The 144179-nt window shown below is 43.8% G+C and overlaps 1 protein-coding gene and 1 pseudogene across 1 annotated transcript; both read right to left on the reverse strand.

Annotated features, from left to right (window-relative positions):
* Positions 1-8812: 8812 nt before the first annotated feature.
* FRO1 (NADH-ubiquinone oxidoreductase-like protein) lies at positions 8813-100987 on the reverse strand. The gene is made up of 5 exons (XM_086500199.1): positions 100778-100987; positions 56853-56941; positions 56445-56574; positions 56288-56317; positions 8813-8985 (listed from the first exon to the last, which is right to left on the reverse strand). Exons 1-5 carry the CDS (start codon positions 100928-100930, stop codon positions 8926-8928), a joined length of 462 nt encoding a protein of 153 aa, XP_086356325.1. The 5' UTR covers positions 100931-100987; the 3' UTR covers positions 8813-8925.
* A 7357-nt stretch (positions 100988-108344) lies between these two features.
* Positions 108345-110096, reverse strand: LOC147425206 (uncharacterized; annotated as a pseudogene).
* Positions 110097-144179: the final 34083 nt, after the last annotated feature.

The following is a 144179-nucleotide window of genomic DNA, read 5'->3' on the forward strand; positions in this document are numbered from 1 at the left end:
GAGTGTGTACATGCCCCATTTTTTACCTGTATAATGCCATAATCCCCCAAATTAGCTCTATGGGTACTCCCATGTCCTGTCATCAATCTAGCTTTGGGCATTGTGTCAAATGCTTTGCGGAAGTCCACAAAACTACAATAGATCGGTCTCCCATGTGATCTACCCTCCTCAATAATGTCTTTGAGTGTCAGAATGTGGTCAAGAGTAGAAAAACCTCTCCTGAACCCTCCTTGCCCGGATGCGCATATGCCCACCCTCTCTACCCATTTGCTCAACTGCTGCTCAAGAGTTGACATGTACAATCGTGCCAATGTGTCCAATCATGATAGTGCGATAATTGCCAAGCTCCATATAGTCTCCTAACTTGAAGATACGTACAATAGTAGATAAAGTCCAAGTATCACGTAAACCCTCACACTTGGCATGATTGAACATCACTGTTAGAAGCTATGCGATCCCTGGCATGTATAAAATGCTCAGCCACTAAACCATCATGATTATATGCTTTCCCAGTCCCATCCTATCAATGGACTTCTTCACCATCTCAGCAGTGAAAAAAGCACATGTGTGTTTGCATGGCTTGGGGGGGTCGCGAAGAGACGGTTGTCCAGGAACTGTGTATAGAGACGACGCATATTGGTTGAGGCCTTTGTAGAAGTAATGACATGAGGGGGGGAGTGCTCATGAACGAGTTGCCATGCCGTCTTGACTCAAGAAGAGCTGATATAGATCTTGCTCTAGTTGAACCAAAAATGCCCGCCTCTTTCGCCGCACTAGGCGTCGGAAGACGATCTGTGACTGTCTATGAGTGATGTCCCCCAAAAGCACCTCCCTCTGAAGCCTCGCTCTCATCTCGTAACACTCCTCATCATACAAACCGTTTCAGGGCATGCTCCTAGAACGTCGTCTCTGCTCAAGCTGGGTGTGTGGGTATGCCTCTACTGTTGCATCATGCAATGTTTGTGTCAGTATAGTAGTAAGCTCCTCTAGAGGTCGCCCTGGCTCCTCAGCGTATAGGCGTTTGTAGATCCCATCTATGTAGACAGAGTCAAGTCTCCCATGTAAAGGTGTAGTGAGTAGAGGCTGCTATCCATGGTATGTGTGCTACGCTAAACTGGAAAGAGTGGTAATTGACATAAGGGCATGATCTATCGCTACACCAACAGGTCTAGGTCTAGCTGTGAGGTCTTGGATACTAGAGATAAAGCTCGGTTGTGCCATGACATAATCCACTGTGCTGGCTCCAGGTCTGTGTGGAAAGCATGTAAAACCTCCCACAACAAGAAATCTCTTAGGCCGTTCAAAATGGCCAATCCATGTGCTGTCCCCATGTCTATCAAGTGTTGTCCATACTCAGTATGCTCCACATCCTTTGATATTCTAGATAGGCCCATCTCTGCGACATCCAGCTCCCTCAACATCTCCTCTGAAGTATCATAGAATATTGTCTGGTGATGGGTAGTCCTAGCATTGAAGTCCCCCAGGATGATAATGTCACCATCCCTAGAGAACTCCCATGTGCCATCATCCAAAATAGAAAAGGGGGAATGTCTTGTAGTAGGTGGTGCATATATTGACGTACTCGGAGGAAAGTAGCAAATAGCAATGTAGAGGTATGTGTCTGTCTTTGCCCTCAGTCTCACCCATATGTACCTAGACTGCTCATCCCTGTGGGCTATATGTATCAATGGCTGCAACTCCTCCCCGAATAAGATTGCCACTCCCCTTGAGCCTCGTCCTCTATGCTTTGCTCAAGTTTCTTGTCTGCAAGTTGTCTCCCATTTGTATCTGTTGACATGTGGCATAGCTTGCCCAGGGGCTTGATGTGTCTCAGAATTGAAGATGATGTCCCTCCCAGTGAAACTATCCTTGAAAGTACCCACATCAAGGCGTAGAGATCCATTACAATTCCAAGTAGCAACTTTGAGTGTGGTCCCGTAGGTCTCACGCCATCATGCAGAGCGCCTCTCCATGATAACCACTCGTCCATCGAGAGAGAGAGAGAGAGAGAGATTTGGGAATAATTCATAATTTGTTGAAGAGATTATCTTCTTACATGCATATTGAGAGGCTGAGCAAGTACATGATTGAAAGAAAACATCCAAACCGTAGAGAAGAGAAATATATAAGATGAGCATGAGATCTTATGATTGGAGTAGTTATAGGGAATGTCATAGCGATAGGGATGAAACATCATTAAAGTCCGTCAGCACCAAAAAGCTTCAAAAATCAGTGGACTCCTTGCATCCATCTAGACAAGCAAAACATTTGGCTAGAGTTGACGGGTATTGCAGATGCTATATAGATCCACCCACTTGTTGATATCAAAATTTAAAAGGCAATTAATGTCTTTTGCCAGTCTTTTTCATTTCATTGTCAATTTTAAATGAGGTATTTTTTTATTATAAAAAACTTACTTGCTTATCTTCGAAGAAGTAAAGAATACTTACCATCTTTTAAAAACATTCATTGATTTTAGTCTTTTACAGTTTTACACCAAGTCATGGCATTTCTTGTTTTCCTCTATCAATCAAGGCCTAATGGTACATCCAAACCATAATATAAAGATAAAACAGGCTCAAAGACAACAAAAATCATCTCTCAGAATAGGCTTAAAGCCTACAAACCCAAACAACATTGGATGTGGACAAAAAATTATCGACTAGAATTTAAGTTAAAAGTGTATAAGAAGCATGGAGACACGGCTTCTCCATCCTACCCTACAGAGTAAACGGATTGAGTAAATATGCAGTGCAGAGATGAGAAGGTGCTTCTTTCCCTAGCAGCCCCCAAGAAAGTTCGTGCGCGTGCGCACACACGATAGGGAGCAAGTGGGTAGTAGAACTTGATCAAGCGAGCAAAGGATCCCTAACAGGTGCTATGAGCATGAGAGAGAGAGAGAGAGAGAGAGAGAGAGAGAGAGAGAGAGAGAGAAAAGAAGAAGAAGAAGAGAGTTTTAACGTCGTAGGAAACTATCCCAAGAGACCTTAAAGATCCAGCCGACGAGGAGTTGAACGAGAGAGAGAGAGAGAGAGAGAGAGAGAGAGAGAGAGAGAGAGAGAGAGAGAGAGAGAGAGCACTCTCATAAGGTCACAGATAGAGAAAAAGTCAACTTGATAAAGGGATGAGAGAGAATGTAGGTTGGCTGCGGTATAATCTTTGACAAAAAGCTGGTATAATTGACCCTTGCATGTGCTCATTGTTAAGAGGAAACATGTAACCTAACACCCATGTTATACATGTCAATGAAGAATATCTCTCTTACTTCTACCTCTTAAGGAGGTGCATAATCATGAGGGCTCATAATTGTGAATGGGTACGTGTGAGCATTATGCAAGTACAAGTAAGTGTAATTTCCACATTGGATGCATTGGACCCATCTTTTCCAATTGGAGGTGATGGCATGCACTTAGCATGCCAAATATGACGAGGGATAAACCATGACCAAGCCCAAAAATAGGAAAGTTGATGTATGCAAATACGTGAGTGTCTATATGTCTATATGAGTGCATGTGTTTGTGTATGTTTAAAGAGATCGCACTAAAGAGAGAGATACTATGGCTATATTGAACAAGTATTTATTTGTTCGTGTGTGTGTGTTTTGCTCTTGTAAATAGACTCTATGCTCAAAAGAAACCTTGCTCCATAAAACATAAAAGTATTTGTATAAAAACATTTCTCTGTTTGAAGCATTTTTTTACAAATTTACAATTAGCTCAGAATGAAGATTCATTCCAATTATCCTATACATCCGGATACCTTTCAAGGTTGAGGTCTGCTTACTAATTTAAACATTTCAAGCAAAGATAAGACTCTCTCACTTGCATTCAAATAAACAAAACAATAGATTTTGTTAGACTTGGACACGTATCATAGGTGTCAAAGAGCCTGTCAATTGCTATCCATGTCCAAACTTAGAACTAATTAGATGTACTAGATTCCTACTAAGTTCATGATTCAAAAGTTTGATATATTTTTGTCAAAGCAATGGTTTTGATCAGTGAGTGTAGGAACTAGAAAATAGTAACATCCTCGAAGGTTCCATTCAAAGTTCCTTTTCTAAGATAAAATATTAATATTTTAAACTTCTTTTTAATTTATTTATCTGGGTTTTCATAAAACAACAATCACTCCTTTTGATGGGCATTGCAATAATTGATTTTTTCATGATTAGATTTTTTTAAAGTTATTTTGACCAATGTCTATCTTTCTTGAAATAAGAGAAGACCATCCTTCTCTAAACTTAAAACTTTTATTACAACTATATCAAATCAATATTTTGATACTCGCCAATGTGCTCATCCTCATCAAAGTATGCCATCAAGAGGATCATTTGAGGACACAAATAGTCTTGGTTTATGCACTCTCAATATATGCCACCATTTCCAACCATGAATGTTTGTCTTTAAAATATGTCATGAACCAAAGACCATGCTATCAATAACATCACAACCTACTTTGCATTTGTTGCACATCGTACCGATCTCTAGATATGTAACAACAACCTTACCACTTCCAACTTGTCCTTGAAATTCACCTCTTCTCATACTGTATACATTTGCAGAAAAAAAATATGGGCTTCTTGTCCATCCATTTAACTACCCACCAAAAGTGCTAACTTTGCATCATATGCAAAGTGTGATGAACCTCTTTCACATATGTCAATGTGCAACAATCGCACCTCAAGAAAGTTTTTTTGATTTGTCATGCAATGCTTTGGAGGTCGGCCTCCTCTACTTACAGTGCATGAGATGCTCCCAAAAGAGGCATTTCAACACTAGAAGCAATTGTAGACACGCACGAAGTTTTGGCACATAACAACATTTCAACTTTTGAGCCTCTCTTTTTGACATGCCAAAAATCGGCCAAAGAGAGCTCATCACACACAGTAGATAAATTTTGCATATGCATATCATGGACGTTCTCAATCATCGCAACAAAATGTGTTTGCAATGATTTTCACAAAAGCATGTACGTAGTGGCATCCCCATCAAGCATACATTTGAATAGCCTTTTGCGAGTATTGTAGCTGAGATTCTGCCCCTTGTAGTGCTTGGCATCCTAATCCATAGAATGAGCATGTTTTGCTCAATCTATACTGAATCGGATGATTGAGTAAAACACATCACGATCTTCGAAACTCTGCTAAATTAGCTTATTGCTGCTATCAAATACTCGGACTTTATTTGAGAGCTAATAGATGGCTACTTTGTGTACTTGGATAGATTTCTTAAACCCATATCAGCTTTCTAGCTTGCAATTGCACCCTATTTTGTATAAGGTTTTATGATTAGAATCTCTAATATGGAGTGCTTTAGCTCGATAAGCTACCTCATACCCTAGTTACGTAAAAGGGGTTACCTCATAGTACTACTTGCAATTTGCTACTTCCTTACTTTGATAAATTAGGGCATCTAGTGGATGGAAAGACTCTATTTCTCTTTGAAAAGCTTGACAATTGTAGAAGTAGCAGATTGTTGCTCTCTCGCTATGGATTAATACCCCATTTAGAGACCTTCTAATTTTTTTGATCTTTATTGACTACCCTTTTTTTTTGTCTAGCTGCCCTCTTCATTAGCATGTTGGAATAGTTGGCTGCCATATTTGGCATGCTCAATCTTGATAAACTACCTCCAACTTTGGCTACTTAATGAGGATAATGACAGTAGCAGCAAAAAATTATTGCTCTCAGATTTTGATGTACTATGGCATCTAATGAATGAGTACTCTTGCTTATGGCTGTTGCCGCTTCAACGTTTAGGCAGCTAGTGATACTATTATTTGATAAACAATTAAAATTAAAAGTATTCACACTAATCTTTGTATATGGCATGATATTCTATGTCATTATCAAATTGCTTGTTGGACTCCAAAAGAACTTAGAAAAACTGATGATAACTTTTCCACGTGGTATTTTTGGTAGACTTAATGGTATGGTATTTCCTTTGCAAACATTTTGCTTAGTTAGCCATGGGTTAAAGATTTTTTGGCAATGGTATATATGCGGTATTAGCCCTTGTGGCCTCTAAAGATTACATCTTTAAAATTTATTTTTAACAGCAAACTATGCAGAACTCTTATAGGTGATACAATTGAACACTTTCATTACATTACTTTGTACAAGTAATATATCTTTTGGTGTAAAAAGTGACATGGATAACAACTAGAGTGGGTCCATTGAGACCTGTCATACACTTCCAAGCTTAATTTGATCTTCAGTCTCATTGTCTAGATGTAGGTGAGCATTCTCCTTATTTTCAATCCAAATTGGTTGCTTTTGATTGGGTGAACACAAATCCACCCCTTATACTAGGAATGAAGCTTCATTCTCTCCCTAACATTGTACGAGACTTTTGATACTAAATGGTATTGTTCAGTCACTATTACTATCCCTTGTTTCTTGGAACTATTATTGTTATTTTGTGTTTTTTTAAGGTTTTTAAAACATCTACACACACACATGCAAGGCAGAAAGGATCTCTTGTCATCCCAGAGACCTAGACCTTATGAACTCTCTCTAGGTTAGATTAAAAATCTCACAATCTTAGTGCCCTTTTGGTTGATCGCTTATTATAAGGTAGGTTTTAGCTAGTTTAGAGAAAGTGTTCCACACACAACATCATTCTAGGATCAACCGGTTTTGTCAAAATGTTGCAACACTTATAATATTTCCCTGTTGAGGATTGACATATGTGCTTTTCTCGAGGATTCTACTCCCTACAAATTGACTACTAAGATGAGAGTCATTACAAAAGAGACTGAGCAAAAGAAGATCTCTCAAAAAATAACTCTTGCAAGACCACATCTTCTTTACTTTAAAAACCTATAAAACTAGGAAGTATCTTCCTAGAAAATGTAAATCACTTCCTTGACTCATTTGATGTTTATTTTCCAGATTATCTCTCTTGTCCAAGGACTTGACCTGCACTCCTACTTGTTGACTGCCTTTTGATTTTGCTGCAAGACCTCAAGTTCTTGTTTTGTTAGCAATCCAATTATTTGGCATGGAAGGGTCCCCTCTCTCTCTCTCTCTCTCTCTCTCTCTCTCTCTCTCTCTCTGACACACACACACACACACACACGTCTACATGCGTGTTCCTCCTTTTCTAACAATTTGGCTATACTAGAGCCCTTATCTCCAAGAAACAAAACTTGAGCACCAAGCTTGTTGTCAAGAAAAGGCACTTGTGAAAGCAATGTGCCATGCTTTAACTCTCTCCACATGAATTATAGGGTGCTAGCCCCCTTGTTTCTAACTATCTTCTTGCAAGGAAAAATGATATGTAGTTATTATAAAGTTGGCCACAACTTTGGCTTACTTGCTAGCTTAGGCAATGGTCACATGATGCATAGTTAGTAGTTACTTTTTGACATAAATGTGTCTTCGACATGATCACACATACACTCATTGTTTGTCTTACATGCAACTACACAAGCCTTCTTATAACTATGCTAATTTTGGCCCAGTTGCACCAGTTACATGTTATTGATAACCGGTGCACGCATGACCACGTCCTTATCAAACAAAAAAGGGAGTTAGAAATATGAATGAGTGCATGAGAGAGAGAGAGAGAGAGAGAGAGAGAGAGAGAGAGAGGGGGGAGGGGGTACGCGGGGGCGTTGAACTAACTGTCATGGCCTCATATGTAACCTCAAAAGGGAAAAGTGGCTAAGATATAGGCCTCTAGTGCCTCTTTTGTAAAGGTTTGCTCACATATGCTTTCCCTTATACCTAAATTCCCACCAAAAAATGTCCAACAAGACTTGGGGGTTTCCCCTTGTTACATTATTTATGGTGTCTACGCTCAACATTTTTCACAGATAATAGACACCTTCAACCTCTATCACACTCCCTTGTTATAAGAGCTAGAGTTATGATTGTTTTAAGTTCCTACTTGTGACTCCTTTACCATGAGATTTATAAGCTTTAATAAGTTTTCTTAAGGATTTGCACCTCTTATCCTTTAATGAGTAGTAATCAAAGGTACTCTGACATTTTCAAGGATCATATAAATCACAAAAAAATCAATCTACACCAAAGCTAGTCTCTTGTTCTTTGTGAGAGAAATCATCTTAACAATTTCATGGATCCTTCATAGGCAAAAATTGAGAGACAAAAAAGGCAGCTTAAAAATGAAAACAAGATATGCAAAAAACAAAATCAATGCAAGACAAGATTATCCAACAGCGCTAGTGCCGCCTTTCAAGGTGCAAAAATTACGTCCATCAGATGTGCAATTTGTATAAAGACATTGAAATGTCAAATATGACTTAATAGTGAGGTTTATAACTTGTAAGAACTAAATATGTAAAATCCCAAATTACTCGCCTATAAATCTCAATTATGATTTTTGGCATGGCATGATTCTATGACTATCTAGAGAATGTGAAAGAAGGGGAATAATTGAAGTTTAATGCAATTCATTAGGCATTTGCTAGCCTTGTATAGTTGGCTTTTCTTTTCTTCGCCAAAAACAAAAAGTGCTTGCTACAAGAGAAACTTTACCAAAGAATTGAATAAGATGTTTTAATAATTGTATTTAAAGCATAGCCCATTTATTGCCATAATTTAGACTTTTCATGTTTTCAAGCAAAGCTCCAACCCAGCTCCAACCATCACTAAACTCAAAATAAGGGGGCCAAAAAATAACATCCGTTCAACTCTACACTTTTTTTGTTTTCCGAGTCGGGTAGGGCACACCCGGCCGCTCCCCTCATACACCAAAAAAATATACAAGAAGAACGACCAGGACTATGCACCCAGAAACCGAAGGAAGACGCTATACTATGCATGTGACTCGACACCACTGGATAATTTGTACACCATCAATGGGTAATTTTGCATTAACTGAAAAAATCATGTACAGAACTGCCCCACTCATAATTTTTCCTTTTTTGGTTGATATGATTGACCTATTCGGCTGATCAATTTGTCTCTTGGTTTGGCATTCCTTTATACTTGAAGTTGTCAGCATAAGCCTTTGGCTGCATTTAAACAATACCATGTCAGAAAAAGGAACCGGATGTAGGAAAACCCAAGAACCTAGCAAAGAACAAAGACCAAGGAGGGACTGTGTGCACGCCGCATCACTTGCACTTGCACTTTCCTGCGTGAGCAGGCGCATCTATGTGCAGCACACAGAGAGAGAGAGAGAGAGAGAGAGAGAGAGAGAGAGAGAGGAATACAGGTAAAGATACTCCTGACATAACTCTTAGGACTCCTAAGAGTTATCATTACAATGGATGTCATTACTACATCTATGGGTGTGGTCACTCCTTCAGGAATGGGGTATGGAACTCTCCAGTGATTCCTATCCCTCCTCTGTATACTGCCCACTTGCCTTGTTTCCTTGCCTCCTCCATTTTGGCCAATTCTGTTGGTCTGTTCTTAAGTTGTAGTGGTGTCAACTATCAGCTATCAAACCCTTGGTCCCCGAGAGAGAGAGAGAGAGAGAGAGAGAGAGAGAGAGAGAGAGAGAGAGCTGCAGCCGTATGAACCATGATCTCCGCTTCAGCCCTCCCTCTTTTTCCTTTTGCCCTGTTTTCACACTACCCCTACTGCTTGCCATAGCCTCACGTTGTTGGTGTATGGCCCCTGCGCTGCCGCTCAGTCAGCTGCCTTGCCATCGCCTCCAGCTCTCCACCATCACCAGCAGCTATCTGCTCCGGCTGACTGCGCCCACTCGCATTACCAACCCCCTCCCACTGCCCACCCTGTTAATTCCCAACCCTGTAGTATACCCTGTGGCGTACCACCTTATTCATTTAGTGTGTCATTAGCTCAATCTAACCTTGAATTGGCGAGCCTGTTATGCAGTGCAGCCTTGCCCCCCAACCTGCTGCGTTGACCCGCCTTCGCAGCTGAAGGCTTGGGAGAGTCTCATCGCGGAGCTTTTCTCCTATTTGCAGAGCTTTGTGCAGCGCTCTGGACTCTAAAAGAGAAGTTGACAACTGCCCAGTGTTGTACCAGATTTGCAAAAGCCATTTGAGGTCTACTGTGATGCGTGTGGTCGCAGTCTGGGAGCGGTCTTGATGCAGGAAGGCCATGTTGTAGCTAATGAGAGCAGAATGTTTTCGCGCCCAAAGCGCATTGCACAAATTTATGAGAAAGAGCTATTGGCAGTCATCCATGCTCTTACTCAATGGCGTCATTTTCTACTCGGAGCCGATTTTACAGTGGTCACCGACCACCAGAGTTTGCTATACTTGTTGTCCCAGAAACAACTATCGGACAAACAAATGAGATGGGCAAATATTTTGTCTCAATTTCACTTTCAGATCGTTCATGTGAAGGGAAAGAAGAACTTGGTGGCAGATGTGTTGTCTCGAAAGGCACAGATTTTGGCTGTTTCGGCGATTCATCATCAAAGCTTCGAGGTTATGGTAGATCAATACGCCACATATCTAGATTTTGGAGACATCTTTGACCAGTTACACATTGAGGAGACAGTCCAGGCTATTCTCTAAAGGAAGGCTACTTGATACGGAAAACTATGTTGTGTGTTACTCCAACGTTGAGATACAAGGTTTTGACAAAGTGCCATTGTCCACCTTTTTTGGGCCATCATGGCATAGACACCACCTTGAAAGGTGTGGAGAAGTAGTTCTACTCGCCGAGGATCAAAAAGGATGTGGATGAGTTTGTTAGCAGTTGCTTAGTATGCCAGGTCTTCTACAACCTCTACCTATTCCTAGCCGACCTTGGCAAAGTATAGCAATGGACTTCATTTTTTATCTTCCCAAGACTCAGTGTGGGCATGATGGTATTTGGATAGTCATCGACCAATTCAGCAAGCAAGCTCACTTCATTTCAGTAAAGAAGACACTTAAAGCCGAGCATTTGGCTAAGTTGTTGTCTCGTAGATTTTTTGATTACATGGTATGCCTAAGTCTATAGTTTCAGATAGAGATCCCCGTTTTACAAGTTTCTTTTGGAGGGCAATTTGGGAGAATATTGGCACATGACTACAATTCTCGTCCTCGTTCCACCCCCAAACAGATGGACAATCGGAGATAGCCAATTCAATGGTATTGGACTAGCTAAAGTCGTACATCTCTGATTAGAAGACTCAAATGGGAGAAGTATTTGCCCTTGGTGGAGTTTGCCTACAACAACACGGTTCATACGTCTACAGGGAAGGCACCATTTGAGATTATCGAGGGTGTCAAGTGGGTGCTATTCCGGTTTGAGAAGGCATGCCTACGGAAACCTAAGGGTAAGAAGCGGCTTTTCCCAAAGCTAAGTATGCGATGCTATGGCCCTTTCTAGATTCAACAGAAGATCAATGATATATCCTTCAGGCTCCAGTTACCAGATACTTGGAAGAGTCACAAAGCATTTCATGTGAGTCTATTGAGACCTTTCAAAGGTGCAATGCCAATGGCTAGGGAGCGGAGCCAGAGGAGTAGCCCGAAGTGGAAAAGACAGAGGAGATTCTCATTCCAACACAGGTCCTCACTCACAAGGAAAGGAAAGTGAAACGTAAGCTAACACGTCGGTATTTAGTCAAGTTCAAGAACTACTCGGCTTTGGATGCCAAGTGATGGAGGAGGAGGACCTAGCAGATACTCCTTAGATTAGAGCCGTACCTTGAAGCTTTGGGTTTAGCATCGACTATTCCAAGAGTTACCGATGAATCAACAGGTTGAATCAAGTGCGATGCGGACTGCACAAGAGGGAAGTTACTCCGCTCCTTTGTCACAGGTTACCTCGATGGACTGATACCTTTTTGAGATTTTAGAGATACCGACGGGCTGACAGTATTCTACTGAATGACTTTATGTAAAGAAGTACTTTTGAAATGGGAATTCCTAAAATGATCTATTACATGTGCTCTCTCTTGTGTGTATGGTCTGAGTGCATGTTTGAAAGACATAATGATTGCAACATTTCTGTCTTGTTCACCTGAGGGGTGATGTGGATATGATAGTAACGTGTCAGAGATTAGCGCAGTATGGATGTGATTGCTAAATAAGTTACAATGATCATGATTCTCATCTAGGATCTCAACGGGGATAGTGATGTGTATATGATGTGAATGTTCAGTTACCGTGGTCTTCGTGCAAGTACTAGATATATGTGGTCTAGTACGTCGGTACTTAGAGTCGGTGTCTGTTGAACTAGTTTTTGTCCTATTTGTGTTTTGTAGGTGTAATCGAGGGCGATTACAATTCTTTCAAGAGGGGGGTATGTCAAAAGTGATGACATGGCATAGCCTAAGGACGGAAGGAGGGGCCAAAATCCTAGCAAAGAGGGAGAAGATGTTTTACCAACTTGAAGAACTCTTTCGATGGCCCAGAAGTGGTTAGGTTTGAAAACCTAACCCAAGAGACTTCCCAACCTATGGCACCCCCAATCGAGGGGCCTATGTTACCATATATGTGGTAGTGATGTGTGTGAATACGCTTAGGACCACTAGGGCATTTCTTTCCTCACTAGGAGGTTTTTTCCCACGTGCATTGTATATACGCCCATCATTCTAGGGCTAACTTATCTTTCTATTGTGCACTAAGCAATACACTCTCCGTTGTGTGCCTTGAGCTTCTTCATCTTCTCCAAGCTGTGTGTGTTTCCCTACAACCCTAATTCCAACAATTGGTATCAGAGCATGTTGCGTCCTTCCAGGCATAGTCGCCAGTGTCGCCAGCACCAGCCTGCTCACTTTTTCCCATTTGGGTGAGCTTTGGTGAGCGCCAACAGGTTGACTAATACTTTGGGAGGACTTGAAGAGCTTAGTGTGCTCAAAATTTTAATTCGAGCTCATTTTGGCCTCCGTTTTCACTACAGGCAATACTACACCGGCAATTTCGTCCTTTTGTGCAGAATTTATGTCAGTGCAATTATCTATAGAACAGGTCCCTTACAGTCCTCTTTGGGTTGTGCTACATAGCACGTGCTAGTCCTACTTCGTTTTTCCTCCTTCCGGGCAGTTTTCATATCAGGTACAGTCAATCGCTATGGTTGACAACAACACAGATGTTCTCAAGATGTTCGCTGCTGAGGATAAACTGGATGGGCCCTGGGGACAACTACCCAGTGTGGGCATACATGATGACACGTTCTTGAATCAAAGGGCGTTTGGAATGTTATGCAGGGCATTGATGTACGTCGGCCTTTTATGGATACACGCTCTATTGAGGATGTTGCAGGTTTTGAAAGGTCTGTTGCTGCTAGAGTTGTTTTGCCTACGGCTAAGCAATCTCATTGGAATGTTAGAGATGCGCAAGCTCATGCTTTGATTGCATTATCTGTGAAGCGTACTATTACTCCTCACATTCGCTCGACAAAATCAGCAAAACAGGCTTGGATACTCTGGCTGATCTTTATGCAAGTCGCAATGAGGCTAAAATTGCATTGTTGCGTAAAGAGGTAGAGGCGAAGATTATGCAAGAAGAAGATAACATGGAACACTTTCCTTGCTCGTATCAAGGATATTAATGAGCAACTCATTTCTGCAGACAAAGTCATTTCTGACATTTCACTTGTGCAGATTGTTCTCGATGCATTGCCAAACTCTTACCAGACTTTTGCTAGTACTTAGAGACTTATGACCCAAGGAAAACCTAGTGTTGTCAAGTTTGATGCATTATGCACATTGTTGTTGCAAGAGTCACTTTCAAGAAAGAACAGGGGTTCAAGTCAACTTCGCTTCGGTGCACACTTTTGACCAATCTATCATGGTGAATGATTAACCTTTAATTTAGGAAAAAGTTGCATAAAACGTCTGGTTTAAATGTATTTAGCCAATGCTAAACGTTAATCTATTTTCTCTGCACGCATGCGTACATATGCAGTTGACCAGACTTGCTAATCACAAGTTTTTTCTTTTTTCCCAAAAGAGAAAATCTTTCTATTAAAATCACCTCAAGGGCACAGACCCCAAGGTAGAATTACATCAGAATAATACAGAGAGAACACCATAAATGGTATCACCAAAAAATAAAAACCTAGGGCAATCTAAGATACAAGATTGCCTCAAATCAAGGCTAGATATGGGGGTTAAGTCTTGAAGACCTCCTAGGCGTCTTCAAAGACTCAGCAGACTTCTTAGTGCTTTCTACCAAAGAAGGAAAATACCGCTCATAAGCTGAATTTATGCCTTCGGAACTGCTGCTTATATCCAAATCAATGCCCTGAGAATCAACTGGCGGATCGTGAAGAGCTGGTGAAGAAGTAGTATCCGAGGAGAGAGGAGAAACATTTTCTCTTCTTCTATACGCAAGCTTTGGAGCCTTTGTTCTCCTAGCTCGTCGTCTTCTTTTCTTCCCTTCCTTCCTCCTAGCTTTCTCTGCTTCACTTCTTCTCCTTACCAAGTGATCTTCCAATCCCCCATTCGCATGAAGTGCCTCTTGTTTTGAAGCTTGTTGCCTTTGATCAGGAGAAATCCTGCGTCGAGTACAATCTGCAGCAACATGGCCTTTTCTGCCACAAACAAAGCAGTGACCAAGAAGACCAATGAAGAAAACCCTCTGTAAAATTTCTCCCCCATGAATGGTCGGGAGCGAAATAAATTGCGGAGGGTTCTTCGCCAAGGATTGTGCGATCCTCATCATCAGGAATTGCAGCATCTCCAACCACAAAACCCATACATCTCCCAGTTTCATTAACATGCGGAGCAAATTCTGGAATAAGTCCTGGGAATCTAGCTGTAACTGCAGTTCCACCTACAAGTCCATTTAGATCCATTCCCTGTGTCCATTTGGCAAGAAAGCCTATGGCAAAATGAAAGTCCACAGGGCCCTGTGCTAAGACCTCCATGGCTTGACTTTCAGACTCAAACTGCAACCTGAAGAAGCCTCTCCCGAGAGGGGAGACATTCACAATCTTAAAATTGACGTGAAGAAGTGAGGCTTGAAAATAGTCCTTCAATAGCCTTGCTGAGCATAGACTTCCCACCACTTTACAGGCCAAAGAACAGGACTCCAAGCTTACGGTAGATTCGTGAATGGCGCGCAAGGTGTCAGAAGAAAGATGAATACCTATTGCAGAAGCGGAAGGGGGGGGTTGGAGGGCCTCATAAGGGTCTCTTGAAAAGGTTCCTCGAAGAGGAACGTCCGCCCCTGCAGCATCCATCTCCTTCCTGACATAGCTCTCCATATCAATCCTTTTGTAGCTGGGGGGGTGGGGGGGGGGATAGGCGACTAGGAGGGGAGGGCAAGGGTAATGAGGCGAGCAACTAGGGATGGACGAGGTAGGGATGGGAGGCGAGCTGGGAGAGGGGGGGGGGGGGGGGGGGGGGGGGAGAGGAGGGGATAGGCGACTAGGAGGGAAGGGCAAGGGTAAGGAGGCGAGCAACTAGGGATGGGCGAGGTAGGGATGGGAGGCGAGCTGGGAGGGGGGGGGGGGGGGGGGGGGGGGGGTGTATATGGCGAGGGCAGCAGGCAGGGTAGGCGAGGGTCTTAAGCTATGGTGAGGGCAACAGGCAGGGTAGGCGATTAGGTAGGGAGGGCCAAGGCAGGGGGGGGGGGGGGGCGAGCGGGGGGGGTGAGGTGAGGGAGCAGGTGGGGATGGCGATGGAAGCTACAGGATATCAGTGCGCGGCAATAAAAGTATGCTAATCACAAGTTAAGTGTTGCGTAATAAAAAACAAAGCTCAGTAGGCGTTTAATAAACCAACCTCCAGCCTCAATGTTAAGATAGTAAAAAGGAAACGTTCTTACCATACCAAATGTCACCAGCGTGTGACTACTATCTATCCTTTTTGTTGATTTCTTTCTTATTATCTATTTACTTTCACTTTTTGGAAACACCCCTCGGGAAATCTAACTGCCCTGCATTGCATAGCTAGTGTGGAACTGTCCAGAGGGAGTCCAGGCCTGAGGGCAAGAGAGCACTAAGGTTGGACAAGGACTATGGTTAGCCAAGTGGGGTCATTGACTAGCCAAAGTGGAATCCTTTGCTACAGAGGCTACATTTCAGTTCTGGATGTGGCCGCAGTGTACAAAGAGGGTCGGATGACCTAGAAAGATACAATGGCAGTATCTCCTAAAATTTAGGGAACTGCTATTTTGGGACCTGAAAATGTGTTGACGTCATTACCTCCGGAATGACAAGGGGAACATTTTCTTACTCTGCCGTGAAGTCAACTGGGCAACCGGTTGGGATATTTTTAGACGGCAACCCCGAAACGGGAAAATGCTTATAAATGTGCCAAGTGGCACCTTCTGGTGCACTTGCCTCATGCAACAAGAAGTGGCGCTGAATTTAGGAGGGGGAGAGCCTCATTTTCAGTTTTTGTCACAGGTTAAGAGCTATGGAGTGCTTGCTTTCCCTCTTATGCACAGTGCGGTGCCAGGAGTGATGCCCTGCACGCTACGCACTGCCCTCTCTCTCCCCTTTGGCAGTATGTTATGCCCCTCTAGTGGGCTCTTCATTTGACCAATGTACAGTTGTGTGGGTTCATGCGCGATTGCCGAGGCAAGAGCCTCTTGCACAGGTACTGGATTACCTAGCGGCTAATCCCCCCGCAGGTACAGGTGAATTCGGAGAGGTTTCACGCCAGAAATCTCGTCCGATTCAAAGGGCAAGTAGCCCTACAGGTGCGGGAGCTCGAGGACTTGCTACGGATGCGACCGGCACGCGAAACGGAACCCGAAGCAGTAAATTACAGCCTGCTGTGTATTTTTGCAGGTTTAGGGTTTTGGCCCTAAACGGACCCTAATACCCCCAGGAGGTTCGGGGACGCGAGGGGACCGCTGTACAGGTGATCTGGCGCATTTTCGGGGCTGAAAACAGAGAATTCAGTGTGCTGCAGATTCTCGCCAGGTTTTGCAAAGTGCCCGTATGCGTCGTGAAAGTCATTTAATGCGTGGGAATACTGACCGTGAAGGGTTCTAGTACAGCTATGCTGCCGAAATCGGGCTGGAACAGTGGAAATTCAGCCGAGTTTGTGCGGGGCAGCGTGTAGGGATCCACAACGTTTATTCCCTCTTTTGAACAATAAAGAAATACCGAGAGGGGCGCCTAAGTTAGGGGCCAATCTGGTGTCGGTCTACTCATACAGGTGCAATCTAGCAGCCTGTATCCCTCTCCCCTTTGTTGTGTCTTGAAAGTACAGGTAAAATAGACGACTAATAATGGGTGAAAGCTAAATCAAGGTTTAAAGTAAAGTCTACCGCCCTTTTTAGAAACCGGCCTGTTCAATCCAAAAAGGGCGGTAGACTTTACTTCAAACCTTGATTTAGCTTTCACCCATTATTAGTCGTCTATTTTACCTGTAATTTCAAGACACAACAAAGGGGAGAGGGATACAGGCTGCTAGATTGCACCTGTATGAGTAGACCGACACCAGATTGGCCCCTAACTTAGGCGCCCCTTTCGGTATTTCTTTATTGTTCAAAAGAGGGAATAAACGTTGTGGTTCCCTACAAGCTGCCCCGCACAAACTCGGCTGAATTTCCACTGTTCCAGCCCGATTTCGGCAGCATAGCTGTACTAGAACCCTTCACGGTCAGTATTCCCACGCATTAAATGACTTTCCCGACGCATACGGACACTTTGCAAAACCTGGTGAGAATCTGCAGCACACTGAATTCTCTGTTTTCAGCCCCGAAAATGCGCCAGATCACCTGTACAGCGGTCCCCTTGCGTCCCCAAACCTCCTGGGGGTATTAGGGTCCGTTTAGGGCCAAAACCCTAAACCTGCAAACATACACAGCAGGCTGTAATTTACTGCTTCGGGCTCCGTTTCGCGTGCCGGTCGCATCCGTAGCAAGTCCTTGAGCTCCCGCACCTGTAGGGCTACTTGCCCTTTGAATCGGACGAGATTTCTGGCGTGAAACCTCTCCGAATTCACCTGTACCTGCGGGGGGATTAGCCGCTAGCTAATCCAGTACTTGTGCAAGAGGCTCTTGCCTTGGCAATCGCACATGAACCCACACAACTGTACATTGCTCAAATGAAGAGCCCACTAGAGGGGCATAACATACTGCCAAAGGGGAGAGAGAGGGCAGTGCGTAGCGTGCAGGGCATCACTCCTGGCACCGCACTGTGCATAAGAGGGAAAGCAAGCACTCCATAGCTCTTAACCTGTGACAAAAACTGAAAATGAGGCTCTCCCCCTCCTAAATTCAGCGCCACTTCTTGTTGCATGAGGCAAGTGCACCAGAAGGTGCCACTTGGCACATTTATAAGCATTTTCCCGTTTCGGGGTTGCCGTCTAAAAATATCCCAACCGGTTGCCCAGTTGACTTCACGGCAGAGTAAGAAAATGTTCCCCTTGTCATTCCGGAGGTAATGACGTCAACACATTTTCAGGTCCCAAAATAGCAGTTCCCTAAATTTTAGGAGATACTGCCATTGTATCTTTCTAGGTCATCCGACCCTCTTTGTACACTGCGGCCACATCCAGAACTGAAATGTAGCCTCTGTAGCAAAGGATTCCACTTTGGCTAGTCAATGACCCCACTTGGCTAACCATAGTCCTTGTACAACCTTAGTGTTCTCTTGCCCTCAGGCTTGGACTCCCTCTGGACAGCTCCACACTAGCTATGCAATGCAGGGCAGTTAGATTTCCCGAGGGGTGTTTCCAAAAAGTGAAAGTAAATAGATAATAAGAAAGAAATCAACAAAAAGGATAGATAGTAGTCACACGCTGGTGACATACCCCCCTCTTGAAATCTCAAACGTCCTCGTTTGCATCTATGTCGTACATGCTTACTGTCAACACTGATGTATTCAACACCTGTCGACACATATACGACACATACATGCTCATTGTCAACCCTGGTGTATTCAACACCTCGTCGACTCATGTATTGCCTGCGTGTGAACCCTGTCTCAATGACATAGTGGTAGCTGCGCACTGTGCCATTGCTTTGAGTCACTAACTTTCCAATGACAAAATGGTAGCTGCACATTTTGCCACTGTCTTATAGTACACGTTGGATCCCGTAACACTTTCGAGCATACCCAAACCGACAGTTTAAGAATGCAGTTACACATGTACTCTTCAATAGAAGCAATCACTGTATCCTTGACAAACTGACAAGAATTACTCACTTCTATAGCACTAACCAAACTTTTGGACATTCCATAAGAGCAATTGCCAAACTGACAATCTGTACAGCTCTAACATTCATGTAACAGGTATTTGATTTGAGCTCACTTTAAATACCATGTACATCATTTGTTTCAGAAGCCATTGTCACACTAACAATCCATTTAGCTTTGAAACTCAAGGGGTCAAGGTAGGTTGCAAATCCAAAGCTTCCAGGTAAAGTGATAACACAGTTGGTGACTCTGCAAGTTCACCTTCTTCCATCCACTTAGCATCCATTGGTGGATAGTTTCTGAACTTTACCAAGTAATGCCTAGCAACCTTGCCTTTCACTTTCCTTTCTTTGTGTGCCAAAATCTGTTCAGGGACCAAGATCTCGTCAAGTTCCTCAACTTCCGGCTAATCTTCAGCTGGCATATCTTCTGGCACATCACCCACATAGGGTCTTAGAAGACTCACATGAAACGCATTGTGAATCTTCCAACTGTCAAGCAATTTCAGCCTATATGCAACATCACTGATTATGTCGCATACTTGAAAACGCCCATAGTAACGCATGCTGAGCTTTGGAAACAGTCTTTCCTTGCCCTTCATCTTCTTTAACCTTTCCTTTTCAAAGCGTAAAACCACCCAATCACCAAGTGAATATACCACTTCACGACGGTGACGATCAGCTGCTTTCTTTTGCTTTGCCTGAGTCCTTTCTAAGGCCACTTTGACCTTCTTGTACATTTCATCCATGTCCTGAACATACTTATCTGCTTCAAATATCTTGTCCTTTGTATGCAGTATGGGAGGAACTTTCTTGCCACCTTCAACTATCTCAAAAGGTGCCTTGCAATTATGGCTGACAGACCAGATGATGTGACTGAAGAGGTTTCCTCTTCACAGGGTCAACAGACACATGAAGTGGGTGAGTCCTCAAGACCTCCACAAACAGATGACGATATATTCAGGACCCAGTTGGCTACTGCTGTGGCTATGTTCACACAAGTAATGCAGAATCCAAGGTTTTTAGCTTTTCTGCAACCTCCTGTTCCGTCTCAGCAAGTTGGGTCACTGGATCATATTCAAAAGCCTGTTAAGGCTCGAGCACAGGTGATTCATACCGCACAGTCAATGGAAACACCTGTACACTTGACGGAGAACATGCAGTCTCCACAACCTATGCCTAAGGTGCAAGAACAGGTGGCTGAGATGCCAGTCTTTCAAGCTGTACCAGTTCAGCCCGCCACCTTTCAGCAGCCTATAGCTGGTTCTAATGGGCAGGGAAGCAACCTACAGGCTATGCAACAGGTCTTCCCACCACTTTCAGTACACCCTGGCTATTTTGGAGGTGGATCGGTATTCCAGAGCATGGCTGGTCATGCACCTGGAAATCAGTTTTACACGCCAGGAACAGTGTTCGGGGGTGCTCAAACGATGATGCCTAACCCCATGTATGGTGTCACGGGCATGCTACCAGGGTTTCAGAGCACTCACGGCCAATTTGGGATGTCACAGGCAAATTTTGGTATGGCTGGAATTACAAATCAGCAGCCAAATATGGCATTTCCAGGTCAAGTTAATAGCGGCCAAGGAGCACAGATGAACCCTAATAGTGTTCCCATGTTTCAGTCACTTCCATATGACAATTTAACGCCGCTGGAGAGGCCAACTCCGTACAAAGAAGGTGGCAAAGGTGTGTCATTCACGACCTTTACAGGGTTTGATGACAGGAAGAAGGCTCTCTCATTCCTCCAGCAGTTTGATAAGGCCTATGCAAGGGGAAACTTTACAGAGGCTTCAAAGGTCCGCAAGGCAGCCACTTTCTTGACAGGGAATGCGGGACAATGGTGGACAACTTTATTGCTTCAAGGGCAAGCTCCGTCCACATGGATTTACTTCAAGCAGATTTTTGCAGCAGCATGGTTATCTGATGACTTTGAAGCAGATGTCATGACAGAATGGCACCAGCTTAATGCTGCCACTTGCAGAAATCTGGATGATTACAATCGGAAGTTTTGGAAAGCACTACTTCCAGTAACTTCCTATAGGTTTGTGCCATTGACAGAACAGATTGAAAAATACTGCTGTGGCCTACCCAAAGGATTGAGAAAATACTGCACGAAGACAAAAGTCACTACTTTGACGCAGCTCATCGAGGTAGCAAACACTGGCAATGGTTTGCTCAAGGGAGAAGATTGTGAATGTAACACTGGCGTCAAGGCAGGATCAGGCAAAAAAAATTCAGCCAAGAAGCACGTTCTCAATGAGGCTCTTAAAGGGACTCAGGAGTCGGCCAACGCAGGGAAAGACAAAGCTACAGCTAAATCAGAAAAAGGACCAGCAAAGAAATGGAAAAGACGTTTTCCTCGCAAGTCAAAAGAGCAAAAGAAGGTCCTGAGGACAGAGAACAAATGCTTTATATGTGAGCAGCCTGGCCACATTGCTTACAATTGTCCTACAAAGAAAAGGCCAGCTGATTCTGATGACAAGGAAGACAAGAAAGGAAAGAAGCCCATGGCTGGTCTAGTGCCAGATATGGTGGGCGACAAGCCAAATTCAAATGCAAGTGAGCTTTGCAGAGCATGGGGAAAGGTTAGGGATCAAACAGTGCTTATTTTCTTTGATCCAGGTGCCAAAGCAAACTTCATTTCCCCAGAATTGGCTTCAAAGTTGGGAATCAGACCTGAAGAGATGGGGTATATGTCACAAAGTGATGACGTGGCGGACAGCAGAAACCCTAATTTCTGCCAGAAACCCTAAAATTCCTGCAAACCCTAATTTTTGCCAAAAACCCTAAATTCCGGAAATCGATGGAGGCGGATTATTATAAATTTTTTTATTTTTTTTTATTTTTTTTTGGAAAACGATGAGCGACGCGAATTTTGCTTTTGCTTTTTTTTTTATTAAAAAAAGAGAAAAGACTCTCTAAGAGAGAGAGAACTGATACTTTTGATTTTAAAAGCTTTTGGGGCTCTGCTTTTGGGCATCCCTTGTAACCTTTAAATTAGTGGTGAGGGCCTCACTTCTCGGAGCATCTGGACGCAGAGTCTGAGAGTGAAAACCTACCGCTCTCTTGTACTTTGATGATTGATTAATATAAAAAGAAATACCGAAAGGGGCGCCAGTCTTTGGGGCCAATATCTCTAGGCACGGAACTCCGCCGGGCCAGTGCAAATCTATTGTGATCTGTGAATTGTTTTGAAGTGGTTATTTGGTGCTGTCGCGGTTGATTCTTGACTTGGAGTGTCCAAGTTTGTTACAGTGGTATCAGAGCACGGCCGATTTCTCTTCTACGGGAAATCCGATCCCCGAATTTTTTTTCCGCGGCACCTATGGCTTCAGGCAATGATCAGTCGACTCCCTCTGCATCTGGAGATGCGGGCTGGGATCACAACGAAGATTCAGGCAGAGAGTATGGCCCGCCTTGGCCTACTTAGGCGGAGCGGCGAGAGATAGAGCGTCGCCAGTTGATCAGCGAGGCAACAATGATGATGCTCAATTTTGCCAAGGACCCGAAGATGGCAAAATATATGAACCAGACCTCTTTGGAAGAGGTACAGATGGAGTGGCAGAGAACCACAACACCACTCCCGAAACCCGCTCTCAAGAAACCTTCTGCCTCCAAGAAATCTACGAAGAAGGAGCTGGAGAATGTGGTTGATGCACGGATTGCTCAGCTTTTCGACGTGCAAAAGAAAGGCAAAAAGCACGGCAAAAAGCAGAACAAAGGTACTGACTTCCCGGGATATTAGGGTCGTCAATCGACATTCGACAAAGCAAAGAAACGGAAGAAGCGTATTCGATTTGAAGGAGTACCCAGTTCTTCTTCTTCTTCTTCTAACAGTTCTTCTAGCTCCTCGGATTAGAGCGAAGAAGACAGAAAAAAAGCAAAAAGTGAAGCAAGACACAAAGCTTCGGAAAGGGCAAGAAAAAGGCAAAGAAGGCTACATCTCGCCCACAGATTGACAGTTCTACTGAGGACTCGTCTACTTACAGCTCAGACTCCGATGACGGAAAGTTTTATGCGAACAAGAAGAATTTTTTTTTTACAAAGCCAACCAGTATGACTTTCTCGAAGATAAAAGCAAGAAAGTCCGAGAGTTTAAGGAAGGTGGCCACTCGATCAAGTTTGATACTTTTCAGGATACTCAGATGCTTCGAAGGCTTTGTCTTTTATACAGCAGTTTGACATCGCTTTCGCGGGAGGACGCTATTCAGAGCACTCCAAGATTCGGAGAGCTGCCTCTTACTCTGAGGGGAATGCTCGTACTTGGTGGTCCACGCTTCTATTAAGCAAGACTGTGCCAGTTACATGGCTGAAATTCAAGAGGCTTTTTATTTCTTCTTGGTTGACTCAAGAGTTTGAGCGAGATATACGAGCTGCTTGGAACCATCTTCGGATGATCAAGAAAGATGCAATCAATGCTTATTGTGAGAGATTCTGGAGCTCTTTTCTACCCGCCTCTTCATTCAAGAAGATCTCGTTCAGAGAACAGATTGAGCGGTTTACCTTGGGTCTACCTACAGAGATCCGAGATCACTGCTTGGAACAGAAGTCAGCTTCTATTCAGGAGTTGATGAGTCATGCGAAGCGGGGCTTTGCCATTCACTCTGGCAGTCTGACCTACCCCACAGATGAGGCCATGACACAACGAGCCGAACAGATTTCTGGGAATGAAAGTAGAATGAAAAAGAGCAACCTAGAGAAAAAAAAAGGATGCACGACCCAAGCTTACTCCTGAGGAGAGAGCTCGCTTCATCAGAGAGGGGAAGTGCTTTGGATGCAGGAAACATGGACATATTTCCGCAAAGTGCCCTGATAAGGCACAGAAAGAACAGAATGATAAAGACGACGACAGGTCTGAGAGTTCGAGAGCAGCTGAGGAATGTGGCAGAAAAGGCAGATAGAAAAGCAGAACTGGTACCACATGGCGTGGGACTTGCACCGAATCAAATGAATGAAAGTACAAACTTTGCCGTTTTTTTTTGGGGCAAAGTGAAGGATCAGGAAGCTCTTTTGAAGGAGCAAAGGCCAACTTCTTTTCACTTGGAATTGGCGGCTCGATTTGGAACTACGCCTGACAAACTGACGCCACAGGCGGAGGTAGTTCGACTGGCACCCGGATGGGATGTTGCCATTACACCGAGCATTGGCAAACTTTGTTTGCAATGACAGGGGTGTTCAGGGCACGCGAGTGACGTTCTACTCGGGATCCCTTGGTACCACAAGAACTACGCCGTGGTTGACTAGCGGGCCGAGAAAGCGACTTTGATAAATGAAGAGCTTAGAGATTGTACTTGATGAACTTCAGTTTTCTTACTCATTCTTTTGGGAGAACTTAATGATGGATAAAAGGTTGAATATGTTTTGACCTGAAGAAAAGAACGCCAAGATTTTATTTTATTTTTTTCTCCACGCTCATGCCGATTGCTTTTGAGAGGGCTTGAAGATCATACCATTGATCTGATATCTGGAAGCACGCCACCGAATCGGCCACCTTACCGTGTGAGCCGAGCACAGAATGAAGAGATTATGAACCAAGTGAAAGACCTCTTGGAAAAGGGTCTTGTCCAGCCTAGTACTTCACCGTATTGCTCTCCAGTATTGTTGGTTTTGAAGAAAGACGGATCTTGGAGAATGTGCATCGATTATAGAGCTCTCAACAAAATCACCATCAAGAACAGATTTCCGATTCCTAGGATCGATGATATACTCGACAAGTTACAGGGATCCTCGTGCTTTAGCAGGATTAACTTGAAGAGTGGATATCATCAGATCAGGATAGCACCAGGAGATGTCTACAAGACAGCTTTTCGGACGACTTTTGGGTTATTTGAGTTTTTGGTGATGCCTTTTGGCTTAACCAATGCTCCTGCGACATTTAACCGGATGATGGACAGGATTTTTCAAGAGTACAGACTATTTGTTGGCACTTTCTATGACGACATCATTGTTTTCTCCAAGAATGAGGCAGAACACAGAGATCATCTGCTTCAAGTCTTTCAGGCAATTACGAGATCACACGTTAGTGATTAATGCTAAGAAAAGTGAATTTTTCCTACTAGAGATACACTTTTTGGGACACATTGTGTCAGCAGCAGGAGTGCGAATGGACCCGGCCAAGATAGAGAATATCCGTGATTGGCCCGATTTGAGGAATGTCCATGAAGTTAGAAGCTTCTTGGGACTGTGTTCGTACTACAGGCGGTTCATACGAAAGTTTGCAGAGGTTGCTTCCCCTTTGCATATCTTGACACAGAAAGGAGTACCTTTTTCGTGGGGACCCACAGAGGTGACTGCCTTTCAGACATTGAAAGAGAAATTGACTACGGGACCTATTTTGACTTGCCGGACTTGCAGAAGTCATTCGAAGTATATTGTGATGCTTGTGGTCGTAGTCTGGGTGCGGTCTTGATGCAAGAAGGCCATGTCATAGCTTACGAGAGCCGTTTGTTCTCTAGGCCGGAGATGACAGCACAGATCTATGGGAAAGAGCTTTTGGCGGTTATCCATGCTCTTACTCAGTGGCGGCATTACCTACTTGGAGCGGATTTTACTGTCTTTACAAACCATCAGAGTTTGCGCTACTTCTTGTCACAGAAGCAGCTTTCGGAAAAGCAGATGCAGTGGGTGAACATCTTGTCACAGTTTCACTTCCAGATTGTCCATGTGCAGGGACAGAAGAATGTGGTGGCAGATGCTTTGTCTCGGAAATCGTTGGTTCTCGCTATTTCCGCAATACATCATAGGAGCTTCGAGGATATGGTCGATCAGTATGCCACAGATACAGGTTTTGCAGATATTTTCACACGGATATGGGATGGGGAGACAGTAGCTGGATACACCCTTCGGGAAGGCTACTTGATGAAAAAGACTATGTTGTGCGTTACACAGCCGTTGAGGGAAAAGGTTATGACTGATTGCCACTGTCCACCTTTTACGGGTCACCGCGGCATTGCTACCACCATGAAAGGGGTAGAGAGAGATTTCTTTTGGCGGAGACTGAAGAAGGATGTGGAAGAGTTTGTGCGCAGTTGCTTGGTATGCCAGAAGGTCAAGTTTGACAGGCATAAGGCACAAGGATTGTTACAGCCTTTACCCATACCCACCCGCCCCTGGGAAAATATTGAAATGGATTTCATTTTTTTTTATCTCCCGAGAATACAGAATGATCACGATGATTTTCCGATTACATGGCACGTCTGAGACGATTGTCTTCGACAGAGACCCCAGATTTATGAGTTTGTTTTGGAAGGCAATTTGGGAGAACATTGGCACGCGGTTGCAGTTCTCGTCATCGTTCCACTTGCAGACTGACGGGCAATCTGAGATTGCCAATTCAGTGATTTTAGATTTATTGAAGTCTTGTATCTCGCATCAGAAGACTCAATGGGAAAAGAACTTACCTTTGGTGGAATTTGCCTACAATAACACGATACACTCTTCGACGGGGAAGACGCCATGAGAGATTGTTGAAACTGCTACGAAGGTTCCATCCTTCTTGAGCACGAAAGATTAGAAATTTGAAGCGGATGAATATTCGCGAGATTTGGATACGACTTTTGCCAAGGTTCGCGAGACTTTACAGAAGTCTTAAGAACGACAGAAAAAGGCAGCGGATCGCCATCGTCGCGACTTGAAACTGAAGGAGGATGATTGGGTGCTCTTACTTTTGAGAAGGCACGCCTAAGAAAGAAGAAGGGAAAGGAGAGGCTTTTTCCAAAGCTTAGTATGTGATACTACGGACCTTTCCAGATTACTGACAAGATAAATGATGTCTCCTTCCGATTGGAACTGCCAGATACTTGGAGGATTCATAATGCATTGCATGTGAGTCTCTTGAAACCTGTTAAGGGTGATGTGCCTGATGATGGGGAGCCTGATGAGCAACCCGAAGTGGAAGAAAACGAGGAGATCCTTGTTCCTGAACAGATTTTGGCACATAAGGATACGAAGAAAAAGGGTAAAGTCCGAAGGCGGTTCTTGGTTAAGTTCAAGAATTATCCTGCACTTGATGCGAAGTGGATGGAGGAGGAGGACCTAGCAGATACTCCTCAGATTGTGAAACTTTACCTCGATGCTTTTGGTTTAGCATAGTCTACTCCAAATGGAACCCAGAATTCAGCTTGGCCGAAGATCTGGTGAAGTGGGATGCACAAGAGGGGAGTTACTCCACTCCTTTGTCAACAGATGCCTCGATTTTGATACTAAAGTCACTGATGTCTCTTTGAGCTTCAGGGATACTGAGAGCTGACAGTATTCTGCTGGATGACTTTATGAAATGGAATTCCTGATTATGATACTGATTGGTTCTTGACTTCTTGTGAGTGCAGGAACTGATAGACGAAATGACTGCAGCATTTTGGTCTACTTGATCTCGAATAGACATGGTTGCAATAGGGGTTAGTCAATCGGACATCGATGAGGTCCCGATTGGACCTAGATGTGATTGCTAGCTACATTGCCGATAAATCATGGTCTAAGATCCGAATGAATGTTGAATGTCATGTGATGTCTGGTGATGTCCTGTGATGTCGTGTGATGTGACTGTCGATTTTGTACATGTGCTAGATGTGCGTTCCTAGTACGTAGGTACTAACAGTCAGTGTCTGCTAAGACGGTTTATGGCTTTTGTCGGTTTTGCAGGCGTAATCGCGGTCGATTACAATGCTTTCAAGAGGGGGGTATGTCACAAAGTGATGACGTGGCGGACAGCAGAAACCCTAATTTCTGCTAGAAACCCTAAAATTCCTGCAAACCCTAATTTTTGCCAAAAACCCTAAATTCCGGAAATCGCGGAGGCGTATTATTAAAAAAAGAATTTTTTTTTTTTTTTTTTTTTTGGAAAACGATGAGCGACGCGAATTTTGCTTTTGCTTTTTTTTATTAAAAAAAGAGAAAAGACTCTCTAAGAGAGAGAGAGAACTGATGCTTTTGATTTTAAAAGCTTTTGGGGCTCTGCTTTTGGGCATCCCTTGTAACCTTTAAATTAGTGGTGAGGGCCTCACTTCTCGGAGCATCTGGACGCAGAGTCTGAGAGTGAAAACCTACCGCTCTCTTGTACTTTGATGATTGATTAATATAAAAAGAAATACCGAAAGGGGCGCCAGTCTTTGGCACGGAACTCCGCCGGGCCAGTGCAAATCTATTGTGATCTGTGAATTGTTTTGAAGTGGTTATTTGGTGCTGTCGCGGTTGATTCTTGACTTGGAGTGTCCAAGTTTGTTACAATATACAGCAGAGGCAGGTTTGGCATGTCCTGGCCATACAGAGGCTGTGACACCCATCATTGGAAAGTTGCGTCTACATATCCAGTCCTATGTAGATGCTGAAGAATTTTACATCATGCCACTGAACGGATGTGATGTGTTGTTAGGTATTCCTTGGTTGTTTCGTGTACAGGGAATCATGGATGCCTACAACAAAAAGATCACTGTACAGAGCAGGGGAAAGACTCATATTCTGGATGTAAAGCTTAAAGGGGAGTCTATTCCTACTGTATCAGCTTCTGCTATTACTTCTGTAATGAAAAAGCATCTTTCTGCGTACTTGGTTTTTGCACGTGAAGTGTCAGATTGTGATGAATCAAATTTATCTGTGCTAGATAAAGAAAGGTCAATGTTTTTACAACAGTATAGTGACTGCTTTTCCGATTCATTACCGTCTCAATTACCGCCAGAGAGACCCGAGGACCATGCGATAGATTTGGTGCCAGGCAATAGCCCACCAAATAAGCCTCCGTACAGGGTTAGTGCGGCTCAGCAGAAAGAGATAATGGGCCAAGTACAGGAGTTGTTAGAAAAGGGGCTGATTCAGCCCAGTTCATCTCCATTCTGTTCTCCAGTGTTGCTGGTGCAAAAAAAGGATGGCTCATGGCGTATGTGCATCGACTACCGTGCACTGAACAAGAATACCATCAAGAATAGGTTCCCTATACCTAGAATTGATGATATTATGGACAAATTAGAAGGAGCAGCTCTGTTTAGCAGGATAGATCTAAAGAGTGGGTACCATCAGATCCGCATTAGATCAGAGGATGTGCACAAGACTGCTTTTAGAACGACGTTTGGCCTTTACGAATTTTTAGTGATGCCCTTTGGTCTCACAAATGCTCCTGCTACGTTCAATAGGATGATGGACAGAATTTTCCGTCCACACCAGCAGTTTGTTGGTACATTCTTTGATGACATGATAGTCTACTCAAAGAATGAACAGGAGCATAGGCGTCACTTGGCCATTGTGTTCAAAGAGTTACGCAGTCATAGGTTGCTCATCAATGCAAAGAAAAGTGAGTTTTTTCTGGAAGAGATTCACTTTCTGGGACACATTGTCTCAAAGGATGGTGTCAGAATGGATCCTGCAAAAGTTGAAGCGATCAAGTCATGGCCAAATTTGAAGACGGTGCATGATGTCCGAAGCTTTTTGGGACTATGCTCCTATTACAGAAGGTTTATCCGAAATTTCGCTGAGATTGCTTCACCTTTACATGCTCTTCAAAAGAAGGCAGTCACCTTTAGATGGACACAAAAAGAGATTTCAGCTTTTAATCTCTTAAAGGAAAAGATGACTTCAGATCCAGTCATTGTGTTGTCAGATCTTAGGAAGTCATTTGTGGTCCAGTGTGATGCCTGCGGTAGTAGCATTGGTGTAGTGCTAATGCAAGATGGCAGGGTAGTAGCCTATGAGAGCAGAATTTTGCAAGGGCCAGAGATGACCATGCAGGTCTATGAGAAAGAGTTACTGGCTGTGATTCATGCGCTCTTAAGTTGGAAACACTACCTGCTAGGCGCAGACTTTGTTGTCCAAACGGACCATCAGACCTTGCGATACTTCTTGACACAGACAAAGTTATCTGAGAAGCATATGCGATGGGCAAATATTTTGTCCATGTTCCATTTTCAGATTGTGCATGTGGAAGGCAAGAAGAACGTTGTGGCTGATGCCTTGTCAAGGAAGCCACAAATTTCAGCTGTGTCGATTCCTTATCATCATGAACTTGATGATATGAGAGAACAACAGTATGTAAATGATGAAGATTTTGCAAAGGTCTTCGAGCAGCTAATGGATGGACAACGTCATGAACACTATCTTCTCAAAGATGGGTTCATGATGATGCATGGCAGATTGTGTGTCACAAAGCCATTGCGACGCAAAGTTATGGAAGAGAGTCATGTCCCACCGTATGCAGGGCATCGTGGTATCGATGCTACAGTTAAAGCGGTTGAGACATTCTTCTATTGGCCTACATTGAGAAGAGATGTGGATGCCTTTGTGCGAGAATGCCTAATATGCCAAAAGGTCAAGTTTGACAGGCAAAAGGCACCAGGGTTATTGCAACCACTACCTATTCCAGATAAACCATGGGAAAGTATTGCTATGGATTTTATCTTTGATCTTCCGAGAACGTAGACAGGAAACGATGGTATTTGGACCATTATCTGCAGATTCAGCAAACAGGCTCATTTTATTCCTGTCAGGAAGAAGATAAAGCCAGATCAGATGGCACGCTTGTTTATGAGCAATATTTTCAAGTATCATGGCATGCCACAGTCGATTGTTAGCCACCGTGATCCACGCATGACAAGTTTGTTCTGGAGAGGCTTGTTTGAGAATATGGGCACCACGCTCAAATTCTCTTCATCATTTCATCCTCAAACAGATGGGCACTCAGAAGAGGCAAATTCTATTGTCCTAGATCTACTGAAGTGTTATGTGTCAGAGCATAAAGGAAAGTGGGAGCAGTATTTGCCATTGGTGGAGTATGCATACAATAATACAGTGCATTCATCAACTGGCAAGGCACCTTTTGAGATAGTTGAAGGTGGCAAGAAAGTTCCTCCCATACTGCATACAAAGGACAAGATATTTGAAGCAGATAAGTATGTTCAGGACATGGATGAAATGTACAAGAAGGTCAAAGTGGCCTTAGAAAGGACTCAGGCAAAGCAAAAGAAAGCAGCTGATCGTCACCGTCGTGAAGTGGTATATTCACTTGGTGATTGGGTGCTTTTACGCTTTGAAAAGGCAAGGTTAAAGAAGATGAAGGGCAAGGAAAGACTGTTTCCAAAGCTCAGCATGCGTTACTATGGGCGTTTTCAAGTATGCGACATAATCAGTGATGTTGCATATAGGCTGAAATTGCCTGACAGTTGGAAGATTCACAATGCGTTTCATGTGAGTCTTCTCAGACCCTATGTGGGTGATGTGCCAGAAGATATGCCAGCTGAAGATCAGCCGGAAGTCGAGGAACTTGACGAGATCTTGGTCCCTGAACAGATTTTGGCACACAAAGAAAGGAAAGTGAAAGGCAAGGTTGCTAGGCGTTACTTGGTAAAGTTCAGAAACTATCCACCAATGGATGCTAAGTGGATGGAAGAAGGTGAACTTGCAGAGTCACCAACTGTGTTATCACTTTACCTGGAAGCCTTCGATTTGCAACCTACCTTGACCCCTTGTGTTTCAAAGCTAAATGGATTGTCAGTGTGACAATGGCCTCTGAAACAAATGATGTACATGGTATTTAAAGTGAGCTCAAATCAAATACCTGTTACATGAATGTTAGAGCTGTACAGATTGTCAGTTTGGCAATTGCTCTTATGGAATGTCCAAAAGTTTGGTTAGTGCTATAGAAGTGAGTATTTCTTGTCAGTTTGTCAAGGATACAGTGATTGCTTCTATTGAAGAGTACATGTGTAACTGCATTCTTAAACCAAAAGATGATAATTCTATCACAAGAGTCAATTTTATGCCATCAAACCTTGCATTTCATGCAATTATTTCACTATACCATTACAATGCGCTTTTTAGGCTTGTGATATGCGTAGCTAAGCAGCGTGCAGTTGAAGAGGCTTTTGTTGCTACTCAAAGAAAAGGTGGTAATAGCAATGTAGCCACTTCTCATTGTTCTTCAATGAGCGGCAAATCACCTGTTCCTAATGCATCTGCTGGGAGCACCTCGTCTGGAAATTTTGGTGAAAAGGGCAAGAAGAAGATGCGTTGCCATTATTGCAAGGCTAATGATCACTTGATAAAGCAATGTCCTAAGTTGAAGGCAAAAGAGGCCAAGAAGAAAGAGGCTTGATCCACTACAAGTGTAGCTATTGTAGAATCTTCTGGAAAAGGAGATTGTGACGTTGATGTAGATGCAAAGTAGGCATTTAGTGGAGAGTGTACTTATGATCCTTCTGTTCATGATGCATGTATGTCAATCGCTCCAGATTCACATATGTGGTACTCTGATAGTGGTGCTACAAAGCAAATTACTTCACATCGTGACTTGTTTACCTCTCTTGAGTTTGTTCCTCATGGAAATACACTCACCTGTGCCAACAATGCCTCTTATCCGATCAAGGGAGTTGGAAAGATTGTGTTGACTACTTCACACTTGTTGATGCACTTTATGTACCAGGGATAAAAAAGAACCTTGTCTGTATCTACACTTGCAAGACTCGGTCTTGTTGTCAAATTTGTGGATGACAGATGTACAATTCATGATATCACTTTTGGTGATAAAATAGTTACATCTTGCATTTTGTGTCGTGATTGTATAAGCTCACTTTGTGTGACAAGTGTGGGCAAAATTTTGCAAATGCAGTTATGGATCAAAGGCTGTTTCATATGCAAAACTTTGGCATGCATGTTTTGGACACTTGAATTTTGCCAGCTTGGTGCGTTTATAGAAATCTGATGTTTGCTTCTTTGCTGCCTCTTGAAGCACCTTCTAAGCATGTTTACCTTCTAAGCATGTTTGTGAAGGCTGTATTTCGGGTAAAGTAGAGTGATCCAAGTTTTCAAAGGATGGTTCCGTAAGGGCTACATGCAGGTTGCAACTTGCGCATAGTGGTGTTTGTGGGCCTATGCAAACTCCGTCTTTAGGCAATTACCTATACTTCATGATTGTCATTAGTGATTACTCTAGGCATGCATGGGTGTATCCGCTTAAAGCTAAGTCCAAAGTGTTCATGTGCTTCAAGCAATTTGTGCTATGGCTGACAATGTCTCTAAATGTACTATGCGTACCCTCCATTCATATCGAGGGGGGGAGTATATGTTTCATGAGTTTAATGCATTTCTGGCTAATTGTGGGATAAAACACCAATATAGAGTGCCATATACACCTTAGCAAAATGGTGTTGCTAAAAGAAAAAACAGGTTGCTTACAGAGATGGCACGATGTATGGTCAAGAGTCAAGCTTTGCCACACTCGTTTTGGCTTGAGGCTATTATGTTACTCCCAATTATCGTGTGGCTACTGTTTGGTTTCAATGTGCATTGGCACTTCATTTTGGATGGAATGTACATCAATAAGATATTCTTACTGCTTTCTTGAATGGTGATATATTGAGGAAGTTTATGTAGCACAGCCACGCGGTTTTGTCAACAAAGGGCAAGAAAATAAAGTGTGCAACTGTAAGAAATCTTTGTATGGGTTGAAGCAATCTCCTCGTGCTTGGTATGAGAAAGCCAATACTCATTTGGCTAAACGAGGCTTTCATAACAGTCCAACAGAAAGCACTTTGTATGTCAAGCGTGAGGGTGATCTACTTCTCATCGTCGTTCTATATGTAGATGATTTGCAAATTACTTGTTTAAATCAGAGTTACCCGGAACGCGGAACGGGAACGGCGACGGGGACCCTCGCGGAACGGGGGAACGGCCAGGGGTCCGGAACGGGAACGGCGCGGAACGGGAGGCATAAAAAACACCCAAATAATGCTTGAGAAGGGAATGGGTGTGAGGGGGTGCATTTTAATTTTTGAGTCCTTGCACACTAAAAAAACACCTAATCTTCACTACAAATTTGCAAAAAACTGCCTATTTCTTCCCATTTTTGAGAGTTGGCCGTTCCGGGCCGTTCCAAGGCCGTTCCGGAGCCGTTCCGGCCGGCCGTTCCGGTATCAGGTGGTCACCCGGAACGGCAAAACGTTTCGGGGCGTTCCAGCTTAGCAGAGGGGGAGGGAACGGCGTTCCGGCCTTCTAGGGCCTACAAAACGCGTTCCCCGGTAACTATGGTTTAAATGAGACATGCATTGCTAAATTCAAGGCTGATTTGAATGTTGCTTTCAAGATGAAAGACTTGGGGCTTTTGCATCGTCACTTGGGCATATTGTTTAAGCAGTGTAATGGAGGTATTGCCTTGTGTCAAACAAGTTACATAGAGACATTACTATGTAAAGTGCCTTGAGGACTGCAAACCTATGCTACTCCAATGGAAACAGGTTTGAAATTAAGTCTTCATGATGTTGGTGATCTTGGTGATATCACTCTTTATCAATGGATGCCTTATTTATATATGCAATAAGAGGCGAGATATTCAGTTTGCAATCTCACAAGTTGGCAGATTTATGCATATCCCAAGGTCTAAGCATTGGTAGGTTGCCAAGAGGATCTTTCGCTACTTGAGTGGCACTTTACATCTTGGATTGTTTTATCTCAAGGAGGGATCATTGCCGCCAGATCTACATGCTTTTTTAGACTCAGATTGGGCTGGTTGTTATGACACGTGAGTGTCCACAAGTGGTTTTTGTTTCATGCTCGGCATTTCATGCATATCATGGTTGAGCAAAAAGCAACCTATGGTGGCCACTTTGAGTTGTTAAGTTGAGTACAGGGTACTCTTCATGTCACGTGACACATCCCAACCCTATGTGTCCATGGACAAGCTACACCACAGCAGTGTTCAGTCAGTTCAGTCAAGTCTAGATTAGCAGTGATCTGGCACTTTTGTGAGTCTATTCGTAGACCGTGCATACCCAGCCACTTAGCTTAGATGCATATCCTCCGGTTGCACACATCATGATCATCGGAATTCCCATAAGAATCCATTAGCATCAGTTAGGGGAATTTTCCAGTGCATTTAGCCTATTTTCCTATTTATTAGTATTTTCACTTATTATTTTTAAGTGACTTTCCAACAAAAGTAGGTAGGGCAATTTTGCTAAGTTAATATATAAGCAAACCCAAGTTAGCACTTTCTGGCAGAAGAGGCAGCAGGAGCTCCCCGCTCAACAGGCAACTTCTCAGCAGTACCCCCCAGCAGTAGACCCTCGCCATACCTTCATCCCATCCTTGGCGTTTCCCCACAGCATTCAACATCGCCATCCCATTGCTTGCCTGGCGTTTTCCCTACAGTAGCCCTTCAGCCCAACGTTTCCATTGCAAAAACGCTACCTCTGCAGCAGCGTTTTTCATGCAAAAACGCCAGCCCAACCCTCAGCTTCTCCAGCGTTTTCAGCCCCATCACTAACGCTAGCCTTCATGCAGTTTCAGCAGGGATAAAAACACAGAATTCAGCATATAGAAAGGTAGCAGATTCAGTCCCTCTTGGTTGTAGAAGATCCCCAAGTTAAGCCCCGGAAAACGCAGCCAAAAACAGTCATTTTCAGCCACCAAACAGTCCCGAAATTCAGCGATTAGAAGATCACAGATTTCAGCCGTCAAGTCGTCGTCGTCACCACCATTGTCGTCATCGGCACAGTCCCATTGCATCAATCCATGCATTCGCATTGTACACCTTTGTGCAATCAAAGTAGACCACTCTCGCCGACGAGAGTGGGGCCTTCGGAGGAGGGTTTTACAACCTCTCGGGTGTCGTATCTCTTCTCTTTCCTTCTCTCAGTCTCATTCACTTGCACGCACAATATCCACTCACTTTGTTCGTGATCATAGCACTCTACATAAGACGGAAAGCTCTCTCTTTCCCTAAGAACTAAAAGGAACCTTGAGCAATAAAGATCACTAATCTTGAGAAAATACAACATTCATTCCACTGCATCTAACATTGGTATCAGAGCTTTGGAAGTGTTCTGCATTACTCAAGGAAAGAACCACAAGAACCACAAGATTTTTTTTGCTTGTTGCAATCGCACGAACCCAAGTTTACTTGGGCGTGACGATTCCTAATCGTGTTTTGTTGAAGAGTGACAGGAATCCCAAGAAAGAAGGGCTTGTCCAGCCTCCCCTTGTGTCTCTTTTCACTCATTGAGAGCGGACCGTGCACTTAGCGGCCGGCCAATCGACGTGGGGTGGGAAATAGCAACCTTGGTGTGAGTGCAAGGCCGCCAAGGTGTGCGCCCGCAAAAAAGGGTAGAACTCAGGTGAAGAGAAGATCCTTCTCCAACGCAATTTGCAAGCGAAAGAAAACCTCAAGAACCCAAGAACCAAGACCCTCAAGAACCCAAGATTCTCGCGAATCAAGGACCTCAAGAACCTCAAGACCCTCAAGTACCCAAGTTCCTCGCGAGCTTAAGACCCCAAGATCATAGTGCATGGTCGTCACCCGAAGCGGAATGGATACTTCGCATACAGGTGATGAGCATGAGAGAGGCGACGAAGACTCGTCCCCACCCGGAGATGATTTCTTCAACCCTCCCCCTTCGCCATCTACGCCACCAAGTGCAATAGACCCTATGGAGGCAATGGTCAAGGAGATGATGGCCATGATGGATAGACAGGAAGCCAAGCGCCTTGCTTTAGAACGCGAGCGCCTTGCTCAGGAACGTGAGCGCGACGACAGAATTGCAAGAACGGCCGCAGACCAAGCAGCCAAGGACCGCGAGCGCGACGAAAGAAACGCGAGATTTGCCGCACAACAAGAAGAAAATCGACTTGCTCTCGAACGCGAGCGCGATGAACGAAATAAACGCAAAGCAGAAAGGGACGCCGAGCGAGAAGCTCAAAGGGAGATTCACAAAAAGAATTTATTTACCACTTGCTAGCCTCGAAGACCAAACCACCCAAAGATCGTGGAAGTTCGTCAAGTGGCGCAAGCCACGACGCGGATTCCAACCATCCACTTACAAAAAAGTTGACTTTTAGTAAGTATGACGGTAAGATGGATGCTACAGTTATTCATTCTTGGTTGCATCAATTTAATGCTTATTTTGCGACGACTAAGAAGATAGGAAATAGCAAAGTTTTGACGACAGCTATGTACCTTGCCGGTGATGCCATAAATTGGTACCACGCATGGCAAGAGGCACGACTAGCCGCACACCTAGAGGCAGCCGACGATTTCACATCCCTCTCTTTTAGTTGGGCTGATTTCCAAGACAAGCTCAAGGCGCGGTTTATGCCACCTCAGTACCTCGCACGATTGAAGGACGATTGGCGCGCTCTCAAGCAAAATGGTATGCCGGTTATGTCTTTTTCTAATCGTGTTTTGCAACTAGGTACCCAATTACGCATGACGGATGATAAGCGCAAAGAGGCTTTTCTCTTTGGATTGGACGAGTATATCAAGTACGATGTCGAGGTATTCGATCCAATTGATCTTAACAAGGCGGTAGCGATTGCTCTCGCACAAGAGATGAAGCACAACAAGGGAAAGCCTAAGGAGAACAAGACTTCCACAAGTACCTCGCAGACTTCTCAGAACCCACCAGAACAGTAAGAACGGTAAGAATGATAACTCTTCTAGCCAATCTTCCAAAAGTCTCTCATCAAAGAATTCTTCCAATGAATCTAAGGATAAGGCTAACACAACTGATAAACCTAAGCTTACTCCAGATGAAATGGTAGCACAAGGAATTGTAGGAGGATACATCACAAAGCACTTATTCTAAGGAAGGTCGTTGTTTTCATTGTCACATTAAGGTCACATAAAAAGAACATGTCCTAAGCTTGAATCGAATGAATCTAAAGAACCCACAGCACCCACTACATCTGTCAATGCAATGAATGATAACACGATTGTGCCCAAAGTTTCTCAGGACCCTCCCATTGATGATTCTCTCATTAAATGTTATGGTCATACCTCGGGGCACCGTTTTGTTGTAACAGACTTGGACACTCCAAGTCAAGAATCAACCGCGACAGCACCAAATAACCACTTCAAAACAATTCACAGATCACAATAGATTTGCACTGGCCCAACGGAGTTCCGTGCCTAGAGATATTGGCCCCAAAGACTGGCGCCCCTTTCGCTATTTCTTTTTGTATTAATCAATCATCAAAGTACAAGAGAGCGGTTAGGGTTTCACTCTCAGACTCTGCGTCCAGATGCTCTGAGAAGTGAGGCCCTCACCACTAATTTAAAGGTTACAAGGGATGCCCAAAAGCAGAGCCCCAAAAGCTTTTAAAATCAAAAGCAGTAGTCCTCTCTCTCTCTTTAGAGAGTCTTTTCTTTTTTTATATAAAAAAAAGCAAAATTCGGGTCGCTCATCATTTCAAAAAAAAAAAAAAAAGCCTCCGCGATTTCCGGAAATTAGGGTTTTTGGCAGAAATTAGGGTTTGCAGGAATTTTAGGATTTCTGGCAGAAATTAGGGTTTCTGTTGTCCGCCATGTCATCACTTTGTGACATACCCCCCACTTGAAAACATTGTAATCGACCGCGATTACGCCTGTAAAACCGACAAAAGCCATAAACCGTCTTAGCAGACACTAACTGTTAGTACCTACGTACTACGTACTAGGAACACACATCTAGCACATGTACAACATCGACAGTCACATCACACGACATCACAGGACATCACATGACATTCAACATTCATTCGGATCTTAGACCATGATTTATCGGCAATGTAGCTAGCAATCACATCTAGGTCCAATCAGGACCTCATCGATGTCCGATTGACTAACCCCTATTGCAACCATGTCTATTCGAGATCAATCAGACCAAAATGCTGCAGTCATTTCGTCTATCAGTTCCTGCACTCACAAGAAGTCAAGAACAAATCAGTATCATAATCAAGAATTCCATTTCATAAAGTCATCCAGCAGAATACTGCCAGCTCTCAGTATCCCTGAAGCTCAAAGAGAAATCAGTGACTTTAGTATCAAAATCGAGGCATCTGTTGACAAAGGAGCGGAGTAACTCCCCTCTTGTGCATCCCACTGCACCAGATCTTCGGCCAAGCTGAGTTTCTGGGTTCCGTTTGAAGTAGACTATGCTAAACCAAAACATCGAGGTAAAGTTTCAAAATCCGAGGAGTATCTGCTAGGTCCTCTTCCATCCACTTCGCATCAAATGCAGGAAAGTTCTTGAACTAAACCAAGAACCGCCTTCGGACTTTACCTTTCTTCGTATCGTGATGTGCCAAAATCTGTTCAGGAACAAGGATCTCCTCGTTTTCTTCCACTTCGGGTTGCTCATCAGGCTCCCCATCATCAGGCACATCACCCTTAACAGGGTTCAAGAGACTCAAATGCAATGCATTGTGAATCCTCCAAGTATCTGGCAGTTTCAATTGGAAGGAGACATCATTCATCTTTTCAGTAATCTGGAAAGGTCCGAAGTATCACATACTAAGCTTTGGAAAAAGCCTCTCCTTTCCCTTCTTCTTTCTTAGGCGTGCCTTCTCAAAAGTAAGAGCACCCAATCATCCTCCTTCAGTTTCAAGTCGCGACGATGGCGATCCGCTGCCTTTTTCTGTCGTTCTTGAGACTCCTGCAAAGTCTCGCGAACCTTGGCAAAAGCCGTATTCAAATCTCGCGAATATTCATCCGCTTCAAATATCTAATCTTTCGTGCTCAGGAAGGATGAAACCTTCGCAGCACTTTCAACAATCTCACATGGCGTCTTCCCCATCGAAGAGTGTATCGTGTTATTGTAGGCAAATTCCACCAAAGGTAAGTTCGTTTCCCATTGACTCTTTTGATCCGAGATACAAGACTTCAATAAATCTAAAATCACCGAATTGGCAATCTCAAATTGCCCATTAGTCTCCAAGTGGAACGATGACGAGAACTGCAACTACGTGCCAATGTTCTCCCAAATTGCCTTCCAAAACAAACTCATAAATCTGGGGTTTCTGTCGGAGACAATCATCTAAGACGTGCCATGTAATCGGAAAATCATCATGATCATTCTGTGTTCTCGGGAGATCAAAAATGAAATCCATTTCAATATTTTCCGAGGGGCGGGTGGGTATGGGTAAAGGCTGTAACAATCCCTATGCCTTATGGCTGTCAAACATGACCTTCTGGCATACCAAGCAACTGCGCACAAACTCTTCCACATCCTCCTAAGTCTCCGCCAAAAGAAATATCTCTCTACCCCTTTCAGGGTGATAGCAATGCCGCGGTGACCCGTAAAAGGTGGACAGTGGCATTCAGTCATAACCTTATCCCTCAACGGCTGTGTAACGCACAACATAGTCTTTCTCATCAAGTAGGCTTCCCGAAGGGAGTATCCCGCTATTGTCTCCCCATCCCGTATCCGTGTGAAAATATCTGCAAAATCTGTATCTGTGGCATACTGATCGACCATATCCTCGAAGCTCCTATGATGTATCGCGGAAATAGCAAGAACCAACGGTTTCCGAGACAAAGCATCTGCCACCACATTCTTCTGTCTCTCACATGGACAATCTGGAAGTGGCACTGTGACAAGATGTTCGCCCACCGCATTTGCTTTTCCGAAAGCTTCTGTGACAAGAAGTAGCGCAAACTCTGATGGTCTGTAAAGACAGTAAAATCCGCTCCGAGTAGGTAATGCCGCCACTGAGTAAGAGCATGGATAACCACCAAAAGCTCTTTCTCATAAGTCTGTGTTGTCATCTCCGGCCTAGAGAACAAACGGCTCTCGTAAGCTATGACATGGCCTTCTTGCATCTAGACCGCACCCAGACTACGACCACAAGCATCACAATATACTTCAAATGACTTCTGCAAGTCCGGCAAAGTCAAAATAGGTCCCGTAGTCAATTTCTCTTTCAATGTCCGAAAGGCAGTCACCTCTGTGGGTCCCCACGAAAAAGGTACTCCTTTCTGTGTCAAGGTATGCAAAGGGGAAGCAACCTCTGCAAACTTTCGTATGAACCGCCTGTAGTACGAACATAGTCCCACGAAGCTTCTAACTTCATGGACATTCCTCAAATCGGGCCAATCACGGATAGTCTCTATCTTGGCCGGGTCCATTTGCACTCCTGCTCTGCTGACACAATGTGTCCCAAAAAATGTATCTCTGGTAGGAAAAATTCACTTTTCTTTGCATTAATCACTAACGTGTGATCTCGTAATGCTTGAAAGATTTGAAGCAGATGATCTCTGTGTTTTGCCTCATTCTTGGAGAAAACAATGATGTCATCAAAGAAAGTGCCAACAAATAGCCTGTACTCTCGAAAAATCATGTCCATCATCCGGTTAAATGTCGCAAGAGCATTGGTTAAGCCAAAAGGCTTACCAAAAACTCAAATAACCCAAAAGTCGTCCGAAAAGCTGTCTTGTAGACATCTCCTGGCGCTATCCTGATCTGATGATATCCACTCTTCAAGTCAATCCTGCTAAAGCACGAGGATCCCTGTAACCTGTCGAGTATATCATCGATCCTAGGAATCGGAAATCTGTTCTTGATGGTGATTTTGTTGAGAGTGCTATAATCGATGCACATTCTCCAAGATCCGTCTTTCTTCAAAACCAACAACACTGGAGAGCAATACGGTAAAGTACTAGGCTGGACAAGACCCTTTTCCAAGAGGTCTCACTGGGTTCATAATCTTTTCATTCTGTACTCGGCTCACACGGTAAGGTGGCCGATTCGGTGGCGTGCTTCCAAGTATCAGATCAATGGTTTGATCTTCAGGCCCTCTGAAAAGCAATCGGCATGAGTGTGGAGAAAAAATCTTGGCGTTCTTTTGATCAGGTCAAAACATATTCAACCTTTATCCAGCGTTCAGTTCTCTCCCAAAGAATGAGTAAGAAACTGAAGTTCATCAAGTACAATCTCTAAGCCCTTCATTTATCAAAGTCGCTTTCTCGGCCCGGTAGTCAACCATGGCGTAGTTCTTGTGGTACCAAGGGATCCTGAGTAGAACGTCACTCGCGTGCCCTGAACACCCTTGTCATTGCAAACGAAGTTTGCCAATGCTCGGTGTAATGGCAACATCCCATCCGGGTGCCAGTCGAACTACCTCTGCCTGTGGCGTCAGTCTCTCGGGTGTAATTCCAAATCAAGCCGCCAATTCCAAGTGAAAAGAAGTTGGCCTTTGCTCCTTCAAAAGAGCTTCCTGATCCTTCACTTTGCCCCAAAAGCAGCAAAGTTTGTACTTTCATTCATTAGATTCGGTGCAGGTCCCACGCCATGTGGTACCAGTTCTGCTTTTCTATCTGCCTTTTCTGCCACATTCCTCAGCTGCTCTCGAACTCTCACGCCTGTCGTCGTTCTTATCATTCTATTCTTTCTGTGCCTTATTAGGGCACTTCGCGGAGATATGTCCATGTTCACCGCATCCAAAGCACTTCCCCTCTCTGATGGAGCGAGCTCTCTCCTCAGGAGTAAGCTTGGGTCGTGCATCCTTTTTTTTCTTTGGGTTGCTCTTTTCTCTTTCTACTTTCATTCCCAGAAGTCTGTTAGGCTCGTTGTGTCATGGCCTCATCTGTGGGGTAGGTCAGACTGCCAGAGTGAATGGCAAAGCCCCGCGTCGCATGACTCATCAACTCCTGAATAGAAGCTGACTTCTGTTCCAAGCAGTGATCTCAGATCTCTGTAGGTAGACCGAAGGTAAACCGCTCAATCTGTTCTCTGAACGAGATCTTCTTGAATGAAGAGACGGGTGAATCTTTCACAATAAGCATTGATTGTATCTTTCTTGGTCATCCGAAGATGGTTCCAAGCAGCTCATATATCTCGCTCAAACTCTTGAGTCAACAAAGAAGAAATAAAAAGCCTCTTGAATTTCAGCCATGTAATTGGCACAGTCTTGCTTAATAGAAGCGTGGACCACCAAGTGCGAGCATTCCCCTTAAAATAAGAGGCAGCTCTCCGAATCTTGGAGTGCTCTGAATAGCGTCCTCCCGCGAAAGCGATGTCAAACTGCTGTATAAAAGACAAAGCCTTCGAAGCATCTGAGTATCCTGAAAAAGTATCAAACTTGATCGAGTGGCCACCTTCCTTAAACTCTCGGACTTTCTTGCTTTTATCTTCGAGAAAGTCATACTCGAAGATAAAAGTCATACTGGTTGGCTTTGTAAAAATTCTTCTTGTTCGCATAAAACTTTCCGTCATCGGAATCTGAGCTTTCTGTAGACGAGTTCTCAGTAGAACTGTCAGTCTCTGGGCGAGATGTAGCCTTCTTTGCCTTTTTCTTTCCCTTTCCGAAGCTTTGTGTCCAAGGGGCAGGAGGCAATGGGTAAAGGCTGTAGCAATCCCTGTGCTTTATGCCTGTCAAACTTGACCTTCTGGCATACCAAGCAACTGCGTACAAAATCGTCCACGTCCTTCTTGAGTCTCAGTCAAAAGAAGTCTCTCTCCACACCTGTCAAGGTGGTATCAATGCTGCGGTGATCCGTAAATGGTGGACAGTGTGGTAATACCCAAGAGCACTTCCCTCTGTAATTTCTACACTCCTCATCATACCAACTGTTCTGGGGCATGCTCCCAGATCGTCTCCGTGTGGGCTGGCTGTGGGGATATGCCTTTGATGCTGCATCATGGAGCGTCTCTGTCAGTATCTGAGTGAGTTCATCTAGTGGCCTTCCCGGGTCCTGGGTGCATAGTTGCATGTATATCTCATCCATATACACAGAATCCGTCTCCCTCATGAAGGTATACCGAGTGTGTGTGGGGACCTCTCCTAATGGAGCTCTGCTGAACTGAAAGGCCAGGGTGAAAGACAAGATAGCATGATCAATTGCTACTCCAACTGGCCTAGTACCCACCATGAAATCCTGAAAGAATGGAATGAGACCTGGCTGGGCCATAACATAATCCACTGTGCTGACACCATGTCGGTGTGGAAAGCAAGTAAAACCTCCGACTGTCGAAAATCTTTGTAGGCCATTCACAATGGCCATCTATGTGCGGTTCCCATATCTGTCAGGTATCTGCCATATTCAGTGTATTCCTCATCTTGTGATAGTCTGGATAGACCCATCTCTGTGACGTCCAGCTCCTTAAGCATCTCCTCGGAAGTATCATAAAATATTTTCTAGTGGTGGGTAATCCTAGCATTGAAATCCCCTAGTATGATAATGTCACCATCCTTGGAAAACTCCCATATGTCATTATCCAAAATAGCAAAGGGGGATTGTCCTCTAGGTGATGCATATACTGACGTACTAGGAGGAAAGTAACAAATAGCAATGTAGAGGTATCTACCCGTCTCTGCCCTGAGCCTCACCCACATATACCTAGCCTATTCATCCTTGCGTGCTATACGTATCAGTGGCTGCAACTCCTCCCTGAATAGAACTGCCACTCCCCTTGAGCCCCGTCCTCGATGCTCTGATCTGGGCTCCTGTTTGCTCACCTGTGGCATGGATTTCCCAGGTGCTTGATGCGTCTCAGAGTAGAAAATGATGTCTCTCCCCGTGAAGCTATCCTCAAAGGCCCCTACATCAAGACGGAGTGACCCATTACAATTCCAGGTTGCCATCTTTAGTGTGGTCCCATAGGTCTTGCACAGTCATGCGGGGCGTCTCTCCAATATCACCACCTTTCCATCCCTGTAAAAAGCAATCTTCCCCTTTTCCCTTACTGCACTATTTTCCGGCATTACTTCTTGCATATGAGAAATCTGCGAGACGGTGAGGTCATCTCCAAGAAAGATGCCAGTCTTCTTTAGAGTTTGTCTCTTCTTCAAGAAGTCCTTCGCTTCCATGGAGGGGAAGCGGAGAATGAATGCCCTTTCCTTCGAGGTTTCTCCATTGTTCCCACTTTTCTTAGTGCCCACTCTCCAAGCCCTCATATGCGTCTGCTCGTTGACCCCCACCAAAGTCATGAGTTCTTTCACCTCTTTATCCACATTATCTTGGTCTCCGAGGCCACAAATCCTTACATGTAAGGCCCGCACACGTCTCCTTTGCTCCTCTTCTAGTGTCAAGTTGATGATGGTTGTGTGGGGGTGGGGGTTACTTCCTTGCCTTTTCCTTTCTTGACAATCTCGATCCATTTTTCGGCCTTTTCTACTTTTTGTTGGGTTTTTGTGATGACATCTACCCACGAGGTCGTCATTTTCTTTTTGTTGCTCCCCACCTTCTTTGATGGCCTGTACTTGTTCCTTAATCGTGTTAAGCTCTTCAATGACAGAGGGTTGAAGGACATTCTGCGATCGCGATTCACACCTTTGCAAGCTCTTTCTTGAGTAGTGCGATTTCCTCATCTTGGGCTTTCACGCGATCCTTGAGTGTATGTATCGTGCTTTCCTGTGCTGCCACTCATGCATCGAGTCCGTTAATAGTACCTAAGAGGTGGCGGTTGATCTTGCTGATGGATCGCTCAATTCTTCTTTGCATTTTTGGATGGCATCCTCCACCGGGTCTGAGGGTCATCCTCGCCATTTTGCTTTCTCATGATTGAAAGGCCGCAACAGGAGAGGGAGAGGGGGTACAGGAGTGAAGAAGAGGTTCTCTCTCTCTCTCTCTCTCTCTCTCTCTCTCTCTCTCTCTCTCTCTCTCTCTCTCTCTCTGCTATTCATTTGTTCTTCTCTCTCTCTTCTTCGGACAGATCACAGACTTCGTTGGATCGAGGGAGCCAGGAGACCAACCACCAGCACAGGGTGGTACCCACATTCATACCAGAGACACCCTCATTGACAGGGCGACTGAGCTCGGGAGATCGAGACGACCACGACCGAGACACAGGAGCACACTCCATCGACGGAGACTCCAGCAGAGGATCAGAGGCATTCTAGTACGACACCCACAGTGTCATTGAGGGCCTATTCTACATTTCACATTTCACACTTCATTTTCAGTTTTCATTTTTACATTCAGTATTTTTTGTACTTGTACTTCAGACATTGTATTAGATTCACCACTTTGTATCTGATGGTCTCATAGGTCATTTTGGCCTTTTGAAGACGTTAATATATCATTTCATCTCATCTCTCTCTCTCTCTCTCTCTCTCTCTCTCTCTCTCTCTCTCTCTCTCTCTCTCTCTCTCTCTCTGCTATTCATTTGTTCTTCTCTCTCTCTTCTTCGGACAGATCACAGACTTCGTTGGATCGAGGGAGCCAGGAGACCAACCACCAGCACAGGGTGGTACCCACATTCATACCAGAGACACCCTCATTGACAGGGCGACTGAGCTCGGGAGATCGAGACGACCACGACCGAGACACAGGAGCACACTCCATCGACGGAGACTCCAGCAGAGGATCAGAGGCATTCTAGTACGACACCCACAGTGTCATTGAGGGCCTATTCTACATTTCACATTTCACACTTCATTTTCAGTTTTCATTTTTACATTCAGTATTTTTTGTACTTGTACTTCAGACATTGTATTAGATTCACCACTTTGTATCTGATGGTCTCATAGGTCATTTTGGCCTTTTGAAGACGTTAATATATCATTTCATCTCATCTCTCTCTCTCTCTCTCTCTCTCTCTCTCTCTCTCTCTCTCTCTCTCTCTCTCTCTCTCTCTCTCTCTCTCTCTCTCTCTGCCTAAAATCCCTCACCGCTCTCTCTCTACGCTCGGGCTGGGCAGGGGGGGTTTGGAACGCTTAGGGTTGGGGTTGCAAGAGCGCAAAGGGGGGCGGGGGGGCCCGGGGGGGGGGGGCGGTTGGGGTTGCAGGGGAGGCGAGGAGCAGGCAGCAGAGGGAGCAGAGAGAGAGAGAGAGAGAGAGAGAGAGAGAGAGAGAGAGAGAATAAGCCCTACAGGGGCAGCTTTGCTATAACAAAAGAGGTACAAGGCTCTGCACACACTGCTAGAATGAGGGCGCCTCCATCCCCTATATAGGAATCTACAGAAAATGCATGAACCACCTCCAAATACCCAACGACCCAAAAATGTGAAACAGGTACACAAGGGTTCTTCACAACGAAAAATGGGGCAGAAACCAAGCAACCCCCTCTTGATGCAGACACGTTGGTCCAAGGGTTGTCTTTATGACAAAATCACAGCCCTCCTGCTGGCTGAAAAATGCAGCCACAATCAGCCTTTTCCCATGTTCCGGATCCGCTAGGGCGGCGCGAAGCCTAGGCTCTAATACTGTCACGAGGACGTGGCAGTTATTAACCATGTCACAGAGATGTGGCAATTGCTAACCTTGGTTGTTGGTTTCTTTCCAATGGGGTTTATTTTATTTGTTTTGAGACCCTCTTTTTGAAGTAGCAAACGGTCGGACATTGTATGGCCAATGTGAACGGTAGATTCACCCGCAGACGGGAAGTGGTCGGCACTGGAATTCGTATGGTAAGAGGATGTCTAGGCTCAGAGCAAGATCATATAGGTCCCCCCGTCGCACTTAGCAAGTTGGTGGATACTAGGAAGTGAACTCAATTAAGGCGTAAAGTCAAGGTGGGACTACCAACAAAAAGTATCCGACAGTTGGGCCACATAGCATTTTTGGATGTGGTCCCAATGAGGATAGATGGTCAGAAGACCAGTGGGAGCCCAACGGAAGCATCTCCTAAAATTTAGGGAACTGCTATTTTGGGCCACGAAATGTGTTCGCGTCATTACCTTCGGTATGACTAGGGGAACACTTTACAACTCTGCCGCGAAGTCAACTGACGCACCAGTTGAGATATTTTTAGCAGGGAAAGCCCAAACTCGGAAACTGGGCGACGTGTCAGCTTGTGAGCGATTCTGCCACTCTGGGAGGCAAAAACGAGCTGCATATCATCAAAGGGGGCGCCATTTTCAGCGACAGGCGGATTGCAACAGGTACAGAAGCTATGGAATGCTTACCTTGCCCTCTATGCACAGTATGGTGACGGGAGTGATGCCCCGCACGCTACATACTGCTCTCTTTCTCCCCTACATGCAGTTATGTGATGCCCCACAAGAGGGCTACTCATTTGACTGATGTACAGTTGTGTGGGTTCATGCTTTTGTGCTGAGGCAAGAGCCTCCTTGAGTAGGAACAGGGGTAGCTAACTGCTGCTCCAAAGCAGGCACTGGTGAGGGTCATAACCTCACCGTACAGGTGCAAAATCAGTGCTGTGTATGCGCTGTAATTTGACTGTTTTTCAGCCATACGGATGCCAGGATCATTGGGAATCGTGCCCCACTGGCAAAGGACAGTTAGGGGACTGTTTGGGGCTGAAAACAGGGCAAAAACCAGTAAATACAGCGTGCTGAATTTACTGTTTTTGGACAGGAATCAGAGGGTATACGACAGTGCAAGCGAGTTCCAGCAGGGGAATTGGTTTCGCGCAAGTTTTGGGGTTGTTATGCTGCCGAAATTTGGCCAAATCAAATGGTATCTAGGTGGATACACGTGAAGGATTCCCAGGACCTTACCTTGTAATTTACCCTCCTAAAGAATAAAGAAATACCGAAAGGGGCGCCAATTTTGGGGCCTACAGGTTGTCGGCGTCTGCTCGGAGCATTCTAGCTTCCGAGCCGTGTGTGAGTTGTGAAGTGTTAACTCCCGTCGCAGGTTCTCTTTGCAAAGTGCTCTGTGTGTGTGTATAAAGTAAAGAATTTCGGGTGAAAGCCAACGCCTACCGCCCTACGGGCCGGTTTCATGGTTCCATTGCCGGGATATCAATCACTTTTTCCTCAAAGAGTGAGCCTGGATTGTTCAGGGTAAAGACACACAGTCCAAGAACGCGGGGATTACACTATGGCCGACAAGGGGAAGGGAATTATGGAAGAGGGTTCCTCTCCAAAGGACAGGCAGGAGATTCCTATGGTTTTTGAGATTGGCGAGAGCTCACGGCCACGTCAATCTGTACCTCCTGTCAACGTGAATGTCCCTCCAGTAGTACAGGGCTTTATGACAGGGCAACTTGAGGATGATGCGTTTAAGACTCAGTTAGTTGCCGCGGTGAATGTCTTTTTGCAGCTGGTGCAGAATCCGAGGTTTATGGAATTCTTGCAAGCGCCACCAGTGCAACAGCAAAATAGGCAACCTACGCCGCGTACGGAGCTTGTTGAAGCTCAAGACCAGGTACTTCATGAGGCGCAGGAGGAAAGGGAACACTCGCATGTTGCGGAGTCGGGGGCTCCAAAGCAGGTTCCTCCCGTGCTTGAACAGGTGGCTAGAACGCCTATTCCACAGGTTATGCCAGTTCAGCCCGCCACCTTTCAGAGCCAGCATGCTGTCTTGAATGGACAAGGAGCTGGATACCACGCTATGCACTCAGTTTTTCCACCACCCACGGTACATCCTGGGTATTTCGGGGGTGGATCAGTGTTCCAAAGTATGGCTGGTTATGCGTCTGGAAGTCAGCCGTACATGCCAGGAACAATGTGCGGGGGTATGCAAGGCATCATGCCAAACCCCATGTATGGTACTATCGGCATGCAGCAAGGTTTCCACGGCAACCAAGGCCAGTTTGGGGTGCCACAGGGTCATTTTGGCATGGCTGGTTTTTCTGGACAGCAGCCAGATATCGCACCTCTGACGCAAAATGTGAATGGCCAACACGTGCCGATCATGCCTAGTACAGTGCCCATGTTGCAGACCATTCCGTATGACAATTTGGGGGCACTAGAGAAGCCGAAGGCTTACAAAGAGGGTGGTGCAGCAGTAAAGTTCAGTACCTTCAGTGGTTTCGAGGACAAGACAAAGGCACTCACTTTCCTCCAGCAGTTTGATACAGCTTATGCGGGAGGGAATTTTACAGAGGCCTCGAAGGTCAGGAAAGCTGCCACTTTCTTAAAGGACAATGCGCTTACATGGTGGACGACATTGTTAATGCAAGGACAGGCACCCGCCACTTGGGTTTACTTCAAGCAAATGTTTGCATCTGCTTGGCTATCAAATGAATTTGAAGCCGATGTCTTGACAGATTGGCACCAGCTTACGGCAGCTTCGTGCAAGAGCTTGCTGGAGTACAATAGGAGGTTTTGTAAAGCATTACTCTCAGTGACCTCCTACAGATTTGTGCCATTGACAGAGCAGATAGAGAAGTATTGTTGTGGGCTGCCTAAAGGGCTTCGCGATTACTGTACAAAGAATAGAGTGGCTACCCTTACTCAGCTTATGGAAGTTGCGAACACTGGTCTTGCCCTGTTAAAAGGAGAGGACAGTGGATTTCCGAGCAGTGATAAAGGAGGGCAGCAAAAGAAAAATTCAGCGAAGAAGCCCTTTGTGAAAACGGCTCCTGATGCGTCACAGGGGTCTGAACAGGCCACCAAAGATAAGGATTCAGCTGGGACTTCTGGAGCGCAGGCAAAGAAACAGAAAAGGAAGCCTTTTGTGCGCAAGTCGCTCGAGGAAAAGAAGGTCCTAATGGCTGAGAACAAATGCTTTATATGCGAGCAGCCTGGTCATATTTCTATCAATTGTCCACAAAGAAAAAGGCCAGCTGACTCAGAGGATAAAGAAGACCAGAAAGGCAAGAAGCCTAAACCCACGGCAGGTTTAGTGCCAGACATGGTGGGTGACAGGCCCAGCACAGATGCCAGTGAGTTATGCAGGGCATGGGGTAAAGTTAGGGATCAGACGGCACTCATCTTCTTTGATCCAGGTGCCAAAGCCAACTTTATCTCACCAGAGTTAGCTATGAAGCTCGGCATCAAAGCTGAAGAGATGGGGTACACAGCAGAGGCAGGGTTGGCATGTCCTGGCCACTCAGAGTGTGTTACTCCCATCATTGGAAAACTGCGTCTGCATATTCAGTCGTATGTGGACACTGAAGAGTTTTACACCATGCCGCTGGAAGGTTGTGACGCCTTGTTGGGGATCCCGTGGATGTTCCGAGTGCATGGAGTCTTGGATGCCTACAACAAAAAGATCACTGTACAGCATAGGGGCAAAACTCACATCTTGGATGTAAAGCTTAAAGGAGAGTCAGTCCCTATTGTATCTGCTTCTGCTATCACTTCTGTAATAAAGAATCATCTTTCTGTGTACTTGATTTTTGCACGTGATGTCTCAGATAGGGATCAGTCAAATTTATCTGTGTTAGATAAAGAAAGGTCAGCATTTTTGCAAAAGTTTAGTGACTGTTTTTCTGATTCATTACCGTCGCAATTACCGCCAGAGAGACCTGAGGACCATCGGATAGATTTGGTGCCAGGGTGTAGCCCACCAAATAGACCTCCCTACAGGGTTAGTGCGGCGCAACAGAAAGAGATTATGGGCCAGGTTGAGGAGTTATTAGAGAAGGGGCTGATTCAGCCTAGTTCTTCACCCTTTTGCTCCCCAGTGCTCCTAGTGCAGAAGAAGGATGGCTCATGGCGCATGTGTATTGATTACCGTGCGTTGAATAAGAATACCATCAAGAATAGGTTTCCTATTCCTCGCATTGATGATATTCTCGATCGTTTAGAGGGTGCTGCAATTTTCAGCAGGATAGACCTGAAGAGTGGGTACCATCAGATTCGTATAAGCCCAGAGGATGTGCACAAGACTGCGTTTAGAACGACATTTGGTCTTTATGAGTTTCTAGTGATGCAGTTTGGGCTAACAAATGCTCCTGCCACGTTCAACAGAATGATGGACCGGATTTTCCGCTCGCATCAACAGTTTGTTGGAACATTCTTCGATGACATGATTGTGTATTCGAAGAATGAAGAGGAGCATAGGCGTCACTTGACCATTGTGTTCGAAGAGCTGCGCAGTCACAGGTTACTTGTCAATCCTAAGAAAAGTGAATTCTTCCTTGAAGAGATCCACTTTCTGGGCCACATAGTCTCAAAGGATGGTGTTAGAATGGATCCCGCAAAGGTCGAAGCTATCAAGACATGGCCAGACTTGAAGACTGTGCACGATGTCAGAAGCTTCTTGGGATTGTGTTCCTACTATAGAAGGTTTATCAGAAATTTTGCAGAGATAGCATCGCCTCTTCACGCATTGCAAAAGAAAGAGGTCACTTTCAGATGGACCCAAAAAGAGATTTCAGCTTTTAGTCTCTTAAAGGAAAAGTTGACTTCAGATCCAGTTATTGTTTTGCCAGATCTCAGGAAGTCATTTGTGGTCCAATGTGACGCGTGTGGCAGTAGCATCGGAGCAGTGCTAATGCAAGATGGACGGGTAGTAGCCTATGAAAGCCGAATTTTGCAAGGGCCAGAGAGGACTATGCAAGTCTATGAGAAAGAGCTCTTGGCCGTGATTCATGCGCTTTCTAGCTGGAAGCACTTCCTCTTAGGTGCTGATTTTGTTGTCCAAACAGATCATCAGACCTTGCGATACTTCTTGACACAGTCAAAGTTATCCGAAAAGCATATGCGATGGGCAAACATTCTTTCCATGTTCCACTTCCTGATTATGCATGTGGAAGGCAAGAAGAATGTTGTGGCTGATGCGTTATCAAGAAAGCCACAAATTTCAGCTGTGTCAATTCCTTATCATCATGAGTTAGATGACATGAAGGAACAGTATACTGCTGATGAAGATTTTGCAAGGATCTTTGAACAGTTACAAGAGGGGCAACATCACGAGCACTACCTCCTCAGAGACGGTTTTATGATGATGCATGGCAGACTTTGTGTCACTAGGCCACTGCGACATAAGGTCATGGAAGAGAGTCATGTCCCACCGTATGCAGGGCATCGTGGCATTGATGCGACAGTTAAGGCGGTAGAGACATTCTTCTATTGGCCTACCTTGAGGAGAGATGTGGATGCCTTTGTGCGAGCATGCATAGTTTGCCAAAAGGTCAAGTTTGACAGGCAAAAGGCACCAGGGTTGTTACAACCACTACCGATTCCGGATAAGCCATGGGAAAGCATTGCTATGGACTTTATCTTTGATCTTCCAAGAACGCCAACAGGGAATGATGGTATATGGACCATTATCTGCAGGTTCAGCAAGCAGGCCCATTTTATCCCTGTCAGGAAGAAGATAAAATCTGATCAGATGGCACGCTTGTTCATGTACAATGTGTTTAAGTACCATGGTATGCCACAATCGATTATCAGTGATCGTGATCCTCGCATGACCAGTTTGTTCTGGAGAGGATTGTTTGAGAACATGGGTACTACGCTCAAGTTCTCGTCTTCGTTTCATCCACAAACTGATGGACAGTCAGAAGAGGCCAATTCTACTGTCTTAGATCTGCTGAAATGCTATGTGTCAGATAATAAGGGCAAATGGGAACAGTATTTGCCTATGCTTGAGTATGCGTACAATAATACGGTGCATTCGTCTACTGGCAAAGCACCTTTTGAAGTTGTTGAAGGCGGCAAAAAGGTTCCTCCCATTTTGCATACAAAGGACAAGATCTTTGAGGCAGATCGATATGTTGAGAACATGGATGAGATGTATAAGAAGATTAAAGTTGCCTTGGAGAAGACTCAGGCAAAACAGAAAAAGGCTGCTGATCGTCACCGTCGTGAATTGCTACTATCACCTGGTGATTGGGTTCTTTTAAGGTTCGAAAAGGCAAGGTTAAAGAAGATGAAGGGTAAGGAACGGCTGTTTCCTAAGCTCAGCATGCGTTACTATGGGCCTTTTCAAGTGCTTGACAAGATCAGCGATGTGGCTTACAGGCTGAAATTGCCTGATGCGTGGAAGATTCATAATGCGTTTCACGTGAGTCTTCTAAGACCCTTCGTGGGTGATGTGCCAGAAGATATGTCAGTTGAGGATCAGCCAGAAGTTGAGGAACTTGATGAGATCCTGGTACCTGAGCAAGTTTTGGCACATAAGGACAGAAAAGTTAAAGGACCAGTTGCAAGACGCTATTTGGTGAAGTTCAAGAACTATCCGCCTATGGATGCAAAGTGGATGGAAGAGCATGAACTGTCAGAGTCACCAAATGTATTGCAGCTTTACCTTGAAGTCTTTGGGTTACATCCTACTTATGCCCCAACCCAACGTGTGCAAAGGAGGGGTAATGATAGAGCTAGTACATCAAATGTACATATGAATTCAGTGCCATAGATGGAAATGGCAAAAGTATGAAGGCCTCATTAAGTCATTTGTATCTATGTATGTTACGACCTTTCTTGCGGATACATGCGATGATAAAAGAGTGTTAATAGCACAAGATCATCAGTGGCGTGTATTTATGGTATGCAATCGAGGACGTTTGCGATTTCAAAAGGGGGGTATGTCACGAGGACGTGGCAGTTATTAACCATGTCACAGAGATGTGGCAACTACTAACCTTGGTTGTTGGTTTCTTTCCAATGGGGTTTATTTTATTTGTTTTGAGACCCTCTTTTTGAAGTAGCAAACGGTCGGACATTGTATGGCCAATGTGAACGGTAGATTCACCCGCAGACGAGAAGTGGTCGGCACTGGAATTCGTATGGTAAGAGGATGTCTAGGCTCAGAGCAAGATCATATAGGTCCCCCCGTCGCACTTAGCAAGTTGGTGGATACTAGGAAGTGAACTCAATTAAGGCGTAAAGTCAAGGTGGGACTACCAACAAAAAGTATCCGACAGTTGGGCCACATTGCATTTTTGGATGTGGTCCCAATGAGGATAGATGGTCAGAAGACCAGTGGGAGCCCAACGGAAGCATCTCCTAAAATTTAGGGAACTGCTATTTTGGGCCACGAAATGTGTTCGCGTCATTACCTTCGGTATGACTAGGGGAACACTTTACAACTCTGCCGCGAAGTCAACTGACGCACCAGTTGAGATATTTTTAGCAGGGAAAGCCCAAACTCGGAAACTGGGCGACGTGTCAGCTTGTGAGCGATTCTGCCACTCTGGGAGGCAAAAACGAGCTGCATATCATCAAAGGGGGCGCCATTTTCAGCGACAGGCGGATTGCAACAGGTACAGAAGCTATGGAATGCTTACCTTGCCCTCTATGCACAGTATGGTGACGGGAGTGATGCCCCGCACGCTACATACTGCTCTCTTTCTCCCCTACGTGCAGTTATGTGATGCCCCACAAGAGGGCTACTCATTTGACTGATGTACAGTTGTGTGGGTTCATGCTTTTGTGCTGAGGCAAGAGCCTCCTTGAGCAGGAACAGGGGTAGCTAACTGCTACTCCAAAGCAGGCACTGGTGAGGGTCATAACCTCACCGTACAAGTGCAAAATCAGCGCTGTGTATGCGCTGTAATTTGACTGTTTTTCAGCCATACGGACGCCAGGATCATTGGGAATCGTGCCCCACTGGCAAAGGACAGTTAGGGGACTGTTTGGGGCTGAAAACAGGGCAAAAACCAGTAAATACAGCGTGCTGAATTTACTGTTTTTGGACAGGAATCAGAGGGTATACGACAGTGCAAGCGAGTTCCAGCAGGGGAATTGGTTTCGCGTAAGTTTTGGGGCTGTTATGCTGCCGAAATTTGGCCAAATCAAATGGTATCTAGGTGGATACACGTGAAGGATTCCCAGGACCTTACCTTGTAATTTACCCTCCTAAAGAATAAAGAAATACCGAAAGGGGCGCCAATTTTGGGGCCTACAGGTTGTCGGCGTCTGCTCGGAGCATTCTAGCTTCCGAGCCGTGTGTGAGTTGAAGTGTTAACTCCCGTCGCAGGTTCTCTTTGCAAAGTGCTCTGTGTGTGTGTATAAAGTAAAGAATTTCGGGTGAAAGCCAACGCCTACCGCCCTACGGGCCGGTTTCAAATACCATATAAAGTGCAGCAGCAGGTGTGGTGACAAGGGAACAAGAGGACAAGCCCTGCAAGAGCAACTCTGTTATCACAAGAGAGGTAACTCGCTTTGCACACACTGCCAGAATGAGGGTGCCCCCCCACCCCTATATAGGGGGCTACAGGAAATGCCTGACCAACCTTCAAATACTACACAACCTACATAAAATAGGGTGTGCCCAGCGTAAAAGCCACCAAGCGGCCAACCAGGAAAATTCCTCCCCATAGGCCTAGAATCTGGAAAAGCCTCACAAGGCCAGGCACAGGCACAAAGAAGCCCTCACTCACTAGGGGATGCCGGGGGTGGTTAGAGTTTTGGAGGCCATCTCCTGGGTTTCCTCATCTAGATCCCCCCCGCCCCCTCCTCTCTCGCTTCCCCTTCGAAAAAATTTGACATGAAAGGGCTAAAAACGATATTTGTGAGCTAAGGAGGTCAAAGTAGATAAATATACTGCTTTGCTCTTCCAGTAAAAGATAACAATGTTTGTGACCTAAGGATGTCAAGCTAGATAAAAATACTGCTTGCCTTTTCAATCTAGCTCTGAACCAAAATTTTGATTATTTGCTTTCCTCTATTTAACCATTTTTGTTTACTATTTCATGATTTTTTCACCTCGTCACCAAAAGACACAAAAAGTTCCCCATTGAACTAAATAAAACAAGAAACATTGCAAAAATAAAAAATCAATAAGGCTTAAAAGAGGTCGTGCACACTTTCAGAGGGAGGCACCTTGGACTAGTCTTACTACATGCTCACTAGTGAGTATGCCCTTGTACAAGCCACAGGACTCTTTGCTGTTTGTATGTCCCTCTAGGTCTCCTATCCTTGCCTTTGACTTACTTTTGCCTTCAGCTTACTTTCAGCTTATAACTTGCTTTCAAGATCTAAGTTGCAAACTACTTTGAAAGCATATTTAAATAGATCCTGATGCTTATTGTTCAAAAACACACCTTGATAATAGGACGATGGGGTTCCTTGACCTGCAACAGACATCCAAAAGGATAGTTATGTCAATGAGAAACTTGCTTCATAGCATTGAGCAATGTTGCACCAACCACTGATAGATATACATAACATGCTGAGAAAAAAAACAAATAATCACACTACCGTGTATTCCCATCCGTATTTGTTAACAAAATCTATAGCATCTTCTTTAGTCTCAAACGTAAGGGCACCATCTCCCACATTTGCATAAGGGTCTCCGGTCGATGTCCAACCCATCAAGGGATTTTCCCATCTATAAAACACAAAAGTGGTATAAAAACTGCACACAAACAAAAATGTACATACAGAACTCGCTAACACACATACACACACACCCACCCACATGCACACACACACACACACACACACACCCACTCAAACACCCGCACACCCATGCACACATCCATAGAACCACTTACGAACGTAGAAGTTTGTGTGCAGATACATAAACATGACTGCGGCATACACAAGGATACTGTGCACCAGTCAAATAAATTGTGAAAAATTCAAGTGGAGACCAACGTTACGCACTTCTCCGTAGAGTTGAAGTTAATTTTCCATTTTCCAGTGGCTGCTGAACCTTGTTGTGAAGCTGTCCGAGCAGGAGAGTAGATAACCACCTGTTATAACAGAATTATCTTATGCATCAACTAGCTAGAGCTTTGACTAAAAAATAATAATTCGAGGACTACTTATTTGAAAACATTTACAGCATAATAGCTAGAGCAACTTATATCGTAGATATGCCTTAAGTCTTTCAAACTAGACACTACTAGCAAACTAAACCATATAGAACTTCATCCACAGATGACAATCACATTGAAGTTTCCCAAGAATACCCCTAACAACCAAAAACATGTGAGAAAAATAAGTGTCGAAGTGTGCATGAGAAGATGGATGAATGGGCCGCAAGAAGAGGATGACAGAGAGGGAGAGAAAACCAAACAGACGCGTGTGTGTGTTTGGGGGGGGGGGGGGGGGGGGGCGCTGCACTCATACGGAGTTGTGCTGGAGAACTTGTCTGCTAGGTGTAGGCACTGGGGAGTTTTCCCATAGTCTAGCATCAGTACTTACTCCATATGAAGCACCGCTTATACGTGAGTTATAAACTTATTAATAAGTGACCAGCCCAGCATAATAAAAGGCGTGAGGTTAATTTTGGCTTTGCCCTACCTCACCTGCAAGTTATATAAAGGGGGTCACCACATCAACCATAAGTCAGTATCTCATGGGCATCAACCTTCAGAAAACCCTAGCGTTTCCCGTTCCATCAGTAGCCCTGGCATTTTTTCACCATCACCTCCAGCACCCTAGCGTTTTTGCCCAGCATCAGCCTGCAGCACCAGATTAGCCCCGCGGTTAAAGATCAGCCCTAGCATTAGCAGTTTCCAGCCCTCAGACAGCAAATCAGCCAGCGTTTTCAGTTTTCAGCCGATCCTTGCCATCAGCCACACCCGACCAGCCCATAACCTAGTCGAGTTTGCAAATCCCCGTCAGCACCACTAGCGTTTTTCATTTTCAGCCTTGGCCTCGCAGATCCAAGCATCTCCAGCCAGATCCCATCAATATCTCAACATCTAGATCCATCGTATCGGCATTTGTGCAATTTAAGCAAATACCTCTCTAGCGAGAGGGGGGCCCTTGGAGGGGTGTTTGGAACCCCATCCAGTGTTAGTCTTCTTTCTCTCTGTCACAAGTTTGTGACATGGCATGCCCAACTTAAGAGATGGGCTGAGAGGACTAGTGCGTTAAGAGTTTAAAAACTCTAACCCTACCAACTTATGGACATCTACCAAGATCTGCTGCCTTCTTATGTCGTTCTTGAGATTTCGCTAAAGCCTCCCCGACCTTGGCAAAAGCAATGTCCAAGTCCCTCGTGTACTGGTGGGCTTCAAAAATCTTATCCTTAGTGCTAAGGAAGGGTGGAACCTTCGAAGCACCTTCAATGATCTCAAATGGCACATTCCCCGTCGCAGAGTGAAACGTGTTGTTGTAGGCAAATTCCACCAAAGGCAAATATCTTTCCCATTGAGTCTTCTAATCAGAGATATAAGACTTCAATAAATCCAGAACTACTGAGTTTGCAATCTCAGATTGTCCATCTATTTGCGGGTGGAATGATGACGAGAACTGCAACCGTGTGCCAATGTTCTCCCAAATAGCCCTCCAAAACAAACTCGTGAATCAGGGATCTCTGTCGGAGACTATTGTCTCAGGCATGCCATGTAGTCGAGAAATCTGTGCAATGAACAATTTCGCTAAATGATCAAGCTTGACTGTTTCTTCACTAGAATGAAGTGAGCTTGCTTGCTAAATATGTCGATGACAGTCCAAATGCCATCATGCCCACTTTGTGCCTTCGAGAGATCAAAAATGAAATCCATTGCAATACTTTCCTAGGGGCGGGTGAGAATGGGTAAAGGATGTAGTAATCCCTATGCCTCATCCTGTCAAACTTGACCTTCTGGCATACTAAACAACTACGAACAAAGTCGTCCACATCCTTCTTGAGTCTCAATCAAAAGAAGTAACGCTCCACACCTTTCAAGGTGGTGCCGATGCCGCGGTGACCCGTAAAAGGTGGACAATGGCACTCAGTCAAAACCTTTCCTCTCAACAGCTGTGTGACGCACAACATCGTTTTCTTCATCAAGTAGCCATCCCGTATGGAATATCCCGCTACTACCTCCCCATTCTGTATTCAAGTGAATACAATGGAAAAATCCGGATTTGTGGCATACTAAGCAACCATATCCTCGAAGCTTCTATGATGAATTGCAGAAATAGCCAAGACTAGGGGCTTCCGAGACAATGCATCTGCCACCAAGTTTTTATGTCCCTGTACATGGACAATCTGGAAGTGAAACTGTGACAAGATGTTATCCAAGAGCTGTTTCTGTGACAAGAAGTAGCGTAAACTCTGATGATCAATAAAGACCGTGAAATCGGCTCTGAGTAGGTAATGTCGCCACTGAGTAAGAGCATGGATCACTGTCAATAGCTCTTTCTCATAAATCTGTGCTGTCAATTCTGGCCTCGAAAACAATCGGCTTTCATAGGCAATCACATGGCCTTCCTGCATTAAGACCGCTCCCAAACTACGACCACAAGCATCACAATATACTTCGAATGACTTTTGCAAGTCCGGCAAAGTCAACACTGGTCTAATAGTCAGTTTTTCTTTAAGTGTTTGAAAGGCAGTCACCTATGTCGGTCCCCACGAGAAAGGGACTCCTTTCTGAGTCAATATGTGCAAAGGGGAAGCTACATCTGCAAACTTTCGAATGAACCGCTGGTAGTAGGAACACAAGCCCAAGAAGCTTCTAACTTTATAAACATTCTTCAAATATTGTCAGTCGCGTATAGTCTCAATCTTGGCCGGTCCATCTATACTCCAGACGATGTGTCCCAGAAAGTGTATCTCCGGCAAGAAAAATTCACTCTTTTTGGCATTGATAACTAATCTGTGATCACGCAATGTCTGAAAGACCTATAGCAGATGGTGTCGATGTTCTGCTTCATCCTTAGAGAAGACTATTCTCACGAGGACGTGGCAGCTGTTAACTATGTCACGAGAATGTGGCAACTGCTAACTTTAGTTGTTGGTTTCTTTCCAATGATTTTTGTTTTATTTTTGAGACCCTCTTTTTGAAGTAGCAAACGGTCGGACATTGTATGGCCAATGTGAACGGTAGTTTCACCCGCAGACGAGAAGTTGGTAGAAACTGGAATTCGTGGATGTCTAGTAGGTCCCCCCGTCGCACTTAGCAAGTTGGTGGATACTAGGATGTGAACTCAATAAAGGCATAAAGTCAAGGTGGGACTACCAACAGAAGGTATCCAACAATTGGGCCACATTGCACTTTTGGATGCAGTCCCAATGAGGATAGATGGTCAGATGACCAATGAGAGCCCAACGGAATCATTTCCTAAAATTTAGGGAACTGCTATTTTGGGCCATGAAATGTCTTTGCGTCATTACCTTCGGTATGGCAAGAGGAACATTCTACAGCTCTGCCGCGAAGTCAACTGGGCAATCAATCGGGAGATTTTTAGGTGGCAACCCCGAAACGGGCAAAAGCTTGTTATTGCACCAAGCGGCAGATTTTCATGCACTTGCCCCATTCAGAAAAATGGGCGCTGAATTTCTAGCTGAGGGAGGCCTCATTTTGGTTTTTGTCACAGGTTAAGAGCTATGGAGTGCTTTCGTTCCTTCCCATGTACAATGTGGTGCTAGGAGTGATGCCCTGCACGCTACACATTGCCCTCTCTCCCCTACGTGCAGTTATGTGATGCCCCACAAGAGGGCTCTTCATTTGACTGATGTACAGCTGTGTGGGTTCATGCTTTTGTGCTGAGGCAAGAGCCTCCTTGAGCAGGAACAGGGGTAGCTAACTCCTACTCCAAAGCAGGCACCGGTGAGGGTCGTAACCTCACCGTACAGGTGCGTTTTCAGCGCTGTGTATGCGCTGTAATTTGACTGTTTTTCAGCCATACGGACGTCAGAACCCTTGGGAATCGTGCCCCAATGGCAGAGGACAACTAGGGGACTGTTTGGGGCAACGGAGCAAACACCAGTAAATACAGCGTGCTGAATTTACTGTTTTTGGGCAGGAATCAGCCAGTAAATACAACGTGCTGAATTTACTGTTTTTGGGCAGGAATCAGAGGGTATACGTCAGTGGAAGTGAGTTCTAGCAGGGGAATTGTTTTCGCGCAAGTTTTGGGGCTGTTATGCTGCCGAAATTTGGTCAAAACAGATGGTATCTAGCAGGATACAGGTAAAGGGATTCCCAGGACTCTACTTTGTAATTTACCCTCCTAAAGAAAAAGAAATACCGAAAGGGGCGCCAATTTTGGGGCCTACAGGTTGTCGGCGTCTGCTCGAGCATTCTAGCTTCCGAGCCGTGTGTGTGCTTAAGTGTTAATTCCCGTTGCAGGTTTCCTTTCCACGTTCTCTCTGTGTGTGTCTAAAGTGAAGAATTTCGGGTGAAAGCCAAAGCCTACCGCCCCACGGGCCGGTTTCAACTATTATGTCATCAAAGAAAGTGTCTACAAAAGATGGATACTCTTGGAAAATCCTATCCATCATTCGATTGAAAGTCGCTGGAGCATTGGTAAGGCCAAAAGACATCACCAAAAATTCATACAAACCAAAACTTGTCCGAAAGGCTGTCTTGTAGACATCTCCCGGAGCAATTCTCATCTGATGACGTCCGCTTTTCAAATCAATCTTGCTGAAACAAGAGGATCCCTGAAGTCGGTCAAGAATATCATCGATCATTGGAATCGGAAATCTGTTCTTGATAGTGATTTTATTGAGAGCTCTGTAATCAATGCACATTCTCCAAGATCCGTCTTTCTTTGATACCAACAATACTAGAGAGCAATAGGGTGAAGTACTCGGCTGGATAAGACCCTTTTCAAGGTCTTTCACTTGGTTCATGATCTCTTCATTCTGGGCTCGGCTAACGCGGTAAGGTGGCTGGTTCGGAAGTGTGCTTCCAGGAATCAGATCAATAGTGTGATCCTCAAGACGAGATGGGGGTAGCCCGCCTGGTAGGCGCTCAGAGAAACAATCAGCATGTGTGTGGAGAAAATCTTGGCGTTCTTTGTCAAGTTCAGACATGTTCGTTCTGTGTTCATTATTCAACTCTTTCAAATAGATCGAGTAAACAAAAAGACTAGATTTCATTAATTTGGAAATGGCCGAAGCCGATACAATAGGGACGGACTCGCCCTTCAGTTTTACATCAAGTACAATTTTTCGGCCCTTTTTATTTGTCAAGGTTGCTTTCTTGGTCCAATAGTCGACCACGGCGTTGTTCTTAGGGTACCAAGGGACTCTTCGGAGGACGTCACACCCTTCCAAAGGCATGATGTAAAAGTCCTCGTGCCCTAAATACCTCTGACAATGCAAACGAAGTTTGCCAATGACAGGCGTAATGGCTATGTCCCGTCCGGGCACCATTAGAACTGCCTCTGCTGGTGGTCCCATCCTATCGGGTGTAATCTCAAGCCGCGCCGCCAATTCAGGTGAAATGAAGTTGGCCTTGGCTCCTCCATCGAAAAAGATAAGGGCTTCTTGATTTTTTACTTTGCCCTAAGCTCGGCAAAGTTCTGTACTTTCATTTATCTGGCTTGGGTCAATACCCATGCAATCTGGTATCAGTCCTACTTTCATCTTGCCTTTTCTACCACGTTCCCCTGTTACTCTAGAACTCTCTAGCCTGTCTTCAGTCTGTCCTTGTTGTGCCTTTTTGGGCACTTTGCGGAGATGTGCCCTTGTTCCCCGCAACCAAAACACTTCCTCTCTTTCAGATAGTTAGTCCTTTCACGAAGAATCAGTCGGGGTTGTGTATCCTTCTTTTCTTGGGAACTCTTTTTCTTTCTACTTTTCATTGTTGGAGGTCTGTTTGGTCCTCTGAGTCAAGATCTCATCAATGGGGTAAGTCAAATTCCCCGAATGTATCGAGAAACCCCGTTTCGCATGACCCATTAATTCTTGGATAGAACTCGACTTTTGTTAAGGCAGTAGTCTCGGATCTCTATAGAGAGTCCGCAACAAAACCGCTCAATCTGTTCCTTAAAGGTGACCTTCTTAAATGAAGAGGTTGGTAAAAGAGTCCCAAAATCTCTCACAATAAGCGTCCAAAGAATCTCCCTTGGTCATGCGAAGATGGTTCCAAGCGGTTCGTACATCCGTTCGTACTCCCGGGTCAGCCAGGAAGAAATAAAGAGCCTTTTAAATTTCAACCACTTGACTGGAGCTTCTTTCCTCAAAAGAAGAGTGGACCACCATGTTCGAGCATTTCCTTTGAGAAACGATGTAGCCCTCCTGATCTTGGAGTGCTCTGAGTAGAAGGCTATGTCAAACTGCTGGATGAAGGCCAAAGCCCTCGGAGCATCTCAAAATCCAGAAACGGATTCAAATTTTATCGAGTGTCCACCTTCTTTAAATTCTTTTGTTTTCTTGCTCTTGTCTTCGAGGAAGTCATATTGGTTGGCTCTGTAGAAGTGCTTCTGTGACAAACTTGAACACTCCAAGTCAAGATTCTACCGCGACACAGCAGAGATTCACTTCAAAACAGTTCACTGCAATTCACAATTGTTTCGACAAGACCCGACGGAGTTCCGTGCCTACAGATATTGGCCCCAAAGACTGGCGCCCCTTTCGGTATTTCTTTTTGTATTAATATGTGTTCAAAGTACAAGAGCGTGGGAGGGTTCTCACTCTCAAACTCTGCGTCCAGATGCTCTGAGAAGTGAGGGCCCTGCCCACCAATTTATAAGTTATAAGGGCCCAAAAGCAGACCCCCAAAATCAAAAGCCCTTAGGCTTCTTAAATAAAGGAATTGGCTCAAAAGCTGCCAAAATCAGCCCACGCAAATTCAGCCAGCGCTAAAGCAAAATTCCGTACAGTTGGCCGCTTTTCACGCCGCAAATCACGGAACCTCCGTACGGTACTGCCACGACAGCCTGCCGCCGCATTTTTCAGGTTTGTACCCTGCTGGGAATGTGTGCGGCAGAGTTACCCGGAACGCGGAACGGGAACGGGCCTCCCCGCCGAACGGGCGAACGGGAAGGGGTCCGAAACGGGAAGGGCGCAGAACAAGAGGCTAAAAAAACACCCAAATAATGTTATTTTTAGCGTTATGTGTTTGAATACAAGGAGTACTAGAGTCCTTTGACTCTATTACCCACAAGAAACACGATTCAAAGACCATTCAACCTTATTATGACTTGATTGGGATGTGAGGCGCCCAGAGTACATAGTACATACACAACATTGAACAAACACAATGCCCATACACAATTGTCAATAACATATGTAATTACATATTAGAGCTCTTAAATAATTGCAAGAGTAGAAGTCAGAGATAACAATTTTCGCTTAATTCTGGCTAACAAGGCCCGCCAAGGCGCTACAAAAAAACCAAAGGTGACATACCATAATGAGAGTCCAGACTACAAGGGGGCCAAACCAATGACCACAATACCAACAGATTGAAGTGACAAATACCATAAAGATGCTAGTAGCTACAAATGTCAAAGAGGGCAAGGCTCAACCAGCCATACAAAAAGGTAAGAATAATGGAAGTCCTAAAGTCGCAACTCTCGAGCCTCAAGATTCAAGACTCAAGAGCCACTAGCCTCAGAGGCCTCCCAATTCGTAGTAGCAGGCTATAAATCATGCACATCCTCCCATTCCTCATCATCGAGCTCTAGGCCGGCTCGATCTCAGCCACGGATGAAGTACCTGGTGTTGGTTGATGTGCATCTCTACCTGCCTGAGGAGCCTCTTGCTCCATCTCCCACTGTGTAAAAGGATCTGTCTGTTTGTCTGTACTCTTGCAAAGCATTTTCAAATTTGCGCTGACAAAGACAAGATCATTAGCCTTCTCCACTCCAAGCTGATTCCTCTTCTTGGAAGCAATGTGGCTAAAAGTACTCCACCACTGCTCCAAGCATGAGGTACTAACTGACTGGCTGAGAATACGAATCGCCAATCTCTGAAGCTCAGGGCCATCATAGCCATAGTCCTCCCACCATAGCATTGAACCTATCTTCCTGCGATCAATCTTGAGCATCTGGATTGCCAAATGACCCCCGCATCTCTCTGTACTGTCTCAACTGATCTCTGACAATGCGTCGCCCATCTCTGTCTAGAACCATCTTGTTTAAGATCTCTGTAAATTGATTCATGACTTCTCTGTCTGTCTCTTGCCCTGCACCTTGGAACTCTGAATCCATCATGTACGATGCCTTGGGTAAAGGAGAGGCATATGAATTCCACCTTGAGCTGCAAAGCGCATGGATCTCCTCATATCGCTCTACTTTCGGCTCAAGCTATGCAAGCTGCTCAATCATGCGGTCCATTGCCTCATAAATCTTGCCAATGCAAGGATCAATGCCATCCAGAACTTAAAGCAATTGAACCACCGGTTTTACCTGTGTGTCCAGACTTTTGAGCTCCTTCCAGAACTCAAGATCCTCTGCCTTATCCTTGCACAAAATCCCTGCAACTGTCTTTGCATAGGGGGCGGTGGCGAACTCATTGATGAAGACCTGTCGGACCGCATTTTGACATTCAGACAGCTTGCGCACAAGAAGAAAGTTGAATGCGAAGCGGGTGTGTGAATACTTTAGAAGCACTTTGCCGCCCGACCTCTTAAGGTACTCACTCCGAACCAAGTTGTGATTGTTGATGAAAGTAACAATCTTCACTGCATCAGCAATGACTGGAGCGCTCCAGTCTAGCTTGCCAATGTCTTTTAGAAGGTTGTTCAAGTAGTGCGCCATGCAAAAGCACACTGTCACATGCGGATAGTGGCCCTCTATAATAGTTGTTGCTGCCCTGTTTGATGCCTCCCCATTTGTGACAAAGGCCACCACGTGTTACTCACCGATCGTTTTTATGGCCGTTGTCCACTCTGTAGAGAGGACATCGGCGGACTTGCCACTCTCGGTGGCATCATGAGAGTGCACAAAGTACATCTCTCCACTCGAGTATGCGACGAGACCATGGATAGATCTCTTCCTTGTATCGCTCCACCTATCGGTAATGAGGGAAACGCATAGTTACAGGGGACGGGAAGGACGGGGCCTAGGGCCGCCTAACGGTCGAAACCGGGCCGGGGCAGAAGGGAACGGTCAAGAATTCATCTAACCGACGCGGTCGCAAGCTGCCGGAGTGGACCGGGGACGAACGCGGACGGACGGGAACGGCGGGCAGAATTTCAAATTTTGAAAAAATGGACCGTTTTTAACGGTCGCTTACAGCCAACGTTCACTTCTCTGGGGGGTTTGTCACAAGACGGGCACCACGTGCCAATAGAAAAGAGCAGACTGAACAGACTTTTAGCACTTCAATAACAACTGAACTGAGAGAGAGAGAGAGAGAGAGAGAGAGAGAGACGACACCCGACACGGAGTGGCGGAATTCCACCCCAGAGAGTATTGGCCCCAAACCTTGGCGCCCCTTTCGGTATTTCTTTATATTACTACTAATTCGCAAAGTACAACAGCCGAGGAGCATCTCCTCTGCAATCTGCGCGCTGAAGAGTGCCAGAGAGGACCCCCAAGGCTCATATTTAAAGTCCCAAAGCCTAAAAGCATCAAATATGAAAAGCTGACCCAAGAAAACACTTTCCTAAAATTTCGGGATTTACCTAAAAATCCGCCGCGAATTGCGGAACGTCCGTACAGGTGCCACGTCATCATATTTTGATGTACAAAGTCTTTTGAGTGTGTTCTGCTTTATTTTTAATGTCTTTATGTCACTTGGGGCCCCATCGGACGGGGTCCCCATAAGTTGGTAGGACTTCTTCTTCTGTTACTTGTTCTTCTTAGGGTTTCTAGAATTAGGGTTTGCAGGTTTTAGGGTTAGGGTTTCTAGAATTAGGGTTTACAGGTTTTAGGGTTAGGGTTTCCAAAATTAGGGTTTCAACAATTAGGGTTTCTAGCAGAAATTACGGTTTAGGCAATTAGGGTGTCTGGCAGAAATTAGGGTTTAGGCTCCTCGGCCACATCTGTAAGTTGGCTCCATTCTTTAGGCTTTGACACGTCAGCAGTTTGTTACAGGGTTTGGCCCTTGGGAGGCTATAAAAGCACTCACGCGCTCCTCTCTACGGTCTACCGTCTACTCTCTACACTCTACGCCGTCTACGGTCTACCTACAAGCGCTCAAGCTCTACCCTTGAATCTCTCTACCCACTCTCTCCCTCTTCTATCCTCTCAACTTTGAAGCTCTCCTCTACTCTCTCTCCACACAAGCTCTCCTAAGCTATTAGCTCTACTCTCTCTCCACCATCATGTCATCTCAAGCTAACTCCACTTCTCAAGCCGGCCCTTCTCGAAGGAGGCCCGCCGTGCAAACATGGTCGTGGTGGGATGAAGTTGACTCTACCACATGTGGTAAAGGTGGCGGTGCAAGACTGCTGTGGTGTAGCTTGTCCACGGACACATAGGGTTGGGATGTGTCACGTGACATCCCCTCCTTTCCAAAGTGAGGTACTGGTACCGCACTGTATGGCGTCGAGGGAGGTCGCCAATAGCATCCGGAATCCTAGAAGGGACTCTTCGCCAGCCCACTCTGATGTGTGGGTCGAGCGGTACTTGAACTTCATAAAGGTCTGCAACGCTTGCTTCTTTGGGCCGCGCCGAAAGCGACACAAAGTCTTCTGAATCTCCTTTCTTGCTTCAACTTCGTCTAGAGTCCTGCTTCTTTCGTCTTCAAGAATCTCCATGGCTGAAAATTCCTGATTCAATCTCCAACACAAAACCATGAAAATACCCATTCCATGTAAAGTGAAGGAAAAAAATCTTGTCTTCTCTAAAGACTGTGTATGCAATGTAGACGAACATAGAGACGAAGTGACAACCCGTTCATCAAACACATGCAAACAATGTGGTCGAATCTTTTCTATTTGATCGAAATCAATCAACTGTGGCAAATCACAATGGAGATGCCCATGCTTGGTGCTCATACAATCATGTGCTCTTTCGGAAACTGTTTCATGCCAAGGAAGAGACATGGAATGTGACTTCCTGACATACAAACTTTTCAGCTTTTCATGAACAATCCGCATACATTCGTGCTCATCCATGAGAGAAACGTGCTCAACATACAATATGTCATGCCTAGGAAAAGGGATCACATAACGATGCTGACTAAAATACAGGAAACCTTCACGAATGAAACACTCGAACAATGCGTGCGTATCAATCATGCGAACACATAATACTTCCTGTGAGGGTTCCTTGGACCAAGGCTCGAGAGCCAAGATCGGTTCTTCGGGATCTATCGAATCGTCTTGTGGGGGATCTGTGGACCTCGACTCGAAAGCCAAGATCGATTCTTGGTGATTGATCGATTCTACAACAAGGTTAGCTTCGCTAGAAAAAGCATCAACTAACACATCATCCTTGTGAACAATCACATCGTCTTCATGCAACTCATCATGCTTGTGAGAAATCACATCTTGATCATGCAAATCATCATGCTTGTCATTGGCATCCAAATCATTATGCAAATCATTGGCATCCAAATCATCATGCTTATCATTGTGCTTCAAATCATCATGCAAATCATTATCATTCAATTCATCATGCTTCTCCTCATGCAATACATGTGTGTCATGCTGTGGAGAAGAAGAGATTGAGAGTCTCCTTTTTCCGATTCTGTTGCATCTGTGTCTGAGCTTGAGAAAAGAGTCGCAATAACTCTTGCATTTGTGTTTTATTCTCGCGATAAAATTCTGCTTCTATGGCTGCCCTTCGTTCTTGGTACTTACGCTCGATGGCTGCCATATCTTCTTCGTAGGCTTTTCTTTCTGCTTCTCTTTCTTGGTCCAACTCCTCCATAGGAGTTAGTGCAATCTTTGTCGTAGATGGGGAAGGGTCGGAAAAACCTCCTGGTGGGAAAAATTCTTCTTCGCCTCTCTCATGCTCATCACCTCCAAGCGAAGTATCCATTCCGCTTCGAGTGATGATCATCCTGCAATCGTGGGTTCTTGTGGGTTCTTGGGTTCTTAAGTTCACGAGGAACTTGGGTTCTTGAGGGTCTTGGGTTCTGAAGTTCACGAGGAACTTGGGTTCTTGGGGGTCTTGAGGTTCTGAAGTTCACGAGGAACTTGGGTTCTTGGGGGTCTTGAGGTTCTTGAGGTTTTCTTTCGCTTGCAAATCGCGTTGGAGAAGGATCTTCTCTTGACCCGAGTTCTACCCTTTTCTGCTCTGATACCAATGTTAGGTGCAGCGGAATGAATGTTGTATTTTCTCAAGATTAGTGATCTTTATTGCTCAAGGTTCCTTTTAGTTCTTAGGGAAAGAGAGAGCTTTCCGTCTTATGGAGAGTGCTGTGATCACGAACAAAGTGAGTGGATGTTGTGCGTGCAAATGAATGAGACTGAGAGAAGGAGAGAAGAGATACGACACCGAGAGGTTGTAAAACCCTCCTCCGCAGGCCCCACTCTCGTCGGCGAGAGTGGTCTATTCTTTGATTGCACAAAGGTGTACAATGCGTATGCAATGGACTATGCAACTTGGTCTATGCCGATGACGACGACGGTGACGACGACGACGATGACGATGATGATGATGGCTGAAATCTGGGATCTTCTTGATGCTGAATTTTTGGGGCTGTCTCAAGGCTAAAAATGGATTGTTTTGCGCTGTGTTTTTATGGCTAAACTTGGGGGATCATCTGCAACTGAATGGAGAAAATCTGCTAATGTTCTGCTGCTGAAAACCTGCGCTTTTATCACTGCTGAAAACTGATGATCAAAACGCTGATTGCTGGGACTGAAAACGCTGAGATCTGCTGCAGGTTGCTGGCGTTTTTGGATGAAAAACGCTTGCTGAAGGGCTGGCATTTTTATGGCTGAAAACGTTGGACTTATAGGCTGCTTGAGCGACCATGCAAGGGAGGGGACGCGGGGGGACTTCTGTGGTAGGAATCGCCAAGGCAAGGGATGGAGATGGCGAGGATGTACTGCGCGAGGGAAGTTCTGCTGAGAAGTTGCCTGTTGAGCGGGAAGCTCTTGCTGCCTCTTCTGCTTAGTTTTCAGCCATGAAGAACCTCAGTTATCAGCCCTAAAACGCAGATCTGCAGCAGTCAGAAACGCAGATTTTTAGCCTATGGAATAGCAGCAAATCAGTCCCCCACAAAGGTTGCAGATGATCCCCCATTTTCAGCCATAAAAACGCAGCCAAAACAGTAATTTTCAGCCACCCAAACAGTCCCCGAAAATCAGCGATTAAAAGATCTCAGATTTCAGCCATCAAGTCGTCGTCCTCATCGGCATAGTCCCATTGCATCAGTCCATTGCATACGCATTGTACACCTTTGTGCAATCAAAGTAGACCACTCTCGCCGACGAGAGTGGGGCCTTCGGAGGAGGGTTTTACAACCTCTCGGTGTCGTATCTCTTCTCTCTCCTTCTCTCAATCTCATTCATTTGCACGCACAACATCCACCCACTTTGTTCGTGATCATAGCATTCTCCATAAGACGGAAAGCTCTCTCTTTCCCTAAGAACTAAAAGAAACCTTGAGCAGTAAAGATCACTAATCTTGAGAAAATTCAACATTCATTCCGCTGCACCTAACATATATATATATATATGTATATATATATATATATATATATATATATATATAGAGAGAGAGAGAGAGAGAGAGAGAGAGAGAGAGGATCGGCACCAGATGGGGTCCCAAACCCCCCTCCAAAGGCCCCCCTCTCTGTTACTAGAGAGGTATTTTCTCTAGATTGCACCTCAAGACCCCCAAGAACCCAAGTTCCTCGTGAACTTCAGAACCCAAGACCCTCAAGAACCCAAGTTCCTCGTGAACTTAAGAACCCAAGAACCCAAGAACCCACAAGAACCCACGATTGCACGATGATCATCACTCGAAGCGGAATGGATACTTCGCTTGGAGGTGATGAGCATGAGAGAGGCGAAGAAGAATTTTCCCCACCAGGAGGTTTTTCTGACCCTCCCCCTTTCCCATCTACGACGAAGATTGCACTAACTCCTATGGAGGCTTTGCAGCAATTTGTTCTGAAACAGAAGTTAGAACGAGAAGCAAGAAATTCAGAAAGAAAAGCAGAAAGAAAGCGTGAACACGAAGAAAGAATGGCAGCCATAAAGCATGAGTACAAAGAAAGGAAAGCCGCCTTGTTGCAACTCTTTTCTCAAGTGCCGGCACCGATGCACGAAATTCGAAAAAAGGAGACGCTCTCTATTTCTTCTCCTCCAAAGCATGACACACACGATTTGCATGATTGTGTGAAGCATGATGATGATGATTTGATTGATAATGATTTGCATGATGATGAGAAGCATGATGAATTGAATGACAATGATTTGTATGACAATGACAAGGATGATGATTTGCATGATCACGATGTGATTTCTCACAAGCATGATGATTTGCATGATCAAGATGTGATTTCTCACAAGCATGATGAGTTGCATGAAGATGATGTGATTGTTCACAAGGATAATGTGTTAGTGGATGCTTTTTCTAGCGAAGCTAACCTCGTTGTAGATTCGATCAATCACGAAGATCCGATCTTGGCTTTCAAGTCGAAGTCCAAAGAACCCCCACAAGGCGATTCGATCATTCAAGAAGAAGCGATCTTGGCTCTCGAGCCTTGGTCCAAAGAGCCCTCACAGGAAGTATTATGTGTTCGCATGATTGATACGCACGCATTGTTCGAATGTTTCATTCGTGACGGTTTCCTGTATTTTAGTCAGCATCGTTATGTGATCCCTTTTCCTAGGCATGACATATTGTATGTTGAGAACGTTTCTCTCATGGATGAGCACGCGTGTATGCGGATTTTTCGTGAAAAGTTGAAAAGTTTCTATGTCAGGAAGTCACATTCCATGTCTCTTCCTTGGCATGACACAGTTTCCGAAAGAGCACATGATAGTATGAGCACCAAGCATGGGCATTTCCATTATGATTTGCCACAGTTGATTAATTTCAATCAAACAGAAAAGATTCGACCTCATTGTTTGCATGTGTTTGATGAATGGGTTGTCACTCCATCTCTATGTACATCTCCATTGCATACACAGTCTTTAGAGAAGAAAAGATTTTTTTCCTTCACTTTACATGGAATGGATATGTTCATGGTTTTGTGTTGGAGATGGTTTCAGGAATTTTCAGCCATGGAGATTCTTGAAGACGAAAGAAGCAGGACTCTAGACCAAGTTGAAGCATCGAAGCAGCCACAGAAGACTTTGAGTCGCTTTCGGCGCGGCCCAAAGAAGCAAGCGTTGCAGACCTTTATGAAGTTCAAGTACCGCACGACCCACACATCAGAGTGGGCCGGCGAAGAGTCCCTTCCAGGATTCCGGATGTTGTTGGCGATCTCCCTCGACGCCATACAGTACGGTACCAGTACCTCACTTTGAAAAGGAGGGGATGTCACGTGACACATCCCAACCCTATGTGTCCGTGGACAAGCTACACCACGCAAGGTTCAGTCAGTTCAGTCAAGTCTAGATTAGCAGTGATCTGGCACTTTTGTGAGTCTATTCGTAGACCGTGCATGCCCAATCACTTAGCATAGATGCATATCCTCCGGTTGCACACAGCATGATCATTGGAATTCCCATCAGAATCCATTAGCATCAGTTAGGGGAATTTTCCAGTGCATTTAGCCTATTTTCCTATTTGTTGGGATTTTCACTTATTATTTTTAAGTGACTTTCCAACAAAAGTAGGTAGAGCAATTTCGCTAAGTTTCTATATAAGCAAACCCAAGTTAGCACTTTCTGGGAGAAGAGGTAGCAGGAGCACCTTGCTCAACGGGCAACTTCTCAACAAGACCAACCCCCGCGACTACTTTGGCGTTTTCTCCACAGAAGACCTAGAGATTTTGCATCGGATCAGCCTTGGCGATTTGTGCACAGCAGATCAGCCCCGGCGTCATCACGACACAGCAGATCAGCCTAGCGTTTTTGCATTTGCAGAACCCCGGCGACAAAAGGACCAATTTCAGCCCCTGGCGTTTTTGGATTTCAGCAGCAAATTAAGACCGGCATTATTCACCTAAAGTGTAGTAGATTCAGCCCGTAAAGACCATCAGTTTTCAGCCCTAAGAAACCTCATTTTTCAAGCAAGAAAACGCAGCCAAAACAGTCATTTTCAGCCACCGAAACAGTCCCGAAATTCAGCAATTAGAAGATCTCAGATTTCAGCCGTCGTCGTCGTCATCGCCATAGACCAAGTTGCATAGTCCATTGCATACGCATTGTACACCTTTGTGCAATCAAAGAATAGACCGCTCTCGCCGACGAGAGTGGGGCCTTCGGAGGAGGGTTTTACAACCTCTCGGTGTCGTATCTCTTCTCTCTCCTTCTCGCAGTCTCATTCACTTGCACGCACAATATCCACTCACTTTGTTCGTGATCATAGCACTCTCCATAAGACGGAAAGCTCTCTCTTTCCCTAAGAACTAAAAGGAACCTTGAGCAAATAAAGATCACTAATCTTAAGAAAAAACAACATTTATTCCGCTGCACCTAACATTCATTTCGCTGCACCTTACATTGGTATCAAAGCTTTGGAAGTGTTCTGCATTACTCAAGGAAAGAACCACAAGAATTTTTTTTTGCTTGTTGCAATCGCACGAACCCAAGTTTACTTGGACGTGGCGATTCCTAATCGTGTTTTGTTGAAGAGTGACAGGAATCCCAAGAAAGAAGGGCTTGTCCACCCTCCCCTTGTGTCTCTTTTCACTCATTGAGAGCGGACCGTGCACTTAGAGGCCGGCCAATCGACGCGAGGTGGGAAAAAGCAACCTTGGTGTGAGCGCAAGGCCTCTAAGGGGTGCGCCCGCAGAAAAGGGTAGAACTCGGGTGAAGAGAAGATCCTTCTCAAACACAGATTGCAAGCGAAAGAAGACCTCAAGAACCTCAAGAACCCAAGATTCTCACGAATCAAGGACCTCAAGAACCTCAAGACCCTCAAGAACCTCAAGACCCTCAAGAACCCAAGTTCCTCGTGAACTTAAGAACCCAAGACCCCCAAGAACCCACAAGAACCCACGACTTCCGAATGATATCACTCGAAGCGGAATGGATACTTCGCTTGGAGGTGATGAGCATGAGAGAGGCGAAGAAGAATTTTCCTCACCAGGAGGTTTTTCCGACCCTTCCCCATCTACGACAAAGATTGCACGAACTCCTATGGAAGAGTTGGAACAAGAAAGAGAATCAGACAAAAAAGCCTACGAAGAAGACATGGCAGCCATCGAGCTTAAGTACCAAGAAAGAATGGCAACCATAGCGCGCGAGAGCAAAGCAAGACAAGCAGATTTTGATCGCGAGATGAAAGCACAAAAAGAAAAGAGCGGCCAATACATGAAAGAGTTCTTGCGACTCTTTTCTATTGTGCAGGCGCAGTTCGCACAAGATCAGGAAAAGGAGACTCTCTCAGTATCTACTTCTCCACAACATGACACACAAGATTTGCATGATTGTGTGAAGCATGATGATGATTTGGATGACAATGACTTGCATGATGATTTGAAGCACAATGATAAGCATGATGATTTGGATGCCAATGATTTACATAATGATTTGGATGACAATGACAAGCATGATGATTTGCAAGATCAAGATGTGATTTCTCACAAGCATGATGATTTGCATGATCAAGATGTGATTTCTCACAAGCATGATGAGCTGCATGAAGACGAAGTGATTGTTCACAAGGATGATGTGTTAGTTGATGCTTTTTCTAGCGAGCTAACCTCGTTGTAGATTCGATCAATCACGAAGAACCGATCTTGGCTTTCGAGTCGAGGTCCAAATAACCCCCACAGGATGATTCGATCATTCAAGACGAACCGATCTTGGCTCTCGAGCCTTGGTCCAAAAAACCATCACAGGAAGTATTGTGTGTTCGCATGATTGATACGCACGCATTGTTCGAGTGTTTCATTCGTGAAGGTTTCCTGCATTTTAGTCAGCATCGTTATGTGATCCCTTTTACTAGGCATGACATATTGTATGTTGAGCACGTTTCTCTCATGGATGAGCACGGATGTATGCGGATTGTTCATGAAAAGCTGAAAAGTTTGTATGTCAGGAAGTCACATTCCATGTCTCTTCCTTGGCATGACACAGTTTCCGAAAGAGCACATGATTGTATGGACACCAAGCATGGGCATCTCCATTGTGATTTGCCACAGTTGATTGATTTCGATCAAATAGAAAAGATTCGACCACATTGTTTGCATGTGTTTGATGAACGGGTTGTCACTCCGTCTCTATGTTCGTCTACATTGCATACACAGTCTTTAGAGAAGACAAGATTTTTTTCCTTCACTTTACATGGAATGGGTATTTTCATGGTTTTGTGTTGGAGATTGAATCAGGAATTTTCAGCCATGGAGATTCTTGAAGACGAAAGAAGTAGGACTCTAGACGAAGTTGAAGCAAGAAAGGAGATTCAGAAGACTTTGTGTCGCTTTCGGCGCGGCCCAAAGAAGCAAGCGTTGCAGACCTTTATGAAGTTCAAGTACCGCTCAACCCACACATCAGAGTGGGCTGGCGAAGAGTCCCTTCTAGGATTCCGGATGCTATTGGCGACCTCCCTCAACGCCATACAGTGCGGTACCAGTACCTCACTTTGAAAAGGAGGGGATGTCACGTGACACATCCCAACCCTGTGTCCGTGGACAAGCTACACCACACCAAGGTTCAGTTAGTCCGATCAAGTTAGATTAGCAGTGATATGGCACTTTTGTGAGTCTATTCGTAGACCGTGCATGCCCAATCACTTAGCATAGATTCATATCCTCCGGTTGCACACAGCATGATCATCGGAATTCCCATCAGAATCCATTAGCATCAGTTAGGGGAATTTTCCAGTGCATTTAGCCTATTTTCCTATTTATTGGTTATTTTCACTTATTATATATAAGTGACTTTCCAACAAAAGTAGGTAGGGCAATTTTGCTAAGTTAATATATAAGCAAACCCAAGTTAGCACTAAATGGCAGAAGAGGCAGCAGGAGCACCTTGCTCAACAGGCAACTTCTCAGCAAAACCTTGGTGGATTCCCTCTGAGCAAGATCCCAAGCCTTGGCGTTTTCTCCAAGCAGCAGATTCCTATCCCTAGCGCTTTCAACAGCATTCATCGCCGGAAAGCCAAGCCCTTGGCGTTTTTGCATCAGATCGTCGCCGGAAAGACCATCACATGCCTTGCGTTTTTCACATGCCGAGCTTTTTTGGAAATGCAAGATCAGCTAGCATTTTTGGTCAACCCCAGTCTCTAGCGTTTTGGATTTCAGCAATAGAAAAAGTAGCAGATTCAGACCACAAGAAGTAGATGATTCAGCCCCGTAAAGATCATCAGTTTTCAGCCATGAAGAACCTCAGTTATCAGCCCTAAAACGCAGATCTGCAGCAGTCAGAAACGCAGATTTTCAGCCTATGGAATAGCAGCAGATCAGCCCCAGGTTGGTTGCAGGAGTTCCCCCAGTTTCAGCCATAAAAACGCAGCCAAAACAGTCATTTTCAGCCACCAAGAAGACCATGAAAACAGCAGATAAAAGATCTCAGATTTCAGCCATCAAGTCGCCGTCGTCATCACCGTCGTCGTCATCGGTATAGTCCCATTGCATCAGTCCATTGCATTTGCATTGTACGCATTTGTGCAATCAAGTAGACCACTTTCGCCAACGAGAGTGGGGCCTTCGGAGGAGGGTTTTACAACCTCTCCGGTGTCGTATCTCTTCTCTCTCCTTCTCTCAGTCTCATTCACTTGCACGCACAATCCACTCACTTTGTTCGTGATCATAGCACTCTCCATAAGACGGAAAGCCCTCTCTTTCCCTAAGAACTAAAAGGAACCTTGAACAAATAAACATAACTAATCTTGAGAAAATACAACATTCATTCCGCTGCACCTAACATTGGGATGTCACATGACACATCCAAACCCTATGTGTCCGTGGACAAGCTACACCACACCAAGGTTCAGTCAGTTCAATCAAGTCTAGATTAGCAGTGATCTGGCACTTTTGTGAGTCTATTCGTAGACCGTGCATGCCCAGTCACTTAGCATAGATGCATATCCTCCGGTTGCACACAGCATGATCATCGGAATTCCCATCAGAACCCGTTAGCATCAGTTAGGGGAATTTTCCAGTGCATTTAGCCTATTTTCCTATTTATTGGGATTTTCACTTATTATTTTTAAGTGACTTTCCTACAAAAGTAAGTAGCGCAATTTTGCTAAGTTTCTATATAAGCAAACCCAACTTAGCACTAAATGGCAGAAGAGGCAGCAAGAGCTTCCCGCTCAACAGGCCACTTCTCAGCAGAACCTCCCTCGCGCAATACATCCTCGCCATCTCCATCTCTTGCCTTGGCGATTGTCACCAGGAGGTGTATTTTTCCTGTTGCCTTCCATAAATAAGTATTAGATATATTTATTTTATTTTTACTTGTTTGTCCCAAAACCCTTGAAAAGGTGCAAGTGGACATTGCATGGCCAGTGTGAAACGGCTGCAGCCAAATGGGTTTCTCACATCGGGGATCTAGGTCGGTCAGACAGGGACTGCCCGGGCCAGTTAGCACTGAATTCTGATGAGTATGGAAGCTCGTGTGCGCCAAACTGGAATTTGGGCCACTCGTCAAGTCACTGCAACTTTATAAGTTGAAAGGGGCCAGTAAATTAACCCACATTGTAGATGTTGGTCAAATGGTAGTCTTCAATGATGGTCAGGAGACCGATAGGGACGCCATGGAAGCATCTCCTAAAATTTAGGGAACTGCTATTTTTGAACGGAAAATGTGTTCGCGTCATTAGCTCTGGAATGACAAGGGGAACATTTTATTGCTCTGCTGCCAAGTCAACTGACGCACCAGTTGAGATATTTTTAGCAGGGAAAGCCCAAACTCGGAAACTGGGCGACGTGTCAGCCTATGAGCGATTCTGCCACTCTGGGAGGCAAAAACGAGCTACATATCAACAAAGGGGGCGCCATTTTCAGCCTGAGGTGGATAGTAGCAGGTACAGAAGCTATGGAATGCTTACCTTGCCCTCTATGCACAGTATGGTGACGGGAGTGATGCCCCGCACGCTACATACTGCTCTCTTTCTACCCTACGTACAGTATGTTATGCCCCACTAGTGGGCTTCTCATTTGACCTATGTACAGTTCTGGGGGTTTATGCGCGTTTGCCAAGGCAAGAGCCTTTTGAACAGGAACCGGATTAGCTAATTGCTAATCCCAAACAGGTACGCACAGTTCCATCACGAAAGATTGCGAGTTTGGAGAGTTTTCTCGCATGAAAACTCGTCCAATTCACAGGGGAACTGTCCCATTGCGTGCGGGAGCCCTTGTGACACGCGTAGGCATGTTCGCTCCGCTAAAAACGATCCGAAACAGGGAATTACAGCCTGCTGTGTTTTTCTGCAGGTTTAGGGTTTCGCACCTAAACTGCAAGGGAACATCGGGGGAGCCTCGTGAGAGCCTTGGGATGCGTGTATAGGCTTTTGGGCTCCCGGCAGTGAAAAACAGAGAATTACAGCCCGCTGAATTTCTGTGACAGCTCACCAGAAAGCTTCCAGATAGCGAGGGAATCCGTCCTAGACAGGTGTTTTTGACCTACAGGGGTTTTTGCGCCGTTATGTTGCCAAAATCAGGTCGAAAACCTGCGTTTTCAGCCCTCGCCAGGTTTGGACAGCTTTGTGAAAGCTGGTGCAAAGTGGTCGGATCGTCTACTTTAATTTGAATAAAGAAATACCGAAAGGGGCGCCAGTCTTTGGGGCCTACAGGGTGTCGGTCTCGTGTGCGCAGTGACATTCTAGTCGCTGGACGCAACTGTGTTCTCTTCCCTTCTCAGTGCTCTGTGTAAAGTTAACAGGTAATTGAAATAGTACCGCCCTCTACGTTGTATAGGCCGGTTATATGGTTCCATCGACGGGATAGTCACTTTTTCTTCAAAAAGTGCAGCGTGGATTGTTGTGGGTAAAAGCAACACAGAGCTTGTCGATATGGCAGAGAAGAGAGACCAAATACCTGAAGAGGGATCTTCCTCACATGGCACAGAGAAAATTCCTTCAATTCTTCAAGAAGAGGACAGGTTGTTTAGAACTCAACTGCGTTGTTGCATGGACATGTTTCAGCAGTTGGCTAACAACCCAAGGAGGCAGGAATTCTTACAGGCTCCGACACAGGGTTTTCAGCCTCCTACACAGGGCATGACTGAGCCGTTGCAGGAAAAGGAGATTTCCAATGCGCAGAGGACTCATGATGCTCGAGGGAAAGCCCATGTGGTTGAGCAACTGGCGGTGTCCAATGATCCAAAGCAACTTGCTTTAGCTGGACAGGAACCGTTTGTGAATGGTCAAGGGAGCAATGAACAGGCTATGCGTCAGACCCTTCCATTACCTAATACTTACCCTGGTTATTTTGGAGGTGGTTCAGTGTTTCAAGCTATGGCTAGACCTTCCATAGGTTATATGCCAGGGAATGTGTTCGGGACAATGCAAACAGGCATGGGTAACCCTATGTACGCGAACATGGGTGTCCAACCAGGTTTTCAAGGTGCCTATGGCCAGTTTCGAGTGCCTGGAACACAATTTGGTATGGCTGGTTTTTCGCAGCCATACGTACAAAATGCAGATATGACAGGGAAAACAGTTGATGCGAGTGCTGGAATGAACACTCATGGAGCACCACTGTTACAGGCACCTGTTTATGATAATGTGGCTCCTTTGAGTCAGCCTAAGGATTACAAGGAAGGTGGGCAGGGAGTAAAGTTTGAAACTTTCAGAGGAACTGAGGACCAATTAAAGGCTTTGACCTTTATACAGCAGTTCGATGCAGCTTATGCTGGAGGCAACTTCACGGAATCTTCAAAGATACGCAAGGCTGCCACTTTCTTGAAAGGGAATGCGCTTCAATGGTGGACCGCATTGTTGAACCAGGGTCAAGCCCCAACAACGTGGGTCCAATTCAAACAACTTTTTGCGCCTGCATGGTTGACAAACACTTTTGAAGTGGATGTGATGACGGAATGGCACGAGTTGAATGCTAAACAGTGTGCGGATCTGGAAGAGTACAATAAACGGTTTTGGGCCGCACTGTTGCCAGTCACCTTTTACAGGTTTGTGCCTTTGTCAGAACAAATTGAGAAGTACTGTTGCGGATTGCCCAAGAAAATCAGGGACTACTGCACAAAGACTACTGTCATGAATATGTTTCAGTTGATAGAGAATGCAAGAGTGGCCAGCAATCTGTCGAAGGGAGATTCCGATGGATTTAATAGCCACAAGAAAGGGTCCCAGGGCAAACAGTTTTCAGCCAAGGGCAATGTTGCAGCAAAGCCTTCTGAGTCTCCTGCAAAGAAGCCCTCCACTCAAGAAGCTGATACGTCCAAGAAGCAGTCTAAATCTTCTTCGGAACGAGGACAAGGACAAAAAAGGCATTTTTCTGGCAAAACTTTTCAAGAAAGGAAAGCTCTTAGGGAGGCCCAGAAATGCTACATTTGTGAACAGGAAGGACACTTTGCAAATGAGTGCCCACAGAAGAAGTCACAGGATAAGGATGACAAGTCAGACCATAAAGAGAAGAAGCCAAAGCCTAGTGCAGGACTTGTTCCAGATTTGGTTGGAGATCAGCCAAACACAGATGCCACGGAGCTGTGCAGAGCTTGGGGCAAAGTTAGAGACCAGACAGTGCTGGTTTTCTTTGATCCAGGAGCCCGTGCAAATTTCATATCACCAGAATTGGCATCAAAGTTGGGCATTCGTGCAGAGGAGATGGGTATGACAGGCGAAGCAGGTTTGGCATGCCCAGAACATTCAGAGCCTATTACTCCCATTCTTGGAAAGCTTCGTCTGCACATTCAGAGCTATGTGGATGCGGAAGAATTTCATATTATGCCGCTTGAGGGCTGTGATGTGTTATTGGGTATCCCATGGTGTTACAGGTTGCATGCTATGGTGGATACTTACAACAAAAAGATTACCCTTGTACATAGAGGAAAGACTCATGTCCTTGATGTAAAGCTTAAAGGCGAATCTGTTCCAGTTGTTTCTGCTTCTGCTATTTCATCTGTAATAAAGAATCATCTTTCTGCGTACCTGATCTTTGCAAAAGAAGTACCTCAAGTTGTATCTAATTTGTCTACCTTAGATAAAGACAGGTCAACTTTTTTGAGTGGTTTCAGTGATTGTTTTTCGGACTCTTTGCCAGGGGAGTTACCTCCTGAGAGACCTGAGGATCATACTATAGATATTGTGCCAGGTTCTAGTCCACCGAATAGACCACCATACAGGGTTAGTGCAGCCCAGCAGAAAGACATTATCGGTCAGGTCAACGAGCTTTTAGAGAAGGGGCTGATTCAGCCCAGTTCATCCCCTTTTTGTTCGCCTGTACTCTTAGTGCAGAAGAAGGATGGTTCATGGCGCATGTGCATTGACTATCGTGCCTTGAATAAGAATACTATCAAGAACAGGTTCCCCACACCGAGGATAGATGACATTCTTGATCGGCTTGAGGGAGCGTCATTGTTTACAAGAATAGACCTAAAGAGCGGGTATCATCAGATACGCATTAGACCAGAAGATGTCCATAAGACTGCGTTCAGGACAACATTTGGTCTCTATGAGTTTCTTGTCATGCCATTTGGTCTCACAAATGCTCCTGCCACATTTAATAGAATGATGGATAGAATTTTTAGACCACATAGAAACTTCGTGGGTACCTTCTTTGATGACATGATTGTCTACTCAAAGTCTGAAGAGGAGCATAGGGATCACTTGACCGCAGTTTTCAATGAGCTACGCAAGAATAGGCTACTCATTAATGCGAAGAAAAGTGAGTTCTTTTTGCAAGAGATTCACTTCCTTGGGCACATTGTTTCAAAGGATGGGGTACGCATGGATCCCGCTAAAGTGGAAGCAATTAGGTCATGGCTAGACTTGAAGTCCGTACATGACATTCGAAGCTTTCTAGGCTTATGTTCCTACTACAAGAGGTTCATCCGAAATTTTGCTGAGATTACTTCTCCACTCCATGCACTGCAAGGAAAAGGAGTTACTTTCAAGTGGACAGCCAAGGAAATTTTAGCGTTCAAACACTTGAAAGAGAAGCTGACTTCATATCCGGTAATTATTTTGCCAGATCTTTCTAAACCTTTTGTGGTTCAATGTGATGCGTGTGGCCATAGTCTTGGTGCAGTTCTAATGCAGAATGGCCGAGTAGTCGCATATGAGAGCAGAATTCTTTTGAAGATTAAAAGGAACTTGCAAGTCTATGAGAAAGAATTGCTGGCAGTAATTCATGCTCTCACTAGTTGGAAACACTATTTGCTAGGGGCTGATTTTGTTGTCCAAACGGATCATCAAACCTTGCGATATTTTCTTACATAGACGAAGTTGTCTGAGAAGCACATGAGATGGGCAAACATCTTGTCAATGTTCCATTTTCAGATTGTGCATGTGCAAGGGAAAAAGAACGTGGTGGCTGATGCGTTGTCACGAAAGCCCCAAATTTCAGCAGTGTCAATTCCGTACCATTGTGAACTAGACGAAATGAAGACACAATATGTTGAAGATTCAGATTTTGCAAGGATCTATGACCAGCTTGTTGGATGGGCAACATCATGAGCACTATATGCTTAAGAATGATTTTCTCATGATGCATGGAAAGTTATGCGTTACTAAACAGTTACGGCCAAAGATTTTGATGGAAAGTCATGCTCCACCTTATGCTGGGCATCGTGGAATTGATGCGACAGTGAAAGGGGTTGAGGCATTCTTCTATTGGCCAGCTTTGCGTCAAGATGTTGACACATTTGTAAGATCATGCTTAGTATGCCAAAAAGTCAAATTTGACAGACAAAAGCAACCGGGATTGTTGCAACCATTGCCGATCCCTGATAGGCCATGGGAAAGTATAGCAATGGACTTTATCTTTGATCTTCCAAGGACGCAAACAGGAAATGATGGGATTTGGACTATCATTTGTAGGTTCAGTAAGCAGGCCCATTTCATTCCTGTTAGGAAGAAGATAAAGCCAGAACACATGGTCAAGATATTCATGAGCAATATCTTTAAATATCATGGGATGCCTCAGTCAATTGTGAGTCAGGGATCCACGTATGACGAGTCTTTTCTGGAAGGCATTGTTTGAGAATATGGGCACTACGCTCAAGTTCTCTTCTTCGTTTCATCCGCAAACTGATGGACAGTCAGAAGAGGCAAATTCTACTGTCTTGGACCTGCTCAAATGTTATGTCTCAGAGCACAAGGCAACTTGGGAACACCATCTCCCATTGGTTGAATATGTTTACAATAACACTGTGCATACATCAACAGGTAAGGCACCATTTGAGATAGTGGAAGGAGGAAAGAAAGTCCCACCCATTTTGCAGACTAAGGACAAGATATTTGAGGCAAACAAGTATGTGCAAGATATGGATGAAACATACAGGAAGATAAAGATTGCTCTTGAGAAAACTTAGGCTAAGCAAAAGAAAGCTGTTGATCGTCACCGTCGTGAACTTGTATTTTCACTTGGTGATTGGGTACTTTTGCGCTTTGAAAAGGCGAGGTTAAGGAAAAGGAAAGGCAAGGAACGCTTGTTTCCTAAGCTTAGTATGCGATATTATGGTCCTTTTCAAATTTCATAAAAGATCAACGATGTAGCTTACAGGTTAAAGCTACCAGAAGGCTGGAAAATACATAATGCTTTTCATGTCAGCCTTCTAAGGCCCTTTGTTGGTGATGTGCCAAAGAATATGCTTGATGAGGAACAACCCGAAGTGGAAGAATTGGATGAAATCCTTGTTCCTGAACAGATATTGGCACATAAAGAAAGAAAGGTTAGAGGAAAGGTTGCAAGACGCTATTTGGTGAAGTTCAAGAACTATCCATCATTAGATGCCAAATGGATGGAAGAGTCTGAATTGCTTGATTCACCTCAACTATTGCAATTGTATCTTGAAGCCTTTCAAATGGAACCCACAGTGACTTGATGCAGCCTTTTTGGAGCAAGGCAAGAGCATGGTTCATGATGCTCAAGAGAGTAGTTAAGCAATTGTATCTACTATTTCCATACAGAATTTAGCTAGAGAAGTTTGTGCTCAAGAGTACACTAGAAGACTTCTATGCTTGATATATGTGTCGTAGCCAGGTTGGTGGGATTGTTTAATCGTCCAACGCTACATTTCCGGAAGCATGTATATCTTAGATTCCCATCATAGAATATATGTGATATGAGGAGATATCTGCATGTATTATTGGCATGCAAGCGAGGTCGCTTGCAGTATTTCAAGGGTGGGGTGTGTCACCAAGAGGTGTATTTTTCCTGTTGCCTTCCGTAAATAAGTATTAGATATATTTATTTTATTTTTACTTGTTTGTCCCAAAACCCTTGAAAAGGTGCAAGTGGACATTGCATGGCCAGTGTGAAACGGCTGCAGCCAAATGGGTTTCTCACATCGGGGATCTAGGTCGGTCAGACAGGGACTGCCCGGGCCAGTTAGCACTGAATTCTGATGAGTATGGAAGCTTGTGTGCGCCAAACTGGAATTTGGGCCACTCGTCAAGTCACTGCAACTTTATAAGTTGAAAGGGGCCAGTAAATTAACCCACATTGTAGATGTTGGTCAAATGGTAGTCTTCAATGATGGTCAGGAGACCGATAGGGACGCCATGGAAGCATCTCCTAAAATTTAGGGAACTGCTATTTTTGAACGGAAAATGTGTTCGCGTCATTAGCTCTGGAATGACAAGGGGAACATTTTATTGCTCTGCTGCCAAGTCAACTGACGCACCAGTTGAGATATTTTTAGCAGGGAAAGCCCAAACTCGGAAACTGGGCGACGTGTCAGCCTGTGAGCGATTCTGCCACTCTGGGAGGCAAAAACGAGCTACATATCAACAAAGGGGGCGCCATTTTCAGCCTGAGGTGGATAGTAGTAGGTACAGAAGCTATGGAATGCTTACCTTGCCCTCTATGCACAGTATGGTGACGGGAGTGATGCCCCGCACGCTACATACTGCTCTCTTTCTCCCCTACGTACAGTATGTTATGCCCCACTAGTGGGCTTCTCATTTGACCTATGTACAGTTCTGGGGGTTTATGCGCGTTTGCCAAGGCAAGAGCCTTTTGAACAGGAACCGGATTAGCTAATTGCTAATCCCCCACAGGTACGCACAGTTCCATCACGAAAGATTGCGAGTTTGGAGAGTTTTCTCGCATGAAAACTCGTCCAATTCACAGGGGAACTGTCCCATTGCGTGCGGGAGCCCTTGTGACACGCGTAGGCATGTTTGCTCCGCTAAAAACGATCCGAAACAGGGAATTACAGCCTGCTGTGTTTTTCTGCAGGTTTAGGGTTTCGCACCTAAACTGCAAGGGAACATCGGGGGAGCCTCGTGAGAGCCTTGGGATGCGTGTATAGGCTTTTGGGCTCTCGGCAGTGAAAAACAGAGAATTACAGCCCGCTGAATTTCTGTGACAGCTCACCAGAAAGCTTCCAGATAGCGAGGGAATCCGTCCTAGACAGGTGTTTTTGACCTACAGGGGTTTTTGCGCCGTTATGCTGCCAAAATCAGGTCGAAAACCTGCGTTTTCAGCCCTCGCCAGGTTTGGACAGCTTTGTGAAAGCTGGTGCAAAGTGGTCGGATCGTCTACTTTAATTTGAATAAAGAAATACCGAAAGGGGCGCCAGTCTTTGGGGCCTACAGGGTGTCGGTCTCGTGTGCGCAGTGACATTCTAGTCGCTGGACGCAACTGTGTTCTCTTCCCTTCTCAGTGCTCTGTGTAAAGTTAACAGGTAATTAAAATAGTACCGCCCTCTACGTTGTATAGGCCGGTTATAGCGATTCCTACCACAGAAGTCCCCCCGCGTCCCTTCCCTTGCATGGTCGCCCAAGCAGCCCATAAGTCCAGCGTTTTCAGCCATAAAAACGCCAGCCCTTCAGCAAGCGTTTTTCATCCAAAAGCGCAAGCAACCTGCAGCAGATCTCAGCGTTTTCAGTCCCAGCAATCAGCGTTTTGATCATCAGTTTTCAGCAATGATAAACGCGCAGGTTTTCAGCAGCAGAACATTAGCAGATTTTCTCCATTCAGTTGCAGATGATCCCCCAAGTTTAGCCATAAAAACACAGCCCAAAACAGTCCATTTTTAGCCTTGAGACAGCCCCAGAAATTCAGCATCAAGAAGATCCCAGATTTCAGCCATCATCATCATCGTCGTCATCGTCATCGTCATCGTCGTCATCGGCATAGACCAAGTTGCATAGTCCATTGCATACGCATTGTACACCTTTGTGCAATCAAAGAATAGACCACTCTCGCCGACGAGAGTGGGGCCTTCGGAGGAGGGTTTTACAACCTCTCGGGTGTCGTATCTCTTCTCTCTCCTTCTCTCAGTCTCATTCACTTGCACGCACAAATCCACTCACTTTGTTCGTGATCATAGCATTCTCCATAAGACGGAAAGCTCTCTCTTTCCCTAAGAACTAAAAGGAACCTTGAGCAATAAAGATCACTAATCTTGAGAAAAACAACATTCATTCCGCTGCACCTAACATTGGTATCAGAGCTTTGGAAGTGTTCTGCATTACTCAAGGGAAGAACCACAAGAACCACAAGAATTTTTTTGCTTGTTGCGATCGCACGAACCCAAGTTAACTTGGGCGTGGCGATTCCTAATCGTGTTTTGTTGAAGAGTGACAGGAATCCCAAGAAAGAAGGGCTTGTCCAGCCTCCCCTTGTGTCTCTTTTCACTCATTGAGAGCGGACCGTGCACTTAGTGGCCGGCCAATCGACGTGAGGTGGGAAAAAGCAACCTTGGTGTGAGCGCAAGGCCGCCAAGGGGTGCACCCGCAGAAAAGGGTAGAACTCGGGTGAAGAGAAGATCCTTCTCCAACGCGATTTGCAAGCAAAAGAAACCCTCAGGAACCTCAAGAACCCAAGATTCTTACGAATCAAGGACCTCAAGAACCTCAAGAACCCAAGATTCTCACGAATCACGGACCTCAAGAACTTCAAGACCCTCAAGAACCAAGTTCCTCGCGAGCTTAAGACCCCAAGATCATAGTGCATGATCGTCACCCGAAGCGGCATGGATACTTTGCCTTCAGGTGAGGAGCATGAGAGAGGCGACGAAGAATTCTCCCTACCAGGAGGTTTTTCCAACCCTCCCCCTTCGCCATCTATGCCAGACCTTATGAAGGCAATGATGAAGCAAATGATGGCCATGATGGATCGACAGGACGACAAGCGCCTTGCTCAGGAGCGTGAGCGCATTGCTCTTGCCGCAAAACAAGAAGAAAATCGACTTGCTTTCGAACGCGAGGCTCAAAGGGAGATTCGTCATCAAGAGTTTATTTCCCACATCCTAGCCTCGAAGACCGAACCACCCAAAGATCGTGGAAGTTCGTCAAGTGGCGCAAGCCACGACGCGGATTCCAACCATCCAGTTACAGAAAAGTTGACTTTCAGTAAGTATGACGGTAAGATGGATGCTACAGTGATTCATTCTTGGTTGCATCAATTTAATGCTTATTTTGCGACAACTAAGAAGACAGGGAATAGCAAAGTATTGACGGCAGCTATGTACCTTGCCGGTGATGCCATCAATTGGTACCACGCATGGCAAGAGGCACAGCTAGCCGCGCACCTAGAGGCAGCCGACGATTTCAGGCCCCTCTCTTTTAGTTGGGCTGATTTCCAAGACAAGCTCAAGGCGCAGTTTATGCCATCTCAGTACCTCGCACGGTTGAAAGACGATTGACGCGCTCTCAAGCAAAATGGTATGCTGGTTATGTCTTTTTCTAATCGTGTTTTGCAGCTAGGTACCCAATTACGCATGTTGGATGATGAACGCAAAGAGGCTTTTCTCTTTGGATTGGACGAGTATATCAAGTACGATGTTGAGGTATTCGATCCAATCGATCTCAACAAGGCGGTAGCGATTGCTCTCGCATAGGAGATGAAGCACAACAAGGGAAAGCCTAAGGAGAACAAGACTTTCACAAGTACCTCGCAGACTCCTCCGAACGGTAAGAACGGTAAGAATGGTAAGAACGGTAAGAATGGTAAGAATGATAACTCTTCTAACCACTCTACCAACAGTATCTCATCAAAAAATTCTTCCAATGAATCTAAGGGTAAGGCTAACACAATTGCTAAACCTAAGCTTACTCCAGATGAAAAGGTAGCACAAGGAATTGTAGGAGGTTACATCACTTCGGAAGAACAAAGCACGTATTCTAAGGAAGGTCGTTGTTTTCATTGTCACATTAAGGGTCACATAAAAAGAACATGTCCTAAGCTTGAATCGAATGAATCTAAAGAACCCACAACACCCACTACATCTGTCAATGCAATGTATGATAACACGATTGTGCCCACAGTTTCTCAGGACCCTCCTATTGATGATTCTCTCATCAAATGTTATGGTCGTACGTCAGGGAACCGTTTTGTCATATTGTTTGACCCAGGTAGTATGCATGATGTGATCAGCCTCTCTCTTGTTGAGAGAGCCCGCCTTGAAGTTAGTCCAAGGTCTCCTATCGAGGTCTCTCGCTTTCGTCCTGGTATGGACGCTCTCATCACGAAGGAGTGCCTTGATGTGTTGTTTGCAATTCAACAGACTGCCTTCACTAGAAGATTTGTTGTTTCTCCTCTCTCAGGATGTGATAAGATTTTAGGAATGAAATGGTTTCGTGAAATCAACCCTCTCGTTGATTGGGAGGCTAGCACTTTAACTCTCAATGCCAAAAGTGATTCTCCTACTGTCTTTCATGGAGTGGATACTTCTCCTTCTCCATCTCTCATTGCTAATATGCAGGACAAGATTGAACGGATTCGGGATAAGGAGATTCTCTCAGTCTCTCTTTCTCCAAAGCAGGATACACAGGATTTGCATGATTGTTTGAAGCATGATGATGATTTGAATGACAATGATTTGCATGATGATTTGGATGCCAATGATTTGCATAATGATTTGGATGACAATGACAAGTATGATGATTTGCATAATCAAGATGTGATTGTTCACAAGGCTGATGTGTTAGTGGATGCTTTTCCTAGCGAAACTAACTTCACAAATTCGATCAATCACGAAGAGCCGATCTTGGCTTTCGAGTCAAGGTCTAAAGAACCCCCACAGGACGATTCGATCATTCAGGACGAACCGATCTTGGCTCTCGAGCCTTGGTCCAAAGAACCATCACAAGAAGTATTATGTGTTCGCATGATTGGTACACACGCATTGTTCGAGTGTTTCATTCGTGAAGGTTTTCTGTATTTTTAGTCAGCATCGTTATGTGATCCCTTTTCCTAGGCATGACATATTGTATGTTGAGCACGTTTCTCTCATGGATGAACACGAATGTATGCGGATTGTTCATGAAAAGCTGAAAAGTTTGTATGTTAGGAAGTCACATTCCATGTTTCGTCCTTGGCATGACACAGTTTCTGAACGAGCACATGATTGTATGAGTACCAAGCCTCGGCATTTCCATTGTGATTTGCCACAGTTGATTGATTTCGATCAAACAGAAAAGATTCGACCTCATTGTTTGCATGTGTTTGATGGACGGGTTGTCACTCCGTCTATTTTTTCATCTACATTGCAAGCACAGTCTTTAGAGAAGACAATATCTTTTTCCTTCACTTTACATGGAATGGGTATGTTCATGGTTTTGTGTTGAAATGGTTTCAAGAATTTTCAGCCATGGAAATTCTTGAAGACAAAGGAAGCAACTCTCTAGACGAAGTTGAAGCATCGAAGGAGCCACAGACGACTTTGAGTCGCTTTTGGCACGGCCCAAAGAAGCAAGCGTCGCAGACCTTTATGAAGTTGAAGTACCACACGACCCACACATCAAAGTGGGCCGGCGAAGAGTCCCTTCCAGGATTCCGGATGCTGTTGGCGATCTCCCTCGACGCCATACAGTTCGGTACCAGTACCTCACTTTGAAAAGGAGGGGATGTCACGTGACACATCCCAACCCTATGTGTCAGTGAAAAAGCTACACCACAGCAGGGTTCATTCAGTTCAATCAAGTCTAGATTAGCAGTGATCTAGAACTTTTGTGAGTCTATTCGTAGACCGTGCATGCCCAGTCACTTAGCATAGATGCATATCCTCCGGTTGCACACAGCATGATCATCGGAATTCCCATCAGAATCCATTAGCATCAGTTAGGAGAATTTTCCAGTGCATTTAGCCTATTTTCCTATTTATTGGGATTTTCACTTATTATTTTTAAGTGACTTTCCTACAAAAGTAAGTCGGGCAATTTTGCTAAGTTTCTATATAAGCAAACCCAAGTTAGCACTAAATGGCAGAAGAGGCAGCAAGAGCTTCCCGCTCAACAGGCAACTTCTCAGCAGAACCTCCCTCGCGCAATACATCCTCGCCATCTCCATCCCTTGCCTTGGCGATTCCTACCACAGAAGTCCCCCCGCGTCCCTTCCCTTGCATGGTCACCCAAGCAACCCATAAGTCCAGTGTTTTCAGCCATAAAAACGCCAGCCCTTCAGCCAACGTTTTTCATCCAAAAACGCCAGCAACCTGCAGCAGATCTCAACGTTTTCAGTCCCAGCAATCACCGTTTTCAGTCCAATGTTAGGTGCAGCGGAATGAATGTTGTATTTTCTCAAGATTAGTGATCTTTACTGCTCAAGGTTCCTTTTAGTTCTTAGGGAAAGAGAGAGCTTTCCGTCTTGTAGAGAGTGCTATGATCACAAACAAAGTGAATGGATATTGTGCGTGCAAGTGAATGAGACTGAGAGAAGGAGAGAGAAGAGATACGACACCCGAGTTCTACTCTTCCCTGCGGGCGCACCCCTTGGCGGCCTTGCGCTCACACCAAGGTTGCTTTTTCCCACCTCACGTCGATTGGCCGGCCACTAAGTGGACGGTCCGCTCTCAATGAGTGAAAAGAGACACAAGGGGAGGCTGGACAAGCCCTTCTTTCTTGGGATTCCTGTCACTCTTCAACAAAACACGATTAGGAATCGCCACGCCCAAGTAAACTTGGGTTCGTGCGATCGCAACAAGCAAAAAAATTATTGTGGTTCTTGTAGTTCTTGTGGTTCTTTCCTTGAGTTATGCAGAACACTTTCAAAGCTCTGATACCAATGTTAGGTGCAACGGAATGAATGTTGTATTTTCTCAAGATTAGTGATCTTTACTGCTCAAGGTTCCTTTTAGTTCTTAGGGAAAGAGAGAGCTTTCCGTCTTATGGAGAATGCTATGATCACGAACAAAGTGGGTGGATGTTGTGCGTGCAAATGAATGAGACTGAGAGAAGGAGAGAGAAGAGATACGACACCGAGAGGTTGTAAAACCCTTCTCCGAAGGCCCCACTCTCGTCGGCGAGAGTAGTCTACTTTGATTGCACAAAGCTGTACAATGCGTATGCAATGGATTGATGCAATGGGACTATGCCGATGACGACGACGGTGGTGACGACGACGACTTGATGGCTGAAATCTGAGATCTTCTAATCGCTGAATTCGGGGACTGTTTCGGTGGCTGAAAATGACTGTTTTGGCTGCGTTTTTATGGCTGAAAATGACTGTTTTGGCTGCGTTTTTATGGCTGAAAATGGGGGATCATCTGCAACCTTTTTGGGGGCTGATCTGCAGCTATTCCATAGGCTGAAAATCTGCGTTTCTGACTGCTGCAGATCTGCGTTTTAGGGCTGATAACTGAGGTTCTTCATGGCTGAAAACTGATGAGCTTTACAGGGCTGAATCTGCTACTTCTTGTGGGCTGAATCTGCTACTTTTTCTATTGCTGAAATCCAAAACGCTAGAGACTCAAGTTGACCAAAAACGCTAGCTGATCTTGCATTTCCAAAAACGTTGGGCATGTGAAAAACGCCAGGCATGTGATGGTCTTTCCGGCGACGATCTGATGCAAAAACGCCAAGGGCTTGGCTTTCCGGCGATGAATGCTGTTGAAAACGCTAGGGATAGGAATCTGCTGCTTGGAGAAAACGCCAAGGCTTGGGATCTTGCTTGGAGGGAATCCACCAATGTTCTGTTGAGAAGTTGCTTGTTGAGCAAGGTGCTCCTGCTGCCTCTTCTGCCATTTAGTGCTAACTTGGGTTTGCTTATATATTAATTTAGCAAAATTGCCCTGCCTACTTTTGTTGGAAAGTCACTTAAAAATAATAAGTGAAAATAACCAATAAATAGGAAAATAGGCTAAATGCACTGGAAAATTCCCCTAACTGATGCTAATGGATTCTGATGGGAATTCCGATGATCATGTTGTGTGCAACCGGAGGATATGCATCTATGCTAAGTGACTGGGCATGCATGGTCTACGAATAGACTCACAAAAGTGCCAGATCACTGCTAATCTAACTTGATCGGACTGACTGAACCTTGCTGTGGTGTAGCTTGTCCACGGACACATAGGGTTGGGATGTGTCACGTGACAATATATCTATATATAAATATAGATATATATATATATATATATATAGGTATAGATATAGATATATATATCCAAAGTGCAGATGAGGATGCATTCTAGTAGTAGTATCTAGTTCTTTTCTACCCAAACATGGTATTAGAATCACCATTTTGTAACAGATTGGTCTCATAGATCATTTTGGCCTTTTGAAGACATTAATATAACATTTCATCTCATCTCTCTCTCTCTCTCTCTCTCTCTCTCTCTCTCTCTCTCTCTCTCTCTCTCTCTCTCTCTCTCTCTCTCTCTCTCTCTCTCTCTCTCTCTCTACGCGCTGGTCTCCTACGCGAGCTGCACACCCTCTCCCCCCACTTGCTGTGACAGCACGCCCAGCCCCTGCGCATTCTCCTGTAGCTGCTGCCGCACTAAGAGAAGAAGCGAGGCCAGCAGAGGGGCAGAAATGGGTGGCCGGCTATTGTAATGGCACGCGCTAGAGCCAGGCAACTCAGACGCGACAAACAGCCGTTGGCGGCAACAAGGGAGGACGTGGACGTGGGCGTGCACTAGGGGACGAAGCAAAGGCAGCAGAGGGATGCGAGCCTGTATGTAGGCTAGGGTTGGTTGCAAGCTCCTCTACATGTAGAAAGACTTTCTACGCGTAGAAGGTCCTGTCCTATGCGCGCCCCTGCATTTATCTACGCGTAGTACCTCCTACGTTGAAGTTTAAAGACTTTTAAGTTTTAAGTTAAACTTTTAAGTTTTGCCCTATTCTCAGTCCCTCACCCTAGTACCCTAGTACCCTACCCCACATTTGTGGCTCGGGTTCGATGGATCCGCCTATCGAAGGGGAAGGGCCGGGTGTAGATAGCTACACCACCCCCAAAAAGAAAAACAACAGCTACATTTAAACGGAGAAACAAAGATACTGTACTATCACCGGGATCCTTACAAGTTGGGAAAACCTCCAGGATACATGATGAGCTAATGATGGAGAAGGTCAAGTGATGCTCAAATCAGAGCTAAACTATATGAGGGATGACATCAGGAAGGAAATGCACTCGAGCGCTGAGAGCTGCAGGAACTCCATGTATGGAGACATGATGAGAGAGCTAAGGAGAGAGATCCGGGGGATACAGAATGAGGAAATTCAGATCTTGAAAACGGAATTACGAAACCTAATCAAGGCCGAAGTAAATGTAACAGAATGTGTTATGCAAAAGAAACTCGATGAGGCACTGGGAAAAAGATGCAATGATCGAGGAGCTAAAAGGAGAACTTGCGGCTTGCAAATCTGCAACTAAGGAGAAGGGAGACGACCAACCTTCGGTGCTGAAGGAGCTCGAGGACATGAAGGATCATATGAAAGCTCTACGGGAAGGGGATGAACAGAAATCGAAAACGGCATCTTCATGGGCGGAACATCTTTTTGAGACACAAGAAAAGGTTGATGAAGCAGAGAAATGGATTGAGGATGCGAAGAAAGGGAAGGCTTAGATGCCCGAGACCACACCTACCTCCACCATTATTAATATGACCATTGAGGAAGAGCAGAAAAGGAAGAATCGGTCTCTGCATGTGCGGGTCAAAGGAGTCAAAGACAAAGAGAATGTAGATGAAGAAGTGAAGGAACTGCTACAACGCATGGGCATCACAAAGCCTACTCACACAAGTGCATGGAGAGTGGGCAAGAAAGGAATGAAGGGAAACGTAAAGGATAGGGCTCCGCTTCCCGAATATAGAAATAAGGAAAGAATTTCTAAAGAAGAGGCCAACTCTTAAGAAAACCAGTATTTTCCTCGGAGATGACCTTACATTGGCACAAGTGGCACACATGCAAGAGTTGATGCCAGAGATCAGGGCAGCAAGAGAAAAGGGGAAAATCGCCTTTTATAGAGAAGGGAAAGTAGTGGTTCTCGAAAAGCGCTCATCATGACGGTGCGAGACCTATGGGGCGACACTCCGGATAGCAGCATGGAATTGTAATGGATCATATAGGCTACATGTAGGTACCTTTGAAGACCGCTTTAGGGACAGAGACATAGTTTTCTACTCAGAGACACACCAGATATCCGGACAGCTTATGCCACATGTGAAGGGTTATTTATGGGAAACAGCTGGTCAACCAGACAAGAGATCTCTACGGGGTAGCCGGGGTTCAGGATGAGTAGCAGTCTTATTTAAAGAGGAGCTGAAACCACTACTACAGATTATCAGGAAAGATGAGCAAGCAAGGTATATGTGGGTGAGAATGAGAGCCGAGACAGGTAGATTTCTATATATCGCTATATGCTACTTCCCTCCAAGTACATCAGTCTACTCCTCACCTAAAGGACAGTCCCCTTTCTCCATATTGAATAATGACATATGGGAGTTCTCTAGAGATGGAGACATCGTTCTCTTAGGAGACTTTAATGCCAGAACGGCCAACTCTCAAGCAATATTCTATGATACTTCTGAGGAAATGCTCAGAGAAGTGGATTTATCACAGAGGGGGCTTACTAGAAACTCAGAGGATAAAGAACACACTGAATATGGGAGACATCTCATGGAGATGGCAACTATACATGGAGATGGCAACTATACATGGTTTGGCCATACTTAATGGTCTAGAGAATTTCCCTTTATCTGGGGATTCACATGCTTCCCGCACAGGCATGGGGCCAGTACAGTGGATTATGTCATGACTTCACCAAGCTTTATTTCTAGTATTGAGGACTTTAAGGTGGGACCCAGACCGGTTGGGATTGCAGTGGATCATGCTCTCTTGACCCTATCAATCTCCTTCCAATACAATGCCTCTCAAGCACAAAGGAAGAAGACACACACAAGATATACTTTCACGCCAGAGACTGATTCAGTCTATGTGGAAAAGATCTATAATAGGATGTGGGCAGCCGAGCCAGTATATACTGTAGAGGAGATTACTTCTCAGTTGACAGAGATACTACATGGAGCAGCACAAGAGGCATACCCACATACTCAACCTGATCAGAAGAGAGGATCTAGAAACATGCCTCAAAACAGTTGGTATGACGAGGAATGCAGAGAGACGAGAACCCAGGTCCAGAAAGAGCTTACACTTGGGATCATCACATATAAGCAATCTCGGATTGCTCTTCGGCGTATAGTACGTCGCAAGAAAAGGGCATTCTTAGCCAAACTAGAGAAGGATTTATATCAGCTCTTCTTGAGTCAGGACTCACATGAGGCCTGGCGTTTATTTCACAAGCACTCACCGCCTCCGACGATTACTTCTCCTGAGATTTGGGGTCAATATGACATCATTATATATGGTATATGGACAGCCTCCATTACCAGATCCGCTAGAGCCATGCCCTGCTACTAGTACTTTCTTTACTACGGAAATGGTGAAAAAAGCCATTGATAAGATGAAGACAAGAAGAGCATATGATCATAATGGTTTAGTAGCAGAACATCTGGTCCATGCCAGGGATCTACTTTCAGAAGTCCTTGCTCGTCTGTTTAATCGGGTCATGTGTGAAGGATTACCTGAATCTTGGAAATTATCTACTCTCGTACCTATTTTCAAATCAGGGGATCCTATGATACCCGGGAACTTCCGTACCATTATGGTAGGTCACACATTGACCCGACTGTACGCATCCATTCTTGAACAAAAATTGAGTAGATGGGCAGAGAATGAGTGCATAAGGGCAACGGGACAAGCTGGATTCAGGAGGGGTTATTCCACTTTAGATCATATTCTTACGCTCAGAGCCATTATTGAGGAAGGAAGAGCAAGCCGGAGAAGGATGTATTGTTGCTTTGTGGATTTTCGGAAAGCTTTTGATACAGTACCAAGGGCCAGATTGATGCGCAGGATGCAAGAGTTAGGGGTCCCCAAAGAGATTATTTGGGGGATCATGGCCTTATACGGGTCAGTAACTGGTTATGTACGTACTCCAGAAGGGGATTCCGACATTGTTCATTCCACCGTTGGAGTAAAGCAGGGATGCCCACTGTCCCCTACTTTATTTGGTATGTACATAGATGAGGTATCAGATTACATTGATACAGAGGGTGACAGAGGTGCTCAACTTGCAGGGTCATGGATCCCTTTGTTGTTGTATGCAGATGATATTGTATTGATAGCAGAATCACCAGATGGAATGCAGAGGCAGCTAGATGCATTACATAAATTCGCGGAGGACAGTGGACTGTCGGTAAACTTGGGTAAAACCAAAGTTATGGTGTTTAACACCACACCGCAGTGGGTTAGGAGATCAGCACCTACATTTGCATATGGCCAGGATACAGTAGAGTACACAGATGCATACACATACCTTGGTGTGGTATTTGCAGGACCGAAGTTTACTATTAAGAAAGCAGCGGATGCTAGATTGTCCAGAGCCTCTACGGCCTTGGGAGGGTTGGAGAGGATGTGTTCACAAGTGCAGTTTCAAGAACCACGAACAAAACTTTGGCTCTTTGATACTGTGGTGGCTTCGGCTATGCTTTATGGGGTCCAGATTTGGGGACCATCTGTGGATCAGGATAATTGGAAGTCAATGGAGAGACCTTTGGTATCTATGATTTCCCGAATGATTAAAGCCAAGGCCTCCGTACCACACGCGATTACCCGAGCGGAACTAGCTGCCCCTCCGATAGAAATTGAAGCTCTTACCAGATCAGTGTCCTTTATACATGGTTTGTGGGATACAAATAATTGCCGATATACTAGACTGGCCCTCGAATCCTCTCGACAATTAGCAACGAAAGGGGATACATCATGCTGGTATGCACAATTGTCCTCGTGGTTTCAGAGACACGGGTTCAGTATGGAAAGATTACGCCCCTTCCAATACTCTCTTGAGGCTCCATCACTGGCAATTACACGAACGGAGATTAATAAAATCATCCGTCAGGATCTTTTACAGTTGGATACTAAGAGGACATGGGTAGACCCTACACAAGAATTGGGCACGAAGATGGCCGACTACAAAGAAAACTTCCTACAACTATCTGAAGATGGATTTGTGATTATGGATACCCACCTGTCTCATGGTTTGAGATGTGCTATTGGTCAGATTCGTACATCCTCACACCAGCTGGAAATTGAATTTGGCAGATTTAGGGGAATCCCACCTGAGAGCAGAATTTGCAAGTTATGCGGAGTGGAGCCGGAGACAGAATTACACTACATATGCCATTGCACCGTATACTATGAGATACGTGGGCGTTTCCATTGCCTATTTAAAGAAGGCTTTGGACCTCTAGATAGAGTCATGCAATACCAAGATCAAAGATGCTTAGGCTTGTACCTACTGGAACTACATCGGCACAGGGATAATCTAATGAGAAGACAAAGAGCACTACAGCCTCAGAGGCAGATCACAGATTTCTTTGGATCGAGAGAAGCAGGAGTGGAAGGAGAAGCAAGAGGCCAGCAGCCAGCACAAAGGAGTACCCACATTCATACCAAAGGCACCCTCATTGACAGGGCGATTGAGCTTAGGAAATCGAGTCGACCACGACCGAGATGAAGAAGCACACTTCACCGGAGGAGACTACAACAAAGGATTATAAGCATTCTAGCCAAACACCCAAAATGCTCCTAAGAAGTTTATTTAATACTTTGTATTTAGTTTTTCACATTTATTTTCACACTTTCACACTTTTCACACTTAGTGCTTTAGTACTAAGGTACCCAGACATTGTAACAGATTCACCACTTTTGTATCAGTTTGGTCTCATAGGTCATTCTGGCCTTTTTGAAGACGTTAATATAACATTTCATTTCTCTCTCTCTATCTAATAACACGTCTTGAGTTCAACTCTGCTCGTCGGATAGATCTTTAAGGTCTCTTGGGATAGTTTCCTTCGACGTTAAAAATTCTCTTCTTCTCGGGGGTGTGTGTGAGTGTGCACTAATAAGAAGAGGAAAATGCTATAACCTTTCTATCACCATGTGTGGTAAATTGGTTATGCCATTTCCCTCTTGAATAAGAGGTCTTGAGTTCAACTCTCCTCGTCGGATAGATTTTTAAGGTCTCTTGGGATAGTTTCCTACGACGTTAAAATTCTCTTCTTGGGTGTGTGTATGTGCGTGCGCGCTAATAAGAAGAGGAAAATGGTATAACCTTTCTATCACCCAAGTGTGGTAAATTTCCCTCTTGAATAACACGTCTTGAGTTCAACTCTCCTCGTCGAATAGATCTTTAAGGTCTCTTGGGATAGTTTCCTACAACATTAAAATTCTCTTCTCCTGGGGTGGGTGGGTGTGTGTGCGTCCGCGCACTAATAAGAAGAGGAAAATCGTATAACCTTTCTATCACCCAAGTGTGGTAGATTGATTATGCCATTTCCCTCTTGAATAACACGTCTTGAGTTCAACTCTCCTCGTCGGATAGATCTTTAAGGTCTCTTGGGATAGTTTCCTACGACGTGAAATTTCTCTCTCTCTCTCTCTCTCTCTCTCTCTCTCTCTCTCTCTCTCTCTCTCTCTCTCTCTCTCTCTCTCTCTCTCTCTCTCTCAGCATCTTCTCTCACAATTTTCATTCTCTCTTGTTTTGGTCTATTGCACAATCTCTCATGAAGTAAAGGGGAGCTCTCTCTTCCCTTCAGTAAAAGGAACCTTGATGACGCACCGAGCACTCATCCTGAACATTCACCATCATTCTCTTCCACTGCCCATAAAACTCTCTCTCTCTCTCTCTCTCTCTCTCTCTCTCTCTCTCTCTCTCTCTCTCTCTCTCTCTCTCTCTCTATCAACATGAGCACGAGCTGAATTTTGAACTACAATTACTTGAGGCCCTCCACAGCAAATGGAAGAATGCAATGCACAGGTCCAAGTTTGAATACTATTGCAAGCACATAAACACGAGATACTGGGAAGAGTACAAGACCGGGGCAACCCAAATACATATCAGGACACCCATGTCTTACCGTGCGAGACGGGTCATCACCTTGATGCGGACAAGATCACACATGCTCAAAAGTGAAACGGGAGGATGGCTGAATATTGATGCAAACATGAGGAGATGCACTCAATGCAACTTGAACTCATTGGAAAATGAGGCACATGTAACCCTTGAATGTCCAGCATATGCACACATTCGGGTCGACTTTCCCCAACTTATTCAAGGATGTACTACATTTGAGGAGCTTCTCTCAAGAACACATCCCTCTCCAGTAGCACTAGGCATCTATCTTGCCAAAGTGCTAGAACATCACACCACACTCACAAACAAAATCACCACAGAATCATGACACGTCCCCTCCTTCACATGGGAAGGGGGGAGTCTCATATATGATATTTTGGGTCCCATGGGTCATTTTGGCCCCCCGAGGACAAAATACATCATCATCATCATCTCTCTCTCGTGGCTTGAAGTGCTAAATGTCCGTTAAAGTCTGTTCTTTCAATTAGCAAGTAGTGCCCATCCTGTCACACCGACACTGCATGCAAACCTACCATCCATAGGATCTCGAACCCGTCCCACAAATGATATTGGCAAGCTCACAAAAGGGCATAGGAGTGACCAAATTTGTAGGGCCACACTACCATTGGTGAAGAGAGAACATGGAGTTAGGAGCAGTCTCCACTCAAACAAAACCTCCTCTAATTGTTGTCATTGTCGGCTAAGCATTTGGCACCACATACTCCCCTATCTACCTACCTATCTCTGTCTCTGTCTTTGTCTCAGGTACACGTCACTATGTTGTTGCTGAACACTGGTGTTGCAGCCTGCTGGCTCTAATCCTTATGATCTCTATCATGTTGTCGTACAGGGTCCTACTGCTGTGCAAAACTGTGTTAGCTTTGCTATGGTTGTGGCTGTGAGGGCCGTCCCCTCTTGCAATCTCAATTGTCGTCTTGAAATGTAAAGCATTGGTTCAATATGCCCGTAGCCAAATCCTCTGTAAGCGGAGCACCCCTTTCCACAATCCCCCTCTCATGACATCTAAGGCACTAGTTCAATATGCCCGTAACCACAATTCTCTGTGAGTGGAGCACCCCTTTCCAGTCAAAAGTGATAGTATTTGCAGCAACATGAACGCAGCAGGAGTCCGCTCGTTCGACTCCAATGCACCACCTGCCTTAGGTAGCAGAAGGCAGCGTTGACTTTGTAAAATGCCACGTGAGTGACACTTTTATAAAGTTGCTACATTGTAATACTAACCTCATTGTCTGCCAGAAGACGTTATATAAACTCACCGTTCAATAAGCCAATGCAGACCATGAGGTTAGAGTGATCAGAGTCTTCCTCATGCTCAAAATCCGAAAACTACCAGTGTCACATACACCCACTCTCAGCACCTAAGGATGTATTCCAATGCTGTGATTTAGTAACAACTAGTGGGATGTATCCTTGCATCAAGGTCTCTCTTTCGAAGGCGTTGGTTTTAAAAAACGAACAGACACTTGCACCACCCACTATCTTCAAGTCGAAATGGCTCGTTGTATTTCTGTTGGCAGGTTTTTCTGATGCAGGTACGCTCACAAATATGATAACACACACATGATGAGTGAGTCACAAAGGAAGACATAATTACCCGTCGCTTGAGATGCTCTTGAGGGACGCCCGAAACCTCTCCAATCTCGCCACGATAAGTAGATGAGGGGACATCTGAAGAGAAGACGCGAAATTGCTGCGTACAAGTGCGCGATCTGCAAGCGCGCACCGCGTTTCGAATCGCACCCGCCATCTCCGACAGTAATTTAGAGAGAGAGAGAGAGAGAGAGAGAGAGAAATGTGGCGTAGGATAATAAATGTAAAGTCAAGCCTAAGTGAAGAAGTTTAAAATCAATAGCCAATGTGTGTGTCTGGTCAATTTTGAAAAAAATCAAGCCTAAGTGAAGAAGGAAGTTTAAAATCAAAAGCCAATGTGTGTGTCTGGTCAATTTTGAAAACATCCGAATTGAGGGGAATCAAGCTTAAGTGAAGAAGGAAGTTTAGAATCAAAAGCCAATGTGTATGTCTGGTATATTTTGAAAAAATCCGAATTGAGGGGAATCAAGCTTAAGTGAAGAAGGAAGTTTAAAATCAAAAGCTAATGTGTATGTCTGGTCAATTTTGAAAAAATCCGAATTGAGGGGAATCATTGGAGATCCACTAAAGAGGCGAAAGAAAGACGAAGAAAGGGGGGGACAAGAACAAGGCGGTTGGCAGTCAAAGTCTCTTTGTGCTTTTGGTTCTCTCGCTCTCTGGAAGTTTGTATGCGAGCGGCAGGGAGATGCTGGGCGGTTAAAGGAAGCCTTTTCTCTCTGTGTCTCTCCCCTATCTATAAAGAGCATTCTTGAGTCGGCGATCAACTCTCTCTCTCTCTCTCTCTCTCTCTCTCTCTCTCTCTCTCTCTCTCTCTCTCTCTCTCTCTCTCTCTCTCTCTCTCTCTCTCTCTCTCTCTCTCTCTCTCGGAGATGATGAGGGCAAACAGGGGATGCTTATGCAGCTGCACACGGAGATGATGAGTTTGTGACATCTCTCTTACTCTGTTGTGTTGGTTTTCAGGCCCTCTGACCCAGCTCAGCCTGGTTCCAAACAGCCTACAGGCTGAAGGGGACAAAGTTGCAAGTCACTTTTTTTGTGGTTGACGTAGGCGAGGAGAATAGCTGAACTGCCTCCAAGAGTTTTTGAGGCGGGGCTAGTGCGAGAGCAGGAGAGGTGGCGGCTGCAGCAGCTGACGGGTAAGGGCAAGCTGAGGGAACGGAAGGATTCTCTGTGCTCTCTCTCTCTCTCTCTCTCTCTCTCTCTCTCTCTCTCTCTCTCTCTCTCTCTCTCTCTCTCTCTCTCTCTCTCTCTCTTCTTCTCGGGTGTGTGTGTGGGTGGGTGTGTTTGTGTGTGCGAATAAAAAGAGGAAAATGGTATAACCTTTCTATCACCCAAGTGTGGTAGATTGGTTATGCCATTTCCCTCTTGAATAACAGGTCTTTAGTTCAACTCTCCTCGTCGGTTAGATCTTTAAGGTCTCTTGGGATAGTTTCCTACGACGTTAAAACTCCTTCTTCTTCTTCTTCTTCTTCTTCTTCTTCTTCTTCTTCTTCTTCTCTCTCTCTCTCTCTCTCTCTCTCTCTCTCTCTCTCTCTCTCTCTCTCTCTCTCTCTCTCTCTCTCTCTCTCTCTCTCTCTCTCTCTCTCTCTCTCTCTCTCTCTCTCTCTCTCTATGAGAGCGAAAGCTGACATGGAAAGGGGGAGGGGGACGAATATTCAAGTCAAGTCCCATTGACTAATGGGGTTTCTTTTAAATATGCCCAGTAAGTAAGTGTGAGTGTATGTGCTACACATTTTGAAAAAAAAAAGGAGGGGAGAATCTGTAGGCATTGCTAATGCTATAGAATGATGTTGGGAATGTTATGCTTGATACGATTCGAGAGATATGAAATCGAAAAGTATATACAATTTTGAAATAGACGATCACGTATGTTAGAGATACAAAGAATATAGAATCCTGAAGTATTTATGTGAGGACGCCAAGTTAAGTGCAGCATGTGAAAGAGAGTATAGTGATGATTTGGTACAGAGTCAGGTTAGTGGGAAGCAGTATTAGGTATAGTAGATAGAAGATGTAGTGAAGTTAAAGTAGAAATTATATTAATTATGAAGTATCAAATTAATTATGAATGTCACAATTTGTGTAGTTTGATCTCTATAGAGTGCAGTAATTTCAAACCATGACCTAGCATAGGGACAATTAGCTTGTTTTAATCTGATTGCAACTCAGTCCCTACCTTTTTTACGCTAGGACTTTAATCTGGTATATCTTGAGATCCTCATAACATAGGACAAACCAGGAGATACATAGATTGACATCAAGGATCTAGCAATAAAGTAAACATGTACACAATGCATTGACTACTGCAATATATGAGATAGATTGCCAAACTGTAAGGAAAGTATTAGAGCATGTGTATTTATTATCCACATATGATGATTGACATCGAGTGTTTATTATTGGTGAGGGGACCATGTAGCTAAACTAAACTACGAAAGTGTTGACAAACTCTAAAAATACAGAAAGCATTGATGAACTCTAAAATTGAAGTGCACTGCCAATTTGGTGGTCATCAGTACGGGTGTCATCCGAGTGTGCAAGGTAGAGGACGCTCTTTATGTCAAGCTACATGAAAACAATGTGAGTAGTTAAACATTTCCTCTTGCAATGAAGCATAGAGTGAAAAAGTAAACATATAGTGCACGTCTGAAAAGTGCCATATGAAAGTATAGTGGAGAGTTGGCATTGTGGTCTCCCCAGAATTTATAACGAACAAAAGTCGTGCCCTGCCCCGTAGTCTTTATGTTTTGTCCAAGCAAACACATAGGCATGGAGGTTTGGATACAAATAAATGAACCTTGCAATTTTGTTGAGGCCAAGTCATACTTATCAATTTAAAGCATCCACTACCATGAATATAGATGCTTCTTATGGCACACATTGCAAGAATTAAAGAAGATATAAAAGACCTAAATATGTAACTAATTTAATGAGAATGAGGATATTTTTAATATGAGTACATAAATAGTACATGTCTACAAAGTCACTGGGACTGCACTATCTTGCACATGTGACTCATTGCTCTCCTCTCTAACTGGCAGAGCGTCAAAATCCGTCACCACCACCGATGACTGCTCTAGTCGTGCACTCAAGGAGCTGTCATGCTCTACATGTCTATCCTCAGACCCTGCATGCACAATGAGCGAAGTGTCACGCTGATCATCAGCAAAGTATACTCACCTAGATTGTGAACATCTGCATGGCAATGGACTCACAGAGACTATGTCGTCTTTGACACCAAGAACATAGAGAAGAATCAAACGAGCACCACGATGGCCTCACGCTATCACAAGAGAACCTCTCCTCATCAAGTAAGACTCATCAATCAGATGAACATGAGACCCATGATCTCTAAGCTACGAGATGGAGATCAAACTCTTATGAGCATCAGGCACATACTAAACATCATGGAGCACAAGCATACTCCCACTGAAAAAACACAAATGAATGTCACCCACACCATGAACACCATCCTGTCTTAGAGCAAAAAAAGTGCTAAACCACTCCCTGTGAGGAGTAACATGGTGTAAAGCACTAATGTCCAGCTGCCAATCGTGAGACAAACTCCATGTATGTCTAAGTGAACGTGTGGAAGTAGGAGTGCCTACCACACTCGTACTCTCACCAACAACCAATGGAAACCTGCGTTGTCTCCAACGCCTGAAACAACGTCTCCTCATGTGTTTTGGTTTGCCACAATGTCAACAAACCACATGTCTGCGCCTCTGAGATCTTCTTGATACACCAACGTGTGTATCCAATGACAAACGGTCACTGCAAGATTCCATAAGTGAGCACAAAACGAGTCTATAGATCAGCCCACACAGTGTAAATGCACTGTCCACAAGAGCATAACTACTCAACACAATGCAAAAGAAAACTAGCTGATTAAACACTTGCCACCAAAACTACGGCATACATCGCATAAAGCGCATAACCCTCTGCCAAAACCAAGAACTAATCATGCATAAATGGTGACCATAAGCAAGGAGAGCGCAAGCAAAATGACCATCTGCATAGGCACAAGCCAAAATGTGGCTAAAACAGTTCTCTAGCACCTATCGCAAAACGCATAAAACCTAGCAAAAATTCAACAGTGTCTCCTTTGTAACTGGAGAAACATCTCACCCATAAAACCGCATCCAAGATGCCAAAGTGGGAGAAGCTCTCGACCACTACAAACTGACAAAAATCTATCAACCAAAAGTATGGCAAAGTGGGAGTAAACCTCGACCACTATAGTCTCCGAAAGAGGACATAAACCATAAGACTACTCAATGCCAATAAGTAGAAATGCCCAAAATGGCTCCACATTTTCACATACAATGGCAATCCACACTCAACATACATCAATGGAGTGACCGCGCATAAGCAAGTGCCAAAAGAGTTGCAATCCAGAATTGATCAATGCGAAAAACAATGCTCTCAAGATAGCTCACCGGCACTTGAAAGTGCTTGCCAAAATGCATGTACAATGGATATCAACCATGCACCATGATCATATGAAAATTGATTAGCAAAGACCATGAATCCAAGCACAAAATCACTGCCAAAGTATCATGTGAAAACCTGTGAAAGAATCTCACCTGTGTGCTCCAAAAAACCACATCTCTCAAGAGACCACTTCGATAGTGTGTAAACGCCTCCGTGACTCTTTGCCCGAATCTACCAAAAAACCTCAAACCACAAGCTCTACACAAGCTTAAATTTCATCTCCAGCTCAAAATATATGCACCCAACTTGGAGCACCTCCCGTACTTCCAAAAGTGCATCAAACTCGCACACCATGCGAAAACAGAAAACCTGCAACTTTTGTATACAGTCAGTCTGAGCTGAATATCAGGAATTTGCAAAAAGTTTGTTCTGCAAAGTTGTAGAGCACATCAATACGGCTGGGCATGACAGACAGAATACTCAGATCTGCATTACACAATCTTCCACACTCCTTTCTGAGCTTCCACAAGAGCATACATCACTCTCAGCTCAGCTCAGAAGCTCCCATTGCATTCTCGCAAAGCTTTCAAGGTTTCTTGATCTCTCCACCGCCAAGAGCGAGCGAGCTATCGCCTCAAAGCTCTCAAAGATGTTGTGCTCCCCGCCATCGCCAAGCCGTAGCTTTGATATCAATTGTGAGTGCGCAAATGCGGTGCGTATGCGGAGAGAGAGAGAGAGAGAGAGAGAGAGAGAGAGAGAGAGAGAGAGAGAGAGAGAGAGAGAGAGAGAGGGGTGGATCACTTCAACACTATGTGTGTGAGAGAGCCCCTTATACTTCTATCTAGTAAAGAATAAGGTGTGTATAAGTAATGGGTGGTCGGATGTCTCTGATGCGTCCGACAGAGGTAAGAGGCACACAGCCTTTACCCCCAAAAATTCTAAAGTCGAGCGTGAAGCGCGCATCAGTACAAGTGGTATCAAAGACAATAGTGTCTTGATCCTCAAAAAGAAAATAAAGGAAATTCAAAGAGCTAAGATAGAGCCTTTGCAGGTGATCCCCAATTGAAAGGTACTTTCTATATATGTAGGACTTGAAAAAGAATGGTGGTTTGGTGTCGTGTCCTTTCCGCCCATATTGGTAGTTATTTGCACGTAAGGACTTTTTTGGGTGGGAGAGAGCATCATAGTTTGCGAGAGAGAGAGGCTTACCTGATGCGAGTACAAGTGGAGTGCTGGTAGGAAGGATTTGAGCAGCCTCGTATGCAAAATTGCATTGATCTTGAGGAGGGGACATTGATTATTTATCATAAACATAAAGCAAAACAAATGAAAAGTATCCATGCATATGTTGTATGCTTGGCTTTTATTACTAGTGTTGAATAGTTGTTTTTTTAACGTTGTGTGCGTTTTTAATAAAACTCACGATAAGGAGGAACACATATTTTTTTGGCTTACAAAGTAAAAACAAAAAACGTTTGTTGTGGGTATTTGACGTGTATTTGATAGTGAACGTCGATCGTTGACAAGCTATCCTCCTCAACATGCTATCCTCCTTCCCTCCACAGCTTATAGAAATATGCATGGGGAGTGGGTTCAACCCCTTAGCTCGATGTTAGGAACCATGCAATCATAAACATTTGCAATTAAAAAATGAACAAATAAAGAAACCTTGCTCACTCAAGAGAAGAAGCAATATCAGCTTGAGTAGAATTTAACAGCCATATGACCATAGCCATTGCACAAAAAAGTTTCTCAAGAGCTCATATACTTTGTGTAAAATAAGAGCTCACTTGTGTGCAAGAGTTTGTCATTTTTGGAGAACCTTGCGTGCAACAAAGTTATATCATGAAGTACACACCCACTACAATTGACATAAGGGGGCATATTTATTGCAAACGAAAGGGCTCTATAATTGCGTTTATGACATCATGAACACAAAATGGCTCTTAATATACCATCTCACAATAGTGGTTAAGCTCTTGTTATATGGACGAAAATGGTAGGAGACTTTCCTTCTTGTCAGCTTTTCCAATTTGATCCATATTGATTTTTGCAGCACACATGTTGCTACTGCCAATCCATTGTGCATGAGAATCCAGCAAAGAGTTGGCACCAACTTTTGATTTCTTTGTCATTTTCCAAAAAACAAAGCGTCTCAATTTCCTCCATTGAATTCACTTTAATTTGCATCACATTCCTTTTGACAAAGAATATTGTTGGATTTCGCTTTAGTTTGCATCACATTTCTTTTGGCAAAGACTTCTGTTATAGCAAGTAGAGAAACACTAACGCAACTAGGCAATTGGTGTTCTACTACTAGGAATACAAATTTAGAAAGTGATAATTTGCAATTCCTATACGATGGTGGAGATGACTCCTGACATGGCTATCTCAAGGACAACGTCTCCAAATATGTGTATCAATTAGTCATGCAGAGTAGTTATTATGCCTTCTTTTGAAGCAATGTTTGCCAATAGTCCATGCTTGTTCACGTTTGCACTCACCTTGTCCATGTGTCATCAACATCCTCAACAAGGCCCAATTTTGAGCATGTTTTGAGTGTATACCTCATTGTCTTCAAAATACTGACCATGATCGAACCTATGATCACTACCCGACACGAGATGTGCAAAAAATCCAATGCCTAATGTCACCACATCACATTCACAACAGGCTCCAAAGCATTGCACTCTCCTTCCTTTACAAAGCTATGAATTTGGAGCTCGTCAAGGAGTCCTGTTGGTTGCAATAGGTATCCTTGTTGCAAGAGGCCCAAAACTATAGCTCTCAGATGTTTTCACTTACACTCTTCACATCAAGGCTTTGTCCTACCTTGCCTATCAATAAGACATGATGATGCAAGAGGCTAGATAAAGTCCATGAAGAATCTGATTCAAGATTACAGAGAGAAAATGTGTATTCAATATTAGCTTCTATAAAATGATAACACAACTCACCAAAGAGATTTGAAATGCCAATAGAAACACTAGTTGCTGGCATTGATGAGAAATAAAATATGACAGTGATCATCACTTGCCGATTTCTTGCGCTGATAAGCAAAATTATATTTACAAAGTAAAGATTGTGGTTTTGTTACTGACATGTATGAAGAAACACACCTCGCTTGAGCCACCCTACTACTTCCCCAACAATGTTGTGAAGTTCCACATAATTGATAGGTCATGCAACATGCATGCCTTGTGTGCTACCTTCTCATCTATCTTCTTGAAGCAACCATGTAAGTGGGTTGTTGACATGGCAGGCATTACAAGAGGTAAAATGCCATGTAATTCTACCTCTGCTAAGGCGGAGATGAGTTTTGGTATGGCTATCTCAAGGACAACCTCTCCAAATATGTGTATCAATGAGTCATGCACAATAGTTATCATGCCTTCTTTTGAAGTAATGTTTGGTGACAGTCCGTGCTTCTTCATATCCATGCTCGACTTGTCCATGCATCATCAATCAAGATCCTCAATGAGGTGCACTTCAGAGCATACTTTGAGTGTATGCCTCATTGTTTTCAAAATGATGACCATGACCTGACCTATGATCGATTCCCACCACAAGATGATGCAAAAATCCCAATGCCCGTTGTTGCCTCTTCACATTCACAAAAGGATCCTTGACAAAGCTATGAATTTGGAGCTCGTCAAGGAGTCCTCTTGACTATGATAGGTAGTCTTGCAAGAGGCCTATAAGTGTAGCTCTTGGATGTTTTCACTTATGCTTTGTAGATCAGCACTCAACATTGACTAACCTTCTAGAAATGAGAAAAGCACAATGAAGATCCTCACATTAAGGCTTTGAAGCAAGTTTTTCTTTCCCTGAAATGTGGTTCAAGTTGTGCGTCTAGATTAGATTATGACCACAAGAACCCTTGTAAGACCATAGAACTGAATAGCATAGTGAACACAAGCCAACCACATGATCATAAGAACATTGGATGGTGCTCAACTGAAAAGTATGGCATTGTCCAATGTTGTCTGCTACAATGCCCATTTAAAAAAGGTGTTGGGTTTCACAATACATTTTTGAAAGGCATCCACATTGTACATTTGGTTTTTAAAGATCACAACAAAGCCCACATAATAAGATGAATTACAAATTGTTTGTGATTCATTTGAGTGGTTCAAACAATTGCAAAAATCAAATGATTTCATAAAATTGCATTCGCATGTGCAAATAAAAATATACATATCTATTTATTTATGGTCTCTCTAGTCACATTTATAGACAAGGTTGCCATTTAGCTCCTCTCTTATTTACTATTGCTACCCATCTATTGTTTATTATTTTTGAAAAGATGGCTTTGATGGGCAAGATTCATGGTTGTGGATATTTTTTGTTATTAACCTTTGTTTGTCTATTAACACTAGATTGGTAACATGACACTTTTGTGACCTCTTAACACAACTTTTTAGAATTATTGCTTGAGATGCCAATGAGGTTCTAAAGTGCTCTATATCCACAAAGCTAGCTTATGACTTGAAAAAAACTTGGAATTTCTTTGGGGCAGTGATTCCACCTTTAGAGTTGGTTTTGACTAACATTTTTAAACCTAACTTAAGCCAAAAACAACGTGTGCTCTTTTTGGCTAATTTTCATGAAATTGGCATTAGATCACCCTAAAACACAACTTAGTGAATTCTAAAGTGATACATAGCTAACATGGGTAGTTCAAAAGGTGTTTTTATGCTTCTGCAAAATGGAAATCCTATGTATTGGAGGTTATGGCCCATTTATGAAAAATTCTTTCTCTTGATTTGCTAGTGAAATTCAAATTTTGATGAATATTTTGGAAGTGTCTTTGTAAGAAAAAGGTGATTTTGAGTGTGTTACAACACAAAAGTGGAAGTGATTTTCCGTCTTACCTGAATCACACTCATTTTGAGTAAATACTATGTTGTCTCCAAATTGCTAAATTTCACTAAACAAATTTGGTACTATTCAAACTTAGGTCTAAATATAGGTATACAATTCCAATTCGGTTCCAACTTGATAGGTTTATATGCCATATAGAAGGCTATATTGTGGAAGCTAGTTTTTTCATCCATGCAGTTTTTGTACTTCATAGGTGTGTTCCAAATTGTCTTAGAAAGACACTTTTTGATACTTTTTGTGCTTGAACATGAAAGTAAAGAACCAAAGTGTGTAAAGTGAAAGCATATATTAAGATATGGGTGTACACATGAAAATATTGATGATAGGTCATCAAAATGCAAAAAATGCACCTTTTTTGTACTTAATCCCATGTTCAAAAGAAATTTTTTGGGCCTAGAACAACCATATACTTTGGTCAAGAACTCATTGATTTTTACAAAAACAAGGTGGAATCACGAAGGCCTACTAAAGATAACACCCTTCATCAAGGGGAATGAGAGTTATGCGGAGCAAGTATGAATGAGTGTTTACAATCACATGTTATTTTTGGCCTGCTAAAGGCCTTAGTGCACTATGGATAAATGTCGTTCAATTTTCATTGCTTGACAAGTGTCCCAACGGACCTTGAAAGTCTTGTGAGTAAAAAGAACTAATAGTCTGTTAAATGTTATTTTTCAAAGTTGCATTTACCTTTTTGGATTAAAAAGTGTTTTCATAGGAGTTTGACCCCATGATATGAGGTATTGATAAAGGTCCTTTCATTAAAAAAAAATCATTTCACTATCTTGTTTTATTATGTTTATTAAATGTAATTTTCTTATTAAAAAAGCAGTAAAATACTTTTTGTGTTTTAACTTTAAATTTTATTGTTTTTATGTTACTTCTTTCTCATTTTATTTTATGTCAAAATATTGATATGCAATGTGCACCTTTCACATTATTTAAGTGGGGCTCTTTGTAATATATAAACTACTTGTGACTATATTTGTATAATAGATCATACAATTGTATATTTAAATGCAAAAAATTTTCCATGTGATTATGAGCACATATCTAAACTTACTCTCCCTCATCTCTCCTTAATTTAGCAAGCCTTCGTGCATTCTCACCTTTTTTGTATATTAATAAAAAAATTTATTGTCCATTATACACACACAATCACAAATGGTTTATATGTTACGGAGGACCCCACTTAAACAAAAAATTGAAAGGCTCACATTGGTTTTTCTAAAACAAAATAAGGGATAGCCCTTGTATAGACTTAGGATTCATGGAGCAGTCGTGCTTGGCTCCCTGCAGCCTGCGAGGTGCACATGAGCAAGAGGCCCGAGGGTGCTCTGCAGTAGGGCGGGGGATTTGCATGGTTGGATGGTCTTCTACTTGGGCAGAGAAGCGGATGCATTTTCCTCTGGGGTGAGGGGTTGGGCGGTCTCAACCCCTTTGTCGGTGGTTTTTCCTTGCCGTGCCCAACATTTTTGGCTATTGGGAGAGGCCGCTCCTCCCGCCTCCTCTTGAGGAGGGCAAGCAACGAAAAGACATGTTGGAGTCTTCATCTGTAGGCTACCATTCGAGTGGCAGGTGGGGGTGTCCCTGTGGTGGCAGGTGGAGGGTCCTGAAAGGGCGTGGCTCCTTTATAAAGGCTGGTGGTTGGGTGTTCACTTAGGCATCTTTGTTAGGTGGTTTTTGCACGTTCCTTGTGTGGATGGGGAGTTGGTGACGGGATCTGGCTTGTCGGAGGTGGAGGGGTCTTCTGCCTATGCTCCATGGCAACTCCTAGCACTTCTTGTGGAGTCTTTGGTACTTTGAAGGGTCTAGATCTGGTGATTGTTCTTTAGTTTGGTGAATGGTTCTTTGGTGAACTGCAAGAGGTTCAAATTTGATGGTTCGGTGGATGGTTCTTTTTGGTGAGTGGCCGGTGATGGAGCTTCGGGCTCCACCCTACTTGTGATATGCGGTTTTTCGGCACTGACGGCGGTCCTTTGTGGGTGGTGTCCTACCCGATGACACAGGATGGACTTCTAGTCACAACCACATAGGTTGTTGCTACTTCTATGAGGGTGGTTCCCTTTTTAGCCAATCTGCTTTACCTTTGTGTGGGAATCTGGTGGTCTATTTTGGGGTGGCTCCCCTCTCAGTTGATGTATCTGGAATATGGTCTTGGTATTTGGTGATTTGGTTGACGCCATGGCTCGGTGCGAGCATGGCTACATATGTAGATTTTTTGGTCTTAATTCATATAACACTCACAATTTGTGAGTTTTGCCAAAAAAGGAAATAAAATAAATAAAGGGACCCGTTGCCAAATTAAAACAAAGGGAAAAAAATTTGATGTTTTCATAGGAAAAGGAAGGTCTAATTTGCAAAAGATAAAAAATAAACAAATTTGATAATTCTTACATTTTGTGAAAATTTTGTACGTAATAAAAACATTAAAGGGACCCATTGCCAAATTAAAACAAAAGAAAATTTAATCGTTTTCATAGGAAAAGGTAGATCTAATAGGCATAGGATATAGTAAAATTAAGAATTTGATCATTCTCAAGTTTTGTGAAAAAATATGTAATAAAAATAATAAAATGAAAAGAGACATTAAAACTTAAAACAAAAGAATATTTTAATGCTTGTTTATAAGACAAGATAGATTTAATAAGCATAAAAATAATAAAACAATTTAGTGAGATGATTTTTTTTGAAGTCCTTCAATGAAAGGACCCTTTATCAATTCCTTACATCATGGAATCAAACTTGCTCTTTCTACTCACATTAGATTGAATCTTTGTAGATCCCACTTTAAGTTAGCAATTCAAGCTCAGCCTCAAATAAGCACCTAATAGTGAGCGACCTTGGCCTCATGACCTCATCAAGACAGATAGAAATCTTCGGGTTGAGCCACTCTACATGTGAGCTATTCGCTGTGTGCAATGCGAGCACAAACATATAAAAAAAAGGCAATATTCTTCTCCTAGCTATATGACGTAGCCTCTCGTGCCAAACCTCAGGTCACTCTCCCGCCTCCAATTGGCTAATTGCCCACCATTTTTGACCTCCCTCTAAATTTGATTGTTTCCTCCCTTCAACAAAGCAATATCTCACTTAGATTCTTACTACAAGACTGAACCCGAAATTGTATGCACATATTCCTATCCTTTATTAATCAAAGTCTTTTTTCAAACATGCCCAAAAGTGAATGTAGGTTGTAGACAATAGCATTCGAAAGGCTAAGACTTTTAAAGCTCGGGACACTTGTCTACCAAAGAAATTTAAACGACTTTCACCCTTGTGGTGCTAAGGCGTTTAGAAGGCCAAAAATAGGCTCTTTGTCTAGATATTTTTCTAGCTTGTTTAAAATGGGGTTCACCTAGCAATATGATGGTATTCCACATAAAGTGTGGTCTTAGCTTTGAGCTAAAGTAAGGCCTTCTAAAGATACATACATATGATAGGAGTATTTGATTTTTTTCCAAAACTCTGAAAGAACACTTTTATGTCCTGTTAGATTACCAAACTAGTGTTAATGTTTTAAAGCTTCTGCTCATAATTTGTGAAGTGTGCTTCACTAATTCATACTTTGTTTTGGTGTGATTTGGGCCTTGTAATGTAATCTTCTTAAACCCAACCTCGTTCAAATGAGGTTTTAAAAATGTTTTATATTCCAACAAAATTGTTTTGTTCCACTCATTTAAAGCATCTAGCTTATGTTTTCTTGAAAAATTTTGTGGCCTGATTATATATGGTTCTTTATATTACATTGGAATTTTTTATGTGATATACATATAGGCATGCCTTTGATCATTCATTATGGCGGGGGGTGTCGATCTATGGAATGGCATTTCTATAGGTTGAAAATCATGAGATGGTTTAAGCTCTAAAAGAATTTTATTATTTCCTTGACTATGTTGTTGATCTCGCTACGTGTTTCAAGAAATTGTGGCATCTTTATTGGTAACAAGCTTCTTGGTATGTAGTTGCATGCTCCATCAAATCTAAAGGATTGCCTTTTTATAAGAAATTATTTTTGGGAAAATGCTTCTTAATGTCTATTCCTTTTGGTCAAAAGTTGTTGTCTTGAAACTTTGCTTCTTATATGTTGGAAATGTCAATCAAGAATGGAAACTCTTCCTCAAATTTTTTAATTTTCCCTGAGTACACATCCTTTGAAATCAACTATTGCACATATCTTCCATCCAATTTCGAGTTAGTGATGTTTAAGATTTGGGTGTTACCAGCTTGTCTTTGGGGTTATAAACTTGAGTTAGCTATAACACTCTCAAAGTCTTGGAATTATTTCGTGAACTGCAATTTGAAAGCACAAAACATGCTCTTGTATGCTACTTTTCACCTTCTTGTTGATGTTTATTTGTGAGGTGTTGAGGTCTAGGAAAAAAAAACTTCTTATAGGGATGCCACCTATCTCACATAGGTTTTTGGAGTTGAAAGTCGTAGTTTTTGCATTCTCTCTTTGTACAACCATGTGTAGTCAGTGATTACTTTTTTATATGATTTCCATATTACCTCTTTTGATGTAAATATGACTTGTTGTGTTTAAGAGTGGGCATTCACTACTCCAAGTAGGAAAAAATTCCAGAAAACCCTCCAAATGCAACGATTCAATCATCTCAACTATTCAAGGATTCATATAAAATTGCATGACTGAAAGCATAAACAACAAATATAGCAAAGAGCTTTGTGCCTTAAAATGTTTGGAAATGTTTGATAATTATCCATAGCAATAATCCTCAAAAATAGTCACAAATAAGCATAGGAAGTATGCACAAATCATGAAAAATTTCTCAATGATATATAAATACATTATAAAATTGTAATGCTTCTCCTTCCACCCAGCCAAGGCTTGTCACCATGTCTTGAACCCCAAGCTCCATACCATCCATGGTCACAAATAAAGACCTCGTCAGTGTGCTCCCTAAAGCAATCCAATAAAGAGATATTGTTGTTGCAAAACATAACTCAAGTCATCAATCATGAACATAAAGAAGCAATGAGAGATAATAAGATCAACCCCATCTGATAGAGTGACAATCCTCTTGGCTTGATCCTTTTGGCTTTTGAGTTGCTCCAACTTCCTCTTTCTTCCACCATTGCCTTTTTAACTTCTTTTGGACTTCTATGAACAACATCTCATTCCTTCAAGACTTCTTTTCATCATAAATTGGAGTGTATAGATTTTAGTTTTGAAATCTAGGAAACAATAGAATAAATTTTCAAACATGTGAAGCTTGACTTCTTTAGGTTTCTTTAGGTAAGAAACATCAAAGGATTGTTGAAAACTCTCCAAAATCATCTCCATACCCCTCTAGTACATTGTTAATTGCTTCTTGCAACATTGACATGTGTAATGCATTTGAACATGACTTCCTTCTCTTTTCCACACAACCTTTATGCCATTTGTGTGCGTCATCATAAAATTTAAAAACTTCTTCCAAATCCTCTTTTGTTTTGTAAAATTCATCATCATAAAATGATGCATTTTGAAAACATTTAATCGAATATAGCTATCGCACAATTTTGGAATGCACTCTTCAACACATATATCCTCCTTCTTGCAAGGCTTGCACATGTAAGGGCACTCTTTTATGCAGTGACCATTATTTCCACAAATCACGTGCTTCTTCTTCTATATCATTGCTTGAATATCCAAGGAACAAGGCACAATATACATGATACTTCTTGAAAAAAATGAAGGCTCTCCATAAAATTTTTGTGAGTCATACCAATGCCATTCACAATATTGCAGGAACCTACAACTTGAAATTGCACATTGCTTGAACCTACATATTTCATTATCTCAAGAATGTATAGAATCACAACCTACATGCACCTGCACTACTGCATCAAACTATACATTGCATAAAACTAAAAATATGCATAAATTGCAAACTTGAAATGTTGCATAGATTGCAAACTGCAAACAATCAGGAACAAAAAATGCCTAAACTTTGTACAAATAGTAGCGAATCATTATGCCCCAAAACCCAAAAACCTCCTTTTAATTCATTCTTTATGTGGATTCATTCGATGTTATGGCTAAAACCATTCCATGCCTAAAAATCATTATCCTTGCCTTAGTGGTTTCATGCTGAGTCTCTAACAAAAGCAAGATCAACAAAATGTTTAGGGTGTGTATACAAGTATCCCCACTAGGATACATTACAACGATCCGTCGAGATAATATAGTGTAGCCCTTTCAAGAATTCAAGAATGCGTGTAAAATTGCATGACTTGCAACACAAAAGAGAAAATAACACAAAGAGATAGCACCCCAATGTGCTAAGAAATGTCTTATAATTACCACACCATTCTGGAAGCTAAACCCTAGAAACAATCACACAAAGGAAACCAAAATTTATATAGCAGGAATTAGTGAAGACCAAATAGTAAATGACAAAAACATATCTAAAAGGGTGAAGAGTATAATGATTCTCCTTTCATTGCTCATCCTCTCTTTTGTACAAAAAAATCACAAAGGTGGAAGCTATCTCCATCCCATTTTTAGAAAGAAGAACAAGTGATGATCTTTCGGGTATATAGGATGGAAAAGAGGAGTCATTAAATCACTCTTAGATCATAGGGGGTGAAGAAAGTTTGTTGCTGACCATTAAATTGTGATGATGCCATCTTACCCCTCGAGACTATAAAAGTAATATATAGCGTGCATTTATACGTGCACATAGTATTGTAGGTGTCATTTAGCCATGTGAACACATTTGTGTGTATGCCCACATAGTGTTGTATCTGAAAGTGTTCGCCTTGTGACCACATTTTCCACTTCGAAACAACCCAAGGCCCTAGCTTGCTATAATCTAACTTCCAAACATGGATGTTAATACATGGGTCTGACTAGGGTGGGTCATGCTCTCCCTGTGTGTGTGTGTGTGTGTGTGTGTGTGTGTGTGTGTGTGTGTGTGTGTGTGTGTGTGTGAGAGAGAGAGAGAGAGAGAGAGAGAGAGAGAGAGAGAGAGAGAAGGGGACCACTAGACGACGTAACCAAACCACAAGCTACATGTACTGGAATTGATATTTTTGATAAATTGTCATGGATTATTTGATTTATTTTTTGAGCACCGCAATGTTAAAATTGATATGTGGAAATATGATCACTTGTCGGGTGTTGTGCTAGTAGATCAACGAACTGGTACATGCAGGACAATAAAGCGATAGCAATTGATTGAAATAAAACTACCACCATTGGATTACGTGGCAACCCTTAGCATTTTATGGTTCATTCATAAGTTGAGATGTAGATAGTTGTTTATTATTGTATTGAGCTCTTTATGAGCAGTGACTAATTTTATGCTTGAGTGTGAACTGATGTAACCAATTTTGAGCACGACCTCTATCTATAAATTAAATATGTGTAAGAGGGACACGCTGACTCTTGCACGAGGAGACCAGTGCCCATGTCTATTCTTCTCTCCTCTCCTCTCTTCTCTCTCATCGTGCCAGCGTAGCACTTCACTCTAGGAGGTATATCTGCACGCACTCTCATGCTCTCTCACACTCTCTATCTCTCTCTCATCACGTATAACATTGATTAGGTGCTCGGGCGACTATTTAGATATGCAGATTGATGGATTATATCACCTATGGCATGCTATTTCTTTATTTTGGTTGGCTCTCTATGCTCCTGTTTGTAGCGATGGTATCAGAGCAATGGACATGCTCCTTGGCTTTGCATGTATGTATAGATACAGAGAACTTTAGAGTCAATCTATTAAAGCTAAGTGTGTTTTATGATTATGTTGTTAATTTTTGTTTTCTTCTACTTTTAATTTTTCATATTTACTTGGATGCAAGATGTTTATTCTTGAATAATTCATAGCTAGGTATGGCTCTCAATCTGAATGGCAATTGTACCAATGGTTGAACTGTATATCCATAAATGCAATTGAATGCTCATTGATGCATTGAGTCAAATACAAGTAGCTTTCACCTACCAAGCCCAAGCCCCATGCTGCCATATTCAACCATTGGTATGATTGCCATGCAGATTGAGAGTGGCTTCTTATGTAGCCTAAGAATCACCAAAAATCTCAGCCACTTAATCTTTTTTTTTTCTTTCTACACCCACCATTTTGTCTTCTTTTTCTTTGGGCAAAACTCACAATGGTGAGTAAACTATATTGACAACCACAAAAAATTTACATTTTTTTTTCTTTCTACACCCACCCTTTTTCCTAACCTCACAAAACCGTCGCTCGCCCTTAAAATCCACCACTATCTTGATAAGCTTTACCTCCACTCTCACAGGATTTATATTAAAAAAAAAGGAGACTCATCTCAGTTTTTTATTCTCGGATACCTGCTAAAGGAAACTACACACACTCACATTATGATGGCTAACCAATTGTGCACACACACATACACTCTTGCTATCCTCACACAAATTTTGCCTTGAGTCTTCATGAGCTACATCTCTCTCGCTTCCCATTTGCAAAAACTACACCTTAAATTGATTCACCTTGCCTGACACTGACACATGAGAGCGCCAATATGCAACATCCATAAGAAATCGGCAACCGATAGCCGACCCTGCACCAACAACGCCCTACACATCCGTTATGTTTTTACATCACAAGTGTCGCATCTGCCATCCAACATAGGGAGCTTTGTGGCACCTGGCAGTGGGCCTATGAACTATTTTACACCATCCACAAGCGTGGCAAGCAAATATGTGAATGTACTTGCCGCAAACCATATATTCCAAATTGTGATTTGTAGCAAAGCAGTGTAATCATTAACATCCCCCCTCGCAATGGAGTCTAACATCAATAATTCCTCTAATTGAGCCGAAGAGAAAGTATCTTTTGGTGTCTGGCACACACTTGAGAATTAGATAAGTAGAAGTGACATAGACTTGGGTTTTCTGAGAGATTTGCTATCTCTTGTAGCCTCCATGCACTAGTTGGGTTTGCTATGTCCCACAAATTGACATTTTATGTATGTGGTTCTCGCTTTGCTAGCATTGATATGGTGAGGCTTGGCAACCGACTGACATTTTGGAGCCATTGTCGGGGGCAAGGCAACTTAGACTAGAGAAGAACCCAAAACACTCACTTGAATTTCCATTACTTCCTCTACTTTCAGCTAGAGTAACACATTTTCTATCTTTATCATGGGTGAGAGGTGCTTGAGAGTAGAGACACTCGATAAGGACCTCGGGATCTTTAGATAGTAGAACGACTAGGTATAGGATCCTTGAGACTAGCTACTGGTCGGTAAGGGTGTTACCTAGACAGAAAGTAGGGATTTGAGACTGAAAGTTGCATTTCCACTTTTTGCACTCTTTTTTTATGTTCAGTAGGAGTAGGGTAAGTAGAAAACCATCAGGAGTGCATCTGGTAAAAGGTGCATTAAAGAAAACCAAAAAAATTGACAAAGTCTATCTTTGCGCACTAAAGATAGACAGGGGGTTTCTGAGACTAAAACTAAAAAATTGAACTTGCCAGGTGGTAGACCAACTTGTTTAGACTATCCTCATTGATTTTGAAAGCATTTGGATCAGTAAAACACTTAGCCAAGCCCAAACATTTTTAAAAAAATGTAGACTTGAGAGAAAATCAACAAGGAAAAGTCAAATCGGCCTAAAACTTGAAACCAGGGTGTGGATAATTCCTAAAACTCGTGGGAAAATCAATCTGTGAAGAAAACAATAAAAAATATTAAAATCTGAAAGAGATTTGATTTTGGTGCACTGAAGATAAAAATCTCACTAGAAGGGATATTTTACTCATTTTTCAATCCCTAGGGTCTATTAGGGTTATAGTACAACTTTTAAGCAAGTTCCATCAAAATTGGACCTGTGCAAAAATCAATACACGAAGGGAATTGGGAAACTCAGCATTTAGGATAAAAAAGAGCTAAAAACGTTGGTAAGTGGTCAAAACTTTGTGAAATTCATGGTACAAGCTTGAAATCACTTGAAGAAAACAGCTAATTGGAAGACCAGAAGACCCAGTTGATTTTAGTATACCAGCGGCTTCTGAACAAGAATATTCTATAGACGTCATAGAAATTCAAAATAGTGGTTCGGAGCTCAGAGGATTGTCTTGGAATTATGCTGAGGAGTCAACCAAACAAAAAGGTGGTGGGCCTAACTGGTTGCTTCCATATGATCTGGAAGTAGAGGAATGGAATCTGGGTTCGGAGGAAAATCCTAAAATGATCAAAGTCAACAAGCATTTGAATCCAGTAATGAAAGAAAAGGCCCAACACATGTTTCAACACTACAGAGATGTGTTCACATGGGAACATAATGATCTCAAGGGAGTAGATCCAGAGGTATGTCAACATCGAATACAATTGAAACCAGATGTTAGACCAGTACGGTTGCAAAGGTACAGAATGAATCCCAATTATGCTAAGAAGGTCAAGGAAGAGATAAGATTGATAACCTTCGGAAGGCTCGATTCATTACTGAAGTAGCCAATAGTGATTGGTTATTTCCCATTGTGGTGGTATCTAAGCAGAATGGAAAGCTTCAAGTCTGTGTGGATTATCGGAAGCTGAATGCTCAGACCATCAAGGATCCATTTCCCTTACCTTTTACAGACATGCTGCTTGACAAAATTATAGGTTATGAGATGTATAGCGTCATGGATGGTTACAGTGGTTATAACTAGTTACAGATTACTCCTAAGGATCGTAGTAAAACGACCTTCATTACTGAGTGGGGAGCATTCATGTATCCGGTGATGTCATTTGATCTTTGCAACACTCCAACGACTTTTCAATGATGTATGATGGAAATATTCAGTGAATTTCTCCACCGATTCCTTGCTATCTTCATGGATGACTTCACTGTATATTCAACAGAGGAGAAGCATTTACTTTTTCTAGGAATGGTTTTCCAGCACTGTCAAGAAAAGCGGATCTCTTTGAACCCATTCAAATCTGTTTTCTTGGTCTAGAAAGGACAGCTACTGGGACATGTAGTGTCCATGAATGGTATAGAAATGGCCAATGACAAGATTCAGTGTGTCCAATAGGCCAAGGCGCCTCACAATCCATCAGAATATTATTTCTTGGGATATATCAATTTTTATAGAAAATTTGTGCACAAGTTTGCTTCCCAGGCATTGCCTTTGTATGAACTCACAAAGAAGACCAACAAGTTCAGTTGGACTGCTGAATGTGAGGAAAGTTTTCAGAGTCTAAAGAATGCTATTATTAGTAAGCTAGTACTTTGACAACCGAATTGGGATGTCATTTTTCATGTACATGTTGATGCTTCAGGACTGGAGATGGGAAAAAAAATTGGCTCAGCCAAAAGGAAGAACTGATTATCCAGTATATTTTGCCAGTCGAAGATGCAGTCAGGCTGAACAAGGGTATACCAATAATGAAAGAGAAGTCTTAGGAATGGTTTTCGGTGCTACCAAATTTTGACACTATTTGTTGGGCAAGCTATTTCATTTTTATGTGGATCATCAGGCATTATTATTTTTTATCAACAAAGTCATTCTTCAAGGCAGATTGATAAGGTGGACGATGTTCCTGATGGAATTTGAGTTTTGCATTTTTTATAAGCCTAGTAAAACCCATTGTGGTGTTGATTTCTTGTCCAGAAGTACGGATGGCTACTCTGAAGCATCTTTTAGAGATGAGCCAGTGGATGCAAAACTAATTCAGATAACAGCTGAAGAAACACTTGATCCAGAGTTGTACGATGTATATCAATTTCTTTCTAAGGGGAGATTTCCAGACAACTGGACGCAGAATCAGAAGAAGGCACTGATTATTAAGAGTCTGAAGTGCATCATCATTGGCGGATCACTTTACAGACTAGGAGTAGATGGAGTTCTTCGAAGATGTGTACCTATGGAAGGTAGAATGCAAGTAATTTCAGAGGCGCATATGGGGATTCTGGAGGACATTTCTCTGCTGATATCACTTACAAGAAAATTTTGCAGGTAGGTTTGTGGTGGCAAACTTTAATAGCTCATGTCAGAAGCTTTTGTAAAACATGTGATATATGTTAGAGGATGGGCAAACCCACAGTAGCAGACATGACTCCTCTAACCCTAGTTTTAGCTATTGTGGCCAATGCGCAAGGGGTTTCAGTAGCAGGTCTGGACGTTCCAGTTGCTTACCGGTTTGTGTTGAAGCTTTTCTCTACTGAGCAACTTCCCCAGATGGCGTGGAGTCAGAAACCCATCCTAACAACTAACAAATGTTGACTTATCCTCTAATGAAGAAAACCCAGGCACTCAGTTGGCTCTTACTGGTCAAAAGAGAAAGGACACGCAGGAGGAAGCTGACAGCTCTAAGAGACCAAAAACTACATTAGCTAAGAGTAGTGCTCTCTTAAAGCAGCTAGAAAGTCAAGTCAAAAATGTGTCTATTGAAAAATCTCTAGCAAACTAGCCGGCTAGACACACCAACCTCCAGCAAAGACTACTATTGGGATTAGCCAACAAACTAAGTAGAGTTCAGCAGTCACCAATCCTGGAAAAGACCAGCCTGACAAGACCAGTGCTCAACAGTACACACTGATAAGGGAAAAGGTCTGATGTGCCTGCTAGCCCACTTGGTAATTCTACTATCCCTCTCAGTGAAATGGCTTTGGCCTTAACCAAAAGGGATAAATTACAACAACTGCAGACTCATCCTCTCAAAGAACGATTGATTCTGCACAAACTTGATTATACCACACTACCATATATGGCTCTTGTTATAGTTTATGAGCCAATTGCCTCTGACCCAGCAACGATCAATGATGGTTGCTCAATGCTAATCCAGTCATCCTGGAATACAATTATCCATGCATTGGGACAAATGATGGATGCCTCAGCATCCACTGCTGAAGTGACCAACTTACAACTTGAATTGAGGAACAGTGAGCAGCAAGTTGAAAAGTTAAAACAGGATATAGGGGCACAGTCCTTGAGGCATATTGTTCTTGAAAATCATTCAACCAGGACAATTCAGACGCTGGAAGGTAAGCTGACAAAGATTGAGTTTGAGATGAGGCAGTTGAGAGAAGAAAAGGCAGAGGCTAAGAGAGTTGTTGACAGATTTGAAACTATGCTAAGGATGAAGAGAATTGAATTCAACTCATTATTGACCAGCCACACTGCATTGAAATCCTATTTAATAGAAAGATATATATATATAATAATTTGGCTGATATTTTGAATCCAGAAGGCAACACCGTCTTTTATATGGATAATCTGAGGGTGCTCATGGAAACCATGCAAAGTGATTTGCAGGATAACTTTCTGAGTATAACAGTGCTTTGGCAAATCAAGCCATTATGGACTATATAGAGAACCAGAATGACCTTGATGAGGATTATGAGAAAGCAGAAGAGAAGGATGAAGAGGAGAAGGATGAGCCGGCAGACATGCACAATGATGATAATGACTCTCCTCCATCACCATCTCCAAGATCTGGTGCGGGTGGATCAGCTACCATAGGGGGCAGTCGACCCACTCGGACCAACCAGACCAGTATAAGGATCAGCAATCGGGAGATCAAGGGGCCAAAAATCAGCAAAGATGCAACACTGAAGACTCCCGAGTACACCAATCACAGCACTGTGCAGATGAGAAAGGGAAAGCTAAATCTTAGTAATTAGCATGGTAGAGGAGATGAGCATGCATTGAAGCTTGGCTCTTGGTTGGATTTGCATCACTAAGCCAAGAGTTGTTGGTGTAGGCCTCCCTTCTCACAAGCTTGGAGTAGGTGATAAGCTTTCCATTAAAGCTTGAGAATTTGAAAGGTGATGAGCAACATTCATTGCAGCTCATCACACTGAACAAAAGGCTAAGACATCAGCAAGCTCCAATAACCAGGGTGTATTTGGAGGATGATGTTCTTCTTTCTGATTTGGAACATTTTCAGAGGTTATATGTTGGCGCCAGAGAAATGGTCCAACATTGGAAATCAGCCGCTTTCCATGATCAAGAGGTGTGCCAACTGCCTGAGCATCCTAGCAGAATTCAGTTGCTAGAGAGAGTACCTGAATGGGCACTAACCTCTGATGGTAAGCTGGTCAATGCACAGTGGCAACAGTAGTCTACTGTAGATTGTCATTCCTTAGCCATTGAATTAGAGCTCATGCTTGGGAATAGGCCCACATCCAAGTGTATGAAAGAGGTCAGAAACCAACTGAAAGAAGTCCTACTACAAATGCAAATTGCCATAGGAGTTTTGGACCAGAGGGTACAAGCTATGATTGAAGATCAAGCTTCTAGCAATAAGGAACCACAAACTCAAATGGTAGTAGGGGCACATGCAACTGCTCTTCGAAGATTGTTCCAGCGGTTACAGTCACCAGGAAGATGATACAGCAGGAGAACCAGACTGTTCTAATTTTTTTAGAATTTGTACCTGATTCCCCAGTTCTCCTGTATGCCTTGTCTGGTAGGGAAACTGAGATGCCTAGATTTTTCCTAGTCTTGTATCCTCAACATCTGGAACCAGTGGACTGGCTCACATACTATAACATCACTGGTGATCTTCAAGATTGGTATGAGCGGGCCATTGTAGAATGGAAAACCTGGCAAATGCTGATCAATGATGCTCTTCAATTAGATGATGTCTAAGAGCTACAAGAAGAAATGTAGAGGATCAAGCTCTGTATGGGACAATGGAAAACCCAGCTCAAAGGTCTTACCAAGGTCACAAATCAACTGCTTCAACTCACTGTGGAGTCCTCTAAAATTCTTGAAAAGGGTATTACGGCTAAACCAGGTTTGGGGCCACAGTACAGAGAAATGGTTGAGATACTCTTTGAAGCTAGGATTAAAACAAATCAACCTCTCCCAGAAGGATGGATCCATACAACTTTGCATTGTCATAACTTGGCCCGATGCCGTCTGACAAAGGGTAGACGTACGATGTATGATCCCGACACCAAAACATATAATCCTCTCACACCTTATGAATTGGAAATGTCCACAGCAAGGCGGGATCAGCTTGAGTAGGAGGCCATTTATCGACTTCCAGAAGGACAATGCTGGCATTGGATCTTCTGAAGCACCAGCACAAAAGAAGGGCAAGAGGAAGCGGGTTCAGTGGAAGGATATTGGGTAGTTCCATCTCAGAATCAGACGGTGGATTTTTCCAGTGAGGCGCTAGAATTTCTTTGGGTGGACACCCTTGGAATTACAATTATAGGGGTGTTAAGAACTCAACAAGCATGAAATATGGCATAAAGCTAGCAATACCAGTAGAGCTAGTAGCTTCAGAGTGGTACTATCATGAGGAACATCGACTGACTTAGGAGGAACATCGGCCAACTCACCAAACAGACAAATGGGTTTAGGGTTTAGGGTTTAGGGTTTGGCACTCAACCAGAAACTCAGACGGATTCCTCAACATCGTTTTAGAATCAGGTAGTAGATTTTTCAGAAATTTTGGAGTTATACCAAAATTCAAGAGAGGAGGGAAGGATGTAGAAGGCGAAGACAGCTCCAACAGGCGAAAACTATCTCCTAGAAGCCGGACAGTGCATTTTTCACACAACAATAATTACCACGCCAATTACTACAGTAATTGCTAGAAGCTATAAATAGGACCCATTACATTGTAATCGGGTTGCTTGTCTTTTGGCTTTTCACTTAGTTTTCTTGGTTTTAGCTTCCTAAGCAGTTCCTGAGCTACAATCTCTTCGCCTGTAACTCCACTTTGTAATCATAACTAATGTAGTCAATTGAGCTTCAGTCTGATATACCCTGTACTAGTTATTCATGAACTATGAGTCTGAATCTAAAACTGTAAACACTTTTCCAGTCATCCAGTATATTTCTCATACTATTCTAGTTCAGTTAACTATTCTAGTCCAATTTTCACCTTCTATCCCAGTTTCTCTGACTGAACTGATGACTTACCACTAGCTGTAAATTCTAACACTGGAATCAGCTATCTGAAGAGATCAGCTCCAATTCCAGGCTACAAAGTTGATTAGCCTTGCTAATTTAATACTAACAAGTCATAGACAATCGTTGGAATGAGCTAATCACTTATGACAACTACTCTAGGTTGGTCACTTAGAGGTAGTTCAAGTCAGATCACGACTTTAGACATTCAATTAGACAAAGACTGAAATGAAATGTAAAGCTTGGAACTGAGATACAGATTGAAATTGAAAACTGATATTCGAAATTGGAATTGGAACATGTATTTAGATTAGTGTAAGCAAAGTACAACAGTGTGAGCCAAGTCTGCTCCGAGCTTAATGATGAGAGTTACAAAGGAACAAGAGCATGAAGAGCTTCAAGACATCAAGCAGTGATAGTGAGAAGTTCATAAAATTGAGTAGTTAGCCCTACTTATCGCCATCGGACTAGGCCTTTGAAATATTGTGTATTGTATCGGTTTATCAAAGTGGCCTTGGTAATTACCAACCCAACTGGCCAGCCGCCCATCTGAATCTTTGTTTGGATGCTGTTCACACCATTTACATCTCCTTCCCCCTTTTCTTTGAATTTTGGAACGTTTCCAAAATTTCAGCATACCCCTATGATCAATTGAGCCGTATCAATCTACCAAAATGTCTTCCATTTGTTGAGAGCCTTCTTCCTTGGAGGTCTATAAAGCACTCTCAATGGTGCACTAGAACCCCCTTGATTCTCTCTCTGGATCAGACGGTAGAGAGCCTCCTGCTCAAGTTGGTCCTTGCGTACCGTCTTCATTTCTACCTCATAAGGTGTTAAGGCATTCCAGGTTTTTGTATCAAGATCATGCAACTTTCTTCTTCCTCTAATGAGTCTAGCCCTAGCCAACTTGTGACAATAAGAAGATATGCGAATCCAACCTTTAGGAAGTGGCTAGTTGCATTTAATTCTAGCTTCAAAGAGAATTTTAGCCATCTCTCTGTGATGTGGTTTAAAGGATTCTTTGTTTGCCAAGTCCTTCAATGGGATTTTTGAGGCCTCAACTGTGAGTTGAAGAAGTTCATTAGTGATCTTTTGTCGGATCTGAATGCACCACTGCCCCATTTTTAGCTTGAACTTTTGTAGGGCGTGTAACAGGTCATTCGTTAAATCCTTCTTCAAGGGCTTCCTCCAAGACATTGTTCCAAGCCGTCCATTCAATGACAACTCTCTCATACAGTACCTTAAATCATCACTATCTTGATATACTTTTGCTGGTCGATTGGCTCCATATATTTGGGGTATAATGTTGGAAGAACCTAGGGAGTTTAGCCTCTTTAGCACATAGAGCATACATGAGCACTAGAGAATCTAGAACGAATTTGATGAGGTTTAGGACTATCTGATTCTCCTATTGCATCATCTTTCTGGTAATGCAAACTAAATGAAAGAGGCTTAAAAGATTCATCTCTTTCTCTCTAAGGGTCATTCTGGTTCATGGGCCTCTGCTATCGGTGGCATTGCATTCCAAGAGTATCTTGACTTTGTCATTGAGAACTCCCCTTGCAATTTGCAGCTTGACCAGCATTTCCTTAATTTGAGTTTTGATATCTTTCATGCATATGTAGGTTGGCTTATTGTCCAATAGCATCTCTGGTTGTAATCCAAGACTCTTGATATCAATAGTGGATGGGTCCTTGATGTGTGGGTTTATCATAACATTTTTAGTTGTGAGAAACCATGCAGGCACTTGATCCAAAACCTAGATACAACTGGGATGAGGTGGCAATTGACAGACCTACTGATGATGATAGCTTATCAACTTCTAATCCTACAAGCAACATCTAGAACGTCTCCAGATTAGTATACACTGTCTCATCATGGAGAAATTCTTGAATCTGAAGAGCCCTTTTCTTCCTAGCTTCTTGTTTAGTGTTAATAGAGTAGTAGTGTGATGTGGATCTGAATCAAAGTTAAAATCGACCCTAATGCCTTTACCTTTGTCATGGAGCTGATTTACTGGCCTGTACTAAACAATGGTGTGTTGTGTCTCTAGCTGAATGGAACTAGAATTCATATGCTCTTTATTTTGGGTTTTTCACTAGGTCTGTTGCTTTTGCTAGTGCTGATTTTGACCAGACTGGTTCTAATCCCTATGTTGATGTTGATTACTAGGTTGGCTATCTTGTTGGCTGTCTGGCTCAGCGTCAGTGTCTGTCTTGGTGTCCGCAAATTGCTAAGTTTGGAGGAGGTGGGAATTGGTCTGCATCATCATCATCATCATCATCGTGGTCATTGTCATGTCCCACATAGACACCATCCTCCTGCTTCCGGTCGTCATCATCCTCTTACTCATCCTCATCAACATCCTAGTCCTTGATGTATTCTTCCAGCACTTGGTTCACCAGATCTGTTGTGTACTGCTGCTTAGCTTTTTCTTCCAAGTCAAACTTCATGGACTTAACTAAATTTTGCAATTCCTCCATGTTGAGGGTAAGGTTGCCCTCAGTGTCAGCTATATCAAGCAAGGATTGATAAATATGTTTTTTCGTGATGGCCTGATTTAGAGTGTTATGATTTGCAAGTAGAAACTTCAAGGTTGTTTTCTTCTCATCCAACCTCCCTAGAGCTCTTCTTTTGTCTCAACTACTACTCGCTTCTCGTCCATTAGACATTTGTTGTCATTTTTGACTGTTCAATTTCTTTCTGATGTGAATCCATCATCCTTGCATCCTTATTGTGCTCCATATCATCGGATAGTGTAACATTTAATGGCCTAGTAACTTGTGTGTAGCGGAAAATAGCATGAACATAGTGAGCATTTCATTAGAATAGATTCCTAATGAGCATAACAAGAGTGATTGGATGGAGAGAGCAACAAAAAGCATAACACCTAGCTAGATAGGAAAAATACTTCAAAAGAGAGATAAATTAAGGTATTGACAACAATTAAGGACCTGATTTACATGGAGCCAGTCCCCCCACCAAAAGGCTTTGTATTATAGGTTTCCCCCATCAAGGGAGACATTTTACAATACAATTCTTTGTGTTCCTTCAATAACTACCTAGTGCAATGAAGATGGAAGCTTCAAGCACTAAGAAAACACTTATAAAACACAACATCAATTCCCTCATGGCCTCAGACCCAAGACCTCACACACCTTCGAAGATGGTGAGAGCTAGCGGGGTATGAGAGTAGATTGAGAGGAAGAAGGAGTAGTCTTACGAGAAAGAAGTATATCTCCTCACATAATCACTCATAAAAAGCTTAGCATATCTTAGTAATTAGCATGGTAGAGGAGATGCGCATGCATTGAAGCTTGGCTCTTGGTTGGATTCGCATCACAAAGCCAAGAATTGTTGGTGTAGGCGTCCCTTCTCACAAGCTTGGAGTAGATGATGAGCTTTCCATTAAAGCTTGAGAAGGAGAGAGAGAGAGTCTTCTTGCTTCACACGTAAGATTGTGATGTGCATTGGCAGCTCATTTTGGTTGGGATGTACATCAAACAGACATTGTTACTGCTTTCTTGAATGGTGACATATTTGAGGAAGTTTATGTAACGCAGCTTCGCGGTTTTGTCATAAAAGGACAAGAGGACAAAGTGTGCAGATGTAAGAAGGCTTTGTATGGGTTGAAGAAATCTCCTTGTGCTTGGTATGAGAATGTTGACACTCATTTGGTGAAACGAGGCTTTCGTAATAACAGTCCAACAGAAAGCACATTGTATGTAAAGCGTGAGGATGATGTACTTCTCATTGTGGTTCTTTATGTCGATGATTTGCTCATCACTGGACCAAATGAGAGACATATTGCTGAATTTAAGGCTGATTTGAATGCTACTTTCAAGATGAAAGATTGGGGGCTGTTGCATCATTACTTGGGTATACAGTTTAAGCAGTGTGATGGTGGTATTTCCTTGTGTCATAAAAGTTACATAGAGACATTGCTATGTAAGTTTGGACTTGAGGATTGTAAACCTACTGCCACTCCCATGGAAACAGGTTTGAAGTTGAGTCTACATGATGCTGGAGATCCTGCCGATGTCACTCTTTACCAAACTGCTATTGGATGCCTCATTTATGTATGCAACAAGAGGCCGGATATTCAGTTTGTAGTCTTACAGGTCAACAGATTTATGCATAGCGCAGGGTCTAAGCATTGGCAGGCTGTCAAGAGGATTTTCCGCTACCTTAGTGTCACTTTACATCTTGGCTTGTTTTATCCCAAGGGGGGATCATTGCCGCCAGACTTACATGCTTTTTTGGACTCAGATTGGGCTGGTTGTTTTGACACGCGAGTGTCCACAAGTGGTTTTTGTTCATGTATATCATGGTTGAGCAAGAAGCAACCTACTGTGGCCACTTCGAGTTGTGAGGCTGAGTACAGGGCAGTCTTCACAGCTACGGTTGAGTGTGTATGGCTCAGATGCCTTATGGCTGATTTGGGTGTTGTACAGGACACTGCCAACACTATCGACACTGACAGTCAGAGCGCATTGGCAGTTGCGAGGAACCCAGTTTTTAATGCTCGCACAAAGCACATTGAGGTGCATTACCATTATGTCAGGGAGAGGCTCTCAGCAGGAGAGATCAGCTTGGCTTATGTGCCAACACAGGACAACCTTGCAGATCTTTTCACAAAGGCATTGTCTCGTGAGAAGCTTGAAGCTTTCCGCAAAGCTTTGGGCTTACTCCCCTTTGTGGACTGATCATGTCCTTAGGGCATGGCACTTCCCTTTACTCATGTGCCAGCTCTCGTTCACCGCATCACTCCAGGGGGGATTTGTTACCATATACATGTGGTAGTGATGTGTGTGAACACACTAGGACCACCGGGGCATTTTTTCCCTCTTTAGGAGGTTTTTTCCCCCGTGCATTGTATATACGCCCATCAGTCTAGGGCTATCAATCTTTCCATTGCACACTAAGTAATATACTCTCCATTGTGTGCCTTGAGCTTCCTTCGTCTTCTCCAAGCTGTGTGCGTTTCTCTGCAACCCTAATTCCAACAGTCTTATAGTTGGTTCTTGAGGTGGCTCTCCTTTGTAAGGCTTTAGTGGGCTCACATGGAAAGCATTGTGTATGAGCCAATGACTGGGCAACTTGAGTTGATAGGCCATCTCATTGATTGGACTAAGAATCTGGAAGGGACCATAATACCTTTTTGCTAACTTAGCATAATACTTTTGGTATCCTGTAGGATTCTTTCCCGTTGTGTGCCTTAATCGAGCCTTGGGAAATTTAAGTAAGACCCAATCATTTTCTTCAAAGTCTTGGGCTCTTCTGTGCTTATCAGTAGCAGCCTTTTGCCTTTGTTGTGAGATAGAGATAGCATCCTTAATCTTTTGGAAAGATTCGTGGAAGTATGTACAGTGTTATTGTAAGCATACTCCACTAAGGGTAAGTACTTCTCCCATTGGGACCTTTGATCTACTTCAAATTTCATAGGCTTTTAGTAGATCAAGAATTGTTAGGTTAGTTATTTCACTTTGGCCATCCGTTTGGGGGTGATAGGCCGAAGAAAAGTTTAGCCTTGTCCCTAAATTCTCAAAGAGACCCTTCCAAAAATTATTGGTCATTCTAGGATCTCTATCCGACACTATGGACATTGGCAATCCATGGTACTTAAAGATTTGTGAGATGAAGAGGGTTGCCATTTGATGGGCTTTGATAGTCTTTTTGACAGGTATAAATTGAGCTTGTTTGCTGAACCTGTCTACTATCGTCCATATTCCCGTATTCCCATGGATAGACTTAGGAAATCCAAAAATAAAATCCATGGATATGCTCTCCCATGGTGAATTTGGGATTGGCAAAGGTTGAAGCAATCCAGGTTGCTTCCCTCTATCAAACTTCATCTTTTGGCATCCCACACATTTAGAAATATACTCTTGTCTGTTTGCTTTCATGGCAAGGCAATAGAAATATGTTTCACTCCCTTTTAGGGCAGACTGAATCCCTCTATGCCCCGCATAAGGAGGATCATGAGATTCATACATTACTTTCTCATGTAGAGAGTCAGTAACGCATAGTCTATTGCCATAGAGAAGATAACCATCTTGTAAAGTAAATGGTTCCTCTTTCTTCCCTAATGCGAGGGCTGAAATCACATCTCTAAAATCGAGATCAATAGCATACTCATCTATCATAGAATATAGATCATTGTGAGTTGCTATGGAAACTGCATTCACTCTCGTCTCTCTTGAGAGTGCATCGGCTACTTGATTATGCTTGCCAGCAATGTGAGCAATATGAAAATGAAATTGCGAAAGGAAATTTGCACACCTCATTTGTTTTTCGGAGAGCTTGGTCTGCGTCATGAAGTACTTAAGGCTTTGGTGATCCATCCTCAGAATGAAAGGAGTCCCCAATAAATAGTGCTTCCATGAGTCTAAGGCATGTAGAACTACGAGGAGTTCCTTTTCATATATGCCTAGAGCTTGCTCAACAGGGTCGAGCCTTCGACTTTCATAGGCTATGGCGTGCCCTTCTTGGAGTGGCTTGGAGCAAAACTGGTCCAAGACAATCACCACAAGCGTCACATTGGACCTCAAATGGCTTTTAGAGATCCGATAGTGTAAGCACAGGTTGAGAGATAAGCTTTTCTTTAAGCTTTTCCAAAGGATTGTTCTCCTTGGCAGACCATGTATATCTAGCATTTTTCTTTGTTAGGTCATGTAATGGTCCTGCTACTATTAGTGAGAACTTTTCTATGAAGCGTCTATAGTATGCACACATACCTATAAAGCTTCTTGGTTCATGAAGATTCCTTGGATTAGGCCATCCTTTTATTACCTCTAACTTTGATGAATCCATTTGGATGCCATCTTGAGAGATAATGTGACCTAAATACTGAATCTCTTGCAAGAAAATTTCACTTTTCTTTCGATTAACATAAAGTTTATTCTTTCTTAAGACTTGAAATATTACCTGGAGGTATTGCTTGTGTTTGTCTAGTGAATTAGAGTAGATGATAATATCATCAAAGAACACTCCAGTAAAGATTCGGTGAGGCCTGAATAGCTTCTCCAAAAGGCAAGCTAGAAGGCATGGCAATGTATTTGTAAAGACCAAACGTAGTGCGAATGAGGTCTTTACAATATCTTGATCAACTATCCTTATTTGATGGTAGCCACTTTTTAGGTCAATTCTACTAAAGTAGGTCGACCCTTGTAGCTTATCAAATAGGTCTTCTACCCGTGGAATGGGAAACCTATTTTTGATAGTGACCCTATTTAGTGCTCTATAGTCGACACACATACGATATGTGCCGTCTTTCTTTTGCACTAATAACACGGGTGAGCAAAATGGAGATGAGCTAGGCCTAACCATGCCCTTCTCAACTAACTGATGCACTTGCTCTTCTTGTTGAGCTTGAGAAACTCTATAAGGAGGTTTATTAGGCGGTGAACTTCCTAGAAGAAGTTCAATTGCATGGTCATCATTGCCTTGTTTAGGAGGTAGTTCACAAGGGATGTCGTCAATAAAAACATCTTGAAATCCCTTGAGAAAATTGGATAACTCTAGTTCCTTGTGATTGTTTACATTTTCTTTTGCTGAAGCATTAGGTTCATTTGAGAATCTTTAACAAAAATCATGTACACGGAAATAGAGCTCTTCATTGACTTATTGAAAGCTTGCGTATGTATAATGGGTATGGTGTTGATACCAGATTAACCGCAATGCCCTCTAGTCACCGAGAGAAAGCTGAACTCAGTCGGCTTTCGGAGCCGTGACCGCGGAATCAACCCAGTGGGGGAGCATGAGGTAAAAACAAAAAAAAAAGTGTTTTCTTTTATTATGGCCGCCACCACTTCCCTCCTTGCTTGCACGCATGCAATAGGCTGCCGCGTTTCCCTTTGGCACTAGTCCCTCTCCTCCATTATCCCCTCTCTCCCCTCCATGATCACCACTCTCTCTCCCTCACACACTCTCTCTCCACCACACCCTCACTCGCTCTCTATGTAGGCAAGCCATAGGACACATTAATATATATATATATATATATATATCTATAGTTCATCAACCCAGCGGGCTGCCATGCATGGGACAAGAGTCTCCCTCTATCTCTTTCATTACACACACACAAACACACAGACACACACACTCACACCTTCTTCAGTTCCTCCCTCTCTCGTTCTCAGCAAGATAATATCTCTCTCTCTCCCTCTCATTTGTCAACCACGGTGGCCCTCTATAGCCCCACTCTCTCCCTCACCCCCTCCCCCTCTCTCCCCCATCTCACACTCACCCCAAACCCTCTCTCTCCCTGGCCTGTTGACTCTCTCCCCCTCCCTCTCCCTGACCCATTGACTCTCTCTCCCTCTCTTATTTCTTGTCTCGCCAGGCAGCCCGCAAGGCGTAGAGTATTAATAACCTCTCTCTCTCTCTCTCATTCACACCCACACACACACGCCCATACACACACACACACATATCCCATCCCCCCATCCCCCCCTGCACCCCCTCAACCTCTCACTCCCACCCTCTCTCTCTCTCCCACTCACGCTCTCTGTGTACCAACATGTAAAATTATAAAAATACATAATAAATATATTTCTCTCTCTCGTTCCCACACAAACACACTCTTGTTACTCTCTCTCTCTCTCTCTCTCTCTCTCTCTCACACACACACACACACACACACACACACACTCTCGCACACACTCTCACTCATGCCTATCTCACCCATCTTGTGCTCTCTTCTCGTACACACATGCACACACACACACACACACACACACACACACACACACACACACACACACACACACACACACTCACATAATATGCCTACACACACACACACATTCAAAACGTACACTACACGCATATACGCACACACAAGAAGTAAAAAACCAAGAAGAACTTGACATCAACGAAGAAGAAACACCAAAAGAACGAGAAGGTGACAACAGATTAAGAAGTGATGCTGAAGGCATGCCCCGGCCAGCCTTGAAATGGACGAACACGTAGCATCATGCAACAAAACACCAATTCTGGCAGCATTAACCTCACACCAGCCACCCGAACCATCAACAAAACCCCTTGTAAATTCCCCGACCTCCACTCTTCTCTAATAACCTACCCAACGGCTAGTGGATTGTAAGAAAACTCCCCATCCCACTCTTACCTCCCTTCTCTCCCCCTCTATCTCTCTCACTAGAGAGGCATCTAGACTCTCTATAGCGACCAGTGGATATTTGCAAGGACCATTAGGTAAGGACCACCTCTCAGGCCTATATAAAGAGGCCTCCACTAAGCACAAAAGGAGAGAGACACAAGTGAAGGAAGAACACACTAGAGGCACCACCCAAGCTCCATGCACTCTACATTCCATGCACCACTAAACACATAATGCACCTCCCAAGATAGGGAGCTCATGGTATCATGTTTTGCTGTAAGCATGGGAATTTTAGCATTGGCCACATCACAACCACCACCAAATCTCCACCCACACCATGGTTGATCTACTAGTTCATGACCACCCCATGCACATAAGGCACTCAATATCACCCCGCAAGGCAACATGAGCATGCTAGGATTGAATGCACCGACACCATGCTACCCCGGGTCACTCTCGATGCTAGTGATCGGTGTTGCTGGTGGCTGCATTGTCTTGATGTCTTCCTCAACTAACCTCTCGCTAACATGCTAACCCCGCTATCTCCAAATGTTTGCCATGCACCATATGGTACTCGCACTCCATCATGCATCCCTAGTGCCAAGAGCACGGTTGGTAACAGACAAGGCCACTGTTTGTAAGTATCATCATCATCAAATAAAGTGTACAATGCTATCATGATCTTTGAGTCCATTCTATCTTCTCCTTAGCTTTGTTTTTCCCATATCTGTGGGATGATTCATCTCTTGTACATCACTCTACTTGTGCTTCATCACGTGTGCCACCATTAATTAATCATGCTCCATTCTGACCTTGTCACATACCTCTTTCGTACACACACTCCTGACTGTTGACTAAGCATTTTCTATAAATTGTATGTTTGCTACATCATCATTTCATGTTGGCTACCTAGATGGCATCTCACTTTGCTACCTTAGGTCATCTATGTCTGCGTCCTAGCGCACTTATGCTAGGTGGTGCCCTCTCTATAGTATAGGATAACTCCTACCTCGAGATGATGCTTGGGGATGTTTAGGCTATGTGTGGTGTAGAGGACACCCCATATGGTATGTCATTTTCGACTATTGTTTTCTTGGCGCCCCCACCGAGGATCCTTTCATGAAACCCTTCAATTTACAAGACTAAAAACCCTAACTTTTATGGATGGATGAATGGTTAGCAAGTTTTGCTAGCTGGATGACAAAAAAAGTGGAGCTCCAAGCACAACTAGACGAACTTCGCATCTCCATAGAAGCTCGAGTGCCAGGCGTAACGGTAATAAATTTGCGATGGAAAAGTCAACCAGCACGTCAGACTCAGTGGATATACATAGGCCGTGTGCCAAGGAGAAGAAGGAGGAAATCAAGACCATATCCGCAACCTATGACCAACCCGCAACAACAAGATGGCGGGAGCTCTGCACAATAGAGAATCAACACTATTCTACTTTGAGAATCGGGTAACTCAAGTCATTGAGGTAACTATCATAGTCATTTTCCAAGTCACATCTCATGCTGCAGCACAGATAACAAAAGCACATGCTCACGCTCTCACTAGAGAGACTAGGGATCTACTAAGCCTATTTCAGGAAAGGACACCACCCTCTCCCACAAGTTTGGACAGTGACTAAGCACCTCTAAACATCACATGAATCAGCACAACCTACCTCAAGGCAGATCACACATTCCAATACGAGTACGCTCAATCAAGGCAATACTGGACTGGAAGGCTCACTATCAGCACGTCATCAACACCATGCTGGGTGGGGGGCGCTTCTTTGAGGTTCTGGTGTCAGATCAGCCATTTGTCCTACCTTCGATACAAGGCAATGTACCGTTTGAGATTTTAATCTATCTTCTAGTATAAAAAGGGTATAGATGCCTCCTTGTAAAGAAAAAAAAATCTTTTGATTGCAAGCTAACCAGTGTGTCTTTCTAGCTCTCTCTCTTAATAGTCATGGAAAGTGTAGCATTTCCAACAAATAAGGAAAAAAGGGGAGGATTTACTAACATATTTCTTAGATGATTTTGAAGTTGCATGTGTAGTAAGCAATAAAGATACATATGAATCCGAATCTTTAAGCATCTCATGAAGCTAGAAGCTAGGTCATGGTACAACGCACTTCCAAAAGCAACTAAGGATGACTAGGAGCCCTTAAAAATTGCTTTAAGGATGCACTTTGGGAGAGGTACCACTTCAGAGAAGCTGTGGGACAAGTTGAGAGACTTGAAGCAAGAGGGTCTATAAGAGTATGCCCCACCTATGAGTCCAAGTTTCTGGATTTGTGGGAGTGGTGGGTTGAGTCAATGGCAAGAGGGAAAGTTGCACCCGATTTCCTCAAAAAGGACCGGTTCACGCATGGCTTGTGGTGGCTGCTCAAAGAGAAGGTGAAGGGTAGATTCCTGGCTACGTATGAGCTAGACGTGGAGATTTCTCGCCTTAAGAACAAGAAGCTGCGGATGAGAGCCAAAGAAACCGAGTCAATAAAAGCAGGAACGTCGTGCCGACAAACAACCACGACAACCACCATTCCTCCACCACCACCGGCTCTTCGGTTAAGAAATGACCAACAAGATATGTTGGCCCATATTACCGACCAACTACAAAATTTGTCTGTCCACTTGATACAGCAAGGAAGGAATCAAGAGAGAGATCAAGACCCACCCGGGGAGAGCACGACGACAAAACAGGGAGTATCACTACTACAATTGCGGAGAAGATGGCCACAGTATGTACTACTGCCCCAAACTTATAATAGAAGAGGTAGGAGAAACCAGCTGTCACCCCCTAGAGAGAGAACATCTCCACCCCGAGCACCAGCCCCACCAACACAAATTCTACATCCACCCCATGCACCACCACAAGCACCCATTCCAACTCTTCCACCGACACCACCATCTGATCGCCCTGTAAACATCATGAGGAGAAAGGAAAGGCTGTAGTAGTGGATCCACTCAGAGTAAATGAGAGAGATAAGGGTAAGGAGAAGGTAACCTTTTTAGAACCACTTGAAGCCATGACTGTAAAGAGAACTAGGAGGGAAACTACACAAATTGATGATGAGAGAAGCATGAAAGGAGAGACTAGCAAGAGGCCATCAAGGCCGCGACGAAAAATAGGCATCATCGACTTTCAATTAGGGGAGAGTTTTAGGCGCTATGATCTAACATTGGATGTGGCAGACCAAGGACCAAAGATAACATGGCCACAACTGCTACATCTCACACCAAAGGTAAGGCAACAATGGTCCAAAATGGTAAGTACAAGGCACTCAAAAGCAAAGGTAGCCAGAGCAATTTCGGGTTGCATCATGGATGACATCCTTCCAATTGTCGACGTCAACATAAAGGGTAAGAGGGTTGGAAATACTTACATTGATGGTGGTGCACAAATTTGTGTGATGAGCGAGGCTATGATGCTTCGTCTAGGGCTCGAGATTCACAGACCTTCTCCATGCAAGGCAAACAACGCAAAAGTAAAATGTATGGGTGTGGTAAGTGCTGTGAAGGTAAAAGCCTTCAATACTGAGGTAGAAGTAGATGTTTTTGTGATGCCAACTAAGGGGGAGGGCTATCCATTAATCTTGGGAAGGCCATGGTTGATGGCCATGAAGGCAAAACAGGAATGGGGCATTGGTCTTCTACGCATGATTGGTAAGAAAGGGGAAGCAATCCACTACAACATGAGGACCGACAAGCAAAAACAAATGGACCTAGAGACATCAGTAGATGAGACCACTAGTGAGTCTTCCACTTATGAGGAGGACACCACTTCCATCGATGAAAGCGGTAGTTCCACCGATGTGATGGGTATCATCATGAAGGATCTACAAAAGGTAAGCACAACTGGTGATCCATCACCAGAAGGGCAAAACAAGGAAGAGGAAAGTAAATCACCTGGCCCAGGAGAAATCAGGTTGAAGAGTATGTTGTCTATGGAGCTAACAATTGAAGAGAAAGATAAATTTTTGCAAATGTTGATGGGATTTCCTGACCTTTTCATCGACAATTATGAAAGATTCACAGCTATTACAGTAGTGGAGCACCATATTAAGCTGAAGGAAGGAATAAAACCAATTTGCAAAAGCTATGACGGCTAGGGGTCATACAAGAAAAGGCACTCCTAGCTGAGGTAAGGAAGCTACTGGAAGCAGGGTTCATCTATCCTGTGGAAAACTCAGAGTGGGTGTCACCCGTAGTAGTGATGCCGAAGAAGAATGGTAAGTGGAGGGTCTACGTCGAGTACAAAACCACTAAATGTAGCCATAAAGAGAGACCACTTCCCTCTCCCTTTCTTGGATGATATTTTGAATGAAGTAGTTGGTTTTGAATGCTGCACCGTGTGTGATGGGTATTCCGGGTATTTTCAAATACGCATAGCCTTGGAAGATCAGCTAAAAACCACTTTCATTACAGCATGGGGTTGTTTTGTGTACAGAGTTATGCCATTTGGTCTCATAAATGCACCTACCACATTCCAGAGATATGTCACATATGTCTTTCAACCGTTCTTTGGAACATCCATAAGAGTGTTCATTGATGACTTTTGTATATATAGCCCTCGCATTTTAGTTTTAGAAAAGGTAACTGAGGGTTTGGCAAGGCTGCAAAGCCTAGGTGGGCAACTAAACGTAGACAAGTGCCACATTGGGGAGAGGAGAGTCATTCTTTTAGGCCATGAAATTTCAGTGGAAGGTATCAATGCCGATCCAAGTAAGGTGTTCGTACTCATAGCATTACCTTCACCAACAACCGCATGCCAACTGGTCTCTTTTCTACAAAAGGTGAGGTACCTGAGTAGATTCATACATCTACTATCACAACTTGTTCTACCACTGCAACAGCTCACACAATGATCAATTTTCACATGGAACGATGAGAGCAAATATCATTACAACAAGGTAAAGGAGGTCTTAGCCACCCTACCAACTATCTCACTGCCTAAGTGGGACAAAACGTTCTATGTCACCTCAAGCGTGGGTGATGACTCCTTGGGGGCTGTGCTACTCTAGAAGGATGCAACGACATCTTTCATGAGGCCAATCTACTTCTCCAGTCAAATGATGACAGCATCAGAGAAAGGTTTCACCCATGTGGAACACCTAGTCCTAGCTCTTAGATTTGTAACTACAAAGTTTTGATCATATTTGCTGCCTAGGAAATTTGTAATCTTAACCATGGATGAAATGCTTCCCTATGTGGTACAACACATGGATGTTTCTGCTAGGATTACCAAATGGCTAGTTCGTCTACAAGAGTTTGACTACATGGTACAGGTGGAAAGCACGACAAGGGCAAGCTTGGGGGGACTCATGACCTACCAAAACTTTGAGAAGAAGGTAAAGAAATCTAAAGAGGAAGGAATTCAATCACTTCCAGAGCCATCGGTGGTAGAAAGAGCACACTCTCTCTACTTTGATGGAGCCTAACAAGCGAGAATCTGACAAAGCAACTGCAACCATAGTGGTCTTTGATGACAAAGGTATCAAGGTATTTTTGCTTGGCCATTTGTTAGAATCACATTCTAACAATGAAGCTGAGTATGCAACACTGACCAAGGGGTTACAATGGTGCGTCTCACAAGGGGTAAAGCGCCTTAATGTATTTGGGATGCTCTATTTTTGGTAAGGCAAGTAACTGGAGTATGGAAATGTAAGAATCCTAGCTTAAGGACTCACTTAAGCTGTGTAAAAACTTTGTTGGGTAAGTTTGAAGCAGTTCAACTACACCACATCCCAAGGGCTCAAAACCATGAAGCCAATGCCTTAGCACGCGAAAGACTACAGGAAGTGGTGGTCAGGGCTATAAAGCTAACGCTCCCTCTATATCAAGGTAGTGACGCCTTACCCAACATCATGCATTTTTTAGAAACAGGGGAATGTCCACCAGATCTAACAAAAGGGCAGAAGCAATGGCTTACCAGGAAGGCCACAAGGTATTGGCTTATCAATGACGGTTTGTATTATAAGGGTAAAGACCAAATACTCAGGAAGGTCCCTCTCTCTAATGAAAGTAATTGCCAGTTGTCATGGGGGTGTTTGTGGTGGTCACTTTGCCCTAGATATAACAAAGTAGAAAAATCTTGCAGGCTGGTTCTATATGGCCTAGCCTCAATCGTGATGTACACCACTGGTGTAAGACATGTAACTTGTGTCAAAAGGCCAGTACCAGGTCACTCATGCCTGAACCACAGACACCTATCCTTTCATATGGACCATTTGAAAAATGGAGTATAGATATTATAGGACCATTGCCTAGGGCCAACATCATCATGGGAGTATACTATATGACAAGGTGGGCGGAAGCTACAGCCACAACTAGGATCACAGCCATGGAGGTAGCTAAATTTGTCTATGAGCACATATGTTGCAGGTTTGGCACACCATTAGAAATCATCTCTGATAGAGGGCCAGGTTTCAGAGCAGACTTGGTAGGAGAATTAATGCAAAAACTAGGCATTACAAGAAGGCACTCCTCACAATATTACCCTCATTGTAATGACCTAGTTCAAAAAGTGAATGGGATGGTTTGTAAAATTATCACCAAGCAGGTTAACAATCATCCTGGGGATTGGGATAACTATCTACTCCCAGCTTTGTGGGCCTCATTCCACACATCTTTGGGGTTCACCCCATATCATTTGGTATTTGGTAAGAAGGCAATCTTACCTATTGAGGTGCAACTAGCAAGTCTCAGAGTGATGGCAAGCTAGTGTCAATGACCCAACATGCATTTGAGGGATCACATCCTTGACTTGGAACAACTACAACTAGACAGAGAAGAAGCAATCAATTATTATGCCAATGGGAGTTACCAGCTCATGGAAGCTGATGGTAAGATTCATAAAACCAAAGTCAATGGCTGGCGGCTTAAACCTTATTTTCTACGTTTTAATCAAACTCCACCTATCAACATTCCTCATCAGGATACATCATCAACCTCCACCTCCGATGACAATGATCAAACAAATGAGTTAGAGGCATAAATGCCCTTAACCTTAGGGGGAGGGCTAATGATATCGGATTAACCACACCACCCTCTAGCCACCGGGAGAAAACTGAACTCGGCCAGCTTTCGGAGCCACGGCCGCGGGAATCAACCCATTCGGGGGGCATGAGGTAAAAACAACAAAAAAAAACGTGTTTTCTTTTATTATGGCCGCCACCACTTCTCTTCCTTGCTTGCGCGCGTGCAATAGGCCTCCATGTTTCCCTTTGGCACCAGTCCCTCTCCTCCATTATCCCCTCTCTCCCCTCCATTATCTCTACTCTCTCTCCCTCACACACTCTCTCCCCCACCACACCCTCACTTTCTCTTTGTGTAGGCAAGCCATAGGACACATTAAAATATATCTATCTCTCTATAGTTCATCAACCCAGTGGGCCGCCATGCATGGGACAAGAGTCTCCCTCTCTCTCTCTTTCATTATTCACACACACACACACACACACACTCTCTCTCACACCTTCCCCACTTCCTCCTTCTCTCGTCCTCAACAAGATAATATATCTCTCTCTCTCTCTCCATCTTCTTTGTCAACCAAGGTGGCCTGCTACAGCCCCACTCTCTCCCTCACCCACTCCCCCTCTCTCCCCCATCACACACTCACCCCAACCCCTCTCTCTCCCTGGCCCGTTGACTCTCTCTCCCTCTCTTGTTTCTTGTCTCGCCAGGCAGCTCGCAAGGCACAAGTGGATAACCTCTCTCTCTCTCTCTCTCTCTCTCTCTCTCTCTCTCTCTCTCTCTCTCTCTCTCTCTCTCTCTCTCTCTCTCTCTCTCTCTCTCTCGTTCACACCTGCACACACACGCCCATACACACACGCACACTTACCCCATCCCCCCCCCTCACCCCCTCAGCGTCTTGCTCTCTCCCCATCTCTCACTCTTGCCCTCTCTCTCTCTCTTCCACTCACGCTCTCGTGTAGCAGCACACGTAAAATTATAAAACTATATAACAAATATATTTATCTCTCTCGTTCCCACACACACGCACTCTCGTACACACTCTCACTCACGCCTATCTCACCCATCTCGCGCTCTCTTCTCGTACACACACACACACACACACACACACACACACACACACACACACACACACACACACACTCACATAACATGCCTACGTGTATGCACACATTCAAAACGTACACTGCATGCATATACGCACACACAAGAAGTAAAAAAACAAGAAGAACTCGACATCAACAAATAAGAAACACCAAAAGCACGAGAAGGTGACACCGGATTAAGAAGTGACACTAAAGGCATGCCCCGACCAGGCGGTTCCAAATCGGACGAACACGTAGCATCTCTGCATCACGCAATAAAACACCGATTCTGCTAGCATTAACCTCACACCGACCACCCGAACCATCAACAAAACCCTTTGTAAATTCCCCAACCTCCATTCTTCTTAATAACCTACCCAACGGCTAGTGGATTGTAAGAAAACTCCCCATCCCACTCTTACCTCTCTTCTCTCCCTCTCTATCTCTCTCACTAGAGAGGCATCTAGACTCTTTACAGTGACCAGTGGATATTTTCAAGGACCATTAGGCAAGGAACACCTCTCAGGCCTATATAAAGAGGCCTCCACTAAGCACAAAAGGACACAAGTGACGGAAGAACACACTAGAGGCACCACCCAAGCTCCATGCACTCTACATTCCATGCACCACTAAACACATAATGCACCTCCCAAGCTAGGGAGCTCATGGTATCATGTTTTGTTGTAAGCATGGGCATTTTAGCATTGGCCACATCACCACCACCACCAAATCTCCACCCACACCATGGTTGATTTACTAGTTCATGACCACCCCGTGCACATAAGGCACTCACTATCACCCCACAAGGCAACATGAGCATGCTAGGATTGAATGCACCGACACCATGCTACCCTAGGCCACTCACAATGCTAGTGATCGACGTTGCTGGCGGCTGCATCATTTTTATGTCTTCCTCAACTAACCTCCCACCAACGTGCTAACCCCGCTATCTCCAAATGTTCGCCATGCGCCATATGGTGCTCACATTCCATCATGCATCCCCAGTGCCAAGAGCAAGGTTCGTAATAGCCAAGACCACCGTTTGTAAGTATAATCATCATCAAATAAAGTGTGCAATGCT

Source organism: Adiantum capillus-veneris, chromosome 25 (assembly GCF_014529385.1).
Source record: "Adiantum capillus-veneris isolate H3 chromosome 25, ASM1452938v2, whole genome shotgun sequence".
Taxonomy (NCBI): Eukaryota; Viridiplantae; Streptophyta; class Polypodiopsida; order Polypodiales; family Pteridaceae; genus Adiantum; species Adiantum capillus-veneris.

Bases quoted from the DNA above. Each gene is read 5' to 3' on its own strand.
- FRO1 (XM_086500199.1), bottom strand. From the start codon at position 100,930: ATGGCGGGTGCGATTCGAAACGCGGTGCGCGCTTGCAGATCGCGCACT. The intron at 56,575-56,852 runs GTGCGTAACGTT...TGTGTTTTATAG, and splicing joins AACTTCAACTCTACGGAGAA to ATGGGAAAATCCCTTGATGG. The intron at 8,986-56,287 runs GTGTGTTTTTGA...GTTTAAATGCAG, and splicing joins CCCATCGTCCTATTATCAAG to CCAAAGGCTTATGCTGACAA.